Source organism: Mustela putorius, unplaced genomic scaffold (genome assembly GCF_011764305.1).
Source record: "Mustela putorius furo isolate JIRA1106 unplaced genomic scaffold, ASM1176430v1.1 tig00000163_pilon_pilon_pilon, whole genome shotgun sequence".
Lineage (NCBI taxonomy): Eukaryota > Metazoa > Chordata > Mammalia > Carnivora > Mustelidae > Mustela > Mustela putorius.
Window position 1 is genome coordinate 474,855 of NW_025421299.1, and position 113,647 is coordinate 588,501.

The following is a 113,647-nucleotide window of genomic DNA, read 5'->3' on the forward strand; positions in this document are numbered from 1 at the left end:
AGAGTGAGCCTCTAGCTGGCTCCCTGTTCAGTGGAGAGTCTGCTTCTCCCTCTAACCCTCCTCCCTCTCATGTTCTCTCTCTCTCTCTCTCAAATAAATAAATAAAATCCTTTAAAATTTAAGAAATAAATAAATAAAATGTGACTATCCATTACTTTTCTATTGGACAACACTGAATTAGACCAGTAGTAATATTGGGATCATAGCTTTAAATGCTATAAAAATAGATTGAGAACCTACAATGTGCTGCGTACCATTCTAGGTACTGGGGATCCTGAGACAGTGTAACTCTTTTCTGAAAGAGTTACAACGATTTTTGTTGAAAACAGACAAGCAAACAAACCCATCACGCTAGAGGACTCGGTTCTCAGCTTCATATACCTGAGAAAGGCATCCTGGAACCCTGCCTCCCAGTTAACCCACTCATGAGTATCTGATGCGTAAATCACAGGACCGTCATCTGTAAGTTTTCCAGGAGATCTGTAATAACAACAGTCATGACTTATGAAGCGCCTACTATATACAGGCACATGCATTATGTCATTTAGCCCTTACATTGATCCTCTGAGATAGTACTATGATCATATTACAGTTTACATTTTACAGATAAGGAAATTGAGTTGTAGAGCTTTGAACTAATTTGCCCAAAGTTGCACAGCTGGAAAGTTTTAAACTCAGGAACCATGCTCTTTAATCACTACACTCTATTGTCTCTTGCCAAATGTGTACTAGACATTCATGTTGGCCGCTCAGAGTTTGTTCTTTTGAGGAGGATTTATAGGCAAAGCAGAATTACAATCAGGAAGTGTCTCCGTGAGTATCAAGTCAGAGCAAAGAGAGTTGGTGACAAATTGAAAGGTTAATGGCATTAAGACCCACAGCAGGATCAAAATATACCCAGTGCAGTGATGGGGAATGGAATTTGGGGCATCCTAGAATCCCTTCCTCTGGATACTGCCGACTTCTCTCTCTCTGTGCTTGTGTTTATTTTCTTTTTAATTGTTTCTAGAATGGCAGTTCCCCTCTCAGTAATTCAGTCCCAGTTTTGACAGCATTATACCTTCAGCTATGTTCTTGTTCTTCCTGTTTTGAGTCTAGGAAATACTTTATGTTTAAGATGACAGATTTACTGCATCCCTTCACTGGATGTTGGCTTGCTTCATCAAAGCGACAGAGCTCTGACCCACCACGCTCCACCGTCCCTTCCCTTCTCAGTTCTAATCTAAGTCCTGACATTTTGATGCCACTACTACCATCGCCGTCATAGTAACCGACACAAACCTGGTTTAAAATGATAGACCTTCTTGATCTTCCTGCCTAGAGCTTTTCCTCTTTCCTGTCTGGCCTCCACACACAAGCTGGCACCCAAAATAGCTCCAGGGTTGACCTACACCTTCTGTGGCTCCCTTTTGATTTCAAAATAAGCTCCTTAGTTTGGTGCTCTTAGCTCCTTGTGATCTCGCTCCACCTTATTATCAGCGTCCCTCCCCACTGGACTCCTCTGACCCTCGGGTCCTCGTCTTTGCCCATGTTACCTCCTTCCTTGGAACCGGTCTCTAACAAAACTACCTACTCTCGTGCAGGGTCTCCCTAGTGGCTCTCTCTCTGTCTTCTGGGTCAGAATTCTCTTCCTCTCCCCCAGTGTGTCCCACCTTGCAGGACAACCGGACACAGTCTGGCTCAGGCTATGTTTAGCTTTGTGACAATGGGAAATCCAGGGGCTCTGGAGCCCTACCGCCAGTGGGGGCATGACAAGATTAATAATAGCTGGAACTTTCTCAACAGCTGTCACATACTGAGCACTTCATAGCATTAGCTCATGAACTACTTCCAACTCTTTGAGGAAGGGATTACGTCCCCGTCACACATATAACAAAACCAAGTCAGGAAGTAAAATAGTGGCCAGGTGGTGGGGCTGGGATTCAGAGCAAGTGACTCAGGCTCAGCCTTGGCATTTCGGCGCCCATCTCAGGGATGAGCTGGTAGCTGGCTCCAGGGAGGCTTCAAGCAGACCTGGTCTTGGCTGCCCTCATTGAACTCCTATTCTTAGTAACTTGGAAGAGAGCCTGCACAGGAAGAGCCGCACAGATCAGAGGAGGAAACCAGACCAGATGTCCGAAGGAGCTGGTGCAGAGCTGGACAGAGGAACTGGGATTCAGTGTGGGGAAAGTACACACCAAATCATCCACACAGACCCGATCCACCACAAGGGCAGGGAGGTCAGCTGAGAAAGGAAAGCTGGGAAGGTGGAAAGAGCTAGGAGGGCTAGTGGACAGTCCCGGTGGGTGTGGGGCTACTCTTACGGGATGAGGCAACAGCCAGGCCAGGGCTCTTCTGGGCAGCCGTCAGGGGAGATGTCAAAGTACAGAGAGGCCTGCCTTCATCTTCGTGTTTGCAAATGTGAGTCTGTGTCACAGACTTGGTGTGTTTGTGTGTGTGTGTGTGTGTGTGTGTGTGCAGGCACACACAAACACACACTGCTACTGAGGCCCCATTATTCAATAACCCTATTCACCGTGTGAATCTTGTTAGCTTTCTTCTTGTCCAGGTTTTGCCTGTGTATTTCCTAATGCTTCTAAGAGAAGATGTGGGGCTATTGCTTTTTTTTTCCTTATTTTTTCCATTTTATTTATTTTATTTCTTTTCAGTGATCCCAAATTCATTGCTGATGCACCACATCCAATGTTCCATGCAATACGCACCCTCCATAATACCCACTACCAGGCTCACCAGTAGCTCACCCACTACTCAACACCCCCAACCCTCAGTTTGTTTCTCAGAGTCCACAGTCTCTCATGGTTCGTCTCCCTCTCTGATTTCCCACAACTCATTTCTCCTCTCCATCTCCCAATATCCTCTGTGTTATTCCTTATGCTTTTCAAGTAAGAGAAACCATATGATAATTGACTCCCTCTGCTTGACTTATTTCACTCAGCATAATCTCTTCCAGTCCGGTCCATGTTGCTACAGAAGTTGGGTATTCATCCTTTATGATGGAGGCATAATACTCCATAGTGTATATGGATCATATCTTCCTTATCCATTCGTCTGTTGAAGGGCATCTTGGTTCTTTCCACAGTTTGGCAACTGTGGTCATTGCTGCTATGAACACTGGGGTACAGATGGCCCTTCTTTTCACTACATCTGTATCTTTGGGGTAAATACCCAGTAGTGCAATTGCAGGGCCATAGGGTAGCTCTATTTTTAATTTCTTAAGGAATCTCCACACTGTTTTCCAAAACGGCTGCACCAATTTGCATTCCCACCAAGAGTATAAGAGGGTTCCCCTTTCTCCACATCCTCTCCAACACACGTTGTTTACTGTCTTGTTAATTTTGGACATTCTAACTGATGTAAGGTGGTATCTCAATGTGGTTTTGATTTGAATCTTCCTGATGGCTAATGATGAACATTTGCTCCTGTGTCTGTTAGCCATTTGTATTTATAGAATATGGGATGTAGTTCAGAGTGGATTGGGAGGCAGCAAATAAGTAGCTGAAGAAAATAGCACTCAGCCACGCTGAGGATCTAGTCCCAAGTTCTAGAAGCTCTGTTTTTAGTTGGAAGCTCTGATCTTTCCAGCCCATCCAGAGGCAAAATTGCTTAATGCTATCGGCAGGAGGCTAGGTTCACGTACGTCTGTACCCTTTACTACCTACATAAACTTAATTATTCCCCCACTGAAGAGTCTATTTCCTCATCTGTGAAGTGAGAATAGTAAGAACACCTACTTCATGGGGTTGCAGAGAAGGTTAAATGCAACGGGACCTGTGTTGGTCATGCTTGGTAAGTGGACACCAGTGTTCCCTTTAAGTCTCCCTGGAAGTTAATGGTGCAGTGTCTTCACAGTTTGCCTGTAGTCTTCTTACTCAGATGACTTTGGATTTTGATACACCAGGCTTTGCGAAGATTAACAGATTGAAACCCATAGTGAAAAAAATACAAAACAAAATGAAAAATCCGGTTTGAGGCTTCTAAAGCTGGAATAAGGGATCCCAATCTTTGGAAAGTTGGTTAAATGGGTTCAGCGATATACTAGGCTTTGGAGCCATATTTTTATGTACTCTGGGGCACTTCATAGCCTGGGACCATTATGAGGGTCCTCACACATAGATTCCTTGAGAGCCAAAGCTCTGTAATGATTCTGCCATTCCCAGACCTCTCGGCAGGCTATGCACTCTTCAAACACAATGTAGCAAAGGGCTGCGGCCCTGCCCACGGCAAGATGAGGAAGAAATGGAGTAAGGCCCTCTCAGAGTTTCCTTTTTTTCCCCCACTTTATTTAGGGAGGACTTATTCAGTGCCTGCCAGAAGCAAAAGGAAATTCTGAGCACTCTCAGCTGACTGATTCCCAGGAGAGGGAAAGGGACATCTCTGGCCTTCCAGCTTCAAGGGCCCAGATGACCCTCTCAGTCCAGACTTTCAAAGGCTCAAGAGCTAACAATGCTTGTCATAATCCCCCATCAAGAGTAAGTGATGGGCAAACCCACCCTATACCCTGAAGTCCTTTCAACCAGGGCTCTCCCCTACAAAGTTCTGGGTGAGCAGGGTGTATCCAGAGTGAGACCGTAAAAGAATCCTTTCTTCTTCAAACCAAAGCAAGGAAAATCAGAGAGAGGCAAGTTGTCTGTCTTCTCTCTGCAGAACTGACTAAGCAAAATTCAGAACTTGAACAGGCCAAGACTGATCTATCTCCTGATTGCTGAACCTGAATTTGTTTTTGTCTTTGATTCAATTAATAAAATGCTTACATGTTCTATTTTTCCTCCATAATAAGCAGAAAATTTTCACCATAAAATGTCCTAAATGACTGTGCTTTTGAACTTGGTATGACCCTCTGTGGGTGATTTTTGTGCATATTGGAGAGTGAATAGCTCAACAGCTCTCTTAAAAAGGTTTATTAAGAAGGATGAGAAGGTTCAGCTCAGGTCATGATCCCAGGGTCCTGGGATCAAGCCCCACATCTAGCTCCCTGCTCAGCAGGGAGCCTGCTTCCCTTCCTCTTTCTCTGCCTGCCTCCCTGCCTCCTTGTGATCTCTGTTGGTCAAATAAATAAATAAAATCTTTTAAAATTTTTTTAAAAACAAGGATGAGAAGGGTATCTCTCGATAGAGAATGAAGACAGTCTCCCCTTCCCTTGCCAGCAGGCCTTCCTAGGAAGCTGATCTGGTAGTCCCTTCTTGGAAAACTTTTCTTTGCTTTGTTTTATCTGACAGAGATGCTGGATGTTTTGCCAGTTTCCAAGGAAACTAGTGGGGAAAGAGAGAGTTGCTGTTGCTCAGATGCAGTGTAAAGAGATGTCTGGATGTCCACATAGCTCGCAAGCCCTGACTCTCTCAGGCATAACACATGCCCTTATAAACTGTGTCATCTCAGGCAGCTCACACAACCTCTCTGGATATCAGCTTCCCTATTTTGACAATCGGAATATCCACAGCTGCCCAACTGCTTATATGGTTGCCTTGGCGAGTGAAATGGCATAATATGTGACAAAAGGCTTTGTAAGGCAACAAGCCATACAGATGCGAGGGGTAATTATCGTCCCGTTATGGCTACCAGTCCCTAACTAGAGTCAGTCTGGAGGATTTTATTTCCCCAGATGATAACTTCTTTGTTTCCAAGTAAAAATGGTAAATTTCATCGAAGACTCTAAAGGCAAAGGCATCAATCTTCTGCTTTCACTGGACAATGGAACAGTTTCCCTTGGAGACAAGTCTGAACGTTATTTGTATACCCACTGGTATTAAAACATGTTTCTAGACATTGTGTCCTTGAATTTAAAAATTATTACCCAAGAAAGTCTTTTCCTGTGAAATACTTCAGAGCTGTCTTGCCCGTATACAGATCTGGCCAGTGTGGAGTCAGACACAAGAGCTTCAGGTAATGCTGGACACAAGACTTGCTTGTGGTTGAAACTATGTCAGCAAAGATGCAGGAACTCCACTGGATGGAGAAGGAGGACTTCAGTGTACTGACCAGTTTATGCGTAGAGTCATAAGCAGTAAAGTGGGAAAGTTATCTGGGCTAAACTCTTCATTTTAAGATGAGAAAATTATGGCTCAAAATTGGTTAAGTAAGCAAAATAAGCTTAGTGTTAGGTTAAGTAGTTTTTGAAAACTTAGTTTTTCTGATTTCCAGGCCAAAGTTATTTATATTAAATCATTAATAATGTAAAAAATATCAACAACCATAATAACAGCTACTATTTATTGAACAATGAGTATGTGTTAGACATTGTGATAAGCTGTTAACATATACTCACTCATTTAATTCCTGCAACAAACCAGGAGGTGGTATTTCCCCCATTTTACAGATGAAGAAAATGAAACTCAGAAGTATTATTTACTTGCCCAAGATCAGGGTATTGATGTTATTATCAGTTCACAATATAGAGAACAAGAAGGGGTATAGTGTTGTGGTTGTTGCTGTTTTTTACATACAACATTTTGTCTACATTCTTAAAAATTTTAGAGATGAGAAATCACTTCTTACCCCGTATATCAAGGACCCTGGAAAATATATTCTGAATGGAACTGTCACACAAAACTTAACCTGAAGCACAGCCCAATCTTATATGGACAGAGATTAACTCTTACATTAACTTTATATGAGAAAGTGGATCGTCCACTTCTCCCGCAAAGCAAGCTTTTAGAATTCAGATATAGGATGAGTCATAAGAAAAATGTTCAGGCGTTTGCCACAGTGGAAATACTCATTTCCCCAATTGTTTGGCACATCAAAACATCGAGGCCAACTATTTTTATGTGCCGGGAATGTTTAAAACACCTTGTATTCATAGTGTTGCTTTTAAAATAATTGAGCAAACCTCTCTTGCCCCTGCTATAGTTTCATTCTAAAGATCCTACACTCTGGATCCTTCTCCTCTTGCTTTATAAGAATTATGAGAAACTCTCCAGGCCCACAATGCTCACTTGCCACAAGAAGTTTGCCTGCCCCTTAATGTCAGCATCATATACTTCCAACATTTGTTAAAAAGCATGACTCCTCTATAAAGTCTTTCTACACTCTGGCAGGACTTATGGAGTTTGACTTTTAAAACTCTGGGCATGTATTTAATTATAGCTCAAAAGATCAAAAAATATATATTTTTTAGAAATTCTGTCTTCCCTAAAAAGTTAACTTTATATTAAAAAATGCTATGAACAAACGTCCTAAAAGCACCAAAATAAGTTCTTGACATTTTTCCATTATAACATAAAGGCATGATAAGAGAGGGAGAACAGCAAACTCTGAAATCAGCCCAAACAGAAACAGGATGAAACTTGACAAGAATAAAAGGATTTTAAAAATCTTATGAAAACAATCCTGGATTTGATGATTGGCTGATAGTGGAATTTAGTGTGTAACGTGAATGGGAAAGAGGATCATGATGTTCCTTTAATGGGACATTTAAACAGCAGAATGAGCTACGATTAGTGGGTTCTACATCATCACTCTTACATTTTTGTCTCTTTTATCCATTTATGCATGTATTAGAACTGTCCATGCTCAGCATTTCAGCACTTAAGGACTTGAATCCTTACTACCTGCTAGGACCTTAGGATCCAACACTTAAACTGTCATGGTCTATGCTCTTAAGAAGCCCTCTGTCAATTGGTAGACATAGACAATGCATGAATTCCTGGGATGAGATGTAATACTTGCCACAACAGAGAGGTGTGCAGGATGGACTGGAGTCCAGGCTTGTGTATCTGTGAGGAGCTGGGATGGTTTTGCCAAGGAGGTGACACTTGAACTCAACCACAAATGCTAACTAGTGGTTAGTCAGCCAGTGAGAAAAAAGGAAAGGGACACTCCAGACAATGGGAAGAGTGGGTCTAAGAGGCACAAATACATGAAAGACTACTGTGCGTTTAGTATGGTGATGCTAGTGATACTGGTTTGAGGAAACAGAGGAAGGCTGAACCAGTACACAAGGGCTGGATTTTGAAGGACCTTTTACTCCAGGATAGGAATTGGGAATTGTAGATAACTGAGAATTAGAATATCAAGGGAGGGCTGGCCTGCTTACATATATATTAGAAATACCAAGGGTAAGTGGAAAGAAAGGAAGCTTGAATGAAGGTCTAAGGGTTTTAGGACTATCCTAGCATAGTCACAGTTCTCCAGAGAAACAGAACCAATAAAGTGCTTGAGTGACTGTGTGTGTGTGTGTGTGTGTGAGAAAGAGCATGTGAAAAGGGACAAGATAAAGAATTGGCTCATGTGATTATGGAGACTCAGGAGTTTAGGCTCAGGAGAGTCAATGGTATAGTTCCATTCTGAGTTTAAAGGCATGAGGACTGGTAGAACCAATGGGTAAGGTCCTATCCAAGTCCCAGTCTAAAGGCATGAGAAGACCAATGTCCCAGCTCAAAAGACACTCAGAGAGAGAATTCTTTCTTACTCAAGCCTTTTGTTCTATTCAGGCCTTCAGCAGATTGGATGAGGCCCACTCACATTAGGAAGGCCAATCTGTTTTACCCAGTCTACCAATTCAAATGCTAGTCACATCCAGAAACATTCCCACAGACACACTCAGAAATAATATTTGATCAGTATCTGGGCACTCCATGGCCCAGATAAGTTGACACATAAGATTAACCATTTCATTTGGCCACCAGTACTCCCAGTCTGCTTTCTTGACCAACCCCCCCCCCCCAACCTTGAACTTTGTCAGCTTCCAGAGTGATCTTCCCTGAGAGCCAATCTTGGTCAGCCACTATCCTGTATTAAGTGTTTGATCTCACTGCCATCAGAGGATAAGATAAGCCCTTCTCCTTGCTGGAGAAGATACAGACCCATTTCCATCTCACCCTACATCCCAGACACACTACCTCGATTTCCCCAGATGGGCCTGTATGCTCTCTCTGTCCACTGACAGTGCCCTCTATCTGAAACATGGTTAGCCTTGTTTTCCTCTTCCTTCTACCTCTCCAGGCTAACTCTCACTTAATCTTAAAGGATCATTTTAGGCCATTCTTCTGTTCTAGAAAGTCTCCTCTGACTTCACCTTCCTCCCTGGGTCTAGATTCAGAAAAGCACTCCTAGGTTCCAAAGCATCCTTTTATGTGCCTCTGTTTGGCTCTTGTCCCACTGTAATGTCCCACTGGGAACAGAAACTGCTCACTGTTATTGAATAGTCACCATTTGCCAGGCCCTGGGCTAATGCCTTATATGCTTTACCTTGTATAATCTTGTACCAACCTTTGGCAGTGTGTGCTATGATGAACCCCATTATGCTAAGAAAACTAAAGCTCAGAGAGGAAGAGTCACTTGCTCAAGCCACAGCTAGTAAGTAGAGGAAACAATTCAAAGCCAGGTAGTTGAACTCCTAAATCTGTGCTCTTAACCACTGTGCTTTACAACTTGAGTTTCTTTGCCCTAAACCACGTGAATTTTAAGGATAGAAGTGCTCCTTATCCTTGTTTTCATAGCACCTAGCATAATGCCTGGTATCTTAGAGGAAAGAAAAGTTTGCTGAATGAATGCGAATGAATGAATTCATGGTGGAGATAAGGAGCAAGGAGGTGAGAAATTGGACAGTGATTGCAGAGTATCCCTTTGTGAATTATAGCTCCTTTGGAAGAAAGAGAGAGAAAAAGAGCCAGTGGTATGATAGCTATGGGGACACACAAAATTGAGAGAAGTGTGTGTACGTAGATGGAAGGGACTTAATCACTTCTAGGCCAAAGAAAAGGACCCAGTGAAAATGGAAAGACTGAAGACATAGAAGAGAAAGAGCATGTTCCCAGAGCTCCAGGAAGAGATAAAATCAACCAAGGGCATGGATAATGTGAGTCTGCTCCCTAGGAACATATGCATGCTCTCAGTTCCAATTTTTAACTTGTATTATTTCTCGAAGGATCTATCTCCTTGAGTCTTCTATTTAGAAAATGCTTTAAGGGGCGCCTGGGTGGCTCAGTCATTAAGTGTCTGCCTTCAGCTCAGGTCATGATTCCAGGGTCCTGGGATCAAGCCTGCATCGGGCTCCCTGCTCGGTGGAAGGCCTGCTTCTCCCTCTGCCTGTTGCTCCCCCTACTTGTGTGTGTGCTCTCTCTTTCTCACTATCAAACAAATAAATAAAATATTTTTTAAAAAATGCTTTAAAAGAATTTGTTATAATTGGGGGCACCTGGGTGGCTCAGTTGGTTAAGTGACTGACTCTTGGTTTTGGTTCAAGTCGTGATCTCAGGGTCATGAGATCAAGTCCTGTGTCAGGCTCCTCACTTAGTGCAGAGTCTGCTTAGGACTCTGTCTCCCTCTCCCTCTACCCTTTCCCCCTACTTTCTTTCTCTAAAATAAAACTTTTTGAAAAAGCATTTATTATGATTGCATAAATGAATGAAATAAAATTGCATTAATCTAGTTAACCTGTTTCAAACACATTTGCAGTTCCTCTAAAGCAGTAAGGAGAGTGGGTCTTGAAAGTCTCATTAGAAGAAAAACATTTTGTAACTAGATGGCGGGGGATGTTAACTGGACTTACAGTGGTGATCGTTCTGCAATTTATACAAATACTGAATCATGACATTGCCTACCTGAAACTAATACGTATAATGTTATGTCAATTATCCCTCAAAAATTAAAAAAATTTGAAGAAAACTAAAGAAGGAACACCTGAAATTGCTTCGGACACTGCATCTTTCTAACCTGAACTATGTCCTCCATAAACATCAGTTTTGTTATTCATGAGGTAAAATGTGAAACACATCTTCCACTAAAATGAAATGCCAGGAGCTACGTTGCCAGGGATTTTCTTGTTGTTGTTAAACCAGCTGGCATGAGCCCAGCATTTGAGGTCAAAATAGCAGGGCAGTATAGAATTGACTGGAAAGCCAGGGACCTCAGGTTGGGTAGGAGTTCTAAATCCCCTCCCCCAACCTCTGTTTCTCCCCTGTCAATTGGAGGAATAATACATTTCTTCCAAAGATTTTTATGAGGATTAAATGGGGGGAAAATGTGAAAAGGCTTTCAGTTTTCAAAGAACATCCCTGTTACAAGACTTTTAGGCAGCAAGCAGATATCAGACCATTTGATGTCAAGGATAAAATTAAACACAACAGCAGTTGTGCCAGAGCTAACAGAAAGAGAGCCTTAAAAATAGAAGGGCCTCTCCCATATTGCTCGAATCTCAGGGTTGGACAACCTGCACAGAGCAGGCACCTTGCCCTTATGCCAGGCCACGAGGCGAGGATTCTAGGAGCTCTATGCCTTTCCAGCTCCTCTGGGAGATTATCGGCCCTCATCTCCCACCCTGGAAGGAAGAGCAGTGAACGGTAGGTCTACAGGAGCTGGCCTGGCAGGCCTCTGCCTGAGTAGCCTAAAGCTGGATTTGGATTGTGGAAGCTGAGATGGGGACCGGAATGTTCGCAGCCTGGCTAATGGGTCACGCCATAGTATCCTGGAGAAGGCCTCAGGCCCCAAATCAGGAAGGGCAAGTATCTAGGCCAAGTTTAGAGGGCCAAGAGTGGGGAACAAGAGAAAGGGTCACGTACCTCGAGCTGGGCATCTCTGACTACTGTGATCTCTGTCTATCAAATAAATAAATGAAATCTTTAAAAAAAAAAAAAAAATCCATCTGACCAGCACAAGACAACCTCACAGTAAAAGCAGACCTACCTTGGCAGCCCTTCCTTTTCCATAAGTCTGTCTATCACTGAAAGCAGGCCTTGCTTTAACATGCAGCAACCTCTTTTTCTGGATCCCAGCATTTTGCGGTGTGTGGGCCTGGACACAGGCTGTATGATTCGTGCACTGCACAAATGCATCCCCAAGGTGGAAAGGGGGACTGAACTCCAGTCCACCCCTGGCTCCCCAGGCCATGACTCAGGGTGATGCTGCATCTGCCCTGAGGAAAGAGGAGGCCCATTGTCTGCTCAAAGGCAATTCTGTGGAGAGAATAGTGGATTCCTCCCACCCCCGCAAAGTCATATGTTAAAGCCCTAACCCTCACTGGGATGGCATACGGGATAGAACCTGTGGGAGGTAATTAGGCTTAGATGAGGTCATGAAGGTGGGTGCTCATATTAAAAGACACCAGAAAGCTTGATTCCCGTACCCTCTCCCTCTACCCAAACTGTCCCAGGAAAGTTCACGTGAGGACACAATCTGCAACTCAAGCAAGCAGCTCTCGCAGGGCACTGATCCAGAAGGCACCCTGATCTCAGACTTCCAGCCTCCAGAACGGTGAGAAATCAATTTCCATTTAGGCCCTCCCAGGCTGTGGTGTCCTATTACGGCAGCTGAGCTGAGTGAGACGGTCACCTGCAGGGCTGCTCCCACCACAGGACCACACTGTGGCAGTCCTGACCCTGCCTTTGGAGGCTTACAGTTTCCAAAACTTATGATTCAGTGTCATTTATAAAACACTGAAATTAAATTTAAGAGTACATTCTCCAAATGCACTCGAGTGTGTTGTGTATTATTTTTATGAAATTTTTAACTTATTTGAAGACCTTCAAACCAGGTTATCTTTTTTGGGGATAGAAATCTTAAAGCTACTTGCACTACCTGAACCCTTTGTCAAGGTGTCACTTTGACAGTGATGTCACAGCACTGGAAATAAAATAAATTTAAATTGTAACAAATGTCCCCCTTTTTACAAAGACACCAGTCACATTGGATCAGGGCCCATGCTAGTGGCTTCCTTTTGGCTTGATCACCTCTGGGAAGACCCTATTTTCAAATAAGTTCACATTCTCAGGTACTGGAGGTTAGCCTCTAACACACTTTTTGGGCAAACACAATTCAAACTGTACTACTCACCAAGGAGTCTTCTAGAGATCATTTGGTTCTGGAAGATTCTAGAATATAGAGAGAATAGGAAGAGTGGACAGTTGAAGTACTTCTCAGTATCAGGGAACGAATTGTATTGGGGACATAAAAACAAAATCTTTCCCAACCCCCAAAACCTTTCCATGAAAGTAGAGGAGAAAAGGAACATTTTTATTATTGGATAGGCATTAAACTGGAATGTGATGCACGTAACAGGCAATCTGCTAAGATAGCAAAACAAAAGAAATCTTGCCCTTTCATGTAGGCAAGCAGATATAGCTCATTACATACACGCTTTCAAGATAAGCAATGGTCCTCAAGTAAGAAAACTAGACAGTACCATTTGTCACACAGAGTTCATCATAAATTCACCTGGTAATTGGGGTGATCATCTGTGTTAGCTAATTGGCTTTGTCCAAAGGAAAAACAGAATTTCCTTAGGATATGAGGTAGTTTTGCAAGCTGGAGCTAGTTGACTCACCGAAGTAAGACTCCTGCCCTCCCACAGAAAATGGGAGATAGGGGATGCTCTATCCTCTTTGAGGATTACATTTCAAAGATGATTCCCACATCCTTGAAAAAAGTATTCTTGGGCCTTAAAGCTGGCAAGACACTGGTTTAGCTTTTAAAGCAGTTCACATACATCTCAGAGGGGCAGAAAATAATTTACAATTACAAGTTTTCTAAAGTAAATGCTGGAAGGAAAGGGGGAAGGGTGTGGTTCTCCCTTTTTGCACCAGGGAAGTGGATTTCTAAAATTTGTATTTACCCTTAACCTTGGCATGCAGACTAACACACTAATCCTGACTGAGTTTGTTAATGCCAATCAGAATACCCAAGTCCTGGTCACTGTGACAGCACAGGACAAACTGAGTCTCTGGACATAAAAACCTGAGGGGAACATACTGAACAGTGATGATTTCATCTGTGAGGGCTTGTCTGAGAAGGCAGTTTGCTTTCCTAGATGACTTCCAACAGCTCTTTGACCCCAATAACAGTTAAATACTTTAAATACTACTTTAAATATTAATTTTTTTTTCACATAGCAAATCCAAAACCTGATTTTGTTCACAGGACATGGCTCAGATGTCATCCTCTCAAAGATGCCTCCATGGACTGATAGATTTACTGGGCTTCCAGGACACCACTGTCTTTTATTTTCAATCCAAGTTTCCTAACAGTGAAAAAGTTAGGGTTGAGGGAAAGATGGAATGGGCTACCTTGGGAAGTTTTAAGCTTCCCAGGTGGAAAATATTCAGTAAGCTGAACACCTGTTGGGAGAGAGTGGGGTAGGAGTTGAATTTGGATTGTATGACCTGCAATATTCTTTTCAAAACAAAGATATTGTTTTCCTTAGGCTTTAATACCCAAGGACTCCAACACTCCAAAACTATTCTGCAGAAGAGAGGAGGAGTATCTAGGTTAGGAAAACTCTATATCATATGACCTTATAACTTCAGCTTGTTGGTGTTGACCAGGCCACTTTTGTTTTTGTTTTTAAGTAACCTCCATGCCCAGCAAGGAGCCCAATGTGGGGTTCGAACTTATGACTCTGAGATCAAGACCTGAACTGCAATCAAGAGTTAGATGTTTAACCAACTGAGCCCCCAGGCACCTCATTGACCAGGTCACTTATAATTTCTAGTTTTATCCAGTCAGATAGCTATTTTTGATACATTTGAAGAGCCTAATGATTAAAAAAGAAAAAAAGAGAGAGAATGGAAGGAACTATACCTGTATGTGAGTTTATATGCTTAGAAAATTCTGGAAAGCCAAACATTAAAACATCACAGTGTTTATCACTGAGATGAGAAGTTATGGATGATTTCAATGTTTAATTTTGTTATTCTCCATGTTTCAGATTTTTTTAGTAAGGAAACAAGATTTATGTTTTCAATCAAATGTCTGTTTTTCTATCTGTATAGATTTCTTCCCCTTAATAAGCTGGAATATGAGTGGAATTAGGAGTGATTGGTAAGAGGTAAGGGACAGAGAAGCAATATACATATCTAGCAAAAAGAGATGCTGGATATAAGAGGGCTACAATTAGTAGGCTGACACCCAGGGTCAAACCCTAGGAGCTGTTTGGGGAAATCAATTAAGGCAGAAAAAATCCATGGCCCTGGATTTCATGTGGGAAAGTGAGTAAACTGGCTCTTTAGCACACAGCTGGGCTTTAACTTAATAGAAGGAAGAACTTTCTCACCCTCAGAGCTTGCCAAAAACCAAATAGAGATCCCTGTGAACAGTAATGTCCAAAAGGAGCAAGAGGAATATGATGATCCCTTGAGGTACAGAATGAAAATAGATCTTGTGTGTCTTCCACCCTCAAAGTGTCCTGAGGAAAGAGCAAGGATTCCATAATATGGGATGTTAACAAAGGCAGCTTCACTCCTTGGCTGGCTTTTAGTTATGTGATGTGTAGCATGTTAGGTGTACCCACTGAAGCTATTATCTTGATGTAACTAAAGTAATCCCAAAGATGGTGGAGGAGTAGGAGAACCTTAGTTTTGGCTGGTCCCAGGAATTCAGCTACAAAGCTATCAACCCATTCTGAACACCTGTGAACTCAAAGGGAGATCTAAGAAAAAAACTGAAACTTTAGAAATAGAAAAGTGGTAACTTTCTGTAGGAATGAAAGATGGAAAAATTCACCTCAAAAAAGGAGAACAAGAGGCAGTACTAACTGCCAGGGACCTAGTCAGTATGTAAATAAGTAAGTAATATAAGTAAGGTGTCAGAACTAGAGTTCAGAATAATGATTATAGAGATACTAGCAGGGCTTGAAAAAAACATAGAAGACACTAGAGAATCCCTTTTTGGAGGAATAAAAGAACTAAAATCTAATCAAGTTGAAATTAAAAATGCTATTACTGAGATGAAACCAAAATGGAGGCTCTAACCGCTAGAATAAATAAGGCAGAAGGGAGAATTAGTGATATAGAAGACCAAATAATGGAAAATGAAGAAGCTGAGAAAAAGAGAGATAAACAACTACTGGATCATGAGGGGAGAATTTGAGAGCTAAATGATACCACAGACCAAAACAATATTAGAATAATTGGGATCCCAGAAGAAGAGGAAAGAGAGAGCAGCATGGGGCAGAAGGTATACTGGAATAATTTATAGTGGAGAACTTCCCTAACCTGGGGAAGGAAGCAGGCGTTCAATTCCAGGAGCACAGAGAACTCCTCTTAAAATTAATAAAAAATAGGTCAACACCTTGACATATAATAGTGAAACTTGTAAATCTCAGAGACAAAAAGGAAATCCTGAAAGCAGCTCAGGACAAGAGGTCTGTAGCCTAGAAGGGTAGAAACATTAGACTTTCAGCAGACCTATCCACAGAGTCCTGGCAGGCCAGAAAGGACTGGGATGGTATATTCAGGGTACTAAATGAGAAAAATATGGAGCCAAGAATACTTTAGCTAGGATGCCATTCAAAATAGAAGGAGAAACCAAACCAAACCAAAACAAAACAAAACAAAAAACAAAAAAACCTCCCAGGACAAGCAGAAACAAAAGAATTTGTGATCACTAAACTAGCCCTGCAGGAAAGATTAAAAGGATATTTTAAGTGAAGAGAGAGCTCAAAAGTAAATATACCAGAAAGGAAGAGACAATATACAGAAACAGTGACTTCACAAATAATAAAATGGCACTAAATTCATATCTTTCAATAGTTACTCTGAGGGTAAATGGGTGAAATACCCCAATCAAAAGACACAGGGTATCAGACTGTATAAAAAATCAAGACCCATCAATATGCTATCTGCAAGAGACGCATTTTAAACCCAAAGACACCTCCACATTGAAAGGGGGTGGAAAACATGATGCTAATGGACATCAAAAGAAAGCTTTGGTGGCAATCCTTATATCAGACAAATTAGACTTTAAACCAAAGACTGTAATAAGAGATAAGGAAGGACACTATAACAAAATTAAAGGGTCTATCCAACAAGAAGATCTAACAATTGTAAATATTTATGTCCCTAACATGGGAGCAGCCAGTTATATAAACCGATTAATAACAAAATCAAAGAAACACATCAATAATAATACAATAATAGTAGGGGACTTTAACAACCTCCCCATTGCAGTGGACAGATCAACTAAGCAGATCAACAAGGAAACAGGTCTTTTTTTTTAATTTTTTAATTTTTTTTATTAACATATAATGTACTATTAGCCCCAGGGTTACAGGTCTGTGACTTTCCAGGTTTACATACTTCATAGCACATACCTTCCCCAGTGTCCATAACCCCACACCCTCTTCCTACACCCTCTTGGCAACCCTTAGTTTGTTTTGTGAGATTAAGAGTCTCTTATGGTTGGAAACAGGTCTTTAAATGACACACTTGATCAGATGGACTTCAAAGATGTATTCAGAACATTCTATCCTAAGGCAACAGAATACACATTCTTCTTGAGTGCAAATGGAACATCCTCCAGAATAGATACATACTGGGTCACAAGTCAGATCTCAACTGGCAGCAAGAGATAGGGCTCATTCCCTGCATATTTCAGACCACAACATTTTAAAACTGGAACTCAATCACAAGAGAAAATTTGGACAGAACTCAAATACATAGAGGTTAAGGGCAACCTAAAAGAGTGAATGGATCAACCAGGAAATTAAAGAAGAATTTTAAAAATTCATGGAAACAAATTAGATGAAAACACATTGTTCAAAGTCTTTGGGATGCAGCAAAAGTGGTCTTAAGAATGAAGTATATAGCAGTATAAACCTTTCTCAAGAAACAAAAAAGGTCTCAAATAAAGAACCTAACCTTACAGCTAATGGAGCTGGAGAAAGAACTGCAAATAAAGCCTTAACCCAGCAAAAGAAGAGAATTAATAAAGATCAGAGCAGAAGTCAATTAAATAGAAACCAAAAGAACAGTAGAACAGATCAACAAAACTAGGAGCTGGTTCTTTGAGAGAATTAATAAGATTGATAAACCCCTGGCTAGACTTATCAACAAGAAAAGTGAAAGAACCCAAATTAAAATCATGAATGAAAGATGAGAGATCACAACCAACACTAGAGAAATGCAAACAATTATAAGAACATGTTATGAGCAAATATATGCCAACAAATTAGGCAATCTGGAAGAAATGGATGCATTCCTAGAGATGACCAAAACTGAACCAGGGAGAAATAGAAAACTTGAACAGACACACAACCAACCAAAGAAAGTGAAGCAGTCATCAAAAATCTCCCAACAAACAATAGCCCAGGGCTGCATGGCTTCCCAGGGGAATTCTACTAAACATTTAAAGGAGAATTAACATCTATTCTTCTGAAGCTGTTTCAAAAAATAGAAATGGAAGGAAAACTTCCAAAATCTTTTTATGAAGCCAACATTACCTTGATCCCAAAAACCAAAGACCCCACTGAAATAGATAATTATAGACCAATATCCCTGATGAACATGAATGCAAAAGTTCTCACCAAGATACTGATAATAGGACCCAACAGTACATTAAAAGGATTATTCACCACAACAAAAAAATGGGCTTTATTCTGGGCTACAAAGTTGGTTCAACATCCGCAAGTCAATGTGTTATAGTACATTAATAAATGAAAGGACAAGAACCATATAATCCTCTCCATTGATGCAGAAAAAGCATTCAACAAAATATAGCATCCTTTCTTGAATAAAAATCTTCACAGTGTAGGGATGATACCCCAATATCATAAAAGTCACATATGAAAAGCCCACAGCTAATATCATTCTCAATGGGGAAAAACTGAGAGATTTAAAATGTTGTGGCAGGGATGTCCACTCTTACCATTGCTGTTCAACATAGTACTAGAAGTCCTAGCTTCAGCAATGAGACAACAAAAAGAAATAAAAGTCATTCAGATTGGCAAAGAAGAAGCCAAATTCTCACTTTTTGCAGATGACATGATACTCTGTGGAAAACCCAGAGACTCCACCCCCAAACTGCTAGATCAGGAATTCAGCAAAGTGGCAAGATATAAAATCAATGCATAGAAATCAATTGCAGTTCTATACACTAACAATGAAACAGAAGAGAGAGAAATGAAGGAGTCAATCCCATTTATGATTGCACCCAAAACCATAAGATACCTAGGAATAAACCTAACCAAGGAGGCAAAGGATCAGTACTCAGAAAACTATAGAACACTCATGAAAGATACTGAGGAAGAAATGGAAAGATACTGAGGAAGAAATTTCCACAAGAAATGGAAAAACATTCCATGTTCATGGATTGGAACAACAGACATTGTTAAAATGGTTATGCTACCTTGAACAATCTACATGTTCAGTGCAATCTCTATGAAAATACCACCAACTTTTTTCATAGAGCTGGAACAAATAATCCTAAAATTTGTATGGGACAAGAAAAGACCCTGAACAGTCAAAGGAATGTTGAAAAAAACTAAAGCTGGTGGCATCACAATTCTGGACTTCAAGCTCCATTACAAAGCTATAATCATCAAGGCAGTATGGTACTGGCACAAAAACAGACACATAGATCCATGGAACAGAACAGAGAACCTAAAAATTGACCCTCAACTCTATAGTCAACTAACCTTTGACAAGGCAGGAAGGAATATGCAAATATTCTTTCATATGCAAAATTCATTCATATGCCAAAATGCAACAGAAAACAAAACAGTCTCTTCAAAAAATGGTGTTGGGAAAGTTGGACAGCCACGTGCAGAAGAATGAAATGACATTTTCCCTACACCATACACAAAAATAGACTCAACATGGATGAAAGACCTAAATGTGATATAGAAATAGAATCCATCAAAATTCTAGGAGCACACAGAAAGCAACCTCTTTGACCTCAAATTTCTAGGAGCACATAGGCAGCAAAGTCTTCGACCTCAATGAGAGCAACTTCTTGCTAGACACATCTCCAAAAGCAAGGGAGACAAAGACAAAAATGAGCTATTGCAACCTCATCAAGATAAAAAGCTTTTGCACAACAAAGGAAACAGTTGACAAAACCAAAAGACAACCGGTAGAATGAGAGTAGATATTTACAAATGACATATCAGGTAAAGGGCTAGTGGCCAAAATCTATAAAGAACTTACCAAACTTAATACCCAAAGAACAAAAAATCCAGTCAAGAAATGGGCAAAATTCATGAACAGACATTTCTCCAAAGAAGACATCCAAATGGCCAATAGATACATGAAAAAATGCTCCACATCACTCAGCATCCAGGAAATAAGATATCACCCCACACCAACCAGAACGGTTAAAATTAACAGATCAGGAAACGACAGACAAAATCAGAGAGGGAGGCAAACCATAAGAGACTTTTAATCATAGGAAATAAACTGAGGGTTGCTGAAGGGGAGGGTGGTAGGAGGATGGGGTGATTGGGTGATGGGCAGTAAGGAGGGTATATCATGTAATGAGCACTGGGTATTATATAAAACTGATGAATCATTGACCTTTCCCTCTGAAACTAATAATACATTGTCTGCTAATTAACTGAATTTAAATTTAAAAAATAAAGTAATCCCAGCAAAATAGATAAGCGGCTTAAAATAATTCCTGCAATCAAGAGCTATAAGAAAGAGAGAACTTCTGGGCACCTGGGTGGCTCTGTGGGTTAAGCCGCTGCCTTCAGCTCAGGTCATGATCTCAGGGTCCTGGGATCGAGTCCCACGTTGGGCTCTCTGCTCAGCGGGAAGCCTGCTTCCTCCTCTCTCTCTGCCTGCCTCTCTGCCTACTTGTAATCTCTCTGTCAAATAAATAAATAAAATCTTAAAAAAAAAAAAAAAGAATGAGAGAACTTCAAAGAACTCGCAGAGCTGGCACTTCTCCAATACCGAAAACAATATTTTTGTCAGCCACATTATAAAGTAAAAATATAAACAAATTTGGCCAGAAGTTGGTCAAACACAGGTGAAAATGTCAAAATAACTATCTGAAATATGAATTTACATCCATTATTATACATAATAAATCAAGGAGTAGGGAATGTTATGCACTGTGATATTAGCCTATAATAGTAGGAAGCCACATGGTTATCAGGACATTTAAAAACTAAACACTCAGAAGGTTATTAATACCAGTATAGTCATAATGAGAACAAAGGGAGTAGAAAACACTAATAAGATAAAATGTGAGATCAGTTCAGAAGTATCCTATATTTCATCTTTATCTCATCATTTTTATTTCTGCTTCTACACCTGTTTTAACAGGACAGGGATAGAAATATACACATGTGTGGAAATAAACCTGAACGTAAACATACAGCATTACTGATTGGTGTACCCAGTGCTATACAGGACAGTGGATTGCACCCCAGGAATCATCCCAGGAATCAGACATGGGAGCTCACATATATCTGTGATAGGAGGGGGAAAAATTAATTAGGCTTAAAACTTGGAGTCTGGGAGATAATGAGTTCCTATCACCAGAACTCTTCAAACATAAGCTAGAAGGATGGTTATTTGATTACACCATAGAGGTGATTCAAGGAGGCTTTGCAGAATTAGACTAGATGGTTTTAAAAGACCTTTCAACCCTAAATTCTATATTCTTATTTTTAAAATTTTTATTTATTTTTAAAATTTCTTTTCAGTGTTTCAGAATTCATTGTTTATGCACCACACCCAATGCTCCCTGCAATACATGCCCTCCACAATACCCACCACCAGACTCACCCAACCTTCCACCTGCCTCCCCTCCAAAACCCTCAGTTAGTTCCTCAGAGTCCACAGTCTCTCATGGTTTGTCTCCCCCTCCAATTTCCCCCAATTCCCTTCTCATCTCCATCTCCCAATGTCCTCCGTGTTATTCCTTATGCTCCACAAATAAATGAAACCATATGATAATTGACTCCCTCTGCTTGACTAATTTTACTCAGCATAATCTCTTCCAGTCCCATCCATTGATATAAAAGTTGGATATTCATCCTTTCTGATGGAGGCATAATACTCCATAGTATACATGGACCACATCTTCCTTATCCATTCATCCATTGAAGAGCATTTTGGTTCTTTCCACAGTTTGGCGACTGTGGCCATTGCTGCTATGAATATTGGGGTACAGATGGCCCTTCTTTTCACTACATCTGTATTTTGGGGGTAAATACCCAGTAGTGCAATTGCAAGGTCATAGGGTAGCTCTATTTTTAATTTCTTAAGGAATCTCCACACTGTTTTCCAAAATGGCTGCACCAACTTGCATTCCCACCAACAGTGTAAGAGTGTTCCCTTTTCTCTACATCCTCTCCAACACACGTTGTTTACTGTCTTGTTAATTTTGGCTATTCTAACTGGTGTAAGGTGGTATCTCAATGTGGTTTTGATTTGAATCTCCCTAATTGTTAGTGATGATGAACATTTTTCATGTGTCTGTTAGCCATTTGTATGTTTTCATTGGAGAAGTGTCTGTTCATGTCTTCTGCCAATTTTTTGATGCAATTATCTGTTTTGTGTGTGTTGAGTTTGAGGAATTCTTTATAGATCTTGGATATCAGCTCTTTGTACTATTTTTTGTGAATATCTTCTCCCATTCCGTGGGTTGCCTCTTTATTTTGTTGACTGTTTCCTTTGCTGTGTAGAAGCTTTTGATCTTGATGAAGTCCCATAAGTTCATTTTCACTTTTGTTTCCTTTGCCTTTGGAGACATATCTTGAAAGAAGTTGTTTGGCTAATGTTGAATAGGTTACTGCTTATGTTCTCCTCTAGGATTCTGATGGATTCCTGCCTCACGTTGAGGCCTTTTATCCATTTCGAGTTTATCTTTGTGTACGGTGTAAGAGAATGGTTGAGTTTCATTCTTCTACACATAGCTGTCCAATTTTCCCAGCACCATTTATTGAAGAGACTGTCTTTTTTCTACTGTATATTTTTTCCTACTTTGTCAAAGATTAGTTGACCATAAAGTTGAGGATTCATATCTGGGCTCTGTACTCTGTTCCACTGGTCTGTGTGTCTGCTTTTGTGCCAGTACCATACTCTCTTGGTGATCACAGCATTATAGTAAAGCTTAAAATCAGGCAACGTGATGTCCCAGTTTTGTTTTTCTTTTTCAACATTTCCTTAGCAATTCGGGGTCTCTTCTGATTCCATACAAATTTTAGGATTGTTTGCTCCAGCTCTTTGAAAAATACCGGTGGAATTTTGATCAGAATGGCATTAAAAGTATAGATTGCTTTAGGCAGTATAAACATTTTAACACTGTTTATTCTTCTGATCCATGAGCATGGAATGGTCTTCCATCTTTTTGTGTCTTCTTCAATTTCTTTCATGTCATGAGTGTTCTGTAGTTTCTCGAATATAGATCCTTTACCTCTTTAGTTAGGTTTATTCCCAGGTATCTTATGGTTCTTGGTGCTATAGTAAATGGAATCAATTCTCTAAATTCCCTTTCTGTGTTTTCATTGTTAGTGTATAAGAAAGCAACTGATTTCTGTACATTGATTTTGTATTCTGCCACATTACTGATTGCTGTATGAGTTCTGGTAGTTTGGGGGTGGAGTCTTTTGGGTTTTCCATATAAAGAATTATGTCTTCTGCGAAGAGAGAGAGATTGACTTCTTCATTGCCAATTCGAATATCTTTTACTTCTCTTTGTTGTCTGATTGCTGTTGCTAGGACTTCTAACACTGTGTTGAATAAGAGTGATGTGTTCCTGATCTCAAAGGGAAGGCTATCAGCTTTTCCCCATTGAGGATGATATTCGCTATGGGTGTTTCATAGATAGACTTTATGAAGTTGAGGAATTCTATATTCTTATGATTCTTCTGTTTTCAATGTATTTCGGCTTGACTTCTTCCACGCAGATTTTATCTCATTCTGCTTTTTATTATGTTAATTTATGTATGTTTTATCTCTTCAGGTAGATTAAATTCTCTGAGGGCAGAGGTTATTTTGCATTTCCCTTTGATCCCAAATTACCTGAAACCATGTTTTGTACATTCTCCAATGCATTCAATAAATGCTTATTAACTTAAATGGTAAAATGTCATTATTTTAATAAAGCAAAAAGTATTGTCTACTTGGGGAATAAAATAAATCAAATACCAAAGAAAGCTGTGGAAGCTATTCAGAGGCCTCGGATCTTTTCTGATACTGAATGTTGATGATTTTCAGTACTGGATACATCACGTCTTAGTAAAATGATGTCCTGTGTAAAGAAGATAGACCTGCCTCATCATGAACAGGGCATGGTACTCTTCTGTCCCAGTGATCACCAATCCACATGTAGTTATTGAGCCAATATCCCATGTCAAGAGTGATATTGTACACTATGAAGATTATAAATAGGTATTAGTATGGTTTATGTTGTCAAAGAGCCCATAATTCAATTTGGGAGATAAAGGAGAAGTGCCAGTCATGAAGCATAGAATGTTGAAATACTAGATATTACAACATTATAAACTGGTTCCAACCAAGTGCTCTAGGGCTCCAGGAACAAGAAGGTTTCTTAGGCTGAAGTGACTGGCCAAGGCTTCTTGGGGGAGAATGGCTTGAGCAGGACTTTGAAGGTGTCAAGCGCTTTGGTACCTCATGATAAAGGTTTCTCCCATCAGGGCTCAGCCCTCTCTTTGGGACCCATCCAACATTTGCTGCTAGGATTCTGGGTCAGACCGGGGCCACAAATCAGAGATGTTCTTTGTCATCAGAGTCATTAACAATCGCCTTTGTCTGCTGCCATAATAAAGCCCTTAACTTCGTGTTTTTACCTACAAATGTGGTGAATTGTGGTTAGCCTGATGTCAAACATTTCTTCCGGTTATTAAAAAAATCTGTGATTTTATGAGAAAAGAAAATTTCCTGAAAGAAAGATCCAAGGAACTTGGCCTTTCCAGGTAGAGCCTGAAGAGATAAAACTTGTAGACGAGAACAGAGAAAGGGGAAACTAAAGATCTACCCTCACCCTCTGAACAGCGGCCACCTGAGCTACTGAGTGGCCCTGAGAGGCCCTACCGGCCCGGCGGTGCTGTGGGAATGTCCAGCATGGGCCACTCACCCTGCTGGAGCTGCTTGGCAGTGGTCCTTGTTAACTCAGCCTGGCTCTCTGCAGGAGCTATGGCCACAAAAAGAACCAATTTGGTTTCGTACTTTAGCCAAATCCATCTCAGCTGCTAAGCATGAGAGCTCAGTTCTCCTGGCAGAGATGCTCCCAAGACAGCTGCTGGAGGGAGGCCTTGTCATTAATGGGCAAGGGAGCAAATGACTGTGAGAAGAAGAGACATCAGGCAAGTAGACACTCTGGAGAGGGTCATTTTCCTATTTGTTATCAGGATCGTTCTACGTAGGAAACCACCTATCAGAGACATTGTGTTCGGGTTTTTGATTTTCATTTTAACAAGTGCTAATTGTTCCGATTGGGCATTTTTGTCTGGAATGTTGGGACATGGGGCATTGCTCCTGCTCTGAACTGTGTGGGATACAGATGCAAGACCTGGAAGTGGGGTAGGCGTTTTAGCTCTCGTGGGGAAAATTAGCCTGAAGAGAAGCTGGAGGATGATGCTGGTTAGAGAAAGAGACTGCCAGAGATCCAGAGCCACAGCCCTGAAGACAGAGATGACACGTGAGCGCGATGCATTGGTAAAGCGGTCTCATCCGCATTCTTGAAACACAGCCCAGTAATGGGATAGAAATGTAATGTCTCCGTCATCACCCTAGACCTGCAGAATCAGGCACAGGGTGGGGTCCAGCAGTCTGGGTTTTAACAAGCCCTGCAAGTGCTTCTGATGTTTATTCATGTTTGAGAACCAATGACCTAGAGAAGTTACTTATGCAATAAATCTGTTTCCTGGTTTAAGTCAGTTTGAGTTGGATTTTTCTGGTACTTGTGTCACCTGCATCTTGAACCAGTAGGACTCTGGGGGTATAAAGACAAGTGTGATTTCATCTGTGACCCTCACTGCCTTAGAAACCTGCTCAGTTCTGCAGTCTTTTGCCAGCTGGGGAAAATTTGGTTGAGCCCCCGGGACTTTTCCTTCCCTTCTTTTTTTGTATATTGCAGTAAAATAGGGGTAACACGAAATATGCCATTGTAGTGATTTTGAACTGTACAGCTCTGTGGAATTAAGTACATTCACCTGGTTATGCAACCATCACCACCACAACCCTTCCGAACTTTTCAGTTTTCCCATACTGAAACCGCATACTCATTAAGCACTACCTGCCCACTCCTACCCCTCTGCTCCTGGCAACCACCATTTTATTTTCAGTCTCTTGTGAATTTGACTACTCTAGGAACCTCATACAAATGGACTCATACAGCATTTGCCCTTTTATGACTGGCTTATTTCCCTTAACAAAATACCTTAAAGTTTCACCATGCGGTAGCATGTGTTCGAATTTTAAATTCCTTTGTAAGGTTGATGGATATTCCATTGTATGTATAGATCACATTTTGTTTGTTCATGGGTCGACAGACGCGTGGGGTGCTTTCACCTTTTGACTATTGTGAATAAAGTGACAAACATGAGGGGGCAAATATCTGTTAGAGTCTCTGCTTTGACTTCAGAGAAATTCTTTATCCGCTTCACACATCCTCTCTTACTCTTTACTCTGTGCCTTTGGAATGAGGGGATTTTAGTGTCCCAGAATCGGTTTTGGATATTTGGAATGTTCTCTCTTGTATCTCAAGGTCTCAGTAAAAATGTACAACTCGACCTTCCGTTATACAACTGAAGACACATGAGCCGTTGCTAATCTCTCGCAAGAGTTCTTTAAACGTGAGTCATGGCCCAACCCTTAGAGAGAAGAGAAAACTCACAAGCATTTAGAGACCACAGAGTGCTGGGCCTCAGAGAGGGCTTAACAGTTTTTGGTGTCGTTTAATCTGTGTTACAACCCTGCCGAAAGAGGGTTCTTATCTTCCTTGCAGAGGAGGAAAGTCGCTTCAGAGAAGACCGTGTGTCTGAGGTCCCACAGCCAAAAAACGGAAACACAGTTCTGTTGGTCCACTAGGCACTTCCATAACCTTTGTATCCTCTAGTTTCACAGGTAACTGCAGAAAAAGAGATGTGAATGAGTCAATTATTGAGCGCTGATCCTACATTAAATCTCAAGAATGGGAAGCAACATTTCGGGCTATAGTGACTTCAGAGTTGTCTGTGTTGGAGATTGAACGTGACCAGGACCTTGAAGAATGAGTAGCATGGAAACAGACAGAAGTTAGAAGGGAGGGCATTCCCAGGGTGAGGACTATTTCAGGCAAAGGTGGGGAGGAGGGAGTCAGTGTGGAATATGTGACGGACAGAGAGGAGACTTTCGTAATTGAGTAGAGGGGGAGTCTGTTGCAGAGCAGAAGGAGGGAAGTTTAGATCTGAAGGGCCCGTGCACATTAGAACAGAACAGGAAATCCAAGCAAGATTTTCAAAAGCAGCACGGCATAACATACAGCATGGAGTTAAACTTGGACTTGAGGCTCTGCCTTGCCCTCACATGTAAAATCTTGGGCCATTTAAGTCATTAAAACACCCTGATCCTCAGTTTCCATTCTTGTACCGTGGGGATGATAATAGGTCCTCGGTTCAGCTGTCATCAGAATAAGTGATACTATATGTACAGTGTTTGTCTCGGGCCCGGCACATGGTCAATGCTTGGTACAAGTAGCAGTGCTTGCTGCCACCTCCCGCACAGCTCTCCTCATCAGTGCGTTAGACAGCAGGCAAGTCCTGGGAGTCCCTAAACACAGTGCGGCTGCTAGTCTAGAAAGACTTGTCCCGCAACAGCATGCAGTCTGGATTGCAGGGGGCCATGACGGAGGTCAAAGGAGTCTAGGAGGTCCCTCTAGTTCCTGGCATGTGACTGGATGGAAGAGGGAAGAGTGACCAAGAGGCTCTTTGAAGGAAGAGATGACAGAACTTGCACAAGTTCGGGAGGGAAGTACCAACACCAGCCTGTCTCATCAGAGTGAGGAGGAGGAGGGTGGGAACATGGGTGTCTTGAACTAAAAATAAGAAAGGGGAGCTGGTGGGGTGTGGAAATGCCAGAGGGAAGCTGCTTACGTCAATTCTGGGTATGCTGAGATTGAGGCGATGATAGACACTAAAGTAAGACAAAACTGTTGGATTTCCATACATGGACTGAGTGGGAATTAATACCAGAGAAAGTGGGAAAAGCCCAGAATGCCTGAAAGAAAGAGCAAAGCAAGAGTAGATTTGGGTTGAATGAACTGGCAACAGTACTCCTCATACAAAGAACTCTTGTTGTCTGGAGCTAGTAACAGAAAAGCAGTGTACTTGTCTTCCTGTGTGGGCTCCCACAAACACCCCGAACCACAGGATCCTGTGTGGCGGTCCTTTGCTTTCCTAGGTTATGGATCCCACAGCTATGGGCAAGTGCTAAGTGATCGATACTTATGGCGGGAGGAAGGAAGATGCTGTCATGGAAAACTGGGCATGCCCACCTGCCTGGTCTGATCAATGATCCACATGTTCCTCGTGTGTCAGTTACAACTGACATTTACAACATAAAGGTAATGCAACAGCACTGATCTGTCAGATAGCATCCTGACAGGCAACACATAGTTGGTTGGAAATTCTCTTTACCCTTCTAGGTTGTTTGGTTATTATTTAGAATCCTTCTCTCACATGTTCCTTAAAAGTGTTAAATGTGGGGGCGCCTGGGTGGCTCAGAGGGTTAAGCCTCTGTCTTTGGCTCAGTCATGATCCTAGGGTCCTGGGATCGAGCCCCATGTCTGGCTCTCTGCTCAGAGGGGAGCCTGCTTCCCCCTCTCTCTCTGCCTGCCTCTCTGCCTACTTGTGATCTCTCTCTCTCTGCCAAATAAATAAATAAAACCTTTTAAAAAAAAGTGTTAATGTGGGCCCCCCAATATTTTCAGTGTGACCCATTATTTTTGGAAACTAAAATGGAATTAATATAATTTAGCAATGGTCACAAGGTTTTATCCTTCCAAGCTTTTTTTTTTTAATCTTATTTTGGCAAAAATTACTTAATGCAAGAGTTATTCTTGGAGTGAAGGATTTCTTTTTATTTCAAATTATGTCTTTTTTTTTTCCCCATGTCAATCAGTGTTGATCATTTCTCCCAGGGACAAGAACATCAGAAGTTAGGCATATTTACTGTTTGAATGAAATGGCATGCATCATTAGTTGAATCCTTGATATGGGTTCCACTTTATTGTTCTTCGGAGTCCAAGCAGATTATAGAAGAAAGTCTTTAAATTGTACACAAGCAATATAAAGTGCCTTCTGGGTAGGAAGGAGAGTGGACGGAGATTTTATTCTTGCTTTTGTGGCTGGACTATTCAGATGGCCCATGCCAGCTTAAGAGTTTCAATGGGCAGAACAGACAGCAAACCTCAAGCCTGAAATTCTCACACCCTGGCTTTTCTATATGGCATGTGTCACATTACCATGAGCTGGCGGCCCAGGTAACAAAGAATGTCAACCATACAGAGGAATGTTTGATTTTTACTTATAAGATTTAGATCATTAAGATCCACTGATGATGTCCCTCCTGTGTGCTCCCATTTTTCTCCAACATTCTCTACACAGAAATAGTGCAGTACGTTTATTTAGCTTCTCTTCCATTAAATCAGGCAGTTCTATTGTGTAGCCAAGCAGAGAAGCACTGACACATTGCAACCTTTTACAGATGAGAAAGTCCAGACCTAGAGAAGTTCATTGACTCCACATGTCATACAGCTGGTGAGTGGCAAAGGATAGAAACTCGGATGATCTGCCTCTCAGACCAGGGCTCTTCTTACTCTATGTGTGCTTTGCAATCTTGACTCAGTCACAAACTATTGACCTGTCATTCAGTATTTTCCTTTAAAGTGACTCCCTTTTTGGCATTTTAATTATTGATTTTAAAAGAAAATGTTTTATTAGCTGATAGCTGGAAAATGTTTCACAGACAAGAACTAAAACTAAAAATAATGATATTAAAACATGACAATGATTTTAAGATTTTATTTGACAGAGAGAGACACAATGAGAGGGAACACAGCAGTGGGAGTGGGAGAGGGAGAAGCAGGGTCTCCACTGAGTAGGGAGCCCTATGTGGTGCTCGATCCCGGGACCCTGGGATCATGACCTGAGCCAAAGGCAGACGCTTAATGACTGAGTCTCCCATGCACCCCAGAACATGACTAAGTTTTAACTAGTTAAAACTGCCTGCTGTAGGGGTGCCTAGGTGGCTCAGTCAGTTAAGTGTTGGCCTTCGGCTCAGATACTGATCCTAGGGTCCTGGGATCTAGCCCTGCTTAGCAGGGAGTCTGCTTCTCCCTCTCCCTCTCCTGCTCTCCCTGCTTGTGTGTGTGTATGTGTGTGCGTGTGTGTCTCTGCAAAGAAACAAATAAAATCTTTAAAATAAAAATTGCCTGCTGAAGATTCTCAGCCTGAAACTTGTTCTTTCCTTAAAAAGGACAGAAAAGTCATGAAGAGGAATAAACATGTAACTATCACGAAGTTGAGACTTTCTCCTTCACAAGAGGATTGAAAAAAGAATTGAAGTGGAGGAACTGTTTTACTAACTGAGTCAAATAATACATTCTGGAGAAATTAATTAATTATTTTATTGACTCATAAACTCTGTGTCCACATAGCGCCTATAATTGCCTTGAATGTCACAGCGGTCCACATCGCAAACTCTAGAATGCCACACTGCACGCGTCATTGGATCCACTGCTTTCTTTGCAATGGCATCTAATCAAAATGGTTAAAGATCAAAATACATTAAGGGTAGAATTCTGGCAGAAAAAGAACTGCATACTTTGGGGAAGCAAAGGAAAACACAGAACTTTCTTCTGGTATCCCTAAAGGAAAAGCTCACCACGAACTTCCTTTATTGAGTCAAAAGCTCCTTACGAATGTTAAGTCACCAAGTTCTGCTGCCGGTGATAAACAAGTCCACGTTTACTCAGTGCTTTCTTCAGGCAGAAAAAGCTCAAACCGTGGGAAGAATGAAGACAGAAGATAGGAAAGGGATGGAGTCCCCCTGCTGGGACTCTCAGCCGAGTCACATTTCATTAAACCACCTTTCCCAACACACATTTGTATTTTCTGAGGCAGAAGGTCTCAGAAAGTCCTCCATGGCATGGACCAGCCATATAGGGCAAATTAGGCAGCACACGAGCCCGATGTGTGTTTATTCAAACACTATTCCATAAGGAGAAAACATTTACTGGAACAATCCTTCTACTTTCCGTAACATGCGAAACTCACGGGCACTCCCTCAGTTTCTTTCTTGGAGGCCGACAATGTCTTTGTCTACTTTGTGCTGTTTAAAAGTCGTCTCATCAATGTTGGCCTAACGCTCGTGTCCTTCCTGCAAAAAAACCAGCGGAGATCTTTGGTTCTGTCAGGGGGCAAGTTCTAATACAGCCACTTTGCTTTCAACACATTGACTAGGAGATCTCCCCTGCCAGGAACCAAAAGGCTTTAATTTTATGAATCATCAAAGCTTTTTTCTATACATGATGTAGAATAACCTTTTCTTTTCAGAAAGTCTAATCCAGTAGCCTCCCAGACCTCAGGATGTCACCAAATGGCATGTGCGTGGTGTGCAAGAAGAACAAAGGAGAAAAGTATTCAAAGCTGAGCTGTATATTGCATAACACCCCGTATGAGAAAATCTCGACCCATAAAACGCTTACCTACTTTGGAGTTTAAATAAAGCAGAGTGGTGTTCCTTTTTAAAGAACTACTTTACAGTTATCTTCCTGTCAGAATTCCAATTATTCTATGACTCAGTGGGTATATGTCTAGCTTTTTAAAAATTCTTTTTTTTTTTTGGGTAAGAATGTGAAGAAGTTTTTATGAGAAGTTTGTAAAGGAAGGGTTTATATAATAATGCTGAGCTGCACTGAATACAAACACATTTTATTTCATTATTCGAAATGCAGTGTTTTGAAAACAATGTTTTTTCAAAATTGAGGCTTACCTGCAAAAGTGATAAACATTTTCTTTGGTGCCTTTGAAAAGGTGGTAATTAACTTCTGCATAGGAACTGTCTGATATTTCTGGCGGGGTTATTCTTTCGGAATAAGACCTTCATAAAAGAAGAAAGAGACTGGAAATTTGTATGCGAGGGATTAACTTTTCCTAATTTTCACAAAACCTCAGCACAGGCACTTCCTGTTTCATCTGTAGCAGAGACTGGCTAGCCTCTTCCGCCTTCTCCCAAGCACACACCTCCGCCATATTTCCCAGCCCCCGCACGCAGCTGAGCGCAGCCTCCAGACTAGCTCTGGCCAGTGGAATGTGGACAGCTGTGGTGCCCTCACCTTCAGGCCTGGCCCAGACAAGCTCTCCAATCCACTCCTCTCCCTGAATGGCAAAGGATCCAGGCAAGGATGCTGAGCCCACTAGCCAAGCATAAACACTCCCAACTGTGAACTCTGAATAAGTAAGAAATAAACTTTCATCATAGGAAATCACTGAGATTTCAGAGTGTTTTCATTTTGTGTTGTTGCTGTTTAGTAGCCACTAAACATGCCATTCATTGTCCTTTCTTCTCTCTTTCTCGGTCTCCTTCTGTTTGTCTCATTGCCTTCCTCTCACTGTCTTTGTGTATCGTGTGATTAGGTCTTTCTGATTTAACCACCAAACCAACCTGTTTTTATGGGATTTGGTGTGAAGGCCTTCACCGTGTTGAAATAATAAGCAGACCCAATTCATTTAATTAGGAGGAAATGTTCAATCAATTTAACTTTCTAAAAAGCTTGCATGTTAGGATACTTTTTAGTCAACAACTCTTTGAGTGAAGGGTCACATTACCAAGTTTAGAGATCACGTGAGAGTCTCATAGTAACTGTGACAAATATGATTATCTCAGTGCTGGGAGACCCAGCAGATGTGGACACAACAACCACCTTCGGAAGAGTAAAATCAAGGACTTGAAAACAGACATTAGCCTAAGCCCTTGGGCAGCTCTCTTGACCTGCATGGCACCTTGGCTTCCAGTAGGCAAGCATGGACATTGTACCGTGTCAGGCATCTGTAAGAGCAGCTCAGAAAAAGTATTAGTGCTACATATGCCTGGCTGAGGCTTCCAAAAGAATTAAGTGTTTCAAAATGGCTTTTTAAAGAGTCTGAAATGAAAATCCCAATCTGATTTTGTGTCGGCGTTTTCTTTCAGACTCAATATGGAGAGTCATCCTTTTCCTTCTCTTCCTGCTCCAAGTTGGTGGTTCTCAAACTGGGCTCTGTGAAGCCCATTCAGAGGATGTCTCAAGAAGTGGGTTCCAGGCAACTGGCTCCAGATTTGACAAGAAAAGCTTTCTTTTGATCTGTTTTTGCAAACTGGGCTTCCACAGAAGCATTTATTTTAGGGTGTGAGTTGGGAAATTTCCTTTGCTTTATAAGATTACAAGCCACAGCTTTATATGTGCTGCCTGGACATCACACCTACTCTAATAGTTTTAGTAACACAAATACCCAGTGAGGTCCAAATCTGAGTCTACAGCACACGTCTTTTCTGGGCACCCCCACCCACTCATAGTCCCACTCATATTTCACCACCTCCACTCGCTGGATGCCTCATAGCCACCTCTTCACAATATTCCAGAAATAGAATGCGTTATCCTGCTTCTCCTTCTTCCTGCACTGATGGCATCACCATCCACCTGGTGATTCAGAGAAAACTCTGAATCATCCTGACCCTCTTCCCCTTCCATCCCCAGATCCAATCAGTCATTTAGTCCAGTTGTGAACTGTCCTAATTATCCACCACATATGTTCTTCCTCCCACCCTCATTGTCACCGCTTTAGCCCGAAAGCCTTGTCACCCTCCTTCAATCCGGACCGTGACAGTCCTCCTCAGTGGCTCTCCCACCACTCTATGCCTGGCTGCCTTGCTTTTTCTAAAATGCAGTGGAAATCATAAATGTTAATATTTATTTCTAGCTTCCCAGTTAACAAGTTGCTTTCAGGTACATTTTCATGTTTAAATATCCTAGCATTCCAGCAAGAAGACACAGTTATTCTTAATTTAGAACAAATATTTGAGGCCTGAGAAATTATCTTGATCAAATTATCTTTGACTCAAGAAGTCAAAAAGCTGTCAGTTGGAACCTGAGGACTCTAAAGTTTATGCTAATGACGTTAAACCACACCACCAAACACATGTCAGTCCTGGGTTTTAACACCTTCAATTTCTCACCACTGGCTATAAGAGAAAGACCAGACCTTTTAGCACGTTGAAAAGGCTCTCTATAATTTTGCCCCAGGGAGTTTTAGTGGTTAATAGTATTATTTAAGAGTCCAGCTCTGGAGTTAGAACCCACATTCCAGTCTAAACTCATGAATAAGTTATATAATCTCTCTAAACCTCAGTTTCCTAATGTGCACACTAAGGCTAATAACAATTTACCTCACAGCATTGCTGTGGGGCTTAAACAAGATGGCACACGTCATGTGTTTCACAGCATTTGTTTTCCTATCCTACCACCCTTCAAGCAGCCCACCTACACTCTTTGGTACCTCCTCTATGAAATCTTGAAGATCATGGTTGGTGATTTCCCCACCACTTTGTACACACCTCTATAGTTAGATACTCTGTTGGGTTGTTCAGCCCTTAAGACCAACAATGAAATATCTCCTGCAAGGGCTTAGCAGGTCTTGGAAAAAGTCCCCACTACAGAATTCTCTTCCCTAAGCTCTCCCAGGTCTCCGGACCTAGATCTCTTGTTCCCTTGCTCTGTCTTTCCCTTAACCCCTGCCACTTTTGATGTCACATTTGTCTTCTAGGCCTGCCTTTGCCCTAACTTAGCCCTGCTGAAGGCCATCTGACCTCAGCTCCATGCCAGTGCTGTGTTCCACTTAAGGGCAAGGCTTTGGCAACTTGTCTGTCTCTCTCTGGCATCTGTGCTCAGTCTGTCTCCTGTTTCTAGCTTTTCTGGAGGTGACAACTCCCAGGGACTGACCAACAACTATTCAGATAGGATGATCACACATCTTACCAGTTTTGTGTTGTCTTTCTCATCCGTCAGACCGAACTCCTCCAAGATGGAGACATCTAGTCTTTGATCTCAGTAGATACTCTGTAGCATCTGGTTCAGAATAAACCCTTAATAATTGCTTGTTGATCAAACAGACTATTGTTCCCCAAACAAGAGGCTGGGAGTCTTGGGGGCTTCTGCTGTCTAAGTTCTTAAGACCACACAGGGGCATCTGATAGTGCTCTCACTCCTCTGAAACTCCTGTTATACAACCAGCTTCAAGTCAATGAAAAGTACACATAACTACATCATCTGTAGTGTTTTTCTCCACCAAAATACAAAGCATTTCACCTGCAGTGTTTTTTCTCATTTTTTGCCATTACTTGTTGACAGCATTCTATAAATTTGACTATGTCAAATTTCCATCAACAATCTATTTATTTAGCTTCATTTTATGCATTTTCAAGGTTAACTGTTTGCTTTTTGCCATGAACATTGTTGATGTTAATCCCTTATAATTGTACATTTCTTGAAAGAACTCTTTGTATAGTTTTTTTTTATGGTACCTTGTTGAACAACCTTATACAAAGTGCATATCACAAAATATTGCTTACATTGAAATATACTTAGCTGGGGCGCCTGGGTGGCTCAGTGGGTTAAGCCGCTGCCTTTGGCTCAGGTCATGATCTCGGGGTCCTGGGATCAAGTCCCGCATCGGGCTCTCTGCTCAGCAGGGAGCCTGCTTCCTTCTCTCTCTCTCTCTGCCTGCCTCTCAGTGTACTTGTAATTTCTCTTTGTCAAATAAATAAATAAAATCTTTAATAAAAAAAAAAGAAATATACTTAGCTGTTTTTCAAGTTTTGCTGCCGAAAAATGATCCCATTTTGTGTTTGACTCAACTATCATGGCTTTCAATGGATTAATTTTTTCTCTAACCACACAACCTTAATTTTGTTTTTAATCTGTAAAACAAGAAGATTTCCTAGATGATCACTGTTTCTTTTCACTTCCAAGCATATGGAGTGTAGAGTTCTGAAATATAATTAAAAACCCTGGTGTCTCTTTGTCTCAAATGATTTCAGAATTAATAGACCAAAAAAAAAAAAAACCTAAAAAAATCTATTGATATATTAAAAAGAAATTATTTGAAATTATTAAAATTTTGAAACATATTTTAAGAAAATGCAGATGAACACAACAACAAGATACCACAAATTGTCTACCACAGAGAATTGATTATTTCAATGCTGGGGACATAATTGGACAGCACTGGTGGAAATGTAATATTATACCAAAAGGGCGGCTTGGCAACATTTATTACCAGACTTAGAAAAGCATATTTTAAAAAATGCATTTGAACGAGAAATTATTCTTCTAGAAAGTTCTTCTAAAGAAATAATCAAGGGTAGATGCAAAGCTTTAGCTAAATGGTGGTTCTCAGCATTTAGACTGGAAAAGAAACTCATTAAATGTTTGTGGATTTTAGGAAGTGTCATTTTTCTAACAAGTCGCACAATGCTTTAAGGCTACTACTATGTAAAAATTGTGGACTGGGCACACAACGGGGAAGAAACGTCTAGTCACTAAAGAAGGGACTGGGACTCAAGTCCTGCAGCTGAATCATTCCGGGATCAAACCAGGCAGGGCGACCTTTCTTTACCTCCTGACCAGCTTCATTACGGGACAACCCCGGGGAAATGGAACATCTAAAAATCGGAGCCAAAGGTATGAGGAACAAGTAGCTGGACGGGGCAAAGGAGCAGAGGAGAGGTAAACGCTAGAAAGGAGAGGAGGGGAGGCCGTGGGGGCGGTGTGGGGCCCGAAACCCTAGCGGACAACAGAGGATGAAAGAGGAAAGTGCTCTCTTGCGTCACCTTCTGGTATCTACATGTATGTGCACCAGATGGCCCTTCCCCTCTGCTCCTAAAACTGCTTGTCTGTTCTTCTAAGAGGTTAGGACATAGTTGAGGATTTAGATATAAATAATAATCTAAAGGTCTAACAATAGGAGATGGATTGAAAAAATGTTTATGGAAGATTATTGTAGGGAAAATAATGTTCCCTTTTTCCGTCTAAGTTCTTAGCTGAGACCCCCGTGATAAAAGATTAACAAGAGAAAAATAATTTTATTAACATTATACCTTAAGTATACATGATAGATACCCAAGGAAAAAATTAGTAACTTCCCAAGATGGCTTAGAATTCAAGCTTAAAATAAATTTCTGAAGAATATTTAATCACAATGGGAATATGTTTATTCAGTTTAGGTTTTTTTAAAAAGCTGGCTACACAACAATGCAATGCACATCCCAATATGGAAAAAAAAAGTGTAAGTATGGTATATATTATGTAAGCTGCAAAGAAAAATGTCTGGGTTAACAAGTGAATACCAAGATAGATTCTGTGGTTATTTCCGGCGATGAAATTACAGGTAGTGTTTATTTTCTTCATACTACTCCGTATCGTCCAAAATTTTTACAGTGAATAAAAATTATTTTTATGATCTGAAAAAATGTTTAAATAGGTAAGAAGTGTGTGTTAGAGAACAGTGTCTTAAGGGTCAGAGGTCACCTAGCATCCTAATGACGTGAGAGATAAGCAGCTATTTGGTGGGAAAAACAAATTTATTTTTCCTCTTTTCAAACTTTATAGGATGCGGTTTTTGTTTTGTTTTAAAGATTTCATTTATTTATTTGACAGAGATCACAAGTAGGCAGAGAGGCAGGCAGAGAGAGGAGGAAGCAGGCTCCCCGAGGAGCAGAGAGCCCGATGGAGGGCTCTATCCCAGGACCCTGGGATCACGACCTTAGCAGAAGGCAGAGGCTTTATCCCACTGAGCCACCCAGCACCCCGGATGTGGTTTTTTAAAAATTTAATTTTATTTCTTCAGTGTTCCAAGTCTCATTGTTTATGCACCACACCCAGTGCTCCATGTAATGCGTGCCTTCCTTAATATCCACCTCCCAGCTCACCCGTCCCCCCAACTTCCTCCTCCAAAACCCTTTGTTTCTCCGAGTCCACAGTCTCTCATGCTTCCTCTCCCCCTCCGATTTCCCCGCACTTCACTTTTCTTTTCCTTCTCCTAATGTCCTCCATGTTTTCAACTCTGAGGTTTGGATGGGACTCAAAGGCCCATGAGATTTTACTGCTGTTTTTCTGTAGCAATTTAAATTGTAATCTGCAGAGCAGTAAAGAAAGCTCTGTTTATCTTTTGATAATGCAAACACAAATTTCCCTATTGGCAGAAAAGTGTCCCCAGTATAGCTAATAGATATGCACATATTTTGCATGCCTAATCGTGTCATTTGCATATAATTTAAGGCCGTAAGTCATGTTTATAAGAATTCTGAGCCATACTCATTGCATTCAGCAAGCAGGGTGAACAAATTATATCCTGTCTCTATTGAACTATGATCACAGCAGCCGTGGAAGAGGCTTTAACCCCAGCTCTCTATGGAGGGGCTTACCAGTGACCTTGGGCCTCCCACAGAACTTCTTAGGGCCTGTTTTGTGCTTCACTAACGAGGGAGGTAAGCTACGATTGCTCAGGCCCAGTGAAGTCCAGGATTTGAGGATTTCTTTTTCCCCATGGTAAAACTTGACAACATCCTAAAAACATAATGAAGACTGAACACACTCTGAATACGAATCATCTTTATTTTCTGTGTTTTACTGAAAAGGAACAATTGCTATTTTAAAAAGAAATGTCTGAGGCTGCTTATGCATTCAGGAAGGTGGAGGAGACAAGGCTGGTCTTTTGTTTTGAGAAGTACCTGGAGGGGGCTTTGGGTTTTAAAGGTGATTTCTGCAAGGTATATTCCAGAAAGAGGTATTTTGACAGAGAACTGAATAGTTCTGGAGGTAACATAGATTGTGGGTTTGCTGTGGTAAAATGAGGAGTGGCTGTATGAGGAAAAGTGGTCTCAGCCCTTTCCTCTACCCTCCATCAGACCCCCACCCCACTCCAAGCCACATACAATCTAGGTCCAAGAGGCATTCTTCTAAACAAAGGAGATTTTGAAATAATACCTTTAGCCCTAACTTCCAATCAGATTGTTCTCCCTAAGACTCTTCATCCGTGTAAAAGTTCTGAGCCTCACGCCTGGCGGGAGAACTGATTGAAAATTCTGAGGGCTTCTCGAAAGGAGGACAGAGGAGAGAAGGGTCAGAGCAGAAGGGAAGGCAGGACTCAGCAGTGCAAGGAGCCAGGGCTGACAGGAAAGACAGCAGTGTAAATTCCTCACAGGGGAGAGTTGGCCAAAGAGCTCCAACAGGAAGGCCTGCTTTTCAACTTGAAGTTGACTTCCATCTCTGCCTCGCTATATAGCCATCCTCTGTTACTCCAGACCTTCAGCAGAAGCTCGCTACATATTATTGTCTAGAACTACTAGTTCTTTGGGGGATTGAAGGGGTTCTTATGGGGCCAAAAAGGTAAGAGCAAGAACTGTAGCTGTAGGAGGGAAGATGAGAAACAGGAATTTGGCAGAATCAGTCAGTGTGAGAGGCGATTTGAAGAACAGAAGCCGCCCCACCTCCCACACACTCTGGTCCTCTGTTGTGACACGTGAGCACACACACACAAACGCATGCTCATGCACAAGCATGCGCGCACGCACACACACACATACACACACACACACACACACACACACACACACACTGTGTACCCCTACCAGGAATCTTTAGAAATATTGACAGGAAACAGGACTTATAATATACAGGTTGGGGAGCTGGAAGCTAATAATTTCATCTGAATAGTTTAGGACATGGTGTTTTCAGAAGATTATAACATTGGTGAATGGCTTTCATTCGAATGTGTAATTCATTTTTTTTAAAGATTTTATTTATCTTAGAGTGCGCAGCAGTGAGAGCACACACATGCACACATACGTATCCAGTGGGAAAGAGCAGAGGGGGAGGGAGGAAGAAAAGCAGAGAATCCCAAGCAGACTCCCTGCTGAGAGCAAAGCCTCAGACGAGGCTTTCTCCCAGAACCCTGATGTCATGACCTGAGCCAAAGGGAGATGCTTAACTGACTGAGCCACTCAGGCATCCCTGAATGTGTAATTTTTAACAGAGAACACATTTTTATAATATTAGTAACATTTAGCCTTAGCTGGCTCAATTGTTTTCTTTAAAAGAGAGTAACAAACCTCCATTGTAGTAGAAATCACTTCTCCAGTTGTTGGCAACATTTCTGGTGTTTGGTTTCTATTTTAACCTCTTGCTTATCTGCTGAGCTCAACTCCTGAGCTCAGAGCTCAACTCCCATCTTGTAATTACAAAATTTTCTTAATCTGGCCATTCCTTCAGCCTTGGGGGGCCTCTGTCTCTCCTGGATCCTTCCTGAGACCCTTGCTCTTAAGGGACCCTAAGAAGTGTCTGATCCACCCACTCGGGCCATCTTTTCTTGTCATTGGGTTTTTGTTTGTTTGTTTGTTTCATTTAAATGAAATGAAACGACTGAGTTTCAGTAGCAGATGCTGTGTCTCTGATACCATGCTCCCTCATTTGGAGCGTGTAAAACTAGGAACACTTAACATGTGACCGTAACAGAAGTAAATATACCAGATGGGGGTTGAGTTTCACAGATCTGTTTTTATCCTATGGACTGTTAGCTTCTGTGACCACCACAAGCTGAAGAAAGGTCCAAGCCCTCTGTCTGTAGCCTTACTGCACTATCACTTGTAAAAATAAAGTTTAAAGTACGAGATCGTGCAATGATCCTGAGAGCCGGAACTTGTTCTGGTTATTCCTGAAAATATGCAAGCAACTACTCTTGGGATGTGATGATTGCAAGGGTAATAAGACGGCGGAAACATATTTGGTTAGCTATTGGTAGAAGAATTCCTCCCAAGGAGCGCTTGCCTTCGTTAGGAAACACCCTTCCCGCCTTGGGGTAGAAGCTGGATGCAGAGGCTGGAGTTCGGCTTGTCACACCGCAAGGAGCTCCTGGATGAATCTGGGAGGACTAGGGAAGAGAAGAAAGGGAGAAAGAAAGAGACAAAATGAGAAAGGAGATGTTGGGAGCTGCGCCATGACTGGGACCCCCTGAATCTTCAGAAAGTTAAAAAAAAAATCACCGAATATTTGGTGTGATTGCCTTTCTTGTGGAAACCTGAAGACACTCTGAGAAGCCAAGCAGCTAGTTAGCATCTGTGCAGTCATAAAGAGAAGCCCGGGGCTGCGCTGGAGGGACACGGCCAGCACGCATGCTCAGAGGGAGTCTGAGGACCAGCCCAGGGAGCAGAAGCTGCGGCAATGCCGCAAGCCTCAGTACTTGGAAGGGAATGGGGATGGGCAGTGAAGGGTACAGACAGAAAGCACAGATAAAAGGGATCTCACTATTTGGAAGGCAGCTTGTTTTCTCCAGCAGGGACATAGGAACCAAATCCTCACAGGAAGAAGAAAAATATGCCTATCATCTGTTCTTAAATGCAGTGCAGGCATTTCTGGAAACGACATCACTAAGTGGACTGCTATAAAATAGAACCGATTTTCCCCCTAGGAAAATTATTATAACAAAAGAGCATCGGGACCAAGGACTCAGCATTGAATAAACCGTAAATAAAACCAATCACATGTCATCAAAGCAAAATAGGTATGCACACAAACTGTCAAATTATTCTTGAGTTCTGTAAAACATGCATAAATGTAATAGAGTTTTGTAAGAGACTCCATCCAATATGCTATAATGTAAATAGTTGTAGAAACTAGATAATACATTTAACATGAAATACGTTAGTTATAACAATTAAATAATTAGTAATATTTTCTTTGCGTTCTTAGCGCTTAAATGTAGTTTTATGGGATAAGTATAACTCTTAAGGGTTATCCCAAGAAACTGAGTGAATGCTTTCTTTTCTCTTGTAAAATGTGTCTGAATTAAGCAATGCTGCTGGAAGTCAGTCAGTTAATCAAAAGTTGTTTAAGGAACATGGCTGATGCACCTTTTATTCTTGCTGTTTTGGGGGGTCTTGATAATTCTGACACTGAATGGCATATTTACAAGAATGAAGCAGAGAGGAAGATACAAGAGGAGGAACCTCTACTGTGTCATTGACTTGAGATGGTTACATGGGTACTATCGCTTAAGAGGTAGAACATTCTGGAAGGTATCAAACAAAATTCATACTCTGATGTAAATAATATGGGCTTACTGGGAAGCAGTGGTTTAGGAGTATTTTATTAATCAGGATTGTATTAGGTTGCGTGTAATAGATACCTGTCTACAAATAGAGATTTATGGTTTCCAGTAATAAGTTTAAGCACCCCTGGGCTGATAGAGCCACTCAAGATAGTCATCAAGGACCCAGTTTTTTGGGGCACCTGGCTAGCTCAGTCAGTGGAGCCTGTGACTTCTGATCTTGGTGGGGTTGTTAAGTTTGAGCCCCATAGTGGGTGTAGAGATTACTTAAAAATAAAATCTAAAAAAAAAATAAAAAAGAGGACCCTGTTTTCTATACTGCCCTGCTCTTCATCCTCATGCCTGAGCTCCTCCAGGTGTCATGACCACATTTTAGGTGTGAAGAGGGGAGGACCAAAAGCATGTGCCAGCTATGTTTTTATGAGGAAATTGGTAGTCTTTTCAGAAGCCCTGTTTAGTGGAGTTCTGCTTGTCTCTCACTGACCACCATGAAACATGGCCACTTACACAATGCAAGCTAACACATTCCATCCATCCCAAATGAAACCAACGTTCTGTAGAAAAGAAGAGGAGAATAGTCTAGAACCAGCTAGCAATGCTCTTCTGCAATTTGACTTTATTTTAGGGTAGTAATTCAGAGCTTTGTGGTGGAATACTCTATATTACAGGTCATGTTCAAATGTCAAGGTCATTAACATTCTTTTCACCTAGATTGTCTGAGTTTAAACTGCTGTCCTTCTTATAAATCCTGCCCACCTGTCCTCTCAAGGTTGTTATCTATCATTGAAAAATACATAAATCTGAACTTTAGGTGAAATGACTTGTCCATTGACAATTGGACTCAATATGAACAATAATTGTCTTTACCCAGCATTTTACATGTAGAAAATTATCCATTGTGGATCTTGGAACCAGAGATAGAAGAGGCCCAGGAACCATACCTACTTTAGCCAAGTCTCATAACCAACGCCCAAACTTTTGGCTTCCAGTCCAGTATACTTTCCACTCCTTTCTCAAACCTGCCTACAAAATATATGTCTAAACTTGGAACTCATTTCTTTCATAGGAAGAAGAGTCACAGAGGTTTCACTTGTTCTGCCTCCGTTTCAGATTCTTCCCTAAACAGTTCTTATTTACAGGATCCCTCAGGACAAACCCAATGACAAGGTTTGTCCCTTTATGGACTTAGACACATAAATCTTTGAATAGATTATATTTGTCAGAATGGTAGAACTATATAACTGGAAGCCTGGTATGATCCAGTTTGTCTCTGACATTTGAGTTTATACTGTGTGCAAGGTAATTTTCTTGGAGTGTTTTTGGTATTTCAGTTCTTGAGGCTCACCTTCTGGAGGCCAAAAAGACATCCTTTTTTGATCGCATGATTTTGGCTGGGAAGGTGTGGTGTGCGCACCCAAGTGGCAGGCAAGGAAAGAACCACGGAATCCATGTGGCCCATCCCTTCCTCCAAGGCAGGTAACCCACCTCCGTATCCCAGACTTATTGCCTTAAGGCATCTGTAGGCAGACCTGAATGACAAGGGACCACTATTATTCAGGCAGCTCTGAAATACCAAATAGTTCTTCCCTCTCTTAAGCTGAAATCCACTGTTTCTTAGCTTCCATTTATTGATCCTGGTTTGTACATCAGAGCTATATGGATATTAACTCCACCTTCCATAGGACAAATATTTGAAGAAAGCCGTCATGGTCCTGGTTTATCTTTTTCCTAGCTCCTTCTCTTACTCTTCCTAGATCTTTAGATCCTCTACCATCCTGATCACCACCCTCCAAAAAATCCAATTTATCAGGCTCCTTAAAACCAAGTACATTGAGAACTAGACACAATACCATGGAGAAGATGTGAACAGCACATAATAGGGCCATTTCCTCCTTTATTTTGGATACTCAACTAATGGGGCCATAAATTACATTAACAACCTCATCCCGATGTCGTTACATATTGAGCTTTTTGGCCAGTTCAAACTCTTACTCTTTTTCCAGAACGTTATACTGGGTCAGTTCTCCTCTGCATTTTCCTGTCTACACGTGCCTTGGGTATACCACAGAAGCATTCAAATAAGTAACATGTCACATTAATTTGTTTTGTGGGGGTCCAATAATAATTCAATCACAATGATGCACAATACTCATTTTGCCCTTACCTATTCCAGGTAACAGATCAGGATTATCTCCCTCGAGCCTTACAATGACCCTCTTGAGACAGATTTTACGCAGTTTTAGAGATGAGGAACAGGCTCACAGAGATTGAAGCATCTGCTTATAATCACACACAAAAGAAATGGAGAATTCATGTCCAGATCCCTCAGAATTCAAAGCTGTTGCTCTGAGCTACAGTTCCACTCTGCCTCTTTATCTAATCATGCAAAACATCAAACAAGCCATTAAAAGAGGGCTCTTACCAAATTTATAATAATTAAGAGCAGACAGACTGGGAAAAATGGGCTTGGGGTTCTGGTTTGGTTAATGTCCAAGATAAATACTGTGGAGCATTAAAGTTCATGATCCTTTTCTTTCCAAGGGTTAGAGTGAAAGTGGTCTAGCAACTTACAAAGGTATCATTGAAAATGTCCATTTAATGAGTCTCTCTGGCAACTGGCATTGCTGGGCTTATGACAGAGGTAGCTAAAAAGAATACTATGGAATGACACCCAAATAATTATTAAAATATTGGGAATCAAAGTGCCATGCAGACAATAGGCTACAATTATTTCTGGTCAGAGCAGGCTTGAAAAAAAAGTTCAATAGTGACTGACAGGAGGAGGAAAAGAGCTCTATGACTGATTTGTAAACTAATTTTTTTTTTAATGCCCTGCTCAGCTAACAGCTGTTTTTCCCTGCTGCGTCTCTTCTGCCCCTCAGTAACTGACAACAAGAGCAGCTGCAAAAGAAACAGCTAATGTGAAAACAGGATCAGAATGAGGATCTGTCCCCAGCAAGGAGCAGGCCTTGCCCAAATAAGATGAAGACATTGGCTTTAGCCTTGTCTTCTGAGCTTGTTGTCTCCTCCACCTTCTAAGTAACAATGCTTTCAAACTCTACGTGACAATGACTTTGAGAGAGACTCCAGAAAATGAGAAATGTTCATTGAGAATTGGTTCATTGTGTGGAACCAAATTTAGCTACCTAAAACTAAAAACAAAATCTTGCTCTGGTTGCTACGAAGGGGAAGCCAAAAGTAGGAATTAGATACAAGCAAGCACTTGGGTTTTTTTTTTTTTTTTTTTTCTTGCTTTAAAATTGTACTTTTGACTCTCAGAAATCCTTTCTTTACAATCAGTTCTGTGAAACAGCTGCTCCCAGGACCTCTGTAAATGAGGTTGCTCCCACCACAGGACCTTTGCAGAAGTTGTTCCTTCTGTGTAGAAATCTTCACCCTCGTTCCCACCCCATCATCCTGGCTGACTTCTGCTCATCTTTTATGTCTTGGCTGAATTGTCCTTTCCACCGGCCTTTCCAGACTACTCAAACTATTTCAGGTTTTATGTTCCTATACCCTGTAGATTTTCTTTTTAGTGCTTGTGACAGACAGAATAAGGGCCCCCTGAAGATGTCTACATCCTAATTCCCAGAACTTGTAAATACATTACCTTACATGGTAAGGAGAACTTGGAAGATTAAGTTAAGGATTTTGAGTTGGGGATTATCTGGGGGGCCCAGCATAATTACAGGAATCCTTACAAATGAAAAGAGAAGGGCAGGAATGTAAAGAAAATGTCCCATAGAGTCCCCATTTGGGGAGATTTGTAAAGGAGGCATTACATACTCTGAATAATGGTTTGATTTTTTTTAAGGATTTTAAAAGGATTTTTTTTAAAGGATATTTTAAAGGATTTTAATAAAGGATTTTTCTCTCTAGGAGAAAGATGAAAGTGTATTTCTGTTTTTAGCATTCAGTTCCTAAACCTTAGCTGAAAACCTGAGAGTAGTGCACGATATTATCGGAATCCCCTAACCCCCAACTGGGTCAATAGAAATGAGGAGTGAAGTGGTAGTCTCTGGACTCTGCAGGGCTGGGCATCTGCGGCGCTTCCCGGAGGAAAACCTGGGAAGGCTTAGGGTGCGCTCTACTGCCATCTGCTGTCTCCCTTCCGCTTCACACACACAGCAGAGATGTTTTCATGGTTTAAGATAAAAAGAAATCCAGTGGAAAGTTACAGACTGATCGCCTCCACTTAGTGTAATAAACGTAGCTCTGGAAAGTTCGTTTGCTCCATATCCTCAGCAGCCATGCTGGGTTTCTTAATGGTAGCCATTTTGGCGGTTCTGTGGTGAGAACTCCCTCATGGATTTTACTTTGTATTCTTAGGATGAGTAAGATGGAGCACTTTTTAAATACTGATTTTTATTAAATACAAGAACGAATGTCCCTTTTGGCCTGTTTGGGGATCAGATATGTAGCGCTGGTGCTGTTAGTGGCGACTTTATCCAACCGAGATGGCCAGTCACCTGAAAGAACACTTTCCATGCCTGCATAGTGAATCTTTGGAAATCCTCTTTTGAGAGATGCATACTGCAGTCTTTTGCCCATTTTTCTGTTGGGTTTGTCTGACTTTTCATTACTGATTTGATGAGGTCTTTATTCTGGATGGAAGTGCTTTGTCAGAGAACGCGTTTCTGAATACTTTTCCTATTGAGGTTTGCTTTTTCATTCTTGTCCAACTTACCGACGTTTTCCTTTAAGGTTAGTGTTTTTTGGGTCTTCAGAAATCTTGACTTACACCAAAGTTCTAAATCTATTTTCTTGTGTTATCTTCTAGAGGCTTTAGCGTGTAGCCTTTCACATTTATATCTACCATCGACCTGAAATTGGGTTTTGGGTAAGGGCGGCATAGGGATAAGGATTCTATTTTTTCTTGCTGTGATATTCAGTTGACCATTGAAAAACCACGCTGTCCTCACTGCACTGCATATCACAGATCAAGGGACTGTAGATCCGTTTCTAGACTCCGCTCCAGTGCCGTTTTTTTGACCTGGGCAGACCCACAGCCGTGGTCTTTTTTGTACTGATAATAGATGCCAAGTTATTGTTTTAAGCCTACAGACTGCTTTATGTTGGGCAATTTGTCCCCTGCTACTTCTAGCACTCCGAACAATGTGACATTGCCTTCCAGCTGGCCCCAGAGACAAATCTGGGTCTTTCTTTCCGAATTAAATATTAATAGGACTTACTCCTGTGACTTCCACTACGGTAACACTTGTGTAGTACTAGCTATGTGCCCGGCATTCCTTGAAGCACTGTATGCTCATTAACTCGTTCAATCTTCCCCCAAACTCTAAGTGGTGGGTACTACTACCCCCTTTTACAGAGGGGGGGAGTTTCGTCACAGAGAGATAAGTAACTTGCTCTGAATCACTTAGCTAGTAAGAGCCAGGAGTTGAATACTCTGAGTCTGGCTCTGGATTTTGTGTTGTTGACCACTACCCTTTAGTGCCTGTCTTATAGGCAATGCTTTTTTTTTTTTTTTTTTTTTTTTTTTTTTTGTAAGGAACCAAAACATGCAGCCAGGCAATGGAGGGTGGAAGCACCAGTCTCCTAGTCCATGGACCACCCATCATTCCAGAGTGATTTGACTGTGGCAGATCCCTTCTTGCCTCCTCTGTCCATTCATTCCCTCTTTGGGGTGTTAATGTAGTCAGCTGGTAAACTTCGCTTGCTTAAAGTCTTTATACACTGTGGCTTGATGTAAAAATTTTTAACGATGCAGCTCTTATTTTCCTTTCCAAACTCCTCTCCCTCCAAAACTCCCGAATGTCTTTTATGTGATGGAGACACAGGAGAGGCTCAGGAAAATGAACTTGCTTATACTCACAGGTCCTAAAAATAAGAGGCATGCCATGCGGGTACTCACATCACCCAGAGCCACATAAGGAAGCACCGGTGTTGGTCAGGAGGCAAAACAGGAACAAGGGGACAGTTTAGGTCACAGCTTTTATCAGTTTCTCCATTTCTGCAAGAACGCAAGGCAGGCCAGGGTAGACAGGATTGCCTAGCCTGAATAATTCCAGGCGGCTCTAAGCTACCATGGACTCTAAGGGGTGGTCCTTGTTTGCCTGGTACCTGGTCCAGTGGTGATTAAGGCAGAGGGATATTGCAGAGGATACTGGGTGTATGGGCCAGATGGAGATACGGATCTGGATGGGTAAGTCTGCATGTCAAAAGCATGCTCCTGGCGAGACCCTTCACTGAAATTTCAATCCCAGCAAAAATGTTTGAGTCTACCTAGCCAGAAAAAAATTTTAAGGTGTCAAAACATCATAACATACAGCAAATTTTAATATAAAGAACATATGTATACCTGTAGTGCCCAACTGCTATGTGCTTCATCTCAGAGTACAGACTGTTCTTGCTTCTTTCTTTCTTTAAAGACTTTATTTATTTGACACAGAGAGAGAATGAGACAGCACAAGCAGAGGGAGTGGCAGAAGGAGAGGGAGAAGCAGGTTCCCCGCCGATCAGGGAGCCGGATCCATGATCCTGAGGATCATGACCTGACCGGAAGGCCAATGCTTCACTGACTGAGCCATCAGGTGCCCCTGGCGCCTGGTGCCCCTTGTCTCCTTTAGATCAAATACCATTTTTCTCAGGTAGAAGTCCTAATGATCACAGATGCACAGTTCAGAGCTTCCCCATCACACCTTGGTGGCTGTAGCACTTTTCAGATCACTGGAATCACTGGTTAATACACCTGTTTTCTGTACCAATTCTAAGACCCTTCTGAGGGGCTGTCTAGTGGGAAGAGGTAGAAATATCGTTTGAATGAATAAAGGCATGAGTAAATGAAACTCTCCCTTCCAAAGACAATATTCCACTCTCTCCCTTTTTTCTAATCTGTGTCACAAACCATGTCTATAACATGGTGTGATGACAGCGCCTTTCCTCAGGTCACCGACAGCTGTGACATCTACCAGGGAGGGCCCCTTCCTGGTAAGGCTGCGGGGCTGAAGTGGAAGTAAGTCTTGGAATTTCTGTTGGTCAGTTATTGAGATCAGTAACCTGGGTCAAATAGTATGAAATTATTTCGTTAGCAAGACTGAAAATATATTTGAAGGCAGAATTTTTTTTAAAGATTTTATTTATTTATTTGACAGAGAGAGATCACAAGTAGACAGAGAGGCAGGCGGAGAGAGAGGAGGAAGCAGGCTCCCCGCTGAGCAGAGCCCGACACGGGACTCAATCCCAGAACCCTGAGATCATGACCTGAGCCGAAGGTAGAGGCTTTAACCTACTGAGCCACCCAGGTGCCCCGGAGGAAGATGTTTTAAACTAAAAATTATAAAAATTCTAATGTTCATAGTTCACTCACTGCTGTAAGTTTATCTTCATGAATTAACCCTTACAGTAAGTAGTAAACAGAGGGTATTATTTCCATTGTAGAGATGCAGACAAAAGCTCAAAGATGTCAAATGACTTGTTTTAAGGTCCCAAAGCTAATAAGTGAAAGGGGCAAAATTCTAACTTGAATTCAGGGCTCTCATTATTAAATCTGGAACATTTTCCATTAAGACACATGGCTCCTTGACTTACATTTATTTCCCCTCAGCTTTTGTCAGTATTTGTAGACAACAAAAAGGATCCATATTTCGTATTTCATGCCCGCAAGCACTGAGTTAGTGGTCACTGTGAATGCTTCTCAGTCTGGGAACCAGCAGAGCTTTCTCTGAAGGGGCTGTTAGGACAGCAGTGTGCAAGAAATAGGCAAATATAAACATCTCATAACACAGAGACTGATCTGCAGAATTATGTTAGGGGCCCATGCATTTCTTTTCTTTTCTTTCTTTTTTTTTTTTGGAGGTGATTGCCTATGCATTTCTATGGGGGATACACCAGCTTATAATGATGTTCAGACCTAGATGTTCAAACTCTAGGTGAACCTAGAGTTTGCTTCATTACGAAATGATGAGGAGACTTACCAAATGTTTCTAGGTAGTCAGTAAAACTGGAGGTATAAGATGCAAAGTACAGTAAATTGGTGCTACAAAAGATTATGGATCTAACGGAAAATTAGGCACCCGATTACAGAATTTAAATTGTAGCAATGTGAACAAAGGAATCCACAGTATATGAAAATCTGAACATTTTTATGTATCTAACCAAAATAAAAAAGAATATTATATAAAACTAGTGTAGGATGGTTTTTAAAATGCCTTTTCTCTCTGTGCATTTATTAGGTGAGCCAACTGATCCTAATTTTTGAAATTGCTGTTTTCAAACATTCACACTAATATTGACTTCTCATGTGTGGGATGAGAGTTGAATTTATTTCACACGCTTCTGAGCAAGTGGTTTTAAAAATCCATAGTATTACATTTATTTCTTTTTGCAGCTTTTATAAAGGCAATCCTGTAATTTGATCCTTCAGAAACTGTAGTTTGAAATATTGACTTCTTAGCCCTACTTCTTTCTCCTCGGTCATCCTTACATTTCAAAGAAATGTAAAAGATTCAACTCTGGCAAAGGCTGGGGACATGGACTGCAATGGTGTTGTTCATTCCTAAATGTTAGTTTATGAAATACACATTAATAAAACAGGAGACAGAGACATCAAATGTTTTACTCCATATTTTCAATTCAAAAACAAAAACAATATTTACATAACATTACATTTAAGTATTTACATTGCATTAACAGAAAAGGCAGTAAGAAATGATGGTTTGGGTGTTAATTAAAGATTATTATACTTGAAATATAAGATGTCTTTCAAGTACATGGTATACAATGAAAATCATATCATGGAAAATTATTAACTACATGGCTCAGAATTTACATTCTGGAACCTAATATATTTTTTTCTTATTTAAAAAAAAAATACAAGCCTAATGATTTATGAGGCCTAAGTTTGTTTTCAATAAGTCGCCCTGTCATTATAACATGATAAATTTATAGTTTATTATTTATAATCTTTAAACATAACTAAAAAGCAAAATTTGGGGAGTGCTCTTAAAATGTTAAGTAATTTAAAATGTATGAAAAACTATATTGGGGAAAATGTCATACACTGTGACTTTTTTTTAAAATGTAAGTGATATTTAAGGTATACACATGTCTGATGGGAAGGACATATGGACCTAACAGTACAGGTATACAAAGGAATGAATATAGACCATTTCATGAGATACCTATTAATCCAATAGTGAATTAGTCAATTGCCAAACAGGGTAAACAATTAAAATAAAGCAAATTGAGTCAACAATATATAATTTCGAATTTCTAAGTACCTGAAGACATTTTTCAACATTTATTTACCATAACATATGTAAAAATTAGAAAATACTAAACTGAAAACTAGGTTTGAACTTGTAATTAAATAATTTTGTCAATGTGAGAAAATGTAAGCAAATCCCAGTTTATAAAATTATCTAGAGAGACCAACAATGGAGACTATTGTATCATTAAAAAGTGTTCTGCTGACAGCAACACTTAGATTTCTTTTGCCTCATTGTCAGTGTATCTAATTTATGAGATGGTGAATTAAATACCACCACAAATGAAAAAACAACATTTTTCATGATATCACATTATATATTCACAAAGAAGTTATGTATCCACAAGTTACAAAAATAAATCTTTCTTTAGATCAGAAAACAAATAAAAATAGAAAAATCTGTATGAAAAGTTTTAAAAACTACAGCAAACTAACCTGATCATTATGACTGTTTTTGACACAACTATATTGTCTTTAGGTTATCTATTCAAAAAATTAAATCAAAAATCTTTGATCCACCAATGTTTTGGATGCCAAATTCTTCTGTCCTACTGTATTCCGTATAAATCTAAAAATCTGGAAAATTAAAACAATTCAGAATGAAACATATAGAAAGAAAATTAAATATGCACATCAATTTAAAGATCTAAATTAAACTAGCTAATTCTCTCAACTATTTACTTTCATTTATTAGGCATCTGTATTCCATGGTGATACACAAAATTGTTTCAAGAGTATTTATCATCTTTCCTAGTATTAAAGATTACATATCAAAGATCACAATAACACAAAGATCACAATATCAAAGAAGTACATAGTCCTCTTTAGAATATATCTTGATGAGTTACTAATACAACCTGCTCATGTTCACAGGGATACACCATCAAATATTTTGCAAGGCAACTTACCTCTAGCCCTAAAAGCTATGGAAATATCAAAAGAACTGTTAGGGATAGAATTTGTTTGTAATTTTAGATCTCTGTCAAAGACTAATATATTATATATTACTAACTCATATACTTCCTCAACATGGGGGAATACCTGAGTGATATTAGTAACAACATTTCCAGAACAGATTTGTCATTTTTTAAAAAATCTCCACTTCAGGCTCCATTCCCAACGAGCAGTTGTTTTTTTATCCACACAGATAGAAAATCTGTTGACAGTTCCAGTAACGGGGCTTCTCTGTGGCTAAGTCCTGAGCTCTCTGGAGCCTGCCTTTCTGTTACCTTAATATCTAGCACAGAGGGTGAAGGGAACTCATATTACTGCTACTTTTTAAAAACATTTCAACTTATTTTAGTTAGTTAACATATATGGTAAAATTGGTTTCAGGTTCTACTTCTGGCATCTGGGAGATCAATTTCATTATCTTCCTACTGGATTCCTTTCACATTTGCTCAAATAACTTGTGCCCTCCACAATACCCCAGTATGTCAATGACAATGAAGTAGAGTGTAATTGGTTGAAATCTTTCTTCTTATTTTGGTTGGGATAACTATATTCTAAATCTTAACAAATTCCTAGTGAAAAGCAGACACTGTTATTCTCTGCTATAAAATAGCTACTTCCAAAGTATTTGTTTTTAAGGAAATCCAGTAAAATTTTTATTTTTTTAAATATTTACTTATTTATTTATTTTAGATTTTATTTATTTGTTGACTTATTTGTCAGAGAGAGAGAGAGCACAAGCAGACAAAGTGGCAGGCAGAGGGAGAAGCAGGCTCCCCACTGAGCAAGGAGCCTGATGTGGGATGTGATCCTAGGACCCTGGGATCATGACTTGAGCCGAAGGTAGTGGCTTAATCGACTGTGCCACCCAGGCGTCCCTCCAGTAAAAATTTTTAAACTTACCTCTTGTTGTAGGTATGTAAGAAAGGCTGCTAGAACAAAATTTTGGCAAGCCAAATCCACAACACAGAAGAACAGCAGATCAAAAATAAGAAGAGTGGCTTCATTTCCATAATATAGAACACTGCTGAAAGAATACCCTTCATCTGTTTTTTGAAAAAAGCATTTTATAAGATATGAATTAGAAACTTTAAAATAGAACAAACTTCTGATAAACTTCCAGTGATAAAATCTGGATATTTAAAAATAGCATAACAGAAATTACTATTTATAATACTTCATGGTTTTCAAAAAAAATAAAGGGGGATTAAAATTTGCTAATCTCAAAAGTCAGTCAAGGAACTCTGCTCATAAAAAGTAATTCTAACATTTGTACCAAGGGTTGGTAACTGCTAGTAATCTAAGTATATAGTCAATATCTTTCAAAGACCAGGTAATGAATACCCCTTATTTGTTTATATAACAAAAGGCTGAGGAATCTTACAAAGATTCTCTAAGATAAAGTTAAAAAACAAAAACAAAGAACAAAATGTGCAAGGACTGAAAAGTGCATAGTGAGCTGTAATTGTGTCTTAAATAGTCCTCTAAGGTTAGTTTCATATTTTGTGTTTATTTCCCTTGCCTTAAAGAGACATATCTAGAAAAAACTGATGTTCTGTACAAATGTCTTTGCCTCTCTTTCTTTGACCTCCTGCTTGACAATAGCAACTTTCTTTAGGATGCAGTTCAAACTTCTCCATGTGGCCTCTTCTTGCTTGACTCTACGTCTGGTTAGATTTTTCACTCACTATTCTGTACCTAACCTGTGCCTACACACACTTCCTCCCTAGCATCACCCCACTCCTCCATTCAAGATGACCCCTGGTCTATGCCGTGTATCCCAGGATTGGCACAACACATGATACCCAATGATGCAAGAACAGGTGATATGTAGGCCAGGACAAAGGTTACACCATTTCCATTCTTACCAACCCATATAAGAGATTATTAATCACATTAAAAGTGACATATATACTACCTTTTTAATGATAAGAAACCAGATTTAGGCACGATTCCTGTCTTAGATATCTATGATTTTTTAAGAACTTGGATAAAATGAAAAACTAAATGTTAAAGATTAATCACAAATGTTATTCTTCCTTAAGTGTTTTATTGGTTTTCCACTGACTGCACATTCCCATAAAATCTGAATTTTATTTTCACTCTTGCCCCTTTTATTTAACATAGTACTAGACGTTCTAGCCGCAGCAACTGGACAAGAGAAAGAAACAAAAGGCATCTAAATTGATAAGGAAGAAGGTAAATGGTCACTATTTGCAGATGGCATGATACCATACTTAGAAAACCCTAAAGATGCTACCAAAAAACTACCAGAAGTAATAATGAATTCAGTAAAGTTTAAGATACAAACTTAATACCCAAATATTAGTAGCATTTCTATACACTAATAATGAAGTAGCAGAAAGAGAAATTAGGGTAACACTTTCATTTACAATTATACCCCAAATAATAAAATACCTAGGAATAAATAACCAAGGAAGTTAAAGATCTGTACTTTGAAAACTATAAAACACTGATGAAACAAACTGAAGATGCCACACACAAATGGCAAGATATTTCAAGCTCACGAACTGGGAGAATTAACATTAAAATGTTAATTCTTACTCCCCAGAGTAATCTACAGATTTGATGTAATCCCTATCAAAATACTAACAGCATTTTTCACAGAACTGGAAGAAATAATACTAAAATTTGTATGGCAGCACAAATAGCCAAATAAATCTTGAGAAAGATTTAACAAAGCTGGAGGTATCACAATTCCAGATTTTAAGATATGTTATAAAATTGTTTTAACCAAAACAACATGGTACAAAAACAGACACATAGATCAACAGAACAGAATAGAGAATATAGAAATAAACCTACACTTACATGGTCAATTAATTTATGACAAAGAAGGCAAGAATATACAATAAGGAAAAGACAATCTAATAAATAGTGCTGGGAAAACTGGACAGCTACACTCAAAGAAGGGAACTGGACCCCTTTCTAACACCAAACACAAAAATAAATTCAAAATGTATCAAAGACCTAAATCTGGGGACGCCTGGGTGGCTCAGTTAGTTAAGCAGCTGCCTTCGGCTCAGGTCATGATCCCAGCATCCTGGGATCGAGTCCCACATTGGGCTCCTTGCTCCGCAGGGAGCCTGCTTCTCCCTCTGACTCTGCCTTCCACTCTGTCTGCCTGTGCTCGCTCTCGCTCGCTCTCTCTCTGACAAATAAATAAAATCTTTAAAAAAAAAAAAAAAGAATTTAAAAAAAAAAAAAAAAGACCTAAATCTGAGACCTGAAATCATAAAACTCCTAGACATAAATAGTAATTTCTTTGATATTGATCATAACAACATTTTTTCCTAGGTATGTCTCTTGAGGCAAGGGAAACAAAAACGAAAACAAATTATTGGGACTACATCAAAATAAAAAGCTTTACACAGTGAAGGAAACCATCGACAAAATCAAAAGGCAATCTACTGAATGGGAGAAGGTATTTGCAAATGACATAACTAAAAAGGGGTTAATTTCCAAAATATATAAAGAACTCACACAACTCAACACCAAAATACAAATGGGCAGAGGAACTGAGAGACATTTTCCCAAAAAAGGCATATAATGATGGCCAATAGACACATGAAAAGATGCTTATCACTAATCATCAGGAAACTGCAAATCAAAACCACAGTGAAAACCTTACACCTGTCTGAATGGCTAAAATAAAAAAGACAAGCACTAACAAATGTTTATGAGGATGTGGAGTAAAGGGAACCCTGTGCATTGTTGGTGGGAATATAAATTGGTACCGCTACTGTGGAACCATATGGAGGTTCCTCAAAAAATTAAAAATAGAAATACCATATGATGCAATTAATTCTACTATTGGGCATTTGCCCAAAGAAAACAGAAATACTTAAATTCAAAAAGATACATGTTCCCCTACATTTACTGCAGCATTATTTACAGTAGCCAAGATATCAAAGCAGCCCAAGTATCCATTCATAAATAAATGGATAAAGAAGAGTAATACATATATATTCACATACACACAGTGGAATATTATTCAGCCATAAAAAGGGTGATATCTTGCCATCTGCAATAACATGGATGGATCTTGAGGGTATTATGCTAAGTGAAGTAAGTCCGAAAAAGACAAATACCATATGATTTCACTTACATGTGGAATTAAAAAAAAAGATGAATAAGTAGACAAACCAAAAGCAGAATCAGACCTATAAATACAGAAAACTGATGGTTGGTAGGGTGGGGAGATAGAGGGAAGAACAAATGGGTAAAGAAGAGTGTGAGATACAGGCTTCCAGTTATGGAATGAATAAGTCACAGGAATAAAAGGTACAGCATACGGAATGTAGTCAGTGGTATTGCAAAAGCACTTCATGATCAGATGGTGATCACTTACGGTGAGCAGAGGAGATACAGACTTGTTGAATCACTATGTTATATACTTGAAACTAATGTAACATCATCTGTCAATTATATTCAAATTTTTTAAAAATCTGAATTTTGTGTTTTACTATCTCTTCCATGTCTACGACTAATTTTAAAATTCAGTTTTTTTATTCTCTTGTGGAATAATTATCTTTTATATTTTTGTTTCCTGCTATATGACATAATAAAATGAAACACAGAAAACTACTATAATACCAAGAAGTTAACCAGTTCCTTAAGTTTCCTTTGTTTTTATAGAAAATTAAAAGAAAATAACCATAAGTACTTTTTTTTTTTCAAAGTTTGAAAATAGGAATCAAATGCAGCAAAGGCATTTGAAGGATACCATTGTAAAAGATGCTTTTTTCCATTGGTTCCATGAATTCCATTCCAAGAATTCTTTCAAGAAGCAATTTATCTTTTATAAAGTAGTCCATTTCCTTATGAACCTAATATAAAAAGACAAGAGTCATTTCAAAAATAGCAGTGAAATGTTTCCCATTTAATGTAAAATCAGAAAGGGAGAAAATGAAAAGTGAATAACACATGAAGAAAATCTTTTCTTTAAAAAAGACGGATTTTGCGGGGGGGTGCCTGGGTGGCTCATTCAGTTAAGCATCTGCCTTTGGCTTAGGTCATGATGTCCTGATATCAAGCCTGCATTGGGCTCCCTGCTCAGTGGGGAGCCTGCTTCTCCGTCTGCCTGCCCACTTCCCCTGCTCGTTCACTCTGATCTCTCTGACAAATAAATAAATAAAATCTTTTTAAAAAAAAAAAAAAAGCCTGATTTTACTACAGTGGGCTTTACAACAAAATTTTCTTTGGAAATGTTAAAAAATTTTCTTTATTGGAGAGCAAGTGAGCACACGCACAAGCAAGGGGACTGGCAGGCAGAGGGAGCAGCGGATTCCCTGCCGAGCAAGGATCATGACCCAAGCCAAAAGCAGACACTTAACCGACTGAGCCACCAGGCGTCCCAAGAAATGTTTTAAGTTTTAAAGGTCAAGGGCTAAATATACTTAAAATTAATTTATAACAAGCTTTTCAGGAGTATAACCATAGCATAGCATATTTCTGTATTTAATAAATATAATAATATTTTAGTAATTAGCTAACAAAATTCCAGCAGACATACTTTAGGGGAATCATCATTTTGCTAACAGATACATAAAAATGTTACTTTATTTTTATATAACCTCACTCTATTCTTAAGCCACAGTATTAATTTTGCTAGGTAAAAAAAGAAGGTCTCTAAGTCCACTGACTTAGTTAACTAAAGAAATAACTGGAATTACTGGTTAACTTTTTAAAAATTGTATTTTGCTTCTAGTTGAAATATAAACACTGACATACATACATGATCGATGAAAGAGCCAAGAAATTTATTCATAGTATGATATGCTTTTATACTCTGCTCAAAAGTACTTGCTGATGAACTCAATAGTCTGGCTGGGCCATTTTTCTAATGTGGAAAAGAGATAAGAATAAATGCAACATGTCTTACATTCTTGGTTTTTAAGTAACATGCAATACTGGCAAAATAGACCCGAATTGTACTTTATACAAACCCTTGTGAGTGTCTCATGAATTCTGTCATAGTGTTGTCTCATCTGGCTAGAAATTGCAATCTGAAAAGTCTGACCATCTGTGTTGGGTACCAAACCTCTCTGGCTACACAAATTTTCCTGAAAAGTTAAAAAAATTAAAATAAAGATCATGGAAGTTTTGCCTATTTCAAAAAGAAAATACAACATTTTTCTTTTAGTTAGTATCACAAGATACTGAAACTATATTTGAGACAGAGCTTCTGACATTATCCAACGTTCTCACTCTTCTCTGGGTTTTACTCATTTCTGTGTTGTCCTATGCTGTTCGGGTCTCTATATCATCTTCTTTTACCCTACTTTAAAAAAAGAACCCATACTAAATTCATTGTATATTGATATTCATAGCTTTCTTTATGATTAACTCTATTGCTCTTTAATGCATGCCAAAAAGTCTAGTCTTAGATTAACTATTTTTATAATTATAGTCTTTTTTGTTTTCTAAAAACCTAAAGAACACTTCCTTAATTAAATGCAAAAAAAGGTAATGTGATACATGACCAAACAGTTAATGTCATGGTCATGGACCAGATCTCCAGTTCAGGTTTCCCTGACACAACTTGAATCCTGACAACCACAAACATGTAAAATTTTGTCTTACCCCACCCCCTACCTACTTCCGATCTATGCTTCAGGGTCAGCTCCAGTCCTGTCTCCCTTCTCTTGCTTTATTTGCCTACTCCAGAGCTTAATAATCTCTTTGTCCAAATTTAATCTGCGAACACAATATAACACTTGGTTTTCTACAGACTGAAGTCTACATGTATTGAATTTCTCTATTAAAAAAATAATAAAATCTTTCTTTTTTCCTGATTAAAAAAGCACATGTTATTGCAGAGAATTTATAAAATATGGAGAGGTACAAAAAAGAAAGAAAAGAAAAATCACCTATGAATTTCAACACCCAGAGATACAAATATTTTAAGGTATTTTATTTCCAGTCCTTCGTCCAGGCATATAGATATAAATGGCATAAAACTGGAATCACACTAATTTCTTTTTTTATTTTTTGAAGATTTTATTTATTTACTTGAGAGAGAGAAAGAGAGTGAGAGAGAAAGCTGAGACGGTAGGGGGTCAGAGGGAGAAGCAGACTCCCCGCTGAGCAGGGAGCCCGATGCAGGACTCGATCCTGGGACTCCAGGTTCATGACCTGAGCCACCCACGCACCCTCTTTTTCACCTAACATTATATCAGAGCAACTCTCTATGTCATTAAGTATTCTATAAAATACGATTTTTATGTCTACTTAAGAATTTCAGTGTATGAAAACCCACTGCTTTAATACTCTTTTTGCCCTTATAAATAACCCCTGTGATGAAGATCCTGAGCCTAATTAGCTATTCATATTGCTAATTATTTCCTTGAGTTAGATTCACAGAATAGTGAGTCCAAGAAAATGAATTCTTTAAGAGCTCTTGGTATATATATTTCTAAATGCTTTCCAGAAGATTTGTAAAAATTATCCTGAGACCAGTAGTTTTATGGGTGCCCATTTCACCATGTCCTTGGAACTATTAAGTATTAGCTTTTTAAAAAAAAATCTTGGCTAATTTGAAGAGGGCAAAAATATTATTTTTATATATATTTATTATGAGTTATACATTTTAAGGGGTTTATTAGTCTCTTCCATTTCTTATTTATGTACTTAATAATTGTCTTTTTTCCACTGAGGTTTTAAGTGTCTGCTTAATGATTTATATGACTTTCAATATTGTTATCAATATCTTTATCATATTTATTATGGGAATTTTAGTCAAATTCTCTTTTATTTATATGATTGTTGGCTATGTAAATGTTCTCCATTAATAAAGTAAAATAAATTAATATTCCCTTTATGATGCTTTCTATTCTTTATGCTTAAAAATTCATCTCCCAATCTCAAATATTCTTTTTTTACATTTAACCTTTCAAACCAGGTATAATTTCTAACAGTTAACCAACCTGTTCATACATTAAATAAATCGTTTTTCTCTGAAATGCTATTATCATATATTAAATTCTTACAAGTCACAGGTATGGTCCTTTAGTCATAAATTCTCTTGATTTTTCCTCTCAAGTGTTTATTTTTCTTTTTAAACTTTATTATGGGTGTTTTCTAATGTACACAGTACAGAGAACAGTAAACCATCCATCACCCAATGCCAAATCTGTGAATCTGTATCTCTAACAAATAAGGTCTTACAAAACAAAACAAAACCACCATGCCATTTTCACACATTATTAATTCACACAAAATTAATCATTCCTTAATATAATATTTAGCTCTTAAACCTTCCATATTATTCCCAAGGATTTTAAAAAATTTTTGGTTTGAATCAGGATCCAAAGTCTACACACTGTACTTGATTGTTTTGTTTCTAAATCTCTCTCACCATCTGACAGTTCCTCCTCCACCACCACCACTCACCCCTCCTCTTTTTGTGCCTTGGATTTGCTGAAGACACTGGGTCATCTGTCCTGCGAGACATTCTGCATTCTGGGGATGACTGATTGCTTCCTATGGCATTATTTCATTGATCCCTCTATCTCCTCTACTTCCTGTAAGTTGGTGGTTAGATCTAGAGGCTTGATTACATTCAGGTTCCATTTTCTCAGACAAGAATATTCCATAAGTAATGTTATGTACTTCCTACTGCATCATAACTGGACGTGATTAATGTTGGTTTTCCCAATTTCCCCTTGTAGTAAGACTGAGCCAGTGTGCTGATTATGTCAACCTGATAGCTCATTATAAAGCTCCCTGTCAATCTCTTCTCAGTTGAAAACTAGAAGATGTTAAATATATTCATACCGCTTCTCTTTTAAGGTTCATATTCATTTCTTCCATATTAGTATCTGCATGCCCATGCACTGATCTACCATGAATGTAATATCCAAAGCATCTGTGGGATAACAGAAACACTGAGATCTATAAAAAGAGAAAAAAAGAATAATTAGTAACTCACATAGAAAACAATGAAAATTAAGTTTTTCTTAAAACTGCTTTCTTTCTCTGAAAATAAAGAGGGTTGAATTCCTGGAAAATATATAAATAGGACAATAAAGGAGAAAGGATAATATTATTTTTAAAAAGTAGACAGAAAAGAGATGGAAGATATTTTCTAAGAAAGGAAGAAATAGGATTGATGTATGAAAATTATTTTTCAGGGACTCTGCTGAGTGAATTTATTTGTTGGATAAAGAATTCATAATTAAGAAATTACAAATGAAGAAGAAACTAAAGCAGTAAACATTAACTTGTAGCTCATTATAACTATCTCTGGAATTAACAATCAGTGGGAAATTGGACTAAAAAATTCAATCATACCAAATCACTTTTAAAGCCTCTCTTAATGTACTGATGACCTTTAAAAAGGGAAAAATAACAGTTGCAAGATAAAGTCAGAAAGTACTTACATTGCTCATACAACATAAATCCACAAACTGTCGAATTTTATCTTCTATGAATCTCTCATAAAAGACAACAAAGAAAATGATCTGAAACATAAAGCCAAGTTCATGCTTATTAGCTTTTAAAATTTAATTTTCTTTTATAGCCACAGTGTAGTATCTTAAGAAAAAAGAAAGTCCACGGAGGAACACGGTAGCCTCAAAATGGTCCCTGTGGGATAAAATCCTATTTATTATCTCTGATTCCTCTGTCAAAGAAATAAGGTTTTGGAATTGTGTTAAGATTTATTGAGGGAGCCTATTTTGAATTTTAAAAACTTTCCTGTATCATTAAAACACAACAGGACAAACGGGGTGGGGGGGAGAGGCTTTACAAAACTTAGCATAAACCAATGTATTAATAGCCAGATTTACATCTGGTTCTGTACTCCTACCCATCTCCTAAATTCCAAAGCCATTAGAAAACTTGCTGCTTTCAAATTAATCTTCCCTGACAGAGTAGCACATAAAAAGCATACATCAAAAATTCTATTTCAACTGCAGATAATACATTAAAGATTCAAATGGAATGGTCTCAAGTGTTCTTAGCTTTTACAATACCGGAAAAGGAAATTATTTTATAACTCAAAAGAGAAAAGTTTACATCCTAGACCTAATTAGATATATTTCAGAGAAAGATAATATTTCCTAAACACCCAGTTGAAAGGTGTCCCCCATTCTTAACTCCCATCTGCCTCACCTCCATTTACCCCGTATCTCATCTCCCTACATGTCCTTTACAGCACTTGACACAATCTGTAGCTTGTTCTTGTTAACCATATCCTTGAGCTCAGCACGGTGCCTAGAACACAAAATGGGGCACCTGGGTGGCTTAGTGGGTTAAGCCTCTGCCTTCGGCTCAGGTTGTGATCCCAGGGTCCTGGGATGGAGCCTCACATTGGGCTCTCTGCTCAGCAGGGAACCTGCTTCCCCCCCTCTCTCTGCCTGCCTCTCTGCCTACTTGTGACCTCTCTGTCAAATAAATAAATAAATAAATAAATAAATAAAATTTTAGAACACAAAACGGACTCAGATATGTGAATGAGTAAATAAATGAATCTACAGCAGTTGATTACTGAACACACTTCCCCAACACTCTGTATACGTCTCATTTTAAATCCCTTTAAAGGCCCTGAAAAACAGCAACTTAAACAAAATTTAAAAACTAAAGGATACCACTTAAAAGTTGAAGAAGCTGGGTTTAGGCAAATAACAGGAATAAACAATAAAGACTAATATTATGAGAATCAAGAAGATTTTTTTGATTGAAAAATCAAGAATCTTTGTTTTAAGATTTTATTTATTTATTTATTTACTTATTTACTTATCTACTTATGAGAGAGAGAAAGAGAGAGCACACCCGCACACATGTATGCAAAATACTACCAGGATACTAGCAGGGTGAGAAACAAAGAATGAGGTGAGATGGTGGTGCCCGAGATGACTAGTTCCTGCCCCAACAATCCTTTCCCCTTTCTCCTTGGTGACAGACCCCTCCTTGGAGTGGGCACACTGCTGCCCAGCTAAGAGACCCCAATTCAGGGAATCATGCCACGTGCTGAAGTTCTAGACAACGAGATGACACGTTGTCGTGGCACTTTCGAAAAAGCTCCCAAAGACAAGAGGGTGAACCGTTCTCCCCAACTCCCTCCTTCAACTCCAACAGCCTTCATGGACCACAAGGGGACATGAGAGATGGACGTCCTGAGTGGCAGAGCTTCTGAGTCCTGGCAGCAATACGTAGCCACCCTGCACTGCACATTTCCACTCTCCTTTCTCATGGGAGGTAACGATTATTTTAGTTGCAGCCACTGCTATCTTGGGGTTTGTTTTTGTTGTACTCAACCAAATATGAAAAGCTTCAGATGCATTCCTTTAAATTCTCTATATCCAATATACTCAGAAAAATGTATACTGGTATATCTTTAAAATGAATTATTTTCTCACTATCATACTGATGATAAACATCAAACCCCATACTCTTCTGATCCTAATCTCAATTCAAATTCTAATGTTTGGCTTTCTTTTCTGATTACTAAACTATCCCACACTGGATCTATCCCTGCAGTTTCCATTTTAAACAAATATTACCAATTTAAAATAAACATAAATTTTAAAAATTCTCAAGTTACAGAATGCCAACTGGAAGCAATTCTGTAGGAATTTTTGGGCTGTTTTTGGCAGAAATTTGTTTGCAGGTTAGAGGTAGTTTAACCCAATCTTTCCAGAGGTCCCATGTTCATTTGCTGACTTAAAAGGTCAAGGAATTTTTAATCAAACAGAAAGGCTCTTTCCATTCATGAGAGTGTCTGGTAGCAAGAGAAAGAAGTACAGATATTAGAGTTAAGTTCTTTAGTTAATGCTTTCCTTCCATTTCCTCTCTCTTTTCTTTAAGATCTAAGAAGATAGGGAAGCAAACATAGAAAAGATCCTTTGTGGGGCGCCTCAGTGGCTCAGTCAGTTAGGGGTCTGACACTTCATTTTGGCTCAGGTCATGTTCTCAGGGTTGTGAGATTGAGCCCCATATAGGGCCCTGCATTGGGATCTATGCTGGGTATGGAGCCTGCTTGGGGTTCTCTCTCTCCCTCTCCCTCTCCTTGCCCTGTGCACGCAAAAACACACACAGATACACACACACTCTCTCTCTCTCTCTCTCTCTCTCTCTCTCAAACAAATAAACCTTAAAAAAAAAAAAAAAGGAAACAATCCCCTGCCCTGTCCTTCACAGGACCTGAATCTGAGAAGATCTATTTTAAGTTTCAATTTCCTCAACAAATATTTCACAAGGAGTACCAGCAATCTGAGTGAAATTTAATGATATATAAATAAATGTAGACAGTAAGTTGTGTTTAAAAAAAAAAAAAAGAAAGAAAATATTAAGTGTAGCTTAGCAATCCCTATAGTTTATATAAACTAGGCTATGGAGTCCATCCTCTGACTAGAAAGCTGCAGGCTCTCAAAGACCCTTCAGAACTCACTATGGATAAGAAAGTGAATGAACTCTGACATCCGACTGCCGGGGTTCAAATTCTGGTTCTGCCAATCTCTCACTGCATGACTTTAGCCAATTATTTTGCATTTCTGTGTTCCAGTGTCCTCATCTATAAAATGAGGATACTAACTAAGCCTATCTACGAGGGCTACTGTAAAGATTAAGCTAGTATGTGCCATGCAATTGATTAACACAGTGCCTGGCTTATAACACTAGGTAAGAATTAGCTATTAGCTATTATTGTTGTTCTCGCCATTATCTTCTTTCTGCTGTAGAAACCAGGGTGTGATCAACAGCTGAAGATAATTAGTATGTAAACAGCTATAAATATAGAAAGGCAATGTTGCTGAAAAGTATAATCTGTTGTTACCTGTATAATTCCAATGACGAGCCAAAGAACAGTAGACACTGCATATCTCAAAATGCGGCTGTAAGGAGCTATGTAGCTAGGTGGGCTTCTAGAAAGACTAGAGGATGAGTCCATTAATGCTAAGTTCTTGAATCCAACAACCTGGAGTAAAAAGGCAAAACTTAAATAGATATAAATAAAGAAAATAGCTCTACTCTGAAAATGAGACATTCCTCCCTATATCTTACCTTAAAAACTAAAATATTTATGTAAGTTTATATAAATACTAGAAAATCTAGGTAAAAATAATTATGTAGTACTTTTAGTTACAAAGAAAAAAAATTAGCTCATTTGGAATTCTCTTCAATAAGACTAAAGGCCAAATATAACCTTATTATTATATACACTGAAAAAACTCAAAAATTTGTCAAAAGGATAAAACTTTATTCAGTAAACTACCAATGAACAACCAGCATTTCACACACTTTTAACATATACCAGACACTATGTAAGATACTTTTTTATACTTTAAAAAAGTATTTTCCAAAATGTGTTTTAAGGAAGGTACCTTCTTTGATAAAAGGAAACCATGGTTAAGTAAGTGTGGTCTGTACATTATACTCATGTTCATGCCTTCCACTCCCTCAGAATAAAGGCTCTGGAAAGTTTTACAGTGAAGAAATTGACATGATTTTATTGAATCCAATGTTTCCCAAATGTGCTTAACAACAAAAAAAATTCTTTTTCATGTAATACCTTTTAAGCTCTATAAAACACTCTTAACAAACAATACTATCAATGACTTTTTGAAAAATTGTTCATATGCCTTAGAGACGCATATTCTTCTATCGGCTTTAAAAAAGGAAAGCAAAGCAAAGGAGGGAGAAAGAAGAAAAGAAGGAAAACAGAAGGCAGACATAAGAGTTAACGATTCATATCTAACTTTATATAAGCAGCGAATTCCTAGGAAAAGTTATTACCCACAGAAACGGTTTTCATAGTTCAGTCTCATATTCAGTAGAGAAGACTTCCTTTAATAATCCCAGTCAGATCTGTGAGATAACCGTGAAGGTATCATAAGTGTGTACCCATTCTCTGTGCATATGTCAGCTCCAGCTCTTAGCACTGAACATAGTCCATGGTAGGCGTTCAGTGATACTTTGTTGAAAAATTTCACCAATAATAGTTGTTCTAATGCAGAATTCTAATTCTAATAAGAATGTAAATTAGAGGGTGCCTGGGTGGCTCAGTGGGTTAAGCCGCTGCCTTCGGCTCAGGTCATGATCTCAGGGTCCTGGGATCGAGTCCCGCATCGGGCTCTCTGCTCAGCAGGGAGCCTGCTTCCCTTCCTCTCTCTCTGCCTGCCTCTCTGCCCACTTGTGATCTCTCTCTGTCAAATAAATAACTAAAATCTTAAAAAAAAAAAAAAAAAAAAGAATGTAAATTAGAGAGGGAGGAAGTTTTTTCCAAAACATAGGTAACTAGGCTTACTTTAGAGCTACTGAATCAAACATAATCTCTAGTGGTAAGGCCAGGCACAGTAGTTTATAAAAGTTTCCCAAGGGACTGTGATACAAACCAGTCGTTTAAAAGCTGTTCCTGGGGCACCTGGGTGGCTCAGTGGGTTAAAGCCTCTGCCTTGGGCCCAGGTCATGGTCTCAGGGCCTGGGATCGAGCCCCGAATCGGGCTCTCTGCTCAGCAGGAAGCCTGCCTCCCCGCTCTCTCTGCCTGCCTCTCTGCCTCCTTGTACTCTCTGTCTGTCAAATAAATAAATAAAATCTAAAAAATAATAATAATAATAAGGAAGAAAGAAAGAAAAAAAAAAAAGAAAAAAAGCTGTTCCTTACCGAAAACAGTCAAACTGAAAGAGACAGAGTAGAATGGTGGTAACTGCCAGGGGCCAGGAAGGGGGAATAGGAAGTTGCTGTTTAATGGGTACAGAGTTTCAGTTGTGCAAGATGAAAAGAGATTTAGGAGTTGGTGGACAATAATGTGAATGTACCTAACAGGATTGAACTGCATACTTAAAAATGGTTAAGATGGTAAATTTCATATTATGTGTATTTTAACGCAATTTTTAAAAGGCACTCTTTGAAACTCTTTAGAAAACTCTTCCACTTATGTGAAAACGTAGCTGGAATTACACAAAATTAGTATTTATGAGGTACACAGAAGTTTCACACAATTACAAAAGTTTATACCTCCAAAAAAAAGAGGACAGTAAGTATTTGAAAGAGTGGATTAATTTTTCTCACAGTCTGAATTTCATTCCACTCATTTGCTACAAAATATGTTCTCCATATGCTCACAGGAACCATGGCACTCCGAACACCACCCTCACCTGGTCAGAGAGATAAAATAAGTAAAAGGTTTTCATCTTTGTTCTGAAAAAGTAGCCAAAGAATTGTGGTACAATGGTTACTTCAGTTACCTTCAACAGCTTTAAGAACCTTTCCTTTAGGTCGCTCCCAATCAATAAAGAATATATCTATGGTAATCTGGGATATGAACTTATGCAAAAATTGCAGAGCCTGCAAATGACAAACAAAGCATTTCTTATGAAAATAATGATTTTTTTTAAAGAAACAAATATCCTGTAATCACAAGAATATACAATTTTCACAAATGACAAAGTTATAATATCATTAGGGGATCACTAGAAGCTCATCAAATAACACGGAATCACCAAATTCACAAAATTTTCATACACATTAATTTGTCTTCCCTTCTTCTGTCTTTCTTTAAAATAGGGATATGAAAAAAGTAAAAATCCAACCTCTTCTTCATACAAGGGCCATGCTTAATTAACGCTTTCCCAAGGTTTCCAAAAGCATACTTTATTTTCTAGTCCATCTGATTTCTTTATAAGTAAAAGTACTTTTCAGCTATAATTTGCTGTCCTAATTAAAGCTTTAAGATGCCTTCTCTATCTTTTTTTTCTATTCCTGGAATTGAGATACTTAATTTTTAAAAATGTGTTGTTGAAACACATCTTTTTCATTTAACAGAAGTAAGTACGTTTAATCTAGGGTGTTCTTTCTAGTAGATGCATTATTCATCAAAGGATAAAAGGATAAGGATAGGATGACTCCGCTCTTCGAGGAGCTCACAGATCAATGGGAAAAGCAGACACTGAATAATCACAGGACCATGGGATGGGATATACCAGGGGCATGTTAAGGAGCTTCACATACATTGACAGAACAATGAAATAGGGAGAGGGAATGCCATGGGAAGAGGAGAAAAGGAATATGGAGGAAGAGAAAACAAATTCTAAGACCAATTCATCATGTTATTCAGGGTGGTACCTTTTACAGTCCACTAAAGAGATAAAATTCATGCCCAAAGGTATTTTATCCCATTATGAATGCATTATCAGACTTTAAAAAAGAGAGTCATAAAATGAATTATCACTTTATCAAATTAGCTCTAACTTGTATTAATCCAAAAATACTTACTATGGCTTCTTAGGAAAATCACTTAACCTTGATTTTCGGAATGAACTATCATAAATAAAAGTAGACATCCTTGGTAAAATAAAATAATTCATGCTTCCTTTAAAAATCAAACTAAATTTTGTACCCAAGACTTTGAAAGCATTTTAATTTTAAAGACTTATAACTTTATTAGCAGGTCTTTTAAATTCAGGAACCTGTCCTTTGAAACTTACCTTCAGAGCAAAAGCACATCCCACATAAGTAACAAGACGTTCTTCTTGAGAGGGCACTGGGAGCAGAACAGAGATTGATTTCTGTGCCTATGATAAAAATTACACTGTCAAATAGGACCACACAAGGTTTTTAATAAACATAATTTATAAACCAAAGAAGCATAAAAAAGGAAGGTGGTGATATTCAATAAATATCACATTCAAGAAATGGTCGTTTAGCACTTGCCTCAATACTCATCAGAAATACCCCCAAATAAAAATAGATCCATTATATGGACAGCTTACCAGTTATTCAGGTATTAATATTTAAGTTAAATTCAGGAACTCACTTACTTTGAAGAAAATAAGCCAATAAAGACCTGTTCCCACAGTGATGATAAAGAAAACATTGGCCAGATCACCAGCATAGTACACCAAGAATTTCATAACTGTCTGCAATTTAAGAAGAGAATTATAATTGTTAGAGACTCAATCTATTTATACTGTCACTTTCTGTAATATATTCTCTGCCCAGTTTCTTAAGCTTGAAGACTTGTTTGATGTATCCATGATCACTCAGTTATAACGCCCAACTGTGGCCACCTCCTGGATTCCTTTGGATTTGTACCTTTCAGTCTATTCACAAAAGCACCTGTCTTATCCAACCCTTCTCATCTTTCACCACCTAAGAAAGTTACATTGCTTACTAATTCTTTCCTAGTTTGGAGTCCTCCACCCCAATCAGCCCTTCATACTACCACCAGAGTTAGTTTTCTAAAATGTAAATTGGACTGTGTCACTACCTTTCCTAAAAATGTACACTGACTCTTCGCTAATAAATTCCAAATCCACAAAGTCCTTTACAAGCTAGACCAAAGTGGACTTTTTAGCCTCATCTGCCATTTCCAACCAATTACTCCATGATTAACTTGCATTTCAAATATTTTGTGGAATGAAATGGGCACTGTTTATTATTTCATCAAATATTCTTTCCTTCTTCTCTATGGCAAACTCACATGAGCTCTGAGAATAGAGACCAGATCTGTCTTTGCTATCACATCCCCCAACACCTGGTAGCATTCTTGGCAATAAGAAAATAGGTCCTCAGTGACTACTTGTGCAATGCACAGATAACCCAACGCAGCCTAAAGTTCACTTCTCTGGAAAGCCTTTCTTCCTATTTTGAACAGTAAACCAAGCCCCACTCCTCTGATTCCTTGGCACACTGACTTTGGTGTCAGGAAGATATTCTAGTACAAGGAAGTCACTATGTTACCTTTCTCAAGTTCTTCATCAGCACAATGGAAATAAATAGCACCTATTACTGAGTTGTAAAAATTAAATGAGTAGAGGGGTGCCTGGATGGCTCAGTAAGTTAATTGTCCAACTCTTGGTTTTGGTTTTAGTTCAAATCATGATCTCATGGTCGTGAGATCATGCCCTACATCAGGCTCCATGCTCAGAGGGAGTCTGCTTGAAGATTCTCATCCTCTGCCCCTCCCACTGCACTCTTTCTCTCTCTCTCACATAAATAAATCTTAAAAAAAGTATTAAAATTTTTTAAATGAGAGTTTATTTTACTTCTGCCATAATTTCATTCTGTGTAAAACGGAAATGATAATAATAGTATCTAATTTCACAGAGCTATTGTGAGGATTAAACAAATCATAAATAAAACTTTAAAAGGCACTTTGCATATAGCATATATTCAATAAACGTTAGATAAAAATAAAAATAAAGATCAATTTAAAAAAGACTATTGGAAGTAAAACTATATAGTTACTAGAATAAAACTGGGAGGAGATCTTGAGATTGGGAAGGTTTTCCTAAAAAATTTTCATATTCCAGAAGGATATGAAAAATTAATCAGATGTGACAATATCAAAATTTAGAGTTTCTGTCAAACAAAGTAACACACAGATAAAGATAACAGATGGGTCATATTTGGAAGAGATATTTTAATATCAAAAACCAAAAAGGTTTAGAAAACATTGTATTTAGAAAACACAAAAAACTCCTTTAAATAAACAAGAGAAAACTGGAAACCTAATAGAAAAATTTGCAAGGGCTATAAACAGGCAGTTTACAGAAGGGGAAACCCGAATGATTAATAAAGTATATGAAAAGCAAAGAAGTGAAAATGAAACCAACAATGATATACTACTTATACTGCAGATTGGCAAAAAATGGAAAGGCTGGAAAAATACCAGGCGTTGGTGAGGATGTGTGGAGACCAGAACAGCGTGGCTGGTGGGAGTGTAGCCTGGCACACAGCAACGTGGGAGGGGAACAAGGTATGCATACACCTCTCCTAGTTATATACCCCAGGGAAACTTAAGGCGATTTTTTACTTGTTCTCCAGCTAGATCTTAAAAAGAGGATACAAAGTAGTCAAAGATGAAAATATACTTTTAAAACTGCTGAGCTCATACCTGTAAATCAATCATGGGACTCCCAATGCGCCTCTTCCATCCTGCTGTCTTCAGAAGAGATGATAAAACAGCCAGCCCACCCAAAACACCCAAAGCAATCTAAAAAAAAGAACATTTTGGAGTTTATATAATTTCCTCATCCATGTTCAAATATGCAAATAGAGTATAAAGATGTGCTAAAAAGTGGTGGAGGGTGTGCTGCAAGGACATAGAGGCCAAGGTGAAGGAACTCCCAATGGCTAAATCTAGGACAATTGGAGGAGGAAGACAGATAGTAATGAACTATAATCACTAGAATAAAATAAATATACAGGAATTCATTCTGATTTATTCAATTATTTAAAATAATTGAATAAATAAATCTATGTGAGCAAAGGGACAGCTCCTTTTAGAATTCCATTTAACAAATATAGAAAAAATGGCAAAAATAGAAAAATCAGTATCAGGCAGACATTACAGTAATACTTTTTACAGACAAGAATCTTCTTTGGATACTAAAATTAGAGACCAAAAGGATAATGAGAAGCAGATTATTTGCATCCTCCCAAAGTATCTTCTCACAAGATACTTAATACAGTGGAGAACCCCACAGACAACACCTTAGGTATATGATCCAAGTTAATATCATTAGAAATAAGACATCTTGACACCATGTACCTTCTGAAATGATGCACTGAGAAGGACACAACATCGTTACTGGTGGTATCTCTGTCAAAACTACATGAACCTGATTTAACTGTGGGAAAACATCAGATAAAACCAATCGAAGGCCAAAATGACCAGTACACTTCAAAAGTGTAGGAGGGTTCTAAAAGAAAGAGAAAGCCTGAGGTCTTGTCACAGATTAAAGGAGACTAAGGAGACGTGACCACTAAAAGCAATATGCAACCCTGAGTTGGGTCTAAAACAGAAAAAGGATAGTGAAAAAACTTGTGAAATTCAGAGTATGTAGATCAGTTAACACGATTACATCAGTATTATTTTCCTTACTGTGATCATTGCACTATGGTTATGGAAGATGGTAACATTAGGGGAGGCTGGGTGAAGGATACATGGCAGAACTATTTTGATAATTCCCCTGTATATGTAAACATTTTTAAATTAAGAAATATACTGTAAATATATATATATATTTTTTAAAGATTTTATCCATTTGACAGACAGAGATCACAAGCAGGCAGACAGGCAGGCAGAGAGAGAGAGAGAGGAGGAAGCAGGCCCCCCGCAGAGCAGAGAGCCCCATGTGGGACCCGATCCCAGGACCCCAAGATCACGACCTGAGCCAAAGGCAGCGGCCCAACCCACCGAGCCACCCAGGCGCCCCCTGTAAATATTTTAACAAGTTAAACTAAACTTACATCTGTCTGGACTTGTGCTTCTCCTTGATTCATTTCATATTTGACTGAGAAAGAAACCTGATATTTAAAAGAAAGCAAATTAGCCATACTGAAATTATGTAACACAAAGCCACTTTTACTATAAAGATGTATTTGTATATAAATGCCATACTTTTAATCTATCAGTATTACTAGAGTGGACCCTCACTTATATATAAATGGAAACACTTTGAGGAACTATTCATGATGCTTTGAATATCCCTTTTGAACATACGTAAAAGAAAGAGGGGTTTATTAAGAACTCATTTAGGTTCTTAACAGCAGTCAAGCTAATGATATTTCATTTTCTGGTAGGTTTTATAACTGAGGAATGTGACCAATCTTATACACCAAGAATTTAGCAACCGGCTCAACAATTACACCCTAAGAAGGCAGATTATTCAAAGAGCCGAACAAGAATCTTAGGGATACCGCTGTATTAAGAGATAAGAAGAGAAAGAAGAACCAGTAAAGGACAGAAAAACATGACTGTGAGAGGTAGGAGAGGTTACATACCAAAGTCTCACCAAGATCACAGAACAAAAGTTCAAGAACGAGTCTTGAAATATGATGTCAAATGTTGTATGAATGTCAAGTTATAAAGAAATAAAGCCAGTGTATGTGGAATTCATTGCTGGCCTTCCAGAAAGAGGTTTTCAAAGAAGCAAAATGACTAGAGCCAGACTGCAAATGATGAGAGTAAACAGTTGGGAAATCAAGGAAAGATAAACAATAGCAAGCTAAAAGGCTGGCAGAATTGAGGAAAGATTTTATTGTTTGGTGATTTCACTTTGTTTTTAAGATAGGACAACTTGATGGTTATTATAAGCAAAGGAGAGGAGCTGGCTGAAAAAGGGATTAGGGATGAAACAGGATACTGGAGAAATACTGCAAACAAGCACAGGTGGAAGATTAGTTTAAGAAAAGAAGAAGGTCCTTTGTTCTTAAAAATGAGAACAAGAGACAGGAAGGATAATGAGACAGAGATTTTGAAGCATTAAGGAGGAAATCTGAGGGAATTCATCTGAGGGGAAATCCAAGGAATTGGCCTGATCTGCTCAGAAAATCTGAGAGAAGTTATTTGCTGTTGGTGAGAGAGCAGAGATGTAGGTGAATGCTTAATATAGAATTTTTACAACAACTGTCATAAAAAACTAAGAAATGATGAAAGAATTGTACACTCTACACTTAGAATGAATCTGAGGTGGACTTCATCAGTATAGTTTCATGACTCTCTCAATTCCTTTTCTATCTGTTATTTTCTAATTTATCAAGACCATTCTTGGAATATTTTAAACAACAACACAAAAATAGTTAAAGAAAAGAACCAGAAGTGTTTTTAATCTTAAAATAAATATACTCTTGGTTACCCAGGAAATTTTAAACCAGCCAGTCTTTTGTTGTTACTAAACCTGATTCTGGATTTTTCTCTCCTCCTATTACGGTGCATAAAAGCTCAGGCAATGGAAACTAATTTTAACATCCAATTAGGTCATACAAATGAGGATGTAAAATCCTTTTGAGAAAAGTTATCCTATGTGCCTACCTTTTGCTTCATGAAAGCCTAAATCCAGTAGCAGCTGAGTACAAGTGGAAAAAGAGTAAAAGCATAAAAGAGAAGCCAAAACTGGCTACAGGAACTAGAACATTAAAATTTAGAAAAGTAAAATAGTGGAAATTAAAAGCTGTTAGTGAGGTCTGGAGGTAGGGAATGCTTATACAGCTCTCATGTTTCCAGAGAGGGAAAGGAATATCTATTTAATCTCTCTGAGGAAAAAGTATAGAAGGATTACCTCTGGTTTTTTCTCTATCCCTCTGTCATGAACCCCTCCTCAAAGCAGAGAGGCTTTATCTAACTAGTGATGTTGGGAGAAGGAACTCAGCCTTTTATAGGCTCATACCCTTTGGTGTAGCCCATCTTCAGGGTGTATGCGGTCTCTCCTCCACAAAGGACCTCCCAGGCACGGAGGCCTTTAGTTCTAAACTTTAAGTTGGAGAAGTAGGAGGATGCCTATGTGGCTGCAGGTCCAAACTGTATTCTCTACTTCACTTCGGCACTACTAGTTATAAACTACTGATACTTTGAATCTCTTTCTACCTGTTGAGGTAGATTTCCACCAAATGAGCAAGCCTGATGAGAAGAGACCACTCGTGCCTCCTGAAAGTTTGAACTTCTGGTTTAATTAACCAAAGAAACAAAATCTTAGTGCAAACAAGTTGGCCAAAGAGGACAGAAGCAGATGCTGTGTGTCCCAGCATACCCCAGGATCCCGAACGGGGATGCCTGACTGCTGCCAATGGTGTCTAGAAAACAAACTTAATTCTTGTTTTTTTTTTACCTGAAGGATCCACAGGAACTCACCTTTATCATTATTAGTAAAAAGTAATTTAAGACTTGATTATATTAAGTGCAGTATTTATTTAAAACCTGAAAAAGGACTACTAGCCTTTGACTATAATGTACACTGCATCAGTATCACATTAACACATACAGAGGCACTGAGCAGCATGGGACTCACCTTCACAGACTGGCTGCTGGGATCTGTGGTATCAATGTCACTGTACGCAATGGTAATTAAAGGAGGGTAAATATTTCCATTTTTCGTGTTGGGTACAAGGTGGATGCTGTTTATGAGAAAATACACTTCTAATTATAAATATATCTAAGTTTTTAAACATACACTTAACTTTTTTTTTTTTTTAATATGGATAGTCTTGGTGACCTCAGAACCAACCAGTTAATAAGGACTAGGGAAGGTCAACATAAACTAGGGGTACCAACACAAGCTATCTTAAGTAATATAAAAACTTTAATATTAAAATATACCATCTGAGATAAATTAGAAACTCTTCCTGAACTAGGTCTTATGAAGTTCACAAATGAAATCACTGAAGCCCTGTGAACCCTTTCTGAGCAACAGTTAAGACTGAAGTGTTAAAGCCTAGAAAAAGGGAGATAACATCCTGATTTTCAAAAGAGAAATACAGGGGCGCCTGGGTGGCTCAGTGGGTTAAAGCCTCTGCCTTCGGCTCAGGTCATGATCCCAGGGTCATGGGATTGAGCCCTGCATCGAGCGAGCCCCGCATCCGGCTCTCTGCTCAGCGGGGAGCCTGCTTCCTCCTCTCTCTCTGCCTGCTTCTCTGCCTACTTGTAATCTCTGTCTGTCAAATAAATAAACAGAATCTTTAAAAAAAAAAAAAACACCAGAGAGAAATATAAATTCTTAACAAAATAATGTGTGTTATATCCCGTATTGTTTATGGCACATAGTGGAATATATTTTGCTGAATTCAACGGATGGGTATAATTTGTAAATTCAAAAAGGAGAGTGCCAAACACTAGCAGCTAGCATGGTTTCACCACAATTGGGTCAGACCTGACTAGGTCTCATTTCATTTTTACTAGTGATACACACTAATAAATTGAGGGAATGCTAAAAACAGTACATTTGGACTTCAGCGAGATATATAATAGAGCTTCTGTACTGCTTATACCTCATAAGACTAACATGAAAATCAGAATGAAGTAACAATGAAAAAAAGATACTGAAGTGCTTCCAAGTGCCAGACTCATAGAAGATGATGGTGTTGATTTTCACCAGTGCTCAAGGTACACATCAAAAAATATGAGAGTGGGAAAGTCTGTGATGATCTAGAGGTAGCAATCTCATAATGAAAACAGAAATAAGAGCTGCATGGCACTACTCTAAGGTAGGGTCATCATTAAGATTTCCTAAGATGATGGAGGTGTTGATACTTAATCTGGGCCAACACAGACCAGTAAGGAGATGAAAACACACAGGAGGCCTACCCACTGCAAACACTGGGTGGGCTCTTTCTAACATTCCCATTTCAGCCCACTGCTATTCAATTCGTCTCTACCTCTCAACCCATTCTAATTCAGCAGGGCCAGAGTATGAATTCTGACAAAACTCCTTGGTTCTTCTGCTATAATTTTCCCCTTGGTGTTCCTCACTTCAACTGGTGTATACCAATCGACACAGGTATCTAAAAAACCTTACCTATTGTTCCAATTCAGTTGTCCTTACTGTTTTCCTTGGATAATCACTAGTAAACACTTTCATTAAAATCCTGTACACTCCAAGCTTAATTTAGTGCAACAGATGTTTGTTTACCTCAGTGATATTTGAGTGGCAATTCGAATTAATCTTGGCTGACTTCCTAAGTCATTTTCTCGTCCACTTAGTGCATCCACTAAGAAAATGCGCCGAGTCAGAAGCCATTTGCTAGAGCTACTGTCTTTTTTCATAAAAAGAAAGAAAGAAAGATGGCATTTAAAAAAAATACCTTCAAATTGTTCAAGATGGCTCTCGAGAAGTTTACTGAATAAATTTAACACACAAAATTAGTGCACTCTGTTTTAGGTAAGATGGCTTTTTTATAACCCATGGTTTACTAAATTATCATGCTGGTTGACTTATTTATTGGTTTTTAGCTCAGAGAAAGAGCATACAGATGTCTTACCTTGGTTCACAAGTATTTTATTGTATTGAAGATTTAGGTTTAACACAGGTACAGCCCAAATATATTGGTGTTGATTTTCATCAGTATATTCAAGGTACACATCATAAAATATAGGAGAAGGAAAGTCGGTTAGGATCTTAGAAAGAGGAATCTCACACTGGAAAATAAAAGAAAAAAATGAAAGCACTGAAAATTAGAAAGCATATTTAGTATTTTTAAAGCATTTTTTAATTTTGTAAAATAAAGTATCTTTAAGCTATATTGTTTACATGCATTTCCATGTGATTTCCAAACTTGAATACTATAAATATGATTCTTTTTTTTTTTTAAAGATTTTATTTATTTATTTGACAAACAGAGATCACAAGCAGGCAGAGAGGCAGGCAGAGAGAAAGGAAGGGAAGCAGGCTCCATGCTCAGCAGAGAGCCCGATGCGGGGCTTGATCCCAGGACCCTGGGATCATGACCTGAGCTGAAGGCAAAGGCTTAACCCACTGAGCCACCCAGATGCCCCGAAATATGATTCTTTTTAAGGGCCAACAGAACTGAGAATAAAGAACTGCCTGGTTCTTGTCCTGTTAACACAGATGGAGAGGGTATGCCTTCATTCTCAACATTAAGTGTACATCAGTGAAAAAGTTGAAAACCACTGTCCTATGGGATGAGGTCTTAATTCTTTCTCCTGATGTACTATGTTGTCTATGATTCAGCTTCCCTTAATAGAGTCAGGCCTATCTTCCACTATTCCCTACCAGTGCATTCATACTAATCTACTTGCATTTCCTAAATACACTACAGTATTCTATTTCTCTCTGACATTGCAAACATTCCTGCCTGACATTCCCTTCCCCATTGAGCTTCCCTGGTAAATTTATATTTGTTCTATAAGCCCAAATGTCACTCATCCTGAGAAGTCTTTTAATACTTCCCCAGGGATTGCTGATGACTCCTCCTTTGTAACAATATGGCACCTTAAATACACCACATTCCACATTTTTGCAATTCTTTGTCTATATAGCTGTCTTCTCTAGTAGGCTGTGAACTACTTCAGAGGCAGCCAGGTTCAATGGAAAAACCAGGATTTTAAGCCTAATTGAACACTGGTTCCACAATTTGCCTGATCCAAGACCTTAAGTCAATTAACTAATCTCACTGAGCACCATTTTTCATTTATGAAGTGCATATATATATATATATATATATATATATATATATACATATGATATATATCTCACAGTTATTCTGCAGATCAAATGAGATAACAAGGATAAAATGCTGAACATCCAGCAGCAGACATTTAATCAGGGTTGGTTCTCCTGGCTCATGGTAAACATGTAATAGTATTTCTTTCTTCTTTTTAAAATAACATCTAAATCATTTATGATAAAAAAAAAAGTAAATTCATGTTCATGATATAGATTTGAAAAATATAAAAAATTAAAAAATAAATCACTTGTAATCCCACCATCCAGAGATAACTACTGTTAAAAAGACTTATTGTATTCCAATCTGGTTTCCATGATGACATTTTTCATTGTAGTTTTATCAAAACTGAAATCACAGTTTTGTTCTATGGTGTGTGTATATGCATTTTATCAAGAAGTACTTTTGTAGACAAGCAAATGTCTTGCAAAAGTTTAATGGCTTATAATATTCCTTTATACCATACTGTAATTTCAAAAATGGGTTCCCAAAGGAAGGAAGGCCAGGGAGGGAAGAGGGGAGAAAAAGTATGGAAGGACAGAAAAAGAAGCACTTTAACTTATTAACATTTTTACTTTATTCTAAAATGCTCAGGAATAGGGTATCTTGGTGGCTCAGTTGGCTAACATCTGCCTTCAGCTCAGGTCATGATCCAGGGTCCTGGGATCAAGTCCCAAGTCAGGCTCCTTGCTCAGCAGAGAGTCTGTTTCACACTTTACCCTTCCCCCTGCTTATGATCTCTCTCTCTCTCTCTTTCTCACACTGACTCTCTCACAAATAAATAAATAAAATCTTAAAAAATTAATATAATAAAATGCTTGAAATAAATATTATTTTTAAGACCTATATGCCTAGAAGTAGATAAATAATAATTATGAAAATCTTACATTATGTGTTTAAACTCTATAGATACCAAGATTTTCTGTATCCAAATAATAAAATATTATATCTCTGAAATTATTCATTACTATTAAAAAGGTTTCAAAAATTCAAAGATCATTCCAATTATTGCTGATGTGAAAAATGAAGCTAAAATATAGACTAGTATAGTTGAAACTTACATTTTGTTGATAGGTTGTTCCAAAAGAATAAGCAGCATTCAGTCTTGTCTCTGTGTCTGGACAAAGCTATAGCAAAAGAACACAACTGATAAATATCAGAATGTTTCTTCACTTATAGTCAAGAGTTCTTAAACCCCGACATAACATACGCTTTATATAATACCACTTAAAGTAGTTTTAAGAAATTCCCATTTAAAGCACAAGATAAAAACCAACTATAGTATGTAAGTGATACTGTAATCTAGTAAATATCAAGTCTTTCCCTCACTTTTGCCTGAGGCAAAAACAAGGCACATTAGTAATTCTTCAGCTAGAAGTATGCTCACCTGTAAAATACCTCCTTCTAAAGTTTGCCACTTGAGAAAATTTCCTCTTACATCATAGGAAGCAGCAACAAACTTCAGTTTTCTATTCTGATTAAGTAAAAACAAGAATAAATTAACATTACAGACTCTAGAAGCAGTGCAGTATTCCATAAAGAAACAGTCAATGTTGACTGATCCTTTCTTTTCCCAAAGATCAAATATTCAACTATCTTTACTTAGAAGCAAAATTAATCTAAGTATCTTTATTATTAAACACACCTAAAATAAATGAGCGGTGTTTTGCATTAAAACTATTATTCCAGAACTGAGAGGCAATGCTAGTGATGGATAACCTCCTTTCACACCTGTTACGAGTATGTGTGTCTGTGTGTGTTTGCATGTGTTCACATGTGTAAAATGGTTGGGGAGTTAGTAGGTAAAAGAATCATCTATCCCATCATTCTAGAAGGTCAAAAAGATAAAAATTTGGATCTGTGAAGTGCTAAGGAAATGGCACAGAGTCCCAATCAACCTTTAGAAGCACTTCTTAGAAATGCAGAGATACAGGAAGACTGGGTCTGTCTGGCATTTGGTGATATAAACAACCTTCCCAGGCCCACAAGTGCTACTTGCTACCACAACTACATCATCCAGAGGTATCCATAGACTCAGGTAAGACTGCTAACTGCTATATCGTTTAATTCCTACAAGCACCTGATATTTAGGTTTAGTTTAGTAATCACATTTTTAGAAACAACCTAAAAAATCAAGAATTATGATTAACAACATTCTTACTACCTTTTAAAACTGTAAATCAAAATATAGTTGTTCTTTAGTAATCTAGTGATTTATACCTGGTTTTCCCCTTTAAAACTGAAATTTGTAGGAAGAGGTGTGGTACTGAGTACTTGAGGTGCTAATCCTAGCTGGTCTCCATAGAACAGCCATGGAAGATTCTGTCTCCTGTAAACAATCACAGTTGTTTTAATAATGGGGTACCAATGTTAATATTTGTGAAAGTAACTACACTGAATTTGGCTAAAATGACAGTTCATCAATCAGGATATCTTTACCAAAATGAAATAGAATGAACGGTGCGCAGTCCAGCAGTATTTTCAAAGATAAACTGAAACAGTCGGCATGCATCAAAAGTGGTAGAATCATAAGAATTCATGTTCATCACACACATATTTCCGAGAGCTTGGCAAGATGTTAGATTGGCATACACCTATGAGAGAACCATGGCAAAGAAATGTAACATGGACCTTAATAACTTTAATAACTATATTTGAAAGAAAACTAATTTGTTGAGTTTGCCTCTCAAACGTCTGTTTTCCTCATCAGGAAGAGGCAACTCCATTTTTATAGTTATTCAAATCAAACATTGCAGTGATCTTTCTTTCCCTTCCCATACCCAACTCCTCAGTAAAACCATGTTGGCTCAGTCTTCACTGTATATCCAGAAAGTGAACTTCTTTCATTTCCATGCTACCATTCTTGGCTATGGGTCCAAGCTCTTACTCAGATTGCTGTAATACTCTGCTCACTGGTCTCCCTGTTTCTGGCAAATCTCCTCTCCATGCTGGTGAGCCTTTCAAAACCTGAAGTTCAATCATATTTTCCTTTGCACAAAATCCTTCTATACCCCTTACAGTAAACTCCAGGTCCTCGCCATAGCCACCCCCTTCATCTCCAAATCCAACTCTCCACTTTCCCTCACTTTCTCTGCTCTGGCTGCTCTAGCCTCCTTCCTTTTCTTAAGCATGAACATACCAGAGAACTCCTGTTTTGGAACCTCTGCACTTGCTGTGGTCTCTGCTTAGAACATTCTTTCCCTGGATATTTACATGGTTCACTCTCACTTCCTTCAGGGCTTTGTTCATCCTCAGAGATACATATGCTGACCACCCTAAACAAAATAGTACTCCCTCCATTCTCTATGCTCTTTATACTGGTTTATTTGTCTTTATAGCACTTAGAACCACCTGCATTTACTTAGAATATAATTCTGTGAGGGACTTTTTTTCTCCTGTCTCTTTCTGAAATATATAACCTGATTTGAGAACAGGGCCTAGCATGTAGTAGGTCATTAATAAACATTTGCTAAATGACAGCATGAATCACTTGCCCCCAACACTCAATCCCAGCCAAACAAGCTGGAAGACATTCAATTTTGTGTATTTTCTTTCCACTAGAAATGACTTATTCTTCTTATATTATATGACCAAGGAGATATATCTACTGAGAAGACTTTGATTATCTGGGGGAAAAGAAGGTGCACAAATCTTCAAAATGAAATAAAGTTACTTTTAAAAAATTCAAACTTACCCAACAAGCAACTGCTGATGACTGCAAATACTTTGCAAACCATTCTGAAGTGAAAGACATGCCCTGTTCACAAAAAGGTAAGTTTTGGTTTTAAATTCAAATGAAGATTTCTTACGTACATCGCTAGGAAAATATTAGTATGCATATTTTCCAGTGGGAAATGGCTATTATTACCTTCTCAATGTTGTAAGAAAATAGTTTTAATGGAAATATAAGAATTTTCACTGAACTCAGTTATTACACATAGGGACTGTACTGCAAAATCATGTCACTTAGGCAAAAGATATAAGGAAACAAAGTGTGACTATAATAAAAAAAAAATACTATGCCCATTTTAGTAATACAAAAAACAAAGAACAAAATGGTAAGAAAATAAAAGAAAACCTAGATACTGATTTAGTATTTCATTGTTAACATTTGCTGATTTAGGATTATTATGCTGCACTAAATTGGCCAGTAATAAAAGAGAAATATTTATGAATGATTTCTAAGCAACAGGAAATTGGGGATATGTATAGAACTAACATTTAAAATCTCTAAAGTGGTGATTCTCAACAATGAACATTATAATCACCTGTGGGATTTCCTAAGAACAAAAAATGCCTGGCTACATTTCAAATCAATCTCCAGGAAGAACTAAGGCATGCATGGGCTCTGAAAGCTGCAGATACAAATCTCTGGCTAAGAACCACTGCTTTGGAGCTTATCTGCGTATCTTGCTAAAAAAATGACACACCAAGAAACACCATTCAGGGTAATTTACTGGACATGTACAGAGGAGATAAAGCCAAATTATAAGGAACATTGCACCATAGCTACCCAAAAAATCTAAAATAAAATCATAAGTCACTATTTTCATTTCTTTTTTTTTTTTTAAAGAGTTTATTTATTTATTTGACAGACAGAGGTCACAAGTAGGCAGAGAGGCAAGCAGAGAGAGAGAGGAGGAAGCAGGCTCCCCGCTGAGCAGAGAGCCCGATGTGGGGCTCGATCCCAGGACCCTGGGATCATGACCTGAGCCGAAGGCAGAGGCTTTAACCCACTGAGCCACCCAGGCGCCCCCACTATTTTCATTTCTTTAAGGAGGAAAAATTCTCCCTTTTTAAGAAAAAAACTCCACATCTGTGTATAAAATTGAAGATAACATAAAAAAAAACTAGTTTTTTTAGTTTTTTAGTAAAATAATGGAAAGCAATGATTTTCCAAGCAGTGCTCGGAAATTCATGTAAAATAAACCCACAGACAATTTTAGCAGCAGTGTTAAAGCTGCATGATCCTCTCATAAAATAATATCCACACATTTTAAACCAGGAATTTAAAAACACTTAGGAAATTTATCTTTAGGAAATAATCTCTCCAAAAGGAAAAACATACCTATTTGCATAAAATGGTTGACAGCAATATTATTAATAATAGAAAACCTAAATATTCAAAGGCACTACAATTATATAAATTTCAGTGTATTAATGAGAGTGTTAGGTAGCTATTAAAAATTACATTGGGTGAGCCTGGAGCGTGGTACAGAGAAACCAAGGAAGTACAAAAGGACTGAAGGAGACATGTCAAAATAACACAAGAGCTTATCTCAAAATGTGGGACAATTTGAGCTTCAAAAAGAAAAATAACAGTAAACAATTATCACACACTGAATAAACAAAGATTTCATGAGTTCACAAAAAAGTAAAAAGAAAAAAGCACAGAGAGAAAGGAAAGCACTCTTTACAGAAGACTGCTAACTAATAAATGTAGATGGAGTAAGAGAACTGTGAAATTATTCTGAAATGACCAATTTAAAACTTGATTCAGGCAAGATTCGTTCATCAATGGCCACTAAATGTATATTTACATAGTCTCAAAGTAAAATCTCAGACTAACTTATTAACCACAGTCTCTTTACAATGAAGAGAAGTGGCATATAACCATGGTGACCAGGCAATCAAATTTAGCATCACCAGGAACTGGACCACCTAACATGTGCTCTTTGTTACGATGCAATGGCTGCCCACAACACTTTATCATATTCTTGCAAAAAGATGTTTCACTGAGTCTAATCATAAGAAAACAATCAGAAAAGTCCACATTGTGGGACCCTCCACAAGAGAGCTGGCCTTGACTCTGCATGTCAATGGCATAAAAACAAAAACAACAACGAAAACCACAAAAGCGAAACAGAGTAGGGTCTAGATTAAGAACACTAAAAGACTAATTGCAGTGTGGGATCTTTTTTTTTTTTTAATTTTATTTATTTATTTGACAGACAGGGATCACAAGTAGGCAGAGAGGCAGGCAGAGAGAGAGGGGGAAGCAGGCTCCCCACTGAGCAGAGAGCCCAAGATGGAGCTGAGATCCGTGCTCAATCCCAGGACACTGGGATTATGACCTGAGCTGAAGGCAGAGGCTTTAACCCACTGAGCCACCCAGGTGCCCCCAGTGTGGGATACTTAAATTGATTCTTGGATTCTCACCTCCCCCTCTCCTGTCCCTGCAGAAAGGGGAGGGAGCATAAAGGGCATTATTGGAACAAGGGGAAATTTGGAAATGAACAATATATCAGGTAGATCTATTACATTAATTTTAAATTTCTTTGATGTGATACCAGGGGAAAACCCCCTTGTTCTTAGGCACTACATAGTAAAATATTTAGGAGTAAAGTGTCATACATCTACAACTTACTTTCAAGTGGCTCAGAAAGAAAAAAAAGTGTGTGTGTGTGTGTGTGTGCATTTTACATGCACATGGAAAAACATTAATGACTGGTTAACCTAGGTGAAAGATATATGTACAGTCATGGTATTGTACTTTGAGCTTCTCTGTGATTTTGAAATTTTCAAAATAAAAGTTGACAAAAACATATAAGATGCTAGATCACTATTACTATCTTTGGGGAAAGATAATGGGAAGACACTGACCCATGTACACAGAAAATTCTTTATTGATTGGCAGGTATAAATGCCTCTCATAAATTTATACAAAACTAATTATGTTCCGATTCTGTACTGTTCAAGAAAACATTTGATATGTCATGTTCTAATCACACTTATCCAATTACGAAAAGTGTAAATTATCAAGGTCATACAAGTACTTTAGTCTAGCTGCCAATTACAGTGTCAACATAAACTAATAAACATGCATTCTGGTTTTTCAATCTATCTAGTCTCTTGTGGGCTGAATTATTTTGAAGTGGTCCCTTAGGCCATGACTAACCTCCAGGTGCACCGCTAAAACCAAGTTCTTACACCTGCCAGGCTGAGGACTGGGCCAAGATAGTCACATAATCTTAACTACATTTGTTTACATGTCTCCTACAACTACACAGACCCTGTCTCAATGCTCGTTTTAAAGTGACTTAAAACCAAGGTATCTAAACTTGTCCTTAGGAAAGCATCAGTGTCCAAGACTGATAAGTTTAGAAGAAATGCATTAACTGAATCAGATTAACTTTAAGAAGGGAATTGCCTTTCTCTGCCCACCTTTCCTTTTTTTTTTTTTTAAGACTTTATTTATTTGAGAGAGAGAGAGAGTGAGAGAGAGCATGAGAGGGGAGGAGGTCAGAGGGAGAAGGAGACGCCCCGTGGAGCTGGGAGCCCTTTGCGGGACTCAATCCTGGGACTCCAGGATCATGGCCTAAGCTGACGCAGTTGCTTAACCAACCGAGCCACCCCGGGGCCCATGCCCACCTTTTCTTAACAGAGAAGTCTGCACTGGATCTACTGCACAGTGGCATGAAGAAGGGAGGATGTGGAGGTGGTATGGAAGATAGCAGTATGGTTCAAAGACTGTTAGACTGAACAAACAAATTAAGTGAGGATGAGACCCAGATTTCTCACTACTGGAGAAGGTACTGAAAATCTGTCAAAAGGAAAGGTTAGAAGGAACACTGAGGAACTGCTTTAGAATTGCAAGTATCAGTATGAACTCATTTACTTCAATATATATATATACATAAAATAGTTATAAATATGTATATACATATAAGTGTGTGTGTTTGTGTGTGTATTTTAGCTATGTCTCCTAAAAGGGTGTACTAAGTGTGGTAATCCTGGTTTCTAAATATTATCCTCCACAAATTCTTAGAGGAATGGTTGATTCTAGGAATGATGAAGGAAAAGTACAAAATGAACCTGGAAATCTTCTTGTGCCAGAAAGGAAAGAAATTCTCAAGGAATGATGGACATATATCAAAAAGGTATAGGAGCCAACTTGAAGGGCCTTCAGTGGCTAAATCTAGGACAACCTGAATATCAAAACAATGCATGTATTGGATTACAACCAACTGAATAAAATAGGAACCCACTAATCTATACTGACATTAATAAACAAATACATACATAAATGGGAAGAAGGGGAACTACTTCCTTAAAGTAGAAGGTTAATTAATAAATGTAAAAAGAATGATGGAAATATTTGGCAACCTCATAGTAGTGGTTGATAAAGGCAAGCATCACCAAAGGAGACTAAAGCTTACTGTTACTTATTGTTAATGTTTGGTGAAGATAAAGCATAATCTTGAAAATTCTCCTCACAAAATACTAATCAATTATAAAAGGAAAAATGGTACCCTTAGAGCAGACATGGCAGCTTGACAGCAGGTGATCAAAGTTAACATCACCAGGGAAAGGACATATGAATGCTGCATGCCTTCTGTTATGGTACAATGCACTGAGAAAAGCAAAACTTTTTTTTATGGTTTCCTGCCAACCACGTCCTGATTATGAGGAAAAACTGGATGGACCCAGCCAAGGGTCATCCCATAGACTATAAGGCATATAACCTTCAAAGCTGTTGAGTTCATGTAAGACAGGAAAAGACTAAAGACATGTTCCAGATCAAGAGACTGAAAGAGAGGGAAGCTCTGTATGACTGATCTGATACCAAAGAGGAAAAGGAAATTTATTGGCACTTTTGACAGAATTATTTTAAAAAGGGTAAAAAGAAAAAAAAATAAAAATAAAGGTCTACAAGTTTTGACAATGATATACAGAAGGTCACTATAACCTGAGACTGGGGAAGAACACTCCAGAAGATATCTATCTTATTGCTAAGGAGCTAATTTTGGGGTGATCTCAGAGCTCTGTATCTATACCCCTATCTTAGTTTATTTTGTTGTTTTGCAAATATTTGGTACTTGCCTATCACACCAATAAGACAATACTGGAGAAGTGGAAGTTTTGCTTTATTTTTCAAGAGCCCAGATTCTACCTTCATCATGGTTGTCCTCCAATTCCTCCTAACCACTCCCACTGATCTAAGAATGATTTGAGCAACCAGATCCTAGCCTGTCCACCCCCAGCTCTGCTGGCATACTTGGTATTTTCAGTGCTCATTAACTAACTTTTAGTTAGTCATCTAATTCCTATTCCCTTGGATTCATGATCTCCACAGTTCAAGTTCATTCACTTTCTTCCCATTTTACAAAGCAGACATAGACGAGCAACTGTTGCAAAGGCTCTAACCCTAGGCCTCCATGCTCTCGACTACAAAATAAAGAACCTGGCCAGATACGAATAACCCTCATTTCTCCAGTGATTACCATGTATAGGTACTATGAGGTAAGTCTGATTACTATACCCAATGTACAGACCATAAAACTGAAGTTTAGAAATATTAAGTCCAAGGATATATAATTAATGACTGGCAAATCCAGGGTACAAGCCAAGAGTCTCTGGTGCTCTTAATAAATACTGCTGCATCTTTATAGGATCTATAAAAGAACTTTCCAGCTTACACATTTGGAGATCACCAAAAAAGGATGAGCCAAGGTAGAGAAGAGAGGAACGGTACTTAAAATAATAACGCTGAGTTGTTAATGTTTCTCAGATTGATAATTTCTGTTTTAAAGTGACTTAATCAGAACTGTTTCTCATTTTAGTCCCAGAATAATGAGCACAGGAGTACGCAACAAGGATGGAACAAAAAAACTACAACATACTCACAAGATCTCCATAACGGGCAGATGAAATTACACGTGAAGGAAAATTCCCTGTGTTGCTGAAACATAATCCTCCTGTCTTCATAAATAAAAAATAAATAAGAAAATAGTTTATGGAAAGGTATTACCAACTTAATTTTAAAATATATGCCTTATTAATTTGATTAGCCTTACTAAAATGTTCGGTGCTGAACAGGTACAGGACCTGCTGGTATTGATGAATGTTGGTTCGCATCGGACACATCTGTCAACATAACAAAAAAATTTTTAAATGTCAATGAATTATGCTAGACCTAATTTCATCAAACACTTGTCTTCTTTTAAATGCTGAATTAGAATAGATTCATTCAGCTAAGTAATAACTTGTAATAAATAAATTAAAAATATTAACATTGATTTGATTAATTTTATTACCATTCCTTCTATTTCAAAGCAAGGTATAAATAAATAAGTAAAATTAACCAATAATAGGAGAGCATTCTTTTGAAACTATATCAAGTGGCATAAATAATATTGAATAAGATGGTTAAGTCACTCAATTAAGAGCCCAAAAAACTCATACAAGTGAAACCCAATCTGTTTTCATATGTAGTTATATCAAATCTAATTTCCTTATTTTGTCTGTCACAAAGCAAAAAAGGAAACATAAGCTAAAAAAGATATGTGTATCTACTCCTTCACCAAACCTACAATAAACACTTTCAAAGTCCATTCATTACCCTTATTTATTTTAGGAAAATATATTTTTCATTAATGTATGATATACAGGGAGGAAGAGGATCCACCAGAGTAGTGGGGACACTGAATGGTTTGTTGTACTCACTACTTGTAAGACAGAGCAGGTAGGAGGGAATGGGGCATGGCACAGATCTAGGCTTGAGTTGGTACTGGAAGGGAAGGCTTGGGCATCAGCCAAGTAGTCAATATTTGGACACCACAGCCCATATCAGCCTAAGATAAGTAGTGATCCAACACTAAGTATCCCTAGCAGAAGCTACTCAACTATTTTCTATTTTAATCTTGGAAACTGAAGAGAAAACTATGCTTAGAGGGAAGTCATCATGTAGCTCTCTCAACAAAAATTTGAAGAGGTTAAAATAGGGATATTATGTCTGAATTAGAGAGAGACAGGGGTGTGTGTGCTTGTGTATGTGGTATGCATGTATGAAGGAAACAGGATGTGATAGAGAATAGGGCTATAAATCAGGGTTCTTGGGTTACTATAATTATCATTTACTTAGTAATATATTCTTTATATAACTTTATTACAAAGCACAGTTCCAGGCACATAGCTAGTATGCTATAAACAGAAGTTAATACTTAAATGCTATATATATATATATATAATAGATTATGTACAAATTACATAATAACAAACAAAAACAGCTACCTTTTACTGAGCGTTTACTCTAAAACACTATGCTAAAAATTCCCATATCGATTTCTGAGCTGTGATAAAAGCCTATGAAGTGGGTGGTTTATCTCCATTCTAAAGACAGGAGGACTGACTTACTAAGTTTGCCAAGGTCAAACAACCAATAAGAGACTGAGCCAAGCCTTGACCTCTAATCAGTTTCATTCTCTAGGCTTCACCTTCTTTATGTGTCAATGTCTATTTCCATCCTTCTTTGAGTTATTGTGAGGAAAGTGGTATCATAGGAAGTATTTTTAAAAGGTACAGATTCCATATAAGTGTAAGATGATATTTAAAAAGTCAGCACCCAGCACATGGCTTACCTGTTTCCTAAAGCATTTGCCACTGTAAAAGAGTTTTCATTTTCATCACAGAGCTTACAAGTTGCTTGAGACAACAACGTTCCATTAACAGCTCTTTCCACTAAAGATTTAGAAACAAAATTGTAACTCAAAGTCAGCAAATAAGTTTCTACATACTTTGTAAAGCCCACTAGTAATTATTGTTCTAATAATTCTCAAAATACCTGATCTGCAGAAGAGGCATGTTAAACACCACCAAAACAAAGTATAGAAAAGTGAAGACTTCCTCATTCCCACATAAAGAAACACAAAAACGAATTTTCCAAATCATAATAATAAATTAGTATTTTTTTCTCTAGTTTTGTTTTGTTTGTTTTTTACTTCTTACCTGCATGTTTCTATTTCAGTGGGTATGCAGAAACAAGTAGTAGTTTCACAGACAGCTGAAATGTCTCTACAACTTCAGGGTTTTTGGTAGTACCTATTAAAATTTTAAATTCATATAACCTTCAACACTACAATTTCATTTTTAGACATCCAACCTACAGAAACACTTGTCCATGTGCATAAGGACATTTACTAAAGTGTTACTTGTTGGAAAACCTAAACATTTACAATAGCAAAATGATGGTATATTCAACCTATGAAATACTATGGAGTAGATTAGAAAGAATGAGGTAATCTATAGATCATACTGATAACTGAAAAAAGTATGCTGTAGAACAATATTTTTGGTATGAAACATTTATATAAAAATGCCAGTTATGGGACGCCTGGGTGGCTCAGTTGGTTAAGCAGCTGCCTTCGGCTCAGGTCATGATCCCAGCGTCCTGGGATCGAGTCCCGCATCGGGCTCCTTGCTCCACGGGGAGCCTGCTTCTCCCTCTGACTCTGTCTTCCACTCTGTCTGCCTGTGCTCGCTTTCGCTCGCGCTCTATCTCTGACAAATAAATAAATAAAATCTTTAAAAAAAAAAAAATGCCAGTTATATTTCTTGTGGCTATAATGTATATTTTAAAAACAGGAAAAAAAGGTTCTAGAAGGAAACAGACATACAAACATGTATGTGCACACACATCAAAATGATCAACAATTACTTCGGGGCTAAGGGAATTAACAGAGAACCAGCATTGGGAAAATGAGTCAAAGATCATTAATCCAAATCATAATGCTATCAATAATGTTTTATCCATAACACTTTCAGTTTTCACAAAGTGGTAAAAATGATTTTAACCAAAGTAAAGGTAAATGACTTGTTTCTTCTATAGTCATCCCAGGCTTAAATGGCAATTCTATTGGACCGTTTACTCAGGCCCCAGTCCTTAGAGTCTCCTTATTTCTTTTCACACTGCATGTTAAAAACAATAAAATTAAAATTTAAAAAATAGATGTGCAAATCTTATTAGCTCTTTTTTTCAAATTATATCCAGAAACGGAATTATTCTCTCTACTTTCACAACTCTACCCCAGGCCAAGGGCTATCATCTATCACCTGGACTTTAATGACAGCTTCCTAATTGGAGCCCTGGTTCTATTCACCAGGCAGGAGCTAGAATGAGGCTTTTCAATACTAAGTGTGATCATTTCAATCCCCTCAAAACCTTCCAATACTCTTCCATCTTACTTGGGGTAATTTCTAAGGTCACTATCACAGCCTAAAAGGCCTTACATGATCAGCACACAATCACCCCAACTTTCCAGAATCATCCGCTTCTTTCCACACCCTTGTTTGCTTCAGCCACACTGGGGTATTTGCTGCTCCTTGAACACTTTCCCATCTCAGGATCTTCATACTTGCTAGCCTGAGTCCCCTGGTCATCTACATGGCTCTGTCCCTCATTTCCTTCAAATCTTTGCTCAGATGTCACCTTTCCAAAGAGGTCTTCCATGATCATACATGTAAAATAACACTTGCTCTCTCTCTCTTGCCCTGCCTTATTTGTCTTCATAGCATTTACCACCCCTGGCATACACTATTCATTTGCTTATTGTCTTCCTCTTGCCACTAGAACCTAAGTTTGATTCATTGCTGTATCCCAGCACCTAGCAGTTAGTGCTCAATAAACATTTTTTTAATTTGAAGAACTTAAAATTGGAGATGAAAGTCTGATTTCATAGAGACCTATTTTCTTACATGATGACAACAGTCTACTCGTACTGAATTGGGGCTAGCTATGGCCTTTTAGCTTAACTGCCCTTTTGTTAAATGAAGTTTCAAAAATTTATTAACATTTATTTTAATTTTGTCAACAAATATTTATAAATAAGTATGACAACATATAAATATTTTCAGGACTGTATAGAGACATATAAGTACTAAAAGCATTCTTGGGGGATGCCTGGGTGGCTCAGTTGGTTAAGCAGCTGCCTTCGGCTCAGGTCATGATCCCAGTGTCCTGGGATTGAGTCCCACATCAGGCTCCTTGCTCGGCAGGGAGCCTGCTTCTCCCTCTGCTTCTGCCTGCCATTCTGTCTGCCTGTGCTTACTCTCTCTCCCTCTCTCTCTCTGATAAATAAATAAAATCTTAAAAAAAAAAGAAAAAAGCTTTCTTGTAAGAACACAAAACTTAATAATGACTACATTAGAGGAATAGGAGTGAGAGTGAGGGAAGAAGGGAAAGCACTTAGTTTTACTATTTTTCTATACCATTTAAATTTCTAGCCATATACATACATGACTTTCATTTCAAAGAGTAAAATTTTAAAGTTGAAAAATAAATGACCTTTTAAGCAATAAATCTACATGTGCTCTTATGGTACTCTCTCCAAAATACACTGCAAATAAACACTCCAAAATATTTGCAATACATTAAGAAACTTGGAAAGGATAGAGAAAAAAATAATTGATTATCTAGGGTAATTTTTGGGAAATGGAATAGGTAGGGAGTATGGACTTTCATTTCTCATCTTATAGCCTCATGAATTATTTGATATTTTTAATGATATGTACTGTCTGTATTAATTATTTTTTAAAAATTATTTACCTGGTTATCTGAGCATTTTCTTCTTATGTCAGAAATGGGAAGAGTTGAAATAAGTTGTGTAAGAAGTAAGATGCACCCTCTTTCTATTCTTCCTCTCCCCCTCAGCGCCTCTTACAAATCCACAGAACAAATTAACAGAAAAAGTTCAAGATGGCTCTAAGGAGCTCACACCATGGAAAATTTTAAGTATGTAATATAACCTCTAAAATAGTGAAATACTGGTTTCATGGCGGTCACCCAACTCTAAGGGGTTACTAGGTGTCAGAGCCACCATCTGGCCTCCCTGGCATCTAGACTCCATTCTCAGAAACTCATTAAAACTGAAGCTTCTACATCAGTGATCTCTGACTGTCAAAAGTCATTTCAGAACTCATTCCATTCTGACTTCCACACTGTATTTGAATCTGTGAACATCATCGCCTTCATCCCCACTTAGAAATTCCAAGGATATTTTTTACTTCCTTTTTCCTCATCCCCATATTCCTTCACTCATCTAAGTTATTATCATCCTTTTAATATTTCTGGGATCTACTCCTTTGAGTACAACATGTTCTAACTCTGGTTTAGGTCCTTGTCACCACCTGTCTACAGCACCCCAACAGCCTCTTCACAGCTCTATTTCTGGTCCCCACTCTTTAAATATCAGCTTCACGAGGACAGGGACTGCATTCCTGTTCAGTCTTTCCTTCACTGCTTTACCCTTCATCCCCCTGGACCATGGCCAGCACCTAGTAGGAGCTCAACAAAACCCCTATGCCTACAGAACACCCTACCATTCAAGGCCTTCCACAATCTGGACCAATGCACCTTTAAATTCAGCAAACTGTTATTTCCATAATCCCTTCATATTCAATCTGGATGTTTATATTTGTAACAATATGTTCATATATATAACAATATGTTTATATTTATAACATTGCTCTTGTTCGTACTCTTCCTCCTGCCCAAAATGTTTTCTTTCTTGCTATCTTTTGAAATATCATTAATTCTTCAAGGTCTCACTATTATACTGCCTCCTCATGCCCACTTTCGCAGACAACCCTGGCTGAAGTGAGTTCCTCCTTACATTTATTGTCTAGAATGTTCATTTCATGATTTAATATATGTGCTCCTATAAAAATATTTTGTTGCTGCTATCTTGCTCTGCAAATTATTTTTCCATATGCATATCCTGTCTTCTAACTAGATTTTAAATAAATTGATGGCCTGGGTTTTTATTTCTTTTACAAATTATTTTTGAATAGGGGCGCCTGGGTGGCTCAATGGGTTAAGCCGCTGCCTTCGGCTCAGGTCATGATCTCAGGGTCCTGGGATCGAGTCCCGCATCGGGCTCTCTGCTCAGCAGGGAGCCTGCTTCCTTCTCTCTCTCTCTCTGCCTGCCTCTCAGTGTACTTGTAATTTCTCTCTCTCAAATAAATAAATAAAATCTTTAAAAAAATTATTTTTGAATAAATAATATACAAATAAAAAATAAAAGGCACAGAAGAATTTGAAAATGAAGTCTCTTTCCTACCCTTTTCCCCCAGATACCCAATTCTCTACCCTGGAGGCAAGACTGTTATCAGTTCCTTGTAAATTCCTCCAGAAATAGGGTATGCATAGCACATATGAATTTGTAATTTTTAGAAAGCATAAATGGTAGCTCACCAAATACAGGAAACAGTACCAATAAATAGCAAGTACTCAAATAAACGTTTGTGAGTGAATACATAGAAACTTTTCTATGCTTTTTTTCATTTTTAATGTATCTTGGATTTGTTTCTTTAGCAATACTTGAAGAACTGCATTATTTTTCTATATAATAATCCATATTTTTCTGCATCCTACATGCCTGCATGGACGTATGACAGTTTATCTGACTAACATCTTCTTAACAGACTTTGACATCGTGTATGCTATTTTGTCTTAGGATGAAAGTTGCAATAAGAAGCCATGCATATAATTCTTCAGACATGTATCTTCCTGCATTAGAAAAGGAAATTCCTAGATAAAGCCTACCTGGGTGATGATCTGCATCGGATAAATACAGTCAAGTTGCTCTCCACAGAGAGTGCACCAATTTATAATTCCCCAGTAATATATGAATAACTACCACCTTGTATCCTTGCAAACACTATCAAAGTTCAAAAGGTTGATAATAGGGGCTCCTTGGTGGCTCAGTCAATGACATATCTGCCTTTGGCTCAGGTCATGATCCTGGGTACTGGGATGGAGCCCTGCATCAGGCTCCCTGCTCAGCAGGAAAGCTGCTGCTTCTTCTCCCTCTGCTGCTTTCCTTACTTGTGCTCTCTCACACACTCTCTTTCTATCCCTCTGTCATATTAAAAAAATCTTTAAAAAAATGTTGAGGGGTGCCTGGGTGGCTCAGTCGTGAATCATCTGCCTTGGGCTCAGGACATGATCCCAGGGTCCTGGGATCAAACCCTGCATCAGGCCCCCTGCTAGGCAGGAAGCCTGCTTTCTCCCTCTCTTACCACCTCTGCTTTTGTTCCCTCTCTCGCTGTGTCTCTCTCTGTCCAGTAAGTAAATGAAGTCTTTAAAAAAAAAAAAGTTGATAATAAAATCTGGTAGGTTAAAAATAAAATTTATTTTAAAAATAAAATTTTAGGGACGCCTGGGTGGCTCAGTTGGTTAAGCAGCTGCCTTCGGCTCAGGTCATGATCCCAGCATCCTGGGATCGAGTCCCACATCGGGCTCCTTGCTCTGCAGGGAGCCTGCTTCTCCCTCTGACTCTGCCTGCCACTCTCTCTGCCTGTGCTTGCGCTCTCTCTCTCTCTCTGACAAATAAATAAAATCTTTAAAAAAAAAAAAAAGAAAAAGAAAAAAATAAATAAAATTTTAATATTATTCTCTGAGCAATGTTGAACTTGTTTCTCTTGTTTAATGTTTTTTTTGTTTGTGAATTCAGTCTATTCATGATTTTTGGCCATTGTTTAAATTTAGCTTTTCCTCTTGTTCATATACTATTATAGAAGTTTTTTATATATATATTGTAGAACTTAGACCTCTATTAATTGTATGCATTATAAATTTTTCTCTAGTTTGTAGGTTTTTTCCTTATGTTCTTTATTATTTTTCTACATGATATTTTAGAATTTGTATTTAGTTAAATTTGCCAATATTTCCTTCTATAGGTTCTGGGTTTCTCCTTATTCTTAGGCCTATTCCATCCCAAGACTAAAAAAATTTTTCCTGTTTTTTATGATTTTTTTTTTTAAGGTTGTATTTATTTGACAGAGACAGACAGAAGAGAATGAGAGAGGGAACACAAATTGGGGGAGTGGGAGAAGCAGGCTTCTCACAGAGCCAGGAGCCTGATGCGGGCTCAATCCCAGAACCCTGGGATCATAACCTGAGCCAAAGGCAGATGCTTAACGACTGAGCCACCCAGGCTCCCCTTTCATAATCTATTATAGAATCATATTTAGTATTTAAATATTTGACTGGCCTGGAATTTATGTTTCTTTAAGAAATAAGTTTGAAACTCAACTAAGTATTTTCCAAGTTTCCCCAACACCATCTACTAATCAGTCTTTTCTCCACTGACAAGAAATGCCACTTTTATCACATATCACATTCCAACTGAGACTCGGTCTATTTTGATTCTCTACTTTAAGTTCCACCCATTAGTATGTGTAATCTATATGCCAGCCATACATGTTATTACAGTGGCTATAAAATGTGCATAATACCTGATAGGGTTGTTTCCTCTCTCCTTTTTCATAATCTTGGTTTTTCATATTTTTTCCAGATAAATTTTAGAGTTAATTGTGTAGTCTCTAAAACAGACAAACAATATCCTAGTAGAATTTACCAGGGTTCCATCAAATAAATAGACTAGTATTGGGAGAGCTGACATCTTTGTAATATTTAATTTTCCCCTTCAAGAACACCCTACGTATTTCACTTACTAAAGCCAACTTTTGTATCCTGCAGGAGCATTCTAAGATTTCTTCAATTGATTAATCTTATACATTTCTTCTAAAATTTATGCCTTGGCATTTTTTTCTTTTTGTTGCTACTGTAGATGAGATTTTTTCCTCTTTCATACATTTTAAAGAATTGTTTAGAAAGAAGGCGGCTGCTAATTTTTGGAAAATAAATTTGTATCTAAAACCTTTATGGGGTGCCTCGGTGGCTCAGAGGGCTAAGCCTCTGCCTTCCGCTCAGGTCATGTGATCCCAGGATCCTGGGATCGAGCCCCACATCAGGCTCTCTGCCCCGCAGGAAGTCTGCTTCCCTCTCTCTCTCTGCCTGCCTCTCTGCCTACTTGTGATCTCTCTGTCAAATAAATAAATAAATAAAATCTTTAAAAAATAAATAAATAAAACCTTTATTATTTATAGTGATTTTTAGTAATTCCCTTGGGTTTTCTAAACATATAATCAAATCATTAAAAATTAATTTTTAATGATTTTTACCTCCTTTTTAATTACCCTATCATCTATTTCTTTCACTTACCTAAGTGCACAGTTTACATCTTTATCTGGGTCCTGACATTAATAGAAATGCTTATCATTTGTCCCTATTAAGCATCATGTTGGCTTCTGAATTGAAACATATATACTTTATCATGTTATTTTAAGGAAGTATCAATCTAATCATATATTAAAAAGAATATTTTTTAATTTTTTTAAAAGATTTTATTTATTTACTTGTCAGAGAAAGAGAGAGAGAGAGTGCGCACAAGCAGGAGAAGCAGGCAGGCAGAGGAAGAAACAGATTCCCCAGTGAGCAAGGAGCCTGATGCAGAACTTGATCTCAGAACCCCAGGGAACATGACCTGAGCTGAAGGCAGACACTTAACTGACTGAGCCAGCCAAGTGTCCTGAGAATTTATTTTTTTAAATTAGGGAGGGCTTTTTATTCTCTTCTCAATGGCTACTATTGTCTTAAACATCATTAAATTTTAGACAATTAAAAAAAATACTGTTCACCTAGCTATTTCAATTAATGTCCTTTTCAAACCAGCTAAGTGAAGATTCATTACTACTTTTTCATAAAGAATTTACTTCTTACCTAAAATATGGCCAGTGGGACAGTGGCATTTTCCTTCTGCAGTTATACCGCCAGGGCAAGAAATGCAATTCCAGCCATCTTCAGTAATACCTTTCTAAATTAAAACAAAAGTAAAATTTCTCCTTGATCAGTGATGTAATTCCAAAAAGCCACAATAGTATATAATTTGTAGCCAATATTCTAATAAATCATGCACATATGAGTTACATAAAAATTTCCTGGACAGCCAAACAGTGCTTACATTCTAAAATCAAGTTACATATGATCACTATGTACTGACTACTGTTAACTCTGGGCAACACTGCTTTCTTCTTCATGATTTTCAGTTCAAATGAGTCCTTACTTTCAAAGTAATACTGTCATTCAGTTTTTCAATTTATAAAAGTAAAACACAACAAAATTCAAAAGGATTTAATCAACAGATAGCCAATTAATTGTTTGGTTTTACCTTTTCTAACATATTCTAATTTTTATAATTCAAATACATTAGTTTTTCAAAATCAAACTATGATTCAAAATGGTTGAATTTTATGGTATACAAATAATATGTAAATAAGTTGTTAAAGTTAAATTATAATTATAAAGTTAAATTATAAATTATCTATTGTTTGTATTAATAAAGGTTTTTGATAAAATATGGTATCATTCAAAATTGGGCTTACATGGCTTTTCCTAACCTGGGGCAAAACCAAATATGGATGTAACCAAAAAGAACAAATGGTAATAACAAAACAATAAGAAATTATTTTTAATTTTGGTTGAAAAGACTGGATATATCAAGAAATGCTCCTAAATTTGGCAGTACATTTAGAGAGGACTATTTAAAAATTATGATTATTTTGTAATTTCACTGAAGAATAAATTTGCTTTGTACCCATTTCATATTAGGAGCTTTTTATGATTGATAATTCAGCAATGGTCACTATTTCCAAAAACATAAAATAAGTATTAAGTGGTAATCAAACTTATAAGTTAAATCAAATTAGCCATAAAATCAGGACAACTGGTAAATTAAACTATCAACTTAATAGTAATTAATTTAATAGTATTTTAAATTATTAAATTGCCAGATTTCATTTTTTTAATCCAGATGAGAAGAAACATTACTACAAAATAACTGCCTCATAAAACTCCTAATTATTTTCTTTTAAACATTGTATTTATTTGACACAGACAGTGAGTGAGCACAAGCAGGGGGAGCAGCAAGCAGAGGGAGGAGGAGAAGCAGGCTTCCCACTGAGCCGAAAGCCTGATGTGGAGCTCAGTCTAGGACCCTGGAATCATGACCTGAGTTGAAGGCAGATACTTAAACGACTGAGCCACCAGATGATCCAAAGACTCCTAATTTTTGAAAATGATTGCAAAATGTATTTGCATTAATTAAAAATCATTATATATAGTAACTAATTCACTAATTTTCCAAAAATTATGATATAATGACTAACAAGACAGCAACAGATATTATTTAACCTATTTAATGATGCAACTGGCATTTCATGAACTTATTACACCTTAGGTATCGTTATGAACATGAATTGTTATAAGACTGCTGACACAACAGGTCCAAGACAGAACTCAATCTGTACCAGTCAAAATATACACACATCCCAACTTGCTCTTTATATGTATCATTCATCTATTAAAAAAAAAAAAGTCACTCTGTGAGAAAATATAAAGACAAATTTCACAGCTTTGCATTTTTAATTTCAGATTTTAAAAACCAAGGCAATACATTTGTTTTTTCCAAGTTTGCATAAAATTTCACTGATTGCCCAAAATTTACTCTAGTAAAAATAAAAATAATTTAAATAATTTTAAAGTTGGGGAATATATTAGAGTATGGCATTAAAACATAGCTTAAAAAATAAAGACAGTTAAGGGGTGCCTGGGTGGCTCAGGTGGTTAAGCAGGTGGCTCTTGATTTCCACTCAGGTCATGATCTCAGGGTCCTGGGATTGAGCCCTTGCATGGGGCCCTGCACTCAGCAGAGAGTCTGCTCAAGGATTCTCTCTCCCTCTCCCCTCACCCAACTTGTGCTCTAAAATGAGTAAAATATTTTTAAAAAAATAAAGACACTCAATTTACTACCTTTTACAGTAAAATTATTTTAAAGTAAATATTTGATACCATGTTTTCTGGGCACTTTTTACAAATAAAATCAGGTCCTCCATTATTAGAGATCATCTGAAATCCTGGTAGACACATACATGAAGTTCCTAAAAAGAAAAGAGCCAATTTTGACCTTGGTAAATAAAAATAATAAAACTCCAAATAGGTAAACTTTCAATATTCTTAAGATCTTAAAAAGCAGTATAGCTGTTAAGAGCAAATCCAGAAACATACTATGTGGGTTCTAATCTTAATTCTGCTATTTAGCTGTGTGATCTTCAGCAAGTTACTGAACTCTGTGCCTAGATTTCCGCTTTGGCAAAATGGGAACGATAACAGTACTTACCTCATACATTTGGTATGAGTATTAAATTAGTTATTATATGGAAAGCGCTTAGAATGTGTATGGCACACAGTAGGTATTTTGTTTCCTACCACTTTAACTGCAAGCAGAACTCAATTATTAAAGTACTGAACTTTAATTTTAATAATCAAACTATTCACTAACTGCTATGGGAAATTTTACAGTTCTATTTCATCCAACCATACACATATATTAAATGATCTCAAATTTACTTTACCAAAACAAAACTTAATTAGCGAAATCATCCTGATTCAAATAAATGACTATTTTTCTCTAAACAGACAGTAGACTTTATAACCGTTATTCAACTTGCTGGATAGGTAAGGTCAGCATTCTCTAAGGATACATCAAGTGGAAGCCGATCCCATAGGAGTCTATGTGGTAGAATGCATAGGATATTTGGGTTCGTAAGTACGAAGCTACCACCTTACACTTTAAGACTCTGTGAAACGTTTTCTCATTCATATTTCCTCACCTGGGGAGCCTTGACCAGTCTTATGTAATGACTTAAATGAGGACATATCAAGTTTGAAGATGGCAAAAAGTTAACACCATGGGTGACCAAATCAAGGCTGAAAAACATCCTAGACTTTAGAATATGGAAAAAGTCTTATTTTGAGCAGTTTCAGTGAGGAGAACTAAGATCAAATGGTGGAAGTTTCAAGAAAAAAGAAATAAGCTTAATCTAAAGAGACTTCAAGGGCAATTAGTAATATTCGATAATAAAAGGTATAAGTCCTAAGGAAATCTATATTAAGGACACACGACATAGTGGGAAAATACACGGGTAGAAACTGAGGGCAAGGAGACAAAAGCTCTTCCGATCCACAATTTAGGTGACAAATAAGATATTACAACATCAACTGGGCTTCAGTTTCCTTATCCGTAAAATGAGGAGACTGGACCTGATCCTGATTAAGGTCCCTTATAGCTCTAGGTCTCTAGGATTAGAAAAGCAAAATAAAGAGTTAACAAAGTTTATAGGCGCTCCTTTGCGTTCCCTCCCCGACCCGTCCTGTGACCTCCTCCTTTATACTTCGCTAATTCCCTATTTCTTTTCTGTCTCTGGTAGGCGACTTTCCAGATGCCTCCCGAAAGACCCCTCTGATGAGAAGCGGGGGGCTGACGCGGAGAAATTCATTACTGGCGCTGGCTCACGGCGTAGCTTACTCTGGGCTCCCCAACCTCAACTGGGTGCAAGCTGCAATCCTCCAAGGAAACCCATCCCTTACGCTTTGGCGGTTAAGTTTCCTGAAAATTTCTTCCCGCGGGCGGAAAAAGGTGTTTCAGAGACACGTGCCAGGGACCGAGGGCAGCAACAAGGCGGAATATTCGAGCTTTGGCTCGGGCCCACCCTGAACGGTCTCACCTCGGGCATCCCGCCTCTGGTTGGCTCCGCACGGGACACAGGACAGCGCGGAGATATCGAAGTACTGGTTGTGGCCGCAGGACTCTGGCTGCAGGAATGGGAAGGAGAAGGTCTGGGCGTGTGAGACTCGCGGGAAGACCAGCAGAAGGAATACATGCGCAGCAGCCGCGGATGAGACAGACCAAGCCGCCATGGCTACCCCGGGCCCACCGCTGCCCGTCACCATGGTGCAGACGCCCGCGGCCGCGCAGTCTGTGGCGTCCCATCAGCCGCTGCGGCGAATCTGTAGAGCCGATTGGACAACTCCGTCTGGGGATCCGGAAGTGTCTGAAGTTGCTGCCTGGTTGCTAGGTGAGCAAAGCCGCGGGAAGCCGGCGGGTCTGAAAGGATGGGTTACAGAGGCAAGCTAATCCTGTAGGCTGGCGGGCCGCAACTGGCTTTTAAAAATGTGTTTCCGGCGTCTGGGTAGCTCAGTGGGTTAAAGCCTCTGCCTTCGGCTCAGGTCATGATCCCAGGGTCCTGGGATCGAGCCCCCCATCGGGCTCTCTGCTCAGCGGGGAGCCTGCTTGCTCTTCTCTCTCTGCCTGCCTCTCTGCCTGCTTGTGATCTCTGTCTGTAAAAAATAAAATAAAATAACATAAAAAATAAAAAATAAAAATGTGTTTCAAACCCATTGCCGTGATGCGCTGTCAGTTTAGGAGGTCGGTAAACAGAATACCACAGCAAAGGCAGTGTCTGAGTTTATTACACAAATTAAGAGTGGAGTTGTTTCATTTCGCTGCTGAATGATGTTTACATGAGAATTTATTCAGCCCAAGCCATTTTCGCATGAAAGAAGACATTACAACACTGTATTTGTCAAAACACGTTTGTCAGAAAAGTAGTGGAAAACCCACTGATTTGAAATATGCAATGCTAGACTGGCTTAAAAAAACAAGATCATTCCTGGCAGACTGTTGTTTGGGTTTCTAGTTTCCTTGTTTTGGATCAAGAAAATCATGCATATATAATGAGATTGTTTTTTGTCAATAAAGAAGGAATCTAATTTTTAACCTAATTTATGCATACATGAATGTTGCCTTTCAAAGCAAGTACCTTCGGAGGCTGTTACCACAAAAATATTTTAGAATTACCTTTAGAGCCAGTTTACAGATTGTATAAGAAAATTTTACGTCTTAATGTTTAAATCTCACGTCTGTTTCTGTTACATTTTGTTTATTTTGTTTTCACACCCTCCACTCTCCCAATACAATCACCCAGCATAATTTTTAGCCCCTTAGTCATCAGTAGTAGCTTGAAACAAATGTGGCTTTCTCAATGTTTTTGCAGTAAAAATGATTTGTCACTATTAAGGAAAATACATACGTACACAATTCTTATTTTTTTTAAAGATTTTATTTATTTATTTGACAGAGAAATCACAAGTAGACAGAGAGGCAGGCAGAGAGAGAGAGAGGGAAGCAGGCTCCCTGCTGAGCAGAGAGCCCGATGGGGGGCTCGATCCCAGGACCCTGAGATCATGACCTGAGCCGAAGGCAGCGGCTTAACCCACTGAGCCACCCAGGCGCCCTACATACACAATTCTTAATGCTTGTTGAAAATACATCTAAGTAAAGTTAGATAACTTTAACCATTAACCCCCATCAGGACTAGTATTTCTCATGTGGCTGTCCCCAATAGACCAGCATTAACCCAGTCACTAATATCAATGGTAGAGGACACAGGAAAAATATGTTCTGAAAACTCTTCCTTAAAGATGAATTCTAAAAAGCGTTTTGGGGTAATTATGCATTGTTGGAGTGTCTAGTTGATAGTGAAAAATCACTTATCTGAATAAGATTTTTAAAAAACATGTGACTATACAAATGTTAATGCAGACTCAGAAAGGTTATGGTCAGAATAGTTGAGATTAATCTACAAAAGCTTTGTATGGATGATTTTTAATTCTAGTTTTCTTTAATTAAGTGCATACTGTTATATGTTTTGTGGAAGGGATTGGGGCAATATTTACTCATTGCCTCCTATGTAATTAAAGCAATAAAAGAGCTTCCATTCATGATGGTTTTCCTTGTGTCCCACACTGTGCACTATATTAAGTTCTTGGCAGCATTAATCTTAATTCTTCATAATAACCCTTTGAGGGAATACTATCCCTTTTTGTATCCTTTAAGAAAAAAGAAGAAGAAGAACAACAACAACAACAATGAAAGAAATTAAAGATCAAGAAAGTAACATTCTGGGCACCTGGGTGGCTCAGTTGGTTGCCTTCAGCTCAGGTCATGGTCCTAGAGTCCTGGGATGAAGTCCCGCATCAGGCTCCCTGCTCAGAGGTGGTGGTGGGGGGGGGGGTGTCTGCTTCTCCCTCTGACCTTCCCCCTCTCTTGCTCACTTGCTCTCATTTCTCAAATAAACAAATAAATTAAATCTTAAGGGAAAAAAAAGAAAGCATTTTAGGAAGTGGTGGAACTAGAATTTATTTCCATCTAGTCAACTCCACAGCCTGTTAAGTTTTTAGTTTATTAAGTGGGTTCTTTGTGGAATAGACAGAGAAAAATGTTGGCATTCTACATGTAGGACAAACCTATTGCCTTTAGTTAATAAGATGATACTGACATTGTATACCAGGGACACTGGAACTGTGATTGTCTAAGACCTTTGGGCATTACACCTAACAAAACTGCTCCAAAGTGGGGCGCCTGGGTGGCTCAGTTGGTTAAGCAGCTGCCTTCGGCTCAGGTCATGATCCCAGAGTCCTGGGATAGAGCTTCACATCTGGCTCCTTGCTCAGAAGGGAGCATGCTTCTTCCCAGCCTGCTGTTCCCCCTACTTGTGCTTGTTCTCTGCATATCTCTCTTTCTTGCTCTCTCTGTGTCAAATAAATAAAATCTTAAAAAAAAAAAAAACCTGCTCCAAAGAGCTAAATAAAGACCTTAATTGTAGTGAAAAGATTCAAAATACAGTTAGGTTTGTCATAACTGTGGATACTGTGGGTTCAACTGTATAAACTACTTATACAAGGATAGCAGAAAGAATGTTAGCTAAAACTGTAAACATATATTGGGACTGTATCATTAGAGATATTTTTGCTGCAAGTAAATAGATCACATAGTTTAAGCCAGTTTGCAATGGTTTAAACAAAAACAAACATGAGAAGTCTGGAGATAGGTGGTCCCTGGTCTTCCTTCAATAATGTCAGTTAGTCATCACTGCAGTTTCCTTGGCTTTTCCTATTAGTTGAGTGTGTTTCCCTCAAACCAGATACCAACATTTGGATTTAAGACAGGAAGAAGACGAGCTGAGCTGAACCAGAGATATTTCCACTGGGTTTTTTTTTTTTTTTTTTTAAAGATTTTATTTATTTGTCAGAGAGAGGGAGAGAGAGCGAGCACAGGCATACAGAATGGCAGGCAGAGGCAGAGGGAGAAGCAGGCTCCCCGCCGAGCAAGGAGCCCAATGCGGGACTCGATCCCAGGACGCTGGGATCATGACCTGAGCCAAAGGCAGCTGCTTAACCAACTGAGCCACCCAGGCATCCCTCCACTGGTTCTTTTAAAACATGAAAGCAAATGTTTTCTCTGTGTCATGTATAGTGCTAAACTTCTTATATGCGTTATTTGAATCTTTTTAACAACCCTATGAATAGACAGTGCATTTACCAGGTTTAAGGACATACCCAGTATCACTCAGCTAAAATGTGAGAGAATTATCCACAGAAATGGATGAAACTAGGATAACATGGTTTAATGTCAGCTTACAAAATCCATGAGAGGATGAGTTCAAAGGGGATAGCAAATGCTTATTGAACACCTATAATGAGATAGGTGCTGCACCATGCCTTACCTACATTAAAAAATTAAAGCAATGGTGGAGGGAGAGGCACGAGAGGATGAATGGAAGAGCTGTTTCAGAGGAAGAATCATGAGAATGTTATGACTTGGACAAAGAAACAGAAGAAACAAAAATAAGGATCACTCAGTTTCTGACTAGGATGGCTAGGTGGATTGTGACATTATAGGAAGATAGAAATGTCTGGGAACAGATAAAATCTTCTGACTGAATATAGAAAAAAATATAGGTAGAAATTTAAGTTATGGGAATTGGGGTGCCTGGGTAGCTCAGTTGGTTGAGTGTCTGCCTTTGGCTCAGGTCATGATCCCAGGGTTCTGGGATCAAGTCCCACCGTGGGCTCCCTGCCCAACAGGGAGTCGCTTCTCCCTCTCCCTCTGCCCTCCCCACCCCTGCTCATTCTCTCTCTCCCTCAATCTCTCTCTCTCTCTCTCAAATAAATGGATGAAAATTTTTTTAAAAATAAAGTTATAGGAATTATCTGTTTGTGGGAGTTGGGCCCATATAATAATTTAAACAATTGATATTAATTGCTTGTTTTCATGTGTCAGGCACTGTAATATCTCATTTAACAAAATTGGACCATTATAATCACTTCTACTTTACAGACAAGAAAACCAAGACTTAGAAAACAATATATGTCTTCCTAAGGTCATGCTCGGATCTTGATTCTAACTCAGGTAATTTGATACCAGAGCCCACTGATTCTTTACTGCTGCTCTTGAATCGCTGGCTGTGCTTTCTTTGGCATGAATAAAGAAAGGGGAAAGGCAAGTAAGTCAATGAGGGGGATTAATTAATTAAAATATTACAAATAATGTGATGGGAAAAAATGCAAAGTGCAGAAATGGAGGTTGTGGTCAGAAAGGGGAATTAGTGCAATCATGATCTTAAAATCAGGGCACTTTGTGTGCTAAGCCCCGCTCTCTTTCCCAGTCTTCAGACTCTTGGTGTTACTCTAGTCTGTACTAGAACTGCTGCATCACATTCAATATATTCTACACTGAACTTGGCTTCCATGATGGAACAGGCAGCTTTTCTCCAGGTTATTCCTAGAATAAACTTTCTGGTTATTCCTGCTCTTTGCCCTTTGTTGGCTCAACTTCCTTCACCTAAATATTATATGGTGATTCCCCAAAGGCTCAGTCCTAGACTTTTTTTCTCTTCTCAAACTTTGGTTTCCCTGTGGATGATGTCAACCATATCTGTGACATCATTGACCAGTTTTGGGAGATGACTTATGTATTTATATATATCCAAGGATCTTTTCTGAGCTCTGAACAGAATTTCCACTCTGGAATGAAGTATTTTTAATTCAAGGTCTCCAAAACAACCTACGAACTTCATCACTCCCCCAACTCCAACATTGTCTTCTTCCAGTTTTTTATATCTCAGTTAATGGCACCATCATCCTACCTGAAATATAGACCAAAAATCTAAAAGTCACTTTCGATGCTTTTCTTTATCTTCCCATTTCAGTCTAGACTTCTTGTTTTTTTTTAATCTACTAAATATTCCTTGAATTAATTGCCCAAATACCCCTTGAATTCACTTTTCTTAACCTCTACATCACTATCACCTTAAAATGCTACCTTCTCCCTTATGAATCACTGCCATTACCTATTTTAGACCTTAATTTTTCAGTGTTAGGCATTATTATTTTATTTTTTTGTTTAGGTATAATTGACATATAACATTATATTAGTTGTAGGTGTATAATATAATTCAGTATTTGTATGTATTGAGAAATGATCATAACAGTAAGTCTAGTTAACATCCATCACCATATAGTCACAAAATTTTTTTCTTGTAAGGAGAACTTTTAAGATCTACTCTAAGCAACTTTCAAATATGCAATACAGTATTATTAACTATAGTTACCATGCTGTATATTACATCTCTGTGACTTTTCTATAGCTGGAAGTTTATACTTTTTGACTCTCTTCACCCATTTCACCCACTCTATATCCCCCCACACACACCTTGGCAAACCACCAATCTGTTCTATGTTTGGGGGAGAGGGGTTTGTCATTTTTTAAAAAATAGATTCCACCTGAGTGAGATCATATGGTATTTGTCTTTCTCTGTCAGACTTATTTCTAAGTACTTAGTGTAATGCCTCAAGGTCCATCCATGTTGTTGCAAATGGCAAGATTGTATTCTTTTTTATGACTGAATAATATTCCTATGTATGTGCATATAATCACATTTTCTTTATCCATTCATCCATCAATGAACACTTAGGTTGTTTCCAATGTTTCCATATCTTGGTTACTTATAAATAATGTTACAATAAGTGTGAGGGTGCACATATCTTTTTGAGTTAGTGTTTTCATCTTCTTCAGATAAATACCCAGAAGTAGAATTGCTGGATCATATAATAGTTCTCTTTTTAGTTTTGAGAGGAACCTCCGTGGAAGGTTCCGTGATGGTTGTACCCATTTAAATTCTCACCAACAGCACACAAAGGTTTCCTTTTCTTCACATCCTCACCAAAACTTGTTTTATTTTTTATAATAACCCGTCTAACAGATGTGAGGTAAGATTTCATTGTGTGTGTGTGTTCTTTTAAGATTTTATCCATTTATTTGACAAAGAGAGAGAGAGAGCACAAGCAGGGGGAGTGGCAGGCAGAGGGAGAGGAAGACGCAGACTTCCCACTGAACAGGGAACCTGATTGGGGCTCAATCCAAGGACCCCAAGATCATGACCCCAGCTGAAGGCAGACACTTAACCAACTGAGCCACCCAGGCGGTTTTTGATTTGTATTTCCCTAATGATTGGTGATGTTGAGTTCATTTTCATGTACCTATTGACCATTTGTATGTTTTCTTTGGAAAGATGTCTATCCAAACCTTCTGCCCCCTTTCTAATCAGATTGTTTCTTTGCTGTTGAGTTGTAATAGTTGTGTATATATTTTGTATATTAACCCTTTATGAGATACATGATTTGTATGTATTTTCACCTATTCAGTAGTTTGCCTTTTCATTTTGTTGACGGTTTTCTTTGCTATGCAGAAGCTTTTTAATCTGATGTAGCCCAACTTGTTGATTTTTGCTTCAGTTGCCTCAGGCATCTATTTTTTTTTAAAGATATTATTCAATCACTTGAGAACGTGTACATGCTTGCATGCATACTGTATGGATGGCTGGCGGTTGGGGTAGAGGGAGAGGGAAAAGCTGTTAACTCCCCACTGAGCAGGGAACCCAACATGGAACTTGGATCGTAAGACCCTGAAATCATGACCTGAGCTGAAGGGAGACCCTTAACTGAGAAGCCACCCAGGTGCCCCTCAGGCATCTATGCTCTTAAACACATAAACCAAGAATGAAAAGACTATGCAATCTATTAAACTGGAAGGGGAAAATGAGTGTTTAAGAGAGATCTCAGGTTAAGTGTATTGCATATTCTCTTCTTTCTTGGTTTACTTCTTTCTTTGGATAAATACTTCATCAACTTCCTGAAAAAAGATGCATGTGATGTAAATTTTTGAGACCTGCATATTTGCAAGTATCTTTATTCTTCCCTCACAGTTACTTAATAGTTTTCTTGGGTATGAAGTTCTAGTTTGGAAATACCCCTCAGAATTTTGGCGGTGTATTTAAAAAGAAAAACTGGGGGCACCTGGGTGGCTCAGAGGGTTAAAGCCTCTGCCTTCGGCTTGGGTCATGATCCCAGGTTCCTGGGATCGAGCCCCACATTGAGCCCCTCATTGGGCTCTCTGCTCAGCAGGGAGCCTGTTTCCTCCTCTCTCTCTCTCTGCCTGCCTCTCTGCCTACTTGTGATCTCTGTCAAATAAATAAATAAATAAAATCTTAAAAAAAAAAACTGCTTCTTTTTCTTTTTATTTCTACATGGCCATTGAAAAATCTTCCATTTTGATTCTTTTGTGTTTAAATTTGTTTTTTACCTTCTGGAAGTCTTAAGGTTGTTCCTCTGTATTCATTTTTCTTAATTTTACCGTGTTGTGTCTTGGGGTATTTCAATGCCTTTTTCTATTTTATTGTATTTATTTGAGAGAAAGTGAGAGAAAGCATGTGCATGATTTGAGGGGTCAGGGGACAGAGGGGCAGGATCTCAAGTAGACTCCGATGTGGGGCCCCGGCTTACAACCCTGAGATCATGATCTGAGGCAAAACCAAGAGTCAGACGCCACTGAGCCACCCAGGCACTCCACGGTTGTGTCATTGTCTTCTTTTTGTTGAGCACTTGTTGATTTTAATTGTTCCTTTGAATATCTTTCATTTTTCCTATTCTCTCTTTCTGGATGCCCTATTTTCAGATATTGGACTTCCTAGACTATTTTGCTTTTTTTCTTATATTATTTTTTTCCATTTATTTTGTTTTGCTCTACTTTCTGGAAAAATTTCCAAGATTTTTCTGTCAAACATTCACTTGAATTTTTCATTTCCACTATTATTAATCAATTTCTAAGAGCTTTTTTATTTTCTGACTATATCTCATTTATAACATCCCGGTATTCATGAATGCAATATTTTATCTCTTTGAGGACATTAACTGATAGTGTTTCAAAGTTTTCTTCTCTCTGCACAATCTCTGTTTTTTCAGTTATGTTGTTTTTGTTATTTATGTATATGTGTATTATATCTATGTATATGTATGTTCATATGTTCATATATATGTAATGTATGCATATTAGAGTGGGGCACACTTAAAAGATAATAGGAAGCTCTAGGGGGCGCCTCAGTGGTGATCTCTGGTAATGATCTCGGGGTCCTGGGATGCAGCCCTTCATTGGGCTCTCTGCTTGGCGGGGAGCCTGCTTCCCCCGCTCTCTCTGCCTGTTGCTCTGCCTCTTTGTGATCTCTCTGTCAAATAAATAAATATAAAATCTTGGGAAAAAAAAAAAGCTAATAGGAAGCTTAAGGACAAGCGGGAATCGCTTCTCAGCCTTTTGGCTAATATCAAGTGAAGGAAGGACAGGTGGGGCTCCTTGACTGGGCTACAATGTGTACCCTGATTTGCCTGGGCTTTCTTCGGGCATCCCCCCATGTCAGTAATTTTTCTTTCTTCTCTCTTGTAGTGCTGATCAGATTCCTCAGAAAGAAAAGCCTGGCTGCCCAGTTTAGTGGGGAAAGAGGGTGTGAGTTTTATCATTCAGTTTCATCATTTACATACTGTCTTTCTTTTATATAATAGAACCCCTGATCTCATTTGTACCCATTGTCCCCTAGTCAGACTTTCTCCAGGGAATAAGCTTTCAGTCTTCTGCTCTAGTGGGGGAGACACAGGTTTCTTGGTACTAGAAAGAAGGAGTCTTGGGCGCCTGGGTGGCTCAGTGGGCTAAGCCGCTGCCTTCGGCTCAGGTCATGATCTCAGAGTCCTGGGATCGAGTCCCACATCGGGCTCCCTGCTCAGCAGAGAGCCTGCTTCCCTCTCTCTCTCTCTCTGCCTGCCTCTCCATCTACTTGTGATTTCTCTCTGTCAAATAAATAAATAAAATCTTTAAAAAAAAAAAAAAAAGAAAGAAAGAAGGAGTCTTAAGTGCCTGTCTTTAGTGCTTTACAAATTAATGTTCAGCTAACTGTTTTTCACCTCCTTCCCCAGCAAAAGATACTGAGGGCTTCTAAGGCCTTTAGGACTTATTTGGTGCACATCAGATTGCTTCTTACCTTTTATGTCAATTTAAGATTCAGCCCTCCTGGATTCACAAAAGAACTTAGGACCTATCCATCTGTTTCCTGCTCACAAAGTTTTATCACTGCTGCCTCCTACTCTTGTTATCTTCATTTGCATGTTTTTGCTTCTTTCAAAAGTTCCTTTTCTATCATTAGGATTTCTGGAAGGAATGGGAGTAAACACCTGTATTCAAACTGTCACCTTAAACTGGAAATCAAAAAAACCTGTTAACCTGTCCTCATACACATACTCTTGCCACCCTCTAATCCATTCTCCAAACCTCAGCCTGAGTAATCTTTTGAAATGCAAGTCTAATATATCACCTCTCTGCTTAAAATAGTTCATTGTTTTTTCCAGGGGGAAGCTCAAAGTCTTGAGCATGAACCCCAACTCCCAGCAGGGTCTGATTCTTCCTTCATCCTTTCATTGTCCTGTGCACTCTCATGCATTCTGCCTGCATTGGTCTTCTTTTGGTTTTCTAAATGCTGCTAAGCCAGTGCACCTCTCTGCATGAACCACCCCTCTTTCCTCCCCCTCCCTGGGAATTTCTATTTACTTTGTTAACTCACCCTTTTCTTCCCAACTCATCTGCCACTTCTTTAAGAAACTCCTCCTACCTTTTGTGATCAGGCCAGGCCCTCTTATGAAATACTCTCACAGCATCATGTATTTCCCTTTTATAGCTCTTGTCCCTGCTATAAATTCACATTCAGTTGAATAATTCACTAGTTTTCCTGTCCTTTCCTGTATGACCAGATTTATGAGAGCAAGAACCATGTCCAATTTTGTTCCCCATTGTCTCTTAGCATCTGGAGTTCTGCATTATACATTGTCATTTAATACAATTTGCTGCAATGGAAAAGATTAAATCAAAACTTGCTTCATTCCTTCATTCTCTAGTTTATTACCAACTTCTAAACTCTGAGGGGATCTCAATGCTGTCTTCTCTCACTTGATGCCTACAAAGGGGGCAGAGGACCAATGTAATGTGGGTTAAGCCTGGAGTAGGCACTAGCCAGTCATGAGACAAATTTTTTTGTGTCCACAAAATTTTTTTGTTACATGCACCAGTAACCAGTCTCATGGAGGACTCCAAACATTTCTACCCATTGCATCTTGAGGTTGGAGTCACTAAGTAAAAAGTTTGCCACAACACTTTACTTACATAGAAAAGAGAGAGCAGGATCAGTTTCAACAGAGGTGTCAGTCCCCGGTGGCCAGTGGGTCTCTCCTGGCCACTGACACAAGGCAACTGGCCTATGTGCCATACCCCTCTCATGCTGCAGTGGAAGCAACCTGGTCCCTCTCCTCAGGGGACAGATACAACAGTGGGTTGACCAAGTGACATATAATAGATGTTTTGAAACACATACAAGAGTACTTAGTGAGCCCAAAACAAGGAAGGCTATTCCCACATAAGGTGACAGGCCAGGTGCAGTCTGTGTGGGCTCTTTAACTCTTGATAAGGAAGGGTTCCAGACTCAAGGCTCATTCTTGTGCAGCTGAGTGGGGGCTGAAAGACTGCCTGCAGGAGACTTCCAACACAGAGCCTTCTACATTATTTTATTTTACTCTTTGGTTTTCTTCTTACATTGTCTTTGGAATTACAAGCACTGTGTCATTTAGTCCTCAAAAATGGCCCTGAATGGTGGGTACTGTTATCTTCACCATACAAATGGAAAAGTTTAAGGATAAGGAACTCATTCACAGTCATGAAATGGCAGAGCTGAGATCTGAACTTGGATCTGCCTGACTGAGAAACCCAGTTCTTAATCTCCATTCTCTACATGTCCTCCTGTGTGTGATGGCATGTGCCCTGTCTCTTCTGCTATAGTATAAGCATCCTGAGAAAAGGGGACTGTGAGTTCTTCACCCCAATCTCTCAGGAACCTTGGCAAGGTGCTTGATACACAGTCTGTGCTCAATAAATGCCAGTGGAATTGAATGGAAATCAAGGTGTGCAAGAGGAGGAAAGGTCCTTGAAATTGAGAAAATCAAGGAACTCTTAAGACCAAGTGACAGAGGTTTTTTGTTTGTTTGTTTTTTAAAGATTTTATTTATTTGACAGTCAGAGATCACAGGTAGGCAGAGAGGCAGGCATAGAGAGAGGAAGGGAAGTAGGCTCCCTGCTGAGCAGAGAGCCCGATGCAGGGCTCAATCCCAGGACCCTGGGATCAGGACCTGAGGTGAAAGTAGAGGCTTTAACCCACTGAGCCACCCAAGCACCCCAGTGACAGAGGCTTTTATTGTGGTTGTTGAAGAGCTTAGAAGGGTAGCTAAAAACCGTCTGATATCAAAATCATTCAGGAGGGTAGGAAGTCATGTAGATATGGCAAAAAGCTTGAAGAGGCTAAATGCCCAGGCAGAGCCATGGAATGCTCACGGCTCAGTGTGGTTACCATATTTTAGGATAGTCTTTGGTTTTGTTGTTCCAGAAACTTACTTTTCTTTCTGTTCTCTAAAATGACTAGGTTTCCATGTCGACATACTAAAGGTTCAAGAACTATTCAATAACCAGAATACCATGTAATTAAACCCAATTACTTCTGCTGGAATTTTCTGGCTTTGATTGTAATGGTATTGTTATCTGAGTACGGCAGAAGGCAGACTATAAAAGACAGGCATTCACTATAATGTCTTGTTTGTGGAGAAAATCTGTGTGAGTAGAAGGGGCTAGTCATCCCAAAACAGTAAAAAAAAAGCTGGCAATACCTGTCTAAGCTTGTCCAAAAGAGGCAGTCTGATCTAAGCACACTTGTTTGGACTAGCCTTATAGTAAGTGTTCAATAAATGATAGTTATTATTTTTGTTAATGTAGGTGAGAATGTTTCCAGGTACCCTTTAACTGAGAACCACTTTTTGAGATTAAGTATCTCCTCATTCCATTTTCATGTTTAGCAAACAATTCTCTGAGCATTTGACTTCATATAGAGAGCATACACAGGTCAGAAAAAGCCAGAGCTGACCTCAGGTCCACTTTGCCAGTGTTTCTTCTTGTGAATTAATATTGACAATATTCACATCCTGGAGTGTAGGTTGTGTGCTTGTTTAAAGGGAGTCTACCTCCAAGGACAG

The 113,647-nt window shown here is 38.6% G+C and overlaps 1 protein-coding gene across 2 annotated transcripts; it reads right to left on the reverse strand.

Moving 5' to 3' along the window:
• Nucleotides 1-50,356: 50,356 nt before the first annotated feature.
• TMEM67 (transmembrane protein 67) lies at nt 50,357-101,512 on the reverse strand. 2 transcript variants are annotated; one of them, XM_004768576.3, is made up of 28 exons: nt 101,086-101,511; nt 99,371-99,459; nt 97,244-97,337; nt 89,262-89,361; nt 87,699-87,768; nt 87,529-87,603; nt 81,596-81,658; nt 80,341-80,495; nt 80,122-80,230; nt 79,289-79,375; nt 78,963-79,028; nt 76,699-76,855; nt 76,350-76,473; nt 74,733-74,838; nt 72,196-72,252; nt 70,838-70,936; nt 68,760-68,858; nt 68,427-68,513; nt 67,188-67,287; nt 66,958-67,097; nt 64,777-64,917; nt 61,382-61,462; nt 60,777-60,893; nt 57,947-58,063; nt 57,736-57,840; nt 56,725-56,827; nt 52,881-53,023; nt 50,357-51,602 (listed from the first exon to the last, which is right to left on the reverse strand). In XM_004768576.3, the coding sequence occupies exons 1-28, from the start codon at nt 101,309-101,311 to the stop codon at nt 51,522-51,524; spliced, it is 2,991 nt and encodes a 996-aa protein (XP_004768633.2). In that variant the 5' UTR covers nt 101,312-101,511; the 3' UTR covers nt 50,357-51,521. The 2 variants fall into 2 exon arrangements, 1 of the variants encoding a protein (XP_004768633.2); XR_006605515.1 differs by lacking the exon at nt 50,357-51,602 and having other exon boundaries at nt 52,997-53,023; nt 57,732-57,840; nt 101,086-101,512.
• Between the last annotated feature and the right edge of the window lie 12,135 nt (nt 101,513-113,647).

What these genes read in the sequence shown, in the direction of transcription:
- TMEM67 (XM_004768576.3), bottom strand. Translation starts at nt 101,311, where the DNA reads ATGGTGACGGGCAGCGGTGGGCCCGGGGTAGCCATGGCGGCTTGGTCT. An exon ending in CCAGAGGCGGGATGCCCGAG is followed by an intron (nt 99,460 to 101,085) that starts GTGAGACCGTTC and finishes TTTTCTTTTTAG; the next exon opens with GAACTTCATGTATGTGTCTA. An exon ending in ATTGGCTTATTTTCTTCAAA is followed by an intron (nt 68,514 to 68,759) that starts GTAAGTGAGTTC and finishes TTTTTATCATAG; the next exon opens with GCACAGAAATCAATCTCTGT.